We start from the raw sequence: 126,409 nt of genomic DNA on the forward strand, positions 1-126,409 counted from the left end.
AATGCATAGCAGAGCACAAATGGCTTTCAATAATAGAAAAACTTATTCTACATACGCACTTCACCTTCTAGATCATAATCATTCTTTTACTGAACAATAAAAAATACTCCGTATTCAAAATAAAGGCCTTAAGCTATCTTCATTAGAATCTATGGAAATTAATAAATTAAACAACACAGACATAATTCTCAATGACAAACTTGAGACAAACAGCTCCCCATTCCTCAACCTATTCAGTTAGAATATTCATAATAAAAATACATCACTTGAGAAAAGCATTCTGTCGAAACAGCTGGAGTGACATATATTTTTAATAAATTTTGTGGAAATAGTCAAAACAAATGTTTTCAGTGTTTTATTGTTAGATAAAATGAATTTACATACATCAAGTAACGGTCGAATTCACCAATTATTTGCAAGAGAAATCATTAGAATACAACAAACCGGCATATTTATGTTTCGTCGACGTTAAAAAGGCATTTGACAGGGTAAGATTAAAGAACGTTATTCATTTGATGTACTCAAGATCCGTCTACAAATAATTAAAATGATCGAAAATAGCTATAAAAACAACACAATAAAAATAAAAGTAGATGAACCAACTGATCAAAGAAAAACATCGTAAAATAATTTTGCTATGCAGACGATGTAATACTAATCTCTCAAAGTGAAGATGATTTACAACGTATGCTACACCAATTTAATATAACCGCGAGAAAATTTAACATGTTTATTTCCCCAAAAAAGACAAAAAGTATGGTTATCACAGCAAATCCAATAAGATGTAAATTAGAGCTGGAGGGCAGCTAATAGAACAAGTGATGGAGTTTAAATATCTAGGCATTACACTATCTAGCCATGGAAAGCTTAAAACAGAAGTGTAAGATCGAATGAATAAAGCAAACAGAGCCGCAGGTTGCCTGAATGAAACAATATGGAGAAATAAAAATATCGGAAAAGAAATGAAAGACAGAATTTACAAAACAGCCATCAAACCAATAATTATATACGGACAGAAACACGAGCTGATACAGATAGGACAGAAGGATTGCTAGAAACAGCAGAGATAAAAAATCGACGGTAAGACACTATGGGACAAAGCTAGAAGTACAGATATCAGGGGCGGCTCGTGATAGTATAAGGTGGTGAGGCACACTACACCTGAGGAATTTTATTATTATGGTTAGCTTCTCTTTAATGGCCAGAAGGTCGATTTTGTGACGTCATAACGCTAGAACGAATCTAGGACCAATAATCCCGGACAAAAAATCCTCACAAATTATCATTGGACAAGAAATCCCGAGACAAATAATCACCTGACAAATAATTCCCGGGCAAAAAATCCCGGGACAAATAATCCCGGACAAAAAATCCCCACAACAAATCCCGGACAAATAATCTACAAAAATTTTTTATTCAAAATATCCCCACAAAGAATTCCGGACAAAAAATCCTCAAGAAATATGTGCTGTCGATTAGTTCTCTAAAACTTTTCCAGTGAATGCGATCGACTCAAATGCTTTCAGCCTCAGTGCATAGAGTTATTTGAATTCCAATTCCATATTGAAAACTTCAAATTTTACACAACAAAAGAGTGTGCGTTTTTTCAAAAATCGTGGAAGATAAATATGGGGAATGAGCTACGGCTGTGGGAATCATGTTGCAATATATTATTCGCTTAAATCTTTAGCTCACTCTGATTTGAATAAGTATGTTCAAAAAATTTTTACAAAAAAAACACAACCACAGCATACAACATTTTTGAAACACTTAAAAACTACTTGTTTATGTAAATGTAACAAATAAATAAAGAAAAATAATTTATTATGTAGTTATATATTTTACAAAAAAAAACACAAACACAAAATACAACATTTTTGAAACACTTAAAAACTACTTTTGTATGTAAACGTCCGATGTAGAAGTGGAAACGTTAATAAAATCATTTTTTAAGTTAAATTGAATAATCTCATTTCTCATTTAGAATAATAAATTACATAAATGCCACAAAGAAAAAATAGCTTCAGACCAATATATTAGGTGATGATGAACAATGATTTAAAATGAACACTGTTTTAAATACATATCCATAAACATCTAAAACAGGGGTGTCCAACTTGCAATGCCTCAAGGGCCAAAACTAAAACCTTTCATGTTGTCGCGGGCCATATAATAATCTTGTTACAAGTAATAACAAAATAAAGTGAGGTATAAAAATAATTAAAACAAAAAAGAGTATTATTTCTTTTATTGCTCAACAACTACATTTTTTTATAAACGGAAAATTTATTGATAACACTTTTCAATAAACAAGACAAACATTGCAAAAGCAACGAAAAAGATGTATCCAATTAGTGTGAGGACTGTGGTCGATCGGCTTCATCCACCAATGAAGAAATGTCCACCTCCAGTTCAGTTGTAGACAGTCTCATAAGATGACGTAAGGAAGAATCGGTAAGGTTGCTTCTGTTTTTGTTTTTTATGTATTTCATGGAGGAAAAGGCACTTTCACATGTATATGTGCTTCCGAACATTGACGTCATTTTCAGTCCAAAATCTCGCAGGTTTGGGAATTTCTCCTTTGACAGTAATTTGAAAAATTCAGGTCCCTTTTCTTGTCTGGTGATTAGGAACATGTCTGCTTGAAGATCACATAACTCAAGCTGTAAGTTGGGTGGTTGATCATCAATGGTTGCTCCAAGAGGGTTATTATAAAGTAGTACACTGCTTTTGAGACTTTCAATTTCTTCAAATCTTGTATTGAATTCATCAATAACTTGTTCAATTTGTGAAATGCAGGATGAAAACTCAATATTTTCCTCACCGTTGAATTCTTCTGCTATTTGCAGACAGCTAGGGAAGTGTGTCAGGTTGTTCTTTTCCAAAGCACGTTTAAACACGTTCAGCTTATTCCGGAATCCGTTTATCATTCCGATCAAATCTGAAACCGTCTGGTTTCTTCCTTGAAGACTCAAGTTTAACATGTTAAGATGATTAGTCAGATCTGTTATAAAAGCTAACTGTCTTAAGAATTCTGGATTCTTAAACTTCTCTTCCAGTTCAGTTGTGTCAGATGAAACGTATTTGTTGAGGAATGCAGGGATTTCCTTTCTTATGGCAAAAAATCGTTCCATGCACTTTCCTGCACTCAGCCACCTTACATGGTTGTACATTAGCAAGTCTCCATACTCAGCCTCTGTTTCCACTAAAAACTGCTTAAGTTGCCTGTGTAAAAGAGATCGATTTCCACCTCTAATCATATTTATAATCTTAATCACGGTTTGGAAAACTTGATCTTCCTTGACTGATTTTCCACATAAAGCTCCCTGATGTATAATACAATGAATTATTGGGCAAGTGACACCATTCTCTCGAAACAGTCCCACTAATCCAATTGTTTTACCTGTCATTGATGGGGCCCCGTCTGTTGCTATGGCTGAACATTTATCAAAGCCTCCAATTCTGTCAACTGTTTTCTTCACAGCCTCATAGATGTCTTTTCCTTTTGTTGTTCCATAAAGAGGACAAATATCAAATAACTCCTCTTTACTGGTAAAATCATCAAAAGTAGTGCGCACAAATATTAACAGCTGACTAACATCGGTTTGATCAGTGCTTTCATCCAAACAAAGTGAGAAATATGAACTTTTCTTAACCAGGCTAAGCATAGATTTTTCTACTTGCTCACCCATAGCAACAATCCTTCTTTGTATGGTTTGATCTGAAAGTGGCACTGATTCAAATTTCTCCGCCATTTTAGAATCACTGAAAGCTTTGGCCATTTCAACAGCACATTTTTTTATCAAATTGCCATCAGTGAAAGGTTTTTTTGCCTTTGCCAGCTCAAGCGACATGGCATAAGATGCATGCAAAGAATGCGTTTGAGAGTGTAATATTTTACTGAACATACCAGTTTGCTGTTTAAGCTTTTTCTTCAAATCTGCAACTAGGGCACGCCGACTTTCATTTGTGTACGTAGCATACTTATTTTCATGCACTGTTGTGTAATGTCTTCTCACATTATATTCTTTAGGCACTGAAACGACATTCATGCACACTAAGCACTGCAACTTTCCATTATTGTTAGCAATCAAGTAATCACTCTCCCAACTTTCTTTGTAAATTCTGTTCTCACTATCAATTTTCCGTTTTACTGGTTTTACACTCATTATTGTATAAGAGGAATCAAGACAAAGAATTAATCAAGGTCACTGTTCACTAGCAACGTAATAGATTAGCCGACTAGCCTACGTGTCAGTAGCACACTGGCACGATGGCCGATGGCGGCTAGCGACGGATGGTAAGCAGTGGGAGGTGTGGCCTGCGTGAACTGTGATGCGCAGTAATCAGTGCAGTTCTCATAGTGGTGGAGGACGATTGTGTTCGTTACACGTACATACACGTCCGCGAAGCGGCACAGTACTTGTGATGTAAAAACACTGCTAAACCATAAAATATAAATTAAAAAATATTTTTTCACAGTGGCAGCATTTAAAGAAAATATATGCTTTTCGAAAATCTTACGTGGGCCACAACAAATAGCCTCGCGGGCCGGATGCGGCCCGCGGGCCGCCAGTTAAACAACCCTGATCTAAAATATAATAATTCATTCGTATATTATACCGCGTGTACATAGAAAGCTATGATCTGCAATCGACTTGTGCTTGTACTAGTCGGTTCAGTTCGGCTATTCCCATTCCGTTCCGCGGAGCCTGAGGCCGTTCGGCTATTCCTATTCCGTTCCGCGGAGCCTGAGGCCAGCCTCAAGGATGGATGAATTTTATTCCTAGAATCGGTGGCACATTTTTCAAATTTTGCCGGTTTTACTGTTGGCGTTGTCCCATACTGTTGCAGATGGTGTGAGGCTAGCTAGCTTCAACTGTAATGATCTGAGAAAGTTGGAATGGCACGTGGAAGACGGATATACTCGTATTATAAGAAAATAAAGAGTCAGGGCCGTACCGATTTTAATTTTTTTTCATAAAAATAAAGGTATTTAGGAAATTTCAAAAAGCTAAATTATATTTAAAAAACTGATTATAAAATAACGAAATAACGTAAATAGTCGATTGATATACTGGTGAGGCACTGCCTCACCTGCCTCATAGGACAAGCCGCCACTGACAGATATACGATGGAGATGCAAGGTGGAGAACATTAATAACTGGGTAAGAAACAGAAGGATAGAATGGAATGACCACATAACCCGAATGACAACAAATAGAGTAAGTAGTAAGGAAGGCGAGAGACGGTTCCCCAATAGGAAGACGATCAGTGGAAAGACCACGAAAACAATGGAACGACAACTTGGCACATTGAAAAAACACAGACTGAGTCATGTCTATACAAAAAGAAGAAGAAGACGTTACTTACAGTTGGTACAATAACTTGCACTTGTTCTATTAGATAAAAAGCACCGTCTTGTTGTTAACTTTTTCCTGTTATCTTTTGCAAGTACAGTAGAGCGTCGATAATCCGAACCCTGGTAATCCGAACGATCGCTAATCCGAACGGACTGAACTTTTGGATTTAATATGACAATATGGGCAAAATATGACCGCAAAATATTTTTGTTTTGTTAATGCAGAAATATACATATATACAATTTATTATGCAGGTGTTTTATTCCTTGTAACTAAAACGTATGTAATACATATGTATGTACTATGTTTATGAGCTTTGTATGTATTTTGAACATCTGTTCGATAATCCGAACAATTTGATAATCCGAACTACCCCTGTACCAATTAGTTCGGATTATCGACGCTCTACTGTACAAGCTTTTGTTAGCTTAAATTTTCCAGTTAAGAAATTAGCTTTTTTTAGGTAAATGGATTCCAAGAATCAGGAGATCCAAACTATCCGATTAAAGTAACTGGAAACGATCAAAAAACTGTAAACGCAAAATACGTACTTACATGTGGAGGATTACAATCAGATCGGTTGGCAGTCATGTCTGGCTGTTCCTCAAATCCAAAAATAGTACCATTCAGAGGAGAATATTTGCTATTGAAACCGGAAAAAGCCGCACAGATTAAAACTAATGTTTATCCTGTACCCGATCCCAATTTTCCCTTTTTGGGTGTACACGTGACGCCCAGAATAGATGGGGCTGTTTGGTTGGGACCAAACGCTGTGTTGGCGTTCAAAAGAGAGGGATACACGTAAGTAGATATTTGATTTTCATTGTTCTTAAGCTTTTTTAATAAATTAATTTAAGCTTCTTCTTTTTCATCTTTTTGTGTAGACATGACTCTGTTTTTCAATGTGCCTCCCAGTGGCGGCTCGTGGCTTTAGGGACAGGGTCGGCAAATTTTGTCTCCTCAGATAGGAATGCCATCTAATTAAAAGGCTTCAATTTCATAGAAGATTTTTGGTTTTTGTTTTTTTTTTATTTTTTTTTATTTTTTTTGTTTTTTTTTGTTTTTTCCTATAAATTTAGAACCTAAACCTGTTTATAAATTAACTCTAGTCTATGTTGTTTCGAAGTAGCAAAATGGGTTATAACGTCATTTTAAAATTTATTATTGTTTTGAAGAGGTTTTAAAAGTTTTTTTTCTATTGACATTTGAGACAAGTTTGACATTCTGTCTTGTTTCATGGTGTTTCGACAATACGTTTTGACTCTTTTGAGACAAGAGAAATCCCGTTCATTTGAGGCAGAATTTGCCCACATTTGAGCACAATAATTTATTAATTTCGGGAACAGTTTGTTATACCTAATGAATTGCAGTATATAAAATTAAACATATTCCACCTTCCGAAAATATTTAGATCAGCATATAAAACTGTTAATCCATTTTCTTATTTTATTTGATTAAAGAATGATGGATAATAATTTTTAATGAACTTGTCTAATAGATGTTTTAAAAATTCTTTGGAAATAATACTTGAGTTATCCTTCCACTCAAAAAGGTCCGGAACATTGTTTAAATAATCAAAATGTCAAAAAATGAAGAAAAACTTCGATTTTTTTCTTCGTTTTATGATTTTAACTTTCAAAGTATTCACTTCAGAGAAAAGAAAAGTTACACTTACATAAAAGTTGCGTAATTAAATTTCCTACAATATAGGATTGGTTAAAATTTTTTAAAAGTATTATCCTTGTTGCAAAACAGCAATAATTGCGAAAAAATCATAAAAAACAGGTATTCGCATTTTACGTTTTTCAACCATTTATGCTACACTTACGACCTTCATATTTTAAAGAGAAAACCTTTATGATATAATAAAACAATACTGTAAATTTCATTAAGATTGATTCAATACATTTTGCAATCCAGCTTTTGCAAAAAAAATATCTTTTTCAAAATGTTGCAGTACTGACAATAAAGCAGATAGCAAGTTGAATTTTTTTTACATACAGAAGAAAGGTAAAATATTCTTCTATACGTAAAAATAAATTCAACTTGCTGTCTACTTTATTTTCAGTTCTGCAACATTTTGAAAAAACGAATTTTTTTGCGAAAGCTGGATTGCAAAATTTATCTTGCAAAATCTATTGAACCGATCTTAATGAAATTCACAGTATTATTTTATTATATGATATAGTTTTTCTGGGTAAAATTATGAAGGTCCTAAGTGTAGCATAAACGGTTGAAAAACGATTTTTTCGCAATTATTGCTATTTTGCAACAAGGGTGACAATTTTTTAAATTTTTAACTAATCCTATATTGTAGGAAATTTAATTACGCAACTTTTATGTCAGTGCAACTTTTCTCGAAAATGAAAAATTTAAAGTTATAATCAAAAAATGAAGAAAAAAATCGAATTTTTGCTTCATTTTTTGACATTTTGATTATTTAAACAATGTTCCGGACCTTTTTGAGTGGGAGGATAACTCAAATATTATTATATGAGTTATTTACAAGCAATTTCTGCAAACAAATATGAGTCACCTTTCAACGTCCAAATTAATGTTACTAATATTTTTACAGATGCGCCCCTGGTCTATAGGTACGTGTCTTGTTGCCGTTTGAGCTCGGCAGATTGTTTTTCTGCCGTACTTGCCATTCAAATAAATACGGGGAATGTATAATTGGTTGACTATCGGCTAATATTCCATAGCTTGTTATTACAAGCAAATGGTCAATCTGGGTACGGCTTGCCGAAGCGGGCCTTATAAGAATTCAGACAATCGCAATCGGGTGCATGGCTAGGATCATTAATTTGAAAAGTATCTTACGCACAGCGCACAGGGATCACTTAACGTTAACGTATCGGATCGATCGAATTCTTTTAAAAACAATGAATAAAATTTAGTCTGTATTATCTCACAGATATTTTTTTTTATTTCACAGAAACGAATACCATCAACTCTGATTAACTTATATATTTAAAAAAAATCTATAATGTGTCCATAAACGTGTGGGTCGGCACTGCCGACCCTGCCGACCCTGACAAGCCGCCACTGGTGCCTCCAGTAAGTTGTCATTCCATCGTTTTTGTGGTTTTCCCACTGATCGTCTTTCTATTGAGGAACCGTCTCTCGTCTTCCTTACTACTTCATTAATTTGTTGTCATTAAATAGTCTTATGTGGTCGTTTGTTGTTCACCTTGCATCTCTGTCGTACATTATTTGCTGTCATTCGACTTATGTGGTCGTTCCATTCTACTCTTCTACTTTTCACCCAGTTATTAATGTTGTCCACCTTGAATCTCCTTCGTATATCTGCACTTCTAGCTCTATCCCATAGTGTCTTACCATCGATTTTTCGAAGTGTTTTCATCTCTGCTGTTTCTAGCATTATTTTTGTCCTTTCTGTATTAGGTCGTGTTTCTGCAGCGTATGTCAATGTTGGTCTGATGACTGTTTTGTAAATTCTGCCTTTCACTTCTTTTCCGATATTTTTATTTTTCCATGTTGTTTCACTCAGGCAACCTGCGGCTATGTTTGCTCTAATCACTTGATCTTCCACTTCTGTGTCGAGCTTTCCGTAGATGATCCATCGTAGATGGATAGTGTGATGCCTAGATATTTCTCCATCACTGATTCTATTATCTGACCCTCCAGCTCCAATTTACATCTTATTAGATTTGCTGTTATAACTTTGCATTTGGTCTTTTTTGTGAAAATTAACATGATAAATTTTCTAGCGGTTATGCAGGGTGAGTCATGAGGAACTGTACATACTCCTACCTCGTATAGAGGCCCCTTTGGGGAATAACAAATGACCATTAAAAAGTGTCTGCTCCCATTGTTTAATAATATCCAGGGCGAGTTTCGCATTTTGACAGAAATTTGTATTCGTCATAATTTTTGAACGGCCAGATCGATGTGGCTCTTATTTTGGTCAATCGTTACAATATTATTAAAAAATAATAGGATTAGGTGGTATATTAATACCACCTAATCAACTGATTTATTCAAACGAGAAAAAAATCAGGTCCGGCTTTAAAAAATTAGTTCGTTTGGGTCTTAGAAAAAATTTCACCCTGTATACGCTTTTTGAAAACTCTAATAAGAATTTTACAAATTAGACAAATAGGCAATTAAAATGACATATTTATTTTTTCCCCACACGATTACTTAATTTTTTATAAAAAAATCAAATTTTTATAAAAAAATCAAAATAGATTTAAAAAAATTAACTTTTATTACCAAAATTAATTTTTTTTAACAAATATTTAATTTATGTTACCACGCAATCAACTGATTTATTCAAACTAGAAAAAAATCAGGCCCGGCTTTAAAAAATTAGTTCGTTTTGGTCTTAGAAAAAAATTCACCCTGTATGCGCTTTTTGAAAACTCTAATGTGAATTTTAGAAATTAGACAAATAGGCAATTCTTCTTCTTATGGTGCCTATCCGTTACGGATGTTGGACACTAACATGGCTATTCTGACTTTGTTGACTGCTGCCCTGAAAAGTCCGGTAGTGGTTAAGTTAAACCATTTTCGCAGGTTATGCAACCAGGATATTCTTCTTCGTCCTGGACCTCTTTTCCCATGCACTTTACCTTGAAGTATGGTCCGAAGTAGGTCATATCGTTGTTCATTGCGCATTATATGGCCCAGGTATTCCAGTTTGCGACGTTTTATGGTTACGACTAGTTCGCGCTCTTTACCCATTCTATGTAGAACTTCTTCGTTGGTAACTCTGTCTATCCAGGAAATCCTCAACATGCGTCTATAGCACCACATCTCAAATGCTTCGAGTCTCTTCAGTGATGCTTCAGTTAAGGTCCATGACTCCACGCCATATAAAAGAACGGAGAATACGTAGCATTTTAGTAAACGAACTTTTATTTCCAATTTTATATCGTGGCTGTTAAAGATTTTTTTCATTTTGACGAAAGCTGATCTTGCCTTCTCGATCCTTATCTTAATTTCCGTCGATTGGTCCCAGTGTTCATTTAAGTTTGCACCCAAATAACAAAAGTTGGTGATTTGTGTTATAGACTGTCTGCAAGAATGACAGTATCATCAGCGTATCTTATGTTGTTCAATCGTTCTCCGTTTATAAGTATTCCCTCGTCTATGTCCGTTAGCGCTAGCTTCATAATGTGCTCTGAATATGTATTAAACAATAATGGGGACAATATACATCCCTGTCGCACACCTAGGCAGTTAATAGGCAATTAAACTGGCTTATTTATTTTTTCCCCACAGGATTACTTAATTTTTTATTAAAAAATCAAATTTGTCAAAATCGGAATTTTACCATAAAACACAAAAAAAAAAATTAAACAACGGTTTTCTTAAAATTAAAAGTTTCAGCATTTTTTTTTCTATAACACATCTAGATCTAAAACTCCCCATCACACTTCTCTTTGGACTCTATAGTTTAACATAGACGTGATCAAATAGATAAATTTAAAAAAATTTCACCTAATTTTTGCGATTTAACTTTGCAATTCATGAATCTGCACCTTTTATTTTTAAAAATTCATAACTTTTACGAGAAGAAGACTGAAAGTCTATTTTCTATATCTATAACAATTTTCATAGTCTTCACAATGGTAAGAGATATGTGCTGTAGAAATTTCAGAAAAAAAATATTAAAATGGAACAGAGTTGTAGCGAGTTAAACAGTGATTTCATTTTTTTTTCATTTTTAGGTTAAAATTCCGATTTTGACAAATTTGATTTTTTAATAAAAAATAAAGTAATCGTGTGGGGAAAAAATAAATATGCCATTTTAATTGCCTATTTGTCTAATTTGTAAAATTCATATTAGAGTTTTCAAAAGGCGTATACAGGGTGAAATTTTTTCTAAGACCCAAACGAACTAATTTTTTAAAGCCGGACCTGATTTTTTTCTAGTTTGAATAAATCAGTTGATTAGGTGGTAATAGTGTAACGATTAACCAAAATAAGAGACACATCGATCTGACCGTTAAAAAATTATGACGAATACAAATTTCTGTCAAAATGCGAAACTCGCCCTGTATATTATTAAACAATAGGAGCAGACACTTTTTAATGGTCATTTGTTATTCCCCATAGGAGCCTCTATACGAGGTAGGAGTATGTACAGTTCCTCATGACTCACCCTGTATTAAATTGGTGCAGCATACGGTATAAATAATCTTCACTTTGAGAGTATATTTATAGTATTGCGTCGGCGTCGTTTTTCTCCCATTTGGCATCCTTTTTTAGTTCTTACTTTTTTGATTATTTTATCCATCATCAGATTGAACAATAGAGGACTGAAGGAGTCTCCCTGTCTTATTCCATTACCAGCTTCAAATTGGTCAGTTAGTTGTTGTTCTTCTACTTTTACTTTTAGTGTTGTTCTGGGAGTAAGATATTTTCGATCGATTTAATTATTTCCAGAGGTACCTCTCTTGCGTATAATAAATGGATAACGTTCTTTAATTTGACCCTGTCAAATGACAGGATCATTTATGTAAGGTCCGCAAAACATAAATATGCCGGTGTGTTGTATTCTAATGACTTCTCGTGAACCTGCCTCATTATAAATATTGCGTCGGTATTATTATAACTAATCTAATAGCAAATATAAAATATAGCAAATCTAATAAGATGTAAATTGGAGCTGGATGGTCAGATAATTATAATCAGTGATAGTAGAGTTTAAATATCTAGGCATCACATTATCCATCTATGGAAAGCTCGACACAGAAGTGGAAGATAAAGTGAACAGAGCAAACAGAGCCGCAGGTTGCCTGAATGAAACAATATGGAGAAATCTCGGAAAACAAATGAAAAATAAAAAAAAATAAATGTCGTTAACCCGGCAGTGAACGGGTTAAGATATTTTTATAATATAAATAATACAGATTACTTTTGGCATTTAAAAAATAATTATTATAGCGTGACAATTATTGTTACTGATATTATTGAATTTTCAGATTTTAGATATGTGTCAATTCTACTTTTTTTCAACGATTATAACTTTTAAGTTATTTTTACCACAATTTTCTCAATACAATAAATTTATTCTAGATGGAAAGATATATCGCTCGGTGACCTCTCGGAAACACTTTTCTATCCAGGATTCATGAGATTGGCCCTTAAATATTTAATTCCAGGATCAGTGGAGATGATCAAATCACGAATTATTAATATGCAGCTAAGAGATGTTCAAAAATTCATACCATCGATCTCTATAAATGACGTGCAGCCTATGAAGAGACCAGCAGGAGTTAGAGCCCAAGCATTGGATGTTAAAGGTATGAACATATCTAACGTATAAAATATATGTATAGCAAAAACACATTACAAGGTATGAACACAGCTATGGTATGAAATATATGTATAGCAAAAAAACATTACAAGCTTAATCAACCAAATTTTTAAAACATAAATTCTGGTCGTTAGATAAAGGAACATGGTCAAAATTTGGCTATAAAACTTTTCTTAGCTACCTACTAATCTAAGTACTTCTTGAACTCAAGATCTACTTCTCTATCTTCTAAATTCGTTCAGTCATAATTTTAACATAAACTTTTGAGACTAAAATGTTTCGATTGTTTTGGCTTCTTCTCCAAGCCAGTCAATGTTTGGCTAAATCTTTTGACCTCTTCTAAAATGTGTCCATTTATTGTGTAAGATTGGGGTACATTTTGGTTTTTTCGGATTGATATCACTTTGGTTTTCTTAACCTTCGTCAGGCGGCATAGGTACAATTGTAACTTTTGAGTTTTCAAATTGTGATAAATTTTTTTGTTAAAGAGATAGAGACTTGAAATTTTGTGACATCTCTACATTTATCCAGTAGATTACGTCAGCCAAATATAATAAAGAAATCTTTATTCAGTTCCCAGCAGGGGGCTTAAATTGTTCCCACCCCTATAAACGACTGCATAGTTAGGTACATTTGTACATTGTATTTTTTTTTAATGAATGTTATAAATTATCAAAACACTGAGATCAGATACAACAGAAAATGTAAGGCTTGACAACATAACAACAAATACATGGGAACAGCATTATAAATCTTTGCTGACTGAAGACCGCCCACAATACATACAAGAAGAATCAAACCCAGTAATAGTAGAAGGTGAAGAAATAACAATAACAACAGAAATGGTACAGAAAGCTATCTCACAATTAAAAAATGGTCGGGCACCTGGCCCTGACAATGTTCCCGCAGAACTAATAAAATCAGGTTCAAAGAAATTAATCCGAATGATCACAGAATTCCTTCACAGAATTATTAACGGAGAACAAGTTCCGAAAAGCTGGAAAGAGGGCTGGATCTCTTCAATACACAAAAAGGGAAGTAAAAGTGATGTCAACAATTATAGGGGAATAACTGTAACAAGCACAATGAGCCGTTTATATGGCAGAATACTGAAAACCATTATTTGCGAAGAATATCAACCATATGAATCCGAAGAACAGTGTGGTTTCAGGGCCGGACGATCTACGATCGATAATATATTCTGTCTAACACAGGTTATGGAAAAAAGACTAGAACGTGGACAAGACACACATATACTTTTTGTCGACCTAACGAAAGCATATGACACAGTGCCCGTGAAAAAACTGTGGGAGGTTTTGGACAATACACACATATCTGCAACTGTCATCAAAGCCATACAATGCCTCTATAAAGATTCTATGTCAAGAGTAAAGAGAGGTAACCATCTGTCATCTAGCTTCCAAGTAACAAAAGGCCTTAAACAAGGGTGCTGCTTATCTCCCATTCTTTTCAATATATATACCGACGGTGCTCTCAGACTTTGGAAACAGAAATGCAGTGGTATGGGTATACCAATCGGAGACATAACATTATACACTTTGAACTACGCAGACGACCAGGTGGTAGTTGCCCAAGATAAGGAAGACTTAGAATATATGACCAGAAAATTGATGGAAGAATACAGGAAATGGGGTTTAGAGGTAAACATAAGGAAAACACAATATCTACACATCGGTAACCAAATACAACAGGAGGACCTAGATCTTGACGGAAGTGACTACATCAGGGGTTGTACAGAGTATATATATCTAGGGATTAAATTAACAAATAGTGGAAGAACGCAACCCAGTATAGATGATAGAGTGACGAAGGCTAGAAAGGTTACTAGAGCCCTAAACCCTGTCTTATGGCAACATAACATAAATTTAAATACAAAAATGAGGATGTACGACGCTATTCTGAAACCAATTTTAACGTATGGCTCCGAAGTGTGGCAAATGACAAAAAAATACGAAAATAAGCTGCTTACCACTGAAATGGATTTTTTTAGATCTGCCAAAATATCGAGATGGGACCATGTTCGAAATGAACAGATCAGAGAAAAAGTAGGTAAGCAGAAAACAATAGTGGACGAGGTACAACGAAACCAACTTACCTGGTATGGACACGTCCAACGAATGGGAGATGAAAGATTACCAAAAATTACAATGAGATGGATACCGCCAGAAAAACGGAAAAGAGGAAGGCCACCGACTTCCTGGAAACAAGGAATTACAAAAGCCATGTCAGAAAGAAATCTTCAAGAAAATGACTGGCTAGGTCGACAGGCTTGGCGATTGGGTACCGGAAGGCGTAGAACGCTATAGAACCGGTTATATATATATATATATATATATATATATATATATATATATATATATATATATATATATATATATATATATATATATATAAAATATCAATACATTTTGTATTTAAATGATAGTTTATTTGAACCAAAATACAAAAAAGAAACTTTTTCTCGTTTTAGGTTGTTTTTTCCGTTCGTTTTGACAAACATGGCAACTTCCGATTATTGGAGTATATCCACGAATGCTGTGAGATACTTGAGGAAGAGTATCTACAGCAAGACAAATATCTTTAGAAAGATCCTTCAAAAACTTGTAGACCCTCTTGGAATCCTCCAGTGCCTCTTTAAATAAAACTTGGAGTAAAGATTAAATAGCAGGAGTGACAGAATACATCAGTGTCCAACTCCCCTCCTATTTTCTACTCCTGCGGACATGAAACCTTTGATACTGACTCCTCTACCCAACCTACCGTTGAAGTCACCTAAGATAAAAGTTAGGTCTCGTTGTTGGATAATCTTTATAAGTTTTTCTACATCAGCATCCCACGCTTCAAACTCTTCCATGGGTTTATCGGCCGTAGGCCGTATTCAATTCCATGTTTTAGATTTGTCATCTTTTATATATTTTTATTCATTATCAGGTTTCATGAAAAGTTGCCAGATTAGTTCGTTTTAAAGATTTAAGTATAGTAAAATAAAATACTAATGAAAATTCTATTTTAGGTAATTTAGTTGACGACTTTGTATTCGATCTAAACCCAACAGGTAGTCCAGTATCCAGCAGAATTTTACATTGTCGAAATGCTCCTAGTCCTGGGGCGACTAGTTCTCTGGCTATTGCTAAGATGATTGCTGATAAGTGTGAAACAGAGTTCAAACTAAGTCAAGTTGCTAAATAATTAAGAATTTTTATATTGTAATTATTTCATTTATACAGGTATACTAAGATATATAAAACCACATACAACACAATGCATTAATTAAATTTTATATTTTTTCTAGTCTTTATTCGAAATATAATTAATATATTAAACTGCTCGTCAAAAGTTAGGGATACCTATAGAAAATTATGCTCATTTTCATAGCTGTTTTTTCGAGAACAGATTAATCTCTATTTATTTATTATTTTGGTATTTTGTAAAAGTTTGCTCAAACTTCTTTTTTGTACTTATATCAGGTGGAAGAAAAAACATGTTTTTGTTTGTTGAATGGTAAGTTTGAGGCGCCCTGTATAGAGGACGAGGTACAAGTGTGAGTATTCATCAGAATCGTATTGTAGCCTTATGTTTTGTAAATATTTTGTTTTTTGAATGTCCCTGATATCTTTAGAAACAAATAAAATAGACGGTTTTGTAGTTTAACATGTATTTTAACCGAAACAAAAGTTTGAGAAGCCTTGTAGGGAGGAAAAAGAAACAAAGGTGGAAACAAAGAAATATCTTTCGATATTATGTTGTAGTCTCATATTTTGCGAATATTTTATTTTTTAATTTCGCTCATATCTTTAATAACAAAGAAACTAGACGGTTTTATTCTTTGGTATGTGTTTTAACTGACGACATGCGATACGTGAAGAGGCCATGTCTTGTCATGCCACTAAGATAAAATTATTTTCTACATATAGTGCGAAAGGAACAGAGTGTTTAAAGAAAAAAAATGTGTAATGTACCTCTCACTATTTAAAGAGCCTCCACGTGGACACCAAATCCGTACTTATTCTCAAGGAAATTCCGCCCCAAAACATCACAGGGCCTCCATTAAACAATCTCGTCTCTCTTATATTACGCTGTGCATACCGCTTATCTGGTCGACAAATAACTCGTATAGGTGTCGATAAGAATTGTTTACCTTATGTGCCTTTCTGTTTTTAAAGTTTTGTTAACTGTTATTTTTTATTGTTGATTTAGTTTTGTTTCAGTTAAAACACCTGTTAAAGAGTAAAACCACCTCTCTTCTTTGTTTCTAAAGATATCAAGGACATTCAAAAAAGAAAATGTTCATAAAACATAAGACTACAATAAGATTTCGGTGTATCGGTACATTTGTGCCCCGTCCTCCCTACAGGGTGGCACAAACTTAACATAAAAAACAGTTCTTTTCTTCCATCCGGTATAAGTACAAAAAAGTAGTTTGAATAAACCTCTGTACAACTGTGTAAATACTAAAGAAAAATCTAAAATAATAAAAAAAAATAGCGGAATCCGTTAATCTGTTCAGAAAAAAAAATCAACTATGAAAATAAGCATAATATTCCATATCCCTAACTTTTGACGAGCAGTTTATATTATGCTATACTCAAAGGTAATATATTTAATTATATGTTGTTTAAATAAAAATTTATTTTACTTTATATGCTATTTTATTTGCATTTTACGGAAAGACTCCATGGAGGACTCATAAATTGAATTATTACTACAGTGTAAGTAACACTAGAATAAAAAAATAAAACACTAATGCTGATGATTATTTACCATCACCCAGAATCGTTACCTGTGTGATTGAATATTATTTATGCTGTTTAACTCATTAAAAACGAGCTATTGGTGCGTGTTGGACATCTTCTTCATGTGCCTTGTCCGTTCCGAACGTTGGCAATTAATATGGCTATTTTGACTTTGTTTATGGCAGATCTGAATAGTTCGGCAGATTATTATTCGAACTATTGTCGCAAGTTTTGGAGCCACGTGTGTCTCCTTCCCAGTAGCGTACTGAGCATGGTTCCGCGGAACCAAGGCCGAGGCCCCGCAGGGGCCCGCTCTAACGCGCTCTTTGTTTTTTTTTGGGGACATATTGCACTACACAAGTACACAATAGGAAATGTAACTTCTTAATAAATTTTTATTTTTGTGTAGGTACTTATAAATAAAACGAAGAATACCTTATTTATCAAAAAATTTGAAAACAAAATGTATTAATAGACACATTGAAAACTTTTGTAAGGTTCTGTACTTGTTTTACTAGCTACCTACTAAAACCGAAGCCCTGGGTTCAACACATGTAAAGAATTACCGCCTGTAAAGAATTATCTAACTCAAAAACCTATATTTATATCAGCACGTTTCATGAATTAGTTGTAGACTAGAAAGTAAAAATTTGAAAATTGACTGTTAATAATCCCAAGACAATAAACTCACGACCGACGTTATACGGTAACCAATTTGGATTTGAATACCTTGATAGTAAAATTATAATACCAATATTTATTTAAACTTTACTCTGATCATTGATATAATGTTCAATGTTTTAGACGTTTGCTTTCGACTAGAGATATTATTTATAGCATTCCACATTTTTTTGTGGTTGCACCAGCTTCATGGATTTTATTTTGATACAAGTCGTTTTTGTTTTTTTTTTAACAAACTATTAAGCATATTTCTCTAGTTTTTGTAATCAACATTAAGAGCGTAGGCGCAAGAAGGCGCAAATATTTTAGGAATATCCCTACTTTTTCTTTTTTTACACAGCAAATTACGTGTAGTAAAATTCTCGCTGGTATGGAGACATAAACATTGGTTGACAATGACATTGTCATGATTAACTTTTGAGATGGCTTGATGGCATGAGATGGCTTTTGAATATTCTTGGATAACCGTTACTTGTATCCCTTGTATTACCGCTTAAATTATTAATTCAGTTAATTAATATCATAATTTTTTCACTAACTATGTAGGTACCTATTCAGTGGTTACAATAATTTATATACTATGACTATAGGTACAATAAAAACTAATAATCGAGAAAAGAGTAAAAGTGATTTTTTTAACAATATATTGTTACTATGAAACGCTTAGATAAATTTTGAACATCTTTGACAACAAAATACTTGGATCACAGAATATATCCTGGTGTATTCTCTGATTAGATCTTCCATAAATAATAAACAATAAACAACTATTAATTTCACGTCTTAAATCAATTATGTATCAATTACACTATCAATATTGTTTAATAAACAACTCAAACTATGAGTGCGTTGTATGACAAAGATAGCGAATGTTCGATTTGGAAAATATCACCACAGACAATGTCTCCATTTATTTCGAATCCTAAAAAACTAATAAATGTTTTTAAAAAATTTAAACGCAGAATGAAAGACTATATTATTACCGAGGACCGAAAGTCCCTTAGAATAAATAAAAATTTTGTTTTGAAGGAGATATTTGAAATTAAAAATCACACTAAATTTTCTCTTTTTTTCACTCCTGTAACTTATTAAAATAAACATTATAGAAATTTTCAGGGCTTTTGACCCTCGTTAATAACGTAATCTTTCATTCTGCGTTTAAATTTTTAAAAAATACTTATTAGTTTTCTCAGGATTCAAAAAAATGGATTGGAGCCCAAATTTGCGCCTATCCATTTAAGTGTTGGCGAAAGTTGCTTTATTAATTTTTTTTTAAGAAAATCTCGTCGTTTGATTAGATATAAACCCCATTTTTATTTAGGCGTTTTATCTTCCTAGAGGTTTGTATATAATTATAAATATATGCAATGTAAATATATGCAATTTGAGAATATATTTTGTTGATGTAATTTGCATTCTAATATTCATATTTTGAAAGCTGTTTTAGTTTTTCGATATTAAGGTTTTTAATTATGATTGGAGATTTAGATGTAGAAAATTTTTGATTTTCATTATTTATAAAAACGGCTGGAGTAAAGTGATCAATTGTCAGTATGAAAAAAGATAGGATTAATATTAATTTACTGTTTTAAATTAGCTTGAGTTTTTATAAATATATGATGATTTATATTTAATGTTAATTAAAAATTTTTAATATACAATGTGTGTTTTTATTGGGCGGGGGCCCGCATCCCAACTGGAACCAGGGCCCGCGGATCTATCAGTACGCTACTGCTCTTTCACCTGGACACCTTCTGCTGTCTATTTTACCTTGGATGATTAGCTGTAGTACTTTATATTTATTGAGCCTCATGACGTGACTCAAGTATTCCAACCTTTTTTTCTTTATAGTTATTCCTACCTCTCTCTCTCTTTACCTATCCGGCGTAGTACCTCCTCGTTGGTCACGTGCTCCGTCCAGGATATACGTAATATACCTCGGTAAGTCCATATTTCGAAGGCATTTACTTTTTTCATTAATGTTGCGGTCATTGTCCATGCCTCCATTCCATATAACAAAACCGGGAATACATAACATTTCAAAAGTCGGATTTTGAGAGGTAAGGTGAGGCTGTTAAGGCTATGGGTACATAATTCGCAAATATTTTACGGCTATCCCTACCTTTTCTGTCTTTACATGGCAAATTACGTATAGTAAAATTCACACTGCTATGGATATGTACATATTACTAGAATGTCATTCTACTTGACAATGTCATAACTAGCTTAAAAAGATGGCTTTTGAATGTTGTTGGATAACTGTTATTTTTTGTATAATTGCAAATTATTAATTCAGTTAATAAATGTGATAATTTTTTCACTAGCTATGTATTCAGTGATTGTAATAATATGTACCTACAACAAAAACTAAAATACTCAATCGAGAAAAGAGCAAAAGTGTTAAAGTGATTTTTTAATAATGGTAGGGGAGCAAAGTATGCTAAATGTGCAGTCACTCGAGCGCTTTGGGGACCTATTGGGTTGTGAAGAGTAGGTCCTAAAACCAAAAAAAGTTAAGTAAAGTTTTCCATTTTAGTGGGCGCTTGCCATTTTTTAATTTAATTTTCCATTTCCAACAATCGTCTTTTTCGAGTATAACGCCATCTATCCATAATTCGAAAAAATGTTTTGAATAAAAGTTACTTATTTTTACTTAAGGAATCCAAATCTGCAATAAAAAATGAGGGCTCCTATTTAAGATTTTAAAGTAACCCCCCACCCCACGTCCATGGGGGGTCGTGTTTGGTGCCATTCGATAGACTTTTCAAAAATATTGAATAAGTGTATTTGACAGTTTTTCGATCTGATGTTCATTTCGCAAAATATCGCGGGATTCGTTTTTAAAATATTAAATTTACCCCCCACCCCTCTCTGTGGGAAGTCGTGTTTGGTATGATTCGATAGATTTTTAAAAAATATTGAGCACATATTTTTTAGTTTTTCGATCTGTCAATCATTTCGCGAATTATTCGCTTTTTTCTTGTGAAATTTTGGGACTCGCCCATTTCCTTACGCCCGGCTCAAATCGTCAGATTTTTAAAATATACACTCTTTTGCATGTACTTAACTTACCGTATCTTAATCTGACAATTTCGAGTCTTTTCAAGGATAGATTTTTTTTTTTCGGGCCCCCCTTAACGAACTCCCCTGTGTTAAGAGCCAATATATGGTAGAAGTACATCTGCAGAGTACCAGGTTTCTCCCCATATGCTAATCTGACGCGCTCGAGTAACTGCAAAAATCCCCGCTTGGGCTCCCCTACCATAATATAGTGTGAACGCTTACAATTTTGAACATCTTTAAAAACAAAATACTTGGATCACAGAATATATCTTAATGTATTCTCTGCTTCTATCTTCCATAAATAATACACAATAAATAACTTTTTATAAAGTTCACCTCTTAAATCAATTATTTATCAAATACACTATATACCAATATTATTTAATCAACAACTAAAAATATTCCCGATTCATGTCAAATAATTATTTAAAATTGTCACTGATTGTCAGTGTCTGACTGACAATATTCTATTCGACTAAGTGCGTTGTATGACAAAGATAGCTTTGGAAAATATTACCACGGACATTGTGTTTATTTTATCCTGAAAAAACCAATAAATATTTTTGAAAAATCTAAACGCAGAATGAAAGACTAAATTATTACCGAGGGCCGAAAGTCCCTTAGAATAAATAAAAAGTTTATTTTGAATGAGATATTTGAAATTAAAAATAACACTTAATTTTCTCTTAGTTTTTCACCCCTGTAACTTATTAAAATAAACAATATAGAAGTTCTCAGGGACTTTCGGCCCTCGCTAATAACGTAATCTTTCATTCTGCGTTAAAATTTTTTAAAAATACGTATTAGTTTTCTCAGGATTTGAAAAAAATGAATCCCCATTTGAATAGCATTGCAGCCGAAAAAACGTACCGATCCTCTTAAAGGTGAAAATTTGCCTCATGCTAGTAAACGACGCTTTTGCCTTTTCTATTCTTCTACATATTGCATTCGCTTGATCCCAACTTGAATTAACTGTTGTTCCTAAGTAGATGTACGAATCCACGTGTTCAAATCTTTGATTGTCTAATATCAGTTGTCTTGGTCGTTGTTGGGTTTTGCTTACTAACATCCATTTTTGTTTTTGTGATGTTTAGTTTGAGTGCGTATTTTGAGCACTTGATTTTTGTATCTTGAGCAGTTGATTTTTGTATCTTGCTCATTAGGCAACTCAGTTCCTCCATGCTACTCCCTAGAATCACAATGTCATCATCATACTGTGACACTATTTATAATAGGCCGCTCACAACCTGGTCTATTTCTTTCCGAAGCTTCTCGGCGTTACCAGAGAATACGATTCATTTCCACGGCATTCGGAACGAGCGCTACCGAAGTATATAAGAATGAGAAATTCATTTTAGCAGGCCAATCAGTCATCGACGCGTAATAATTATTGTATTCAAATCGAGATGTTTGCCGTGTATTTTGAAATGTATTAGTTATTGGAATTATTATGTTTTAGTTAGTAAAATCATAAATTTGAGATTGTAAATAAATTAAATGTGTTCGTTTGAGTTATTTGTAAGCATTAAATAAATTACATAAGTGATGTAAAATAAAATAATATAAAGTAAGTCTTCCTTTATTTAAATTAAACTTAGTGCCTAAAAACATAAATAATAAAATAGTAAAGTCAACCGCGTAAATCAGTACAATACCTTATTTTATTAAAGGAAAGGCGAAACCCAAGCGACTCCATTTTCAAACAAATAAATATTTAAAAATAAAATCTTTGGATTTTTTAAGTCGGAAACAGATTCTCTCTTATACCTATTCCCCATCCTTCTAAAATTTGCAAGGAATAAAGGGTGCTTTAATAGAGGTCGCGAGTGCGTCTAAATGTTAATTATTTCCTTGTAATTGGCATACTTGGCAAATATGTTTAATTTCGATTCAGAGCATCATTACAAGCTCTCCTGAAGATAACAAAAGTTTGAAATGGTCCATAGAGAGATAATAATGGTCTCTGAGTCGAAATTAAATATTAAAAGCCTTTATCTTATCCCAGATAGCACAAGTACGTTTTATGGACATCCAATGGACGTACATCTGTGTACATTGGAACGTCCAATGGACGTCCCGCTAAGGTACAATGGACATCCGATGGACGTCCAACGAATGTCCAGAGTTCACAAAATTGGACGTCCATAGAACGTCCGCTACAAACGTACATTGTACGTTGTATTGGAGCTTTCAGTGTACACCTTATGTACATTCAATGTACGTCTTATGGACATTTTTAGGGCACTTTTCAGAAAGCAATCTAGTATCCATAATTTTGTGAATACATAGCAAAAAGTCTTTATAGGAAATAGTTCCTTATAATACTAAACTTATACTTAAAAATATTACAGAAAAGACCTTTTTTATTTCTCTTTACTATAACTTCATTATAATATATACTTTATTATAGGAACTAGGAACTTCATTAATGCACGACTGCACTTGCACGATAAACAGAAAACACAAATATATCACAGGATGTATTTTCATAAAGACGAGATTCAGATAATGAAGGGTCGTTTAAACACAGCGATAAATCAAACAACTTATCAAGGTGAATCGAGTTGTTGCAACTTATCATTGTATGTAAACGGTGCATCGCACAACTTATCAAAGTTGGAGTTGGGTTGAAGGTGGTATCGCATTGAATCGCAGCGTCTAAACAGCGTTTCAACTTGTCATTACAACTAGTTGCTGTGACTTATCGTTGTGTTTAAACGACACTTTAGGAAGCATGCACATTAAAAGAGGTTTAATCTCTGTTCTGTTTCTGTTCCAAACTCTTTTTAGAGTCAGTACCGTTGTTGTATATTACAAGCAGGTTTGCCATTCTGTGAATTATCATAAATAAACCCTCCTTCAGTATTCCACAAGAATTAACAGCGATAATCTCCTAAAAGTACCTGCCTAATACTACCTTTCACGACCGATAGCGCGAAGAGCGACAACGTTGTCAAGAAGATTCTCATTTAGTTTGTATTGGGACTTAATATAATAGTCGCGTTTTGTATAAAATATCCATGGACCACAAATGGATGTCCAATGTACGTTGAAATCAAACGTCCAATGGACGTCCCGTAATGTACGTACATAGTACGTGCAGTTTTGGTCCATGGACGTTTGGACTTTAAATGTACGTTATATGGGCGTACATCGGACGTTGTGTGCTATATGGGATGTCATTAATTATTTCTCCATTTACCTTTATGCCTTCTGTACCTTCCTCCAGCGCTGTCTTAAATAATTCTTCTGAGTATATATTAAAGAGAATAGGAGACAAGATACATTCCTGCCGTATCCCTTCCTCGATCTCAATTTTATTGGCCAATGTAGATCCTACTTTCACTTTAGCTGTTTGACCCCAATAGAGATTCGCTATTGTTGGAATGTCTCTGTTGTCGATTCCGATCTTATGGAGTACTTAAATTATCTTTTCGTGCTTTACATTATCGAATGCTCTTGCGTAGTCTATAAAGTATTATGTAGGTACACGTCTTTATTCATATCTCTGCAGCGCTGGATGAGTACCTGTAGACTAAAAAGTACTTCTCTTGTCCCAAGAGAATTCCGAAATCCAAACTGCGAATCTCCAATGTTATCCTCACATTTTTTGCTTCTTCTTCTTCTTCTTCTTAGCATTCTGTCGTCCACGTTTGGACATAGGCCTCCCCCAACTCCTTCCATCGGTCTTTATCCTGAGCAACCTATTTCCAATTTGTTCCGGCTACTCTTTTAATATCATCAACCCATCTCATCTGTGGTCTTCCTCTCGGTCGTTTACTTTGGTAAGGTCTCCAATGTTGTATTGTTGCATTCCAACGTTGGTCTTTTTGTCTAGCAGTGTGGCCTGCGAAGCTCCATTTAAGTTTGGCAACTTTTGTTGTTATGTCCTCGACTTTTATTTTTGATCTTGCCCAGTCGTTCCTCTTTTTATCTGACATTCGTATACCTAACTTTGCTCTTTCCATTGCTCTTTCTGTTGTGGCTAGTTTATTCATATTTGCCTTGGTTAGGGTCCAGGTTTAACATTCATATGTCATAATAGGAAGGATGCACTGGTTGAACACTTTGCTCCTCAAGTATTGGAGTATTTTGCGGTTCTTAAGTATCCAACTAAGTTTTCCAAATCCTGCCCAGGCTAATCTTACACTCATAGTAATTTCCGCACTTTGGTTCTCTTTATCAAGTTTCAGGATTTCCTGAAACATTTTTTGCTTACTCTGTTGTATATAATCTGGGTGTATACCTTCGAAATGTGGTTAATTAGACTTATCATCCGATGTTGTTCAAAAGACTTTGCTTAATGTTGTTCTGAAGCTATTTCCTTGTGGCATTTTTATGATTAATTATTTATATGGGAAATAAGCCACAATTAAAATGAAAAAAATAATTTTATTAACGTTTCGACGCCCAAATCGGGTGCCGTTGTCAAAATACAAAATATTACTTTTGTAATATTTTGTATTTTTGTAATATTATATTATATAATATAATTTGCGTAAATATAAAATTGTTGCTTATTTCATTCCCAAGAACCTGGTTTGCAAAAATTTTTTGTACGGCAAAATAATTGAGTGAGCTATTGACAATTAAAACTTGTAATAACATGCAAAACCACCTTTACCCATTCAAAGTCACTTCTTTTTGCGACTGGGGATTTTAAAAATATTTAATATTAATAGGCTTATAAGTCTTGTAAAACCCTACAAAATTCTGTTTTACCAAACTTTCTAAGATAAAAAATAAAAATCAATATATTTTTTTGAAAAAAAAAGGAGAAATCCAATTGGAAGCGTAATAATGTAAGTTAGCGGTGTTTTTAATCATTGGCCTTATTCATTCTTCTTTATTTATGTATTATTAATAGATTCTAGAAGTTTGACTGGCTTAGAATGATTAGTTTTTAAAAAACTGGAGTTAAAAGCAAATAACGATTTTTTTTAGTTTGGTAAAAAATGCCATTTTCTTTAGAATAGAAAGATTAGCATCAGAGCTACGAAAAAATGTTTCAATATGAAATTGTAGGTTATTTAATTCCTAAAAAATTGGTTTGAAAAAATTTTTTCTACGGCAAAAATTGAGTGAATCGTAATAATGAGTATATCGAAAAACATTGATTTTTTCGATATAAAACTAACACTTTCGATAGCGAATAAATCTAAAACTATTAATTTTATCAAAAAAATGTATAGAACATTTTTTGCTTAGAAAGAATGTTTTTATCAACTTTTGTGGTCAAAATATAATAAAATATTTTCACCCCCCGATATGGGGTGGCAACCACCCCCTGGTAACAGCGCCTTTCGGCCTCATATAGATTTTGATCCCTGGACTATCCACTACTTATTCTCAAATTTTCAAGCAAATCGATCCATTCTGTAAAAATTGCGAGGTGAAAAGCTTCAGATCCTGGACTATTGTTCTTGTATTCTCAATTTAAAAAGGTTAGCAACTTTTACAAAACATTTATGGTTCATTTTTATTTTAAGAACTTAAAATTAAAAGTTTACAGAAAATAAAAAATACATTACTTATTTTATAAGTCAGTTTTTTGCAAACGTAATGCAACTGCCGCTTGTTCAGAATAACTTTGTGACAACATTGTTTGATTTTTACTGCAGGAAGATCCAGTAGCTAAAATAAAATAATAGATCACATTAAAAACATCGTGCAAGCACCCTGACAACCCATACAAAAATAAAAGTCTTCAAATCAATGGTCAAACCAGTCTTACTCTATAGCGCAGAATCGTGGACAATTACTAAAACAATAGAAAATAAACTCTAGGTTTTCATAAATAGATGTCAAAGAAGAATATTCAAGATATGATGGCCCGAAGTTATAAGCAACCGAGAGCTATGGGCCCGAGTAGAAGAAGAGGAAATTGGAAAGCAAATACGCAAACGGAAGTTTGTATGGCTGGGACATACTTTACGAAAAAGTGAAAACGAAATTCCAAAGGTCTTACATTGGAACCCACAAGGAGGAAGAAAACAAGGACTGTCAAAGGAAACTTGGATTAGAAGTACCCAAGCAAAAGCCAATATGACCTTTAGACAGATGAGTTACATCGTGAAAAACAGACAGGAATGGAAAAACTTTTCTACTACCCTATGCCGACAGGAGGGATAATGGGTTATTTACATACATGCATACATTAAAAACATGAAAAAATCTATTAGTATACGTATATCCATTTTTCCAAAAAAGATTATGGTAGCCCAAGCGGGAATTTTTGCAGTTACTCGAGCGCGTCAGATTATCACATGGGGAGAAACCTTGTACCCTGTAAATGTACCTCTACCATATATTAGCTCTTAGTACAAAGGAGTTCGTTAAAGGGGGTCCGAAAAAAAAATGTATCCTTAGAAAAACTCGAAATCATCAGAATAAGATAAGTTAAGTACATGTGTTATAGTCAAAGCCCGAATTTCAGGCACTTCTAGGTTTGACTAGGCAATCCTCAGGTCTGACTGACGCTCTTAGTCAAAGCCCGAAATAAATTACAGTTTCGGCCTTTGACAAGTTAAACCTAGGAAAGACTAAGTTGGTCAGGCCAAGGTCGACATTTAGTTTTATGAAATCGGGGTTTGAGCAGTCAAACCCCGATCAGCTATCAAAATATCGTAATTTGTTAGATTAGGTTTAATAAAACGTAATTTTTTAATTTTAATGTTTATTATTTTTATATTGTCGTAATAAGATAAAAATATTAGTGTTTTTTCTCATATATGAGGCATTATGGCATTTATGCCTGGTTGCACCAACAAATCTTAAGCTCCAGCTCAGTCCAACTCAGCTTATAGATCCATGATTTTTGATTTTTATCTAAGCACGTCTTGACAGACACAAAGTTTAAGATGCAATTCGCGTATCAATCAATTGTGCCAAACTGAAAATTGATCTAAGACTCAATGGTGCAACGTGTATGTTTAGTAAGCTCAGCTTAAGGCACGTCTCCCAGACAGCACACAAGATCGTAAAGACGTCTTTTTTATGTCTGTTAAATGTCTGGACGCCTAAAGACCTAAAGCAGACATCTTCTAGATGTCTTCTTTTAAACATCGTAAAGATATCTAATGTCGACATCGTTAAGACGTCTTATGAAAGTCTATATAAGATCAAATTTTTTAAGAAAAGGTATTTTATTAAAGGTTGTGAAGATTACTTAGGGTAATGATCTCAGGTTGTAGGGTTGATTATAAGAAAATCACGATAATCGAACAAAAGGTGTATTTTCGTCTATACGTTACAAGATCTCAATGCTAACTAACTAAAATAAAAACAGCAAACTGAGAAAGGTCTTTTGTATCTTTCTCAGGTAAATACATCCGTTTCCATCGATGCATTGTGCTACCTAAAAACCGTTGGTTCCCGGAAAGTCTTATCCTATGGTACGCGTCTTACCGACGCGTTCCCTACATAGACGGCGTAGAAGGGATCGTTTTGTTACAGTCTCCCCCCCTGGCATCGATATCGTTAGAGGAGAGGCCAGCAGAAGATGTAGTTTTCTTCCTGGGACGTCCTCGTCTTCGTTTTGGCACTACAGGGGTTGGAACTTCAGAGTCATTGAGCTTCGCAGGTGTAAGCGCCGATACGTGGAACACACCGAGGGCAGTAGGGGTGTCCACTCCACAAAGCTCATAACTTACAGGCGATACCACTCGCTTGATCCTATAGGGTCCATCTCTCTTCGGGTAGAATTTAGCCGTCTGTCCTTTCGACCTATTACTAGGAGCAGTTGTATTGGCCCACACTAAATCTCCCTCTTTGAATGGACTGGGTTCCTTCAGGCGTCGATCAGCATATTTCTTTTGCCTATCTTGGGCGTTGTCATGCTTAATCTTCGATTCATGCCATGTTTCAGTCATGCGTTTTAAGTATGGAGATATTTGAGGTATAAAATTCTCAGTTTCTACAACTTGGCGAATATCTCGATTAACTTGGTCTAGAGTTCGCAGCTCACGTCCAAAAGTTAAGTAAGCAGCGGTTTGTCCTGTAGACTCGCTCCATACTGAGTTCATGGCAAATCTAACCATTGGCAACTTCTCAGGCCAAATGTTATGCTCCGTTCCTACAAGCATAGCAAGTCTCGGCTTCAAATCTCTATTCTTGCGCTCTACCATATTAGCAGAAGGGTGATAGAGTGGAGTAAAGGTCTCTTTGATTTGCAACACATAGCAAACTTGTTGCATCACGTCAGACACGAATTGCACACCATTATCACTGATAATCCTTCTCGGTAGGCCAAATCGTAAGAATACCTCGTCAATAAGCTTCATAGCGCATTCTTGTGCAGTTGCTTGAGTTAAGGCAAATAACTCCACCCACTTAGTACAGGAGTCTTCAACTATGAGAATCCAACGTTCACCTTTCGATCCTTCAGGTAACGGTCCAAATAAGTCGATGGCAAGTGTCTCGAAGCGTTGCGCATACACAGGGGTTTGTAATAGTCCACCTGGTTTCTGATTAGAGGCCTTATATCTTTGACAATCTTGGCATTTATCAATGTATTCAGCAATAAAACGACGCATGCCTGGAAAAAAGAATTTTTGAGCAATTCTTCTCAACGTACGTTCGATACCATAATGACCAGCCGTCGGTGCATCATGATATTCTCTCATAATGGCTTCACGCTCGTGTGTGGGTACTACTAACTGAGCCTCTTCTTCGTCTTCTTCCGATGAATAACGGTAGAGTACTCCTTGTGTAAGCAAGTATCCACGATCTGTCCATTTTACATATTCATTCGAATTTGGGTCTTCGAATGATTGAATTATTTTGGCGACATCTGGGTCTTTCAATTGTTCCACCCTGGTCTCATATGCCGATCGATGAGGCAAGTCAATTTGCACTTCACATATCTCGCAAGACAGTACATCATTGTGTTCACATGGCGGTCTGGAAAGTGTATCGGCTACCATGTTACGTTTACCTGGCAGATAATCGATGGTTAAGTTATAACCTTGGACCAATAGTGACCATCTTGCCAATCTTCCTGTGGGAGCTTTCAGGCTTAGCAGCCACCTTAAGGGTTGGTGATCAGTCTGCAGCGTTATCTTCGTACCTTCAATATAACCTCTGAACTTTTCTAAGGCCCATACAACAGCTAAAGCTTCTCTTTCCGAAGTAGAATAGTTGCGCTCGGCAGCGGTAAGAAGTCTGCTAGCGTATTCCACGGGATGCTCGTCATCGATATCTCCTTGTAGCAACACTGCTCCTAACGCGTAACCACTGGCATCAGTACGAATGATATACGGTTGGTTTTCATCTGCTTGCCGTAAAATTGGAGCGGTAATCAGTAACTTCTTAAGTGTTTCGAATGAGTTCTGTTCCAGTTCCGTCCACTTCCATGGCTTATTTTTCCTGGTTAAGTCACTCAAGGGTCTGGATATGTCCGCAAAATTATTTATAAACCGGCGGAACCAACTAGCCGTCTGAAGGAAAGATTGCACTTCCTTAACGTTTCTCGGCGGTAACCGTTCCGATATAGCAGCGGTTTTATCCGGATCGACCGAAATTCCTTGCTGAGTGATCAAATGTCCCAAGTATTTTACTTTTTCGCGAGCAAACACGCACTTTTTCCGATTTGCCCGAAGGTTAAATTGGTCTAGTCTATCGAACACTAACTTTAGATCGTTTAAATGTTCATCAAAAGAGCTGGATAGTACGATGATATCGTCTAAATAACCTAAAACCACTACGTTACTAAGACCACGACGAAAACGGTCCATGAGTCTTTGAAAAGTCATTGGGGCTCCCTTGAGACCAAAAGGCATCCGTAAGTATCGGAAAGTCCCGAACGGTGACACAAACGCAGTCTTATCACGGTCCGCTTCCGCGACGTTGACTTGATGATACCCCGATCGTAAGTCTATCGTAGACATGTAAAATGTTCGTTTCGCGGCGTGTAGTAAATCGTCCATACGCGGTAACGGATACGAGTCACTAGTAGTTACGGCGTTTAAACGTTGATAGTCAACGCAAAGTCTCGTACCGCCATCCTTTTTCGGTACTAATACTACCGGCGCGGCCCACGCACTTTCGCATTCTTCGATGATGCCCTCCTCCAGGAGTTTATCTAGCTCGGTTTTCAATACCTCTCTCTTTGCAGGTGACATCCGATATGGTGGCAGTGCGATGGGTGCATTATTTCCTGTGTTAATGCGATGCTCAGCGTAGGCTGTAGGCTCTCCCCCCATTCTGAAAGTATCCTTCCTACCTTCTAAAAATTCATCCAGTCGATTGCGTTCATAATCCGCTAGCATCGTTCCTTCATCTGGTCTCAAGTTTTCACAAAAATGAATTTCAATACATTCTGTACCTGTATCTTCAAAAAGCAACTGCTGTCGTGTGCTGTCATTTGCAAAATACCATTCTTTATTGTGAAAATCTAGAGCGATTTGTGCATTTATCAAAAAATCGATACCTAGCAGAGTTTTATTAGGTGCATCAGGAAAAATTATAAACTTTGTAGGCACCGTTTTACCTCTTATGTGTACATCGACTAAAGTTGTCAACACTAGTTCTGTTCTCCCAACACCATCAGCGAATTTTACAGAAATTTGCTCGGGCTTAAAACTTTGTCCTTTGTTTTCTAAAAGGTTGTACAACGTTGTACCAGCTATACTTTGTTTAGCACCTGTATCTATTAACCCTTGGCCCTCATGACCTAATATATTAATACGTAGAACAGGTCTGGGTTGAGGTGAAATAAACGTGTCTAAGGAAGAGAAATCTAGCGAAGATGTTACTGTATGACTACAAACTGGGCAGTTGGCTCTGATAAAACCCGGTTTCCCGCATCCGTAACATGATAACGGGTTGTTTACACTATTTCGCGACGAGTTCGAAGTGGATGCTCCGACGGTAGCACTAATCGTACGCGAAGAACTCGCGGTTTCTTTCGGAATTGTCGGTGTGTCTTTAGATTGTTTATCACGTAACTTTCGACACTCGTCCTTAGAATGACCCGGAACGCGACAAAATCCACATCGCGGACGTCTTTCGTAAGTTTGTCGATTGTTTGGAGTTTTGTTATCGTCAGAACAAGGTTTCTCAAACACATCTTCGACCTTTCGTGCCGCCGTAAGCAGCGCGGTAAAAGTGGAAACGGAATCCCTCGAAATCTTCTCTCGAATCCCCTTGTTTAATAGTCCGTACACCATATCCAACTGGATCTCTTCTGTAAGGCTGCCTGGGTCTAGTTGTGCCAGAACCGCCCTACAACGACAAACAAAGACATCTACTGTTGTTTTTTCGTTTTGCTCCTCGGCAAATAACTCGCGGTACACGCGATAAGCAGGTTTTTTAGGACCGAACGTAACTCTAAGCAGACTAAGAAGTTCCTCCCATGTCTTAATAGTGTCTTTGACGCCTTGATACCATTTTGCCGCGAAATTATCGAAAAGCATACCGATTCCCCGAAAAGCATTCTCGTCCGACACTAATGCGCAATCTTTATAAATTTCGACAGCGCTGATGAAAGCATTAACGTCGGTGTCTTTGTGTCCATCAAAACGCGAATGGCATTTCGATAGGTTGCCACTTTGAACCGACGCCGGCGAAACGGGAGCACTCTGTACCGCTAATTTCGATAACAGCTCTTTAAATTGTTCGTTTGTCAATACTACGTTTTGAGCCATGTCGTTAATGTTTGTTGCCACCGATCTATTTGAAATAGAGTCCGACTTAGAAATAATTTTTATGGTACTCGAATGTTCAATGTTTTGCGTGGAACGCAAATTGTAAAAATGATTGGTCATGCAAAATTGGAATGTACTTGCCAGTAAATAGCTCTCCTGTGTCCACGCTTGGATAAGGGATACCTCCAACAGCTTTCTGCATACCACCTGTACAATTCTTGGAACAGCTCTAGCACTAATTCACTTCCGAGTTTCACAAAACACAAGGTTTTTACACGTAGCCGAAAGCAATCAATCGTTTAATACATAATAAAAATACACAGAAGTGTCTGAATAACTAAAACGAATCACTTTGTTATTTATTAACAAACAAAAGTCCACTTGATTATTTATTTAACCAGCGAAGCACTTAATATTATTTTAACTGGAGTTAGCGAGGTTATAACAGTGAAAATAGTCCGATTAAGTTATCGAAACTCACTTTTCACGCGAAAGAGTGTCCAAATATGCTGAAGCACGCTTTTTCATTCAAACTACCGAAATATACGATTTATCGCGAAATCCCCAAGCCACGAGTTGGGCGACAATGTGAAGATTACTTAGGGTAATGATCTCAGGTTGTAGGGTTGATTATAAGAAAATCACGATAATCGAACAAAAGGTGTATTTTCGTCTATACGTTACAAGATCTCAATGCTAACTAACTAAAATAAAAAACAGCAAACTGAGAAAGGTCTTTTGTATCTTTCTCAGGTAAATACATCCGTTTCCATCGATGCATTGTGCTACCTAAAAAACCGTTGGTTCCCGGAAAGTCTTATCCTATGGTACGCGTCTTACCGACGCGTTCCCTACATAGACGGCGTAGAAGGGATCGTTTTGTTACAAGGTGTAATATTTTTTTAATCCGATTTAAGAAAAACATAAAAACTAACATAGAATCTAAATAAAAACTCCACTTTTTTTCGATTCGAAAACTGGAATGGTCGCGCAGCAGGCATTTGGTTGGCCCTCCAGAACAAAAGCGAAAGCATTGAAGGTCACGCGTCTACCGATACCTATATAAATACCTATGTAGAAATCATTGAGTTAGTATATAAGTATATACCATTATATACTGAAAAGTATATAAAGTTTTTCAGTAGGTACTATAAACCATCGAGATAGGAGTGGAGTGGAGTGGAGGAGATGTCACGTGACCAAAAGTGTGATCACTCATCACTCCGCCATTTTGCTACTACATTTTAGTCATAAAGTCATACCACCATAGAAGAGTGGGTGAGGCATACCACGTCAAATACTTGTTGTTTGTGCTTGGGTTACTGAATTCGTTTATTTCGCAGTGTTATTTAAGTTTTATTGTTTTTTGTGTGTTACAAACTAAAAAAGACAATGGTATCGTGCGCTAAGAGAAGTTGTAATCATAGAGCTGGTGTGGATAAAAAGAAAACGTCTGGAATAACATTTCATAGGTTAGTATAAACAACTAACAGAGCTGTACTAAATTTTTTTCTCTTAAAATAACATTGTATATTATAAAAACTTTTTAAGTATTTATAGTTCTTCCTTTATTTAGGTATAACATTTGGTTTTGTATGGTTCTTTAGAATAATGGGTTGATGTTGTGGATGCCTAGAAACCAATTGTTAGTCACTCAAATTTTTATAGATAAAAATCAGCTTATAAAAGCTGGGGTCAAATTGTTTAAAGTACAGAACTACCTGGAAAGTTTTATAATTAAAGATTAAAACAATTGCTTTATTAATAGTTTTGGCTTTGTCTTAACCCTTAAATGCCCAATGTAGGTTCCATGTATGCTCAAAGGTGGGTAAACAATGTTCACCTCGAAAATAGCTAATATATTTTATTAAGAGTTGTTACAAATGTTAGAAATAGATTAAACTTAAGGATCTTATGCTTAGTAAACACATTTTCTAAACTAATAATATAAAGGATGTACAAGTCTTCAAAAAAATTACCGTGTACAGCTGGTTCCTAAAAAACATAATGTGGATTATGTAACGATAAATTATATAAAAACCTTTAGTTATAGAGTTATAAAGTTTTACCAAGGCTGGACATTTTGTGCAAACTCATCTTTAAGATAACCCAACTTACGAGATCACTTTTATTTTCAAAAATATCCGTAGAATCAAATTAACATTTGATAAAGTGCCATCTTTATAAAATAAATAATTTTTGAAAAATTTTGGAACACATAATAAATATGTTACTAGGGAATATGCATAGGTGCATATTTTTTACCTTGGGCGTTTAAAGATTAAGTTAAATAATCTAAAACTTAAATAATAACTAGATAAAATTTTGTTTTAGGTTTGCTTTGTACCTAGTAGGTAAATAATTAGTCCCATATTTTAATTTTAGATTTCCAAAGGATCCAGAACATAGAAAAAAATGGATTACTTTTGTAAATAGAGGAGCTTGGGTACCTACAACATATAGTGTGTTATGCTCTAAGCATTTCTCCGAAAAATACATTGACCGAACCTCCAGATCTCTTGTTAGATTAAGAGATAATGCTGTGCCCACTATTGATCTTATGCAGGTAATTAATAATGTAATTTATAATAGAAAATTGCAACTGTTTTTTCTACCTGTCTTTGTGTTTTCTACCAATTGTAATACTTTTTTGCTTATCTATTGTTCTTTAGAAATTATTAGTATGAATAGAAATAGTACACCTATCAATTACCTTCATTAAATAAATATCAATTACTTACCTACAATAAAAGGTTCAAAAAATAGTTATTTATGTACTAAGTCAGTAAAGTGACTCATTATCGAATATAAATAACATAAATAACAATAATGAATGACCGTAGTAGCAGTTAGGGGTAATTTTTTTTTCATTATGTTACAAAATATTGCCTAATATATGAAAAGTCAACAGTTTTGCAAAACGGGGGTATTTCAGAACTGTAAACTTGTTTTTTTTAATTTATAGTTAATTTATATATTTTAATTTATTTATTTATATTTAATTTTAGCTCCAAGAGATATCTAAGCTGGGTGGACGCAATGCATATGATTTTATTAAAAGGGCTTTTCAACTTATCCTATCAAATGACCAAGCTCTAAAATATAGTTGGAAGGGCATGAAAGGAAACAGAAAATTTAATGATACCCGTTTAGCAACGCTGTTGTTAAGTGAGTCACTTAAATGTATTTGTTTTATTTCGAGTTTCTTATTTATATATTTATATTTGTATAAATATTTTTACATTTTAGGAGCCGCAGATGTTACAGGACTAGCAGATTCTCAAAAAACAAGTGAATGTGCAATTCAAACTTTGTTGAGAAGGGCAAGTGACAGGAAGGCAACAGTGTTAAATAAAACTTTTTAAAAAATAGGAAAAAAGTTAAAGTTTTCCCTTGGGTTTTCTGGGTATTATAACAAAATTTTTAATTTATAACATTTTATAAGACTTAATTGATTTTGGTTTAAAGTTATAAAATAATATATTTTTTTTAATGTTACCCGTCACTTATAAACTCTATGATTGAGAATACAGTTCAACGTTTGTGAAATATACAACAAATTTTTATTTTATATTTTACTTATATTTTTTTATTTATATTTGTAGTAGATTAAGCAGGTACACATTGGTTTGTAGTTAAAATATACATAAAAATATAAGAAATTTTTGTATTATTTTTACTTTTGTATCAAAGGGAATGAATAAGTATGGCTTAAAATGGCCTAAGCAAGATATATGTAAGACGTCCTTTGATAGATATCTTTAAGACGTTCTAAAATCTACATCTTTACGACATCTTAAAGATGATGTCTTTAAGACATCTTAAAGATGATGTCTTTAAGACATCTTACTTTGTAACATTCGATGTCTTTAAGACGTCTTAAAGACGCCATTCAGGAGACAACAGACATCTTTAAGACGTCTAGTTTGCCGGATTGCGACATCTTATAGACGACTTAAAGACGCCAGTGCGCTGTTTGGGCTTAAGCTTAAGATCTGTTGGTGTAACCAGGCATTAGAGTTGCACAATACGTTAGACCTTTTACACCTACATAATTTTGAAGAGCATTTCTTATGGCAGTAGCATTTTATAAAGCCTTGTCCTCCAAATTTAGAATCTTTTGTACTAATTTCTCTTAAAGACAGCTTAACGTCTGGAACATCTTCGAAATTAAGAAAATCATCTTTGCATTCTCTTATTTTATTTCCTGAAAGAAGTGTGTTTATTGTTCCGTATTTCGTACCAACTCTATATAAACCGTCAATTCGTTTATCTAGTATAGTATGATACCCAAAATATTTCGAACATCTCCTTTAGCTCTATCAAAGCTGGGGATAGGTATTGTTACAGTTTTTCCGATTGAAATTGGAGGAATTTTTTTCCACTTAGTTTATTTATTTTAATCCTTTCTGTCGGTGCACAACGCATGCATATAACTTTTCTTTCAAAACCTTAAGAGTATGCACCAAGTGTGCTGTCAGCTCACACAACATGTAGACGATTGCGCACAAGGAAAGGCGATTGAAGGTCTTCATGCCCAGGCTAATGCTATGAAACAATAATAGGGTACTTGCACATTTTTTTATTACATAATAATGTTCAGTTTTGTTTTAAAATGAGATTTCCAAAATTTCACGCTTCAAAAACTAGTAATAACTTAGAAATACAAATTTAAAGTCTTCTGCGGTATAAAATAGTTCAAACGACTCGTGACGTCACATAGTTTTATTAATATAGTTATGATTATGGTTATCTTTAGGTATATTCTTCTTCTCCTTCTTTAGTTTATTGGCCTTCACCTACTTGGGTATTTGGCCAGCTCATCGTCGCGGTATATGGGAAAAATATTTATATTCTAATGACATTTATCGTATGTCATTTTAATAATATATACCAGTTTGTTGAGATTGGAGTTTGATAAAGTTTTTCAATGAAAGCAAAAAAGGTTTACTATGGAAAATAAAACCATTTTGTAAAAGTACAAGTTTTCTATGAATAGTTCAAACGATCAAAAACACTTGTGACGTCACATAACTGTATTTTCTACTGACGTTTATAATGTCTAATTTAAAATTATATACAATTTTGTTTACTTTGTTGGTGCAAAATGTAAACATATAACTGGATGACGTCACGACGCGTTTTGGGCTGGCTGGTATAATTTGAATTTTTAATCGTCTTTAAGGGCCAAACGAAAGACAAAAAAAAACTTGTTTATCATTGATGCATGTTTTAAATTATGTTCTGTTGTGATTTATAACATTTTTTTAGGAATTTAAAATTTTATGTAAGTTCCCCATTAAGTAAAACAAAATTTCCACCAATTTCAATCGGAAAACTGTAACAATAACTATCCCCAGCTTTGATAGAGCCAACGAAGATGCTCGAAATATTTTGGGTATTATACAAGATAAAACAATATTGACGGTTTATATAGAGTTGGTACGATATACGGAATAATAAAAACACTTTTTTCAAGAGATTCTAAATTGGAGGACAATGCTATAAAATGCTACTGCAATAAAAAATGCTCTTCAAAATTTTGTAACTGTAAAAGGTCTAACGTATTCTGTAACTATAATGCCATAATGCCGCAACATGTGAGAATAAACACTAATTTTTTATCTTAATGATGACGATACAAAAATAATACACATTAAAATTAAAAAATGACGTTTTATTAAACCCAATCCACAGTATATAGAGGTTCCAGAGTAAAATCACTCTTCTGTCGGCGCTTTGATCTCAGTAAGTAATACCGGCAGTACGCAATTGGTAATTCACCAGTGGTGGATGCGGGTTTTCCCTGTTAAAAGCCGTACGTTTCTATGCGACTAGCAATGCGAGAGTGGGGCAAAAGCGACTGCCAACATAGCGCGGTCGCCATGCGCGACTACAGATTTTACTTAAAATTTTTCGGAGAGTGGTTCTACTGTCCTTCTTTATACTGTGCCTAATCCAACAAATTACGACATTTTAATAGCTGTCTCTCCTAGGTTTGACTAGTCAAAAGCCGAAACTGTAATTTATTTCAAGCTTTGACTAAGACTGTCAATCAGACCTAAGGATTGCCTAGTCAAACCTAGGAGTGCCTGAAATTCGGGCTTTGACTATAACACATGCAAAAGAGTGTATATTTCAAAATCTGACGATTTGAGCGGGACGTAAGGAAATGAGCCAGTCACAAAGTTCCACAGAAAAGCGAATATTTCGCGAAATGAACGTCAGATCGAAAAACTAAAAAATACGTCTTCAAAAATCTATCGAATGACACCGAACACGACCCCCCACGGAGGTGGGGTGGGGGTTACTTTAGCTTCATTTTTTATTGCAAATTTGGCTTCCTTATGCAAAAATAAGGGGTCGCCCATGTCGCCCCAACTGTCATCAATACGACTAACTTCACGCGTAACTTTGATACGAGAATTATAAAAAAAAATATGCATTGAAATCCAGATCCCGTAATTTTTTTAGCGTTATAAAGTGAGTACAAAGACATACATATTTCTTTTTTTGTAATTACAGCTTCAATTTATCGTACATTTCTCGTAGACTCTGCCGATAAAGTAGAGTCTTGTTGGGGAAACCTGGCGCGCCCAAAAAGAAGTAACTTTTATTCGAGACATTTTTTTCAATTATGGACAGATGACGCTATAATCGGAAAAAACCATTGTTGGAAATGGAAAATTAAATTAAAAAAATGGAAAGTCCCCCATTTTATGGAAAACTTAACTTTTTTTGGTTTTAGGAGCTACTCTTCAAAACCCAATAGGTCTCCATAACGCTCGAGTACCTGCAAATTTAGCATACTTTCCTCCCCTACTATTAGAAAGTGCCTGGCATTTTAAATAGAGATACTTACCTTGAGAAATAGAGAATTTATTATCATATTCCCCATATACCCAGCAACGGTACTGGTACACGGGATCTGATTCGTCGTAGGTTAACAAATAAGATTTCCCGTTTTCGGTCCAATGTGATATACATTTGAAAATGTAGTCAGGTTCATCTAAAAGTAAAAAAAAATATTAACTATCTTCTTCTTTTTAACGTGCCCTATCAAGTCCCCTTGACGTTGGCGATTAACATGGCTAAATTGTCTCTGTCTCGAGCTATCCTGAATAGTTGGTCTGCTTTCTTTATTCCTGTCCACTCTGATATTCTTCTACCAAGAGGCCTGTTTTCTATTAATTCCTTGCGTCCTTCGATTTTACCCATCATAATAAGTTGAATATTCTTCAATATTATTTCCGTCTCCCCTTACTACGGGTCCAAAATAGGCCATCTTTCTACATTTGATGTTATCAAGCAGCTCGCGAGCAGCATTTGCTCTTTTAAGGTACGCATACAGGTAATACTACATAACGGTACGTATAAGGCACGGTTCTTAGACATACTACGGTTGCCCAGATCGATGGTGGTGAGGAGACTTTAATCTTTGACTTTATGTCACAAGAGTACAGAATCCCATATTTTTAAATGATTTTCGATCATTGAATGTGTGTTATTGTGTATATGTATATGTGTAGTATTTGTATAAATAATAAGACAAATAATACAGATTTTATCTTATACCGGGTGGTGAATCGTAAAAGGGGCCATAGGAAACTCAATGTAAAATTCTAAACTGTTGAATTCCTGCTTCCCTAATTATTTTACATCAAAAGTCATGAGAGAATATTTGTAGAGAATTGAAATTTGTATTAAAATCAAAAGTTAAAATTGTTTAATTTGATTTAAACGCATTCCAAAATTTTGAAAAATATAATACATTTTCCACAGTAGGTATGTGTGTAAATGTTAGGCCACACGTTACTATTTAACTGACAGTGCTCACACCATTAACTGAATAAAAAATCTTTATTTTTAATATTTTCTCCGCAGCTGAGGGTATCTTATCAACTGTATTGTTTTTAATGATAAAATAAAAATATTGACAGTTCAAAAATGTAAAAATAATAATTTCATTGTGACATTGCACTATGTGTGGCCTAATTTTTTGCTGAAAAACGCATTTTTACTAAATTTTGGAATATGTATAATTCGTAGAACAACTTTAACAGTTGTTTTCAATACAGATTTCAATCCTCTACAAATAGTTTCTAATGTCTCTTGATGTAAAATAATTAGGGAAGCAGGAATTCAACAGTTTAGAATTTTACATTGAGTTTCCTATGGCCCGTTTTCCAATTCACCACCCGGTTATATCCTAGTTTACTTTATATTTTTGCATTTGTAATTTTGATGTTGTTTTCCGTAAAAACTTATTTTGAATTATTCATGAAAGTTGTGCATCGTTCCTATTGTAGGAGTTTTGTAGAATAGGTTAAAACGTTAAAATTTCATTATGTACTAACATTGTATTAACGTAATAATAATGTTGATGATATTTTAGAATGCCAAGTACAGGCTGTAGTGTGGCCAAATTTATTAGGTACCTATTATTTAAATTCTTACAATAAATTATACAACTAATTCTAATTCACATAATCCTAGCTGACCTCTAAGGATAGTATGTATTCAATAGTTAATCCAGTATTAATGGAAATTCATCGACAAATTTTCAGTGTAGAATGAGATTGAAGTCCTAGATTTCCGTAAATATTGCATGGATAAATATCAACAGTTTTCCATAATTAGGTATTATAATCCACTAAACATCTTTATTTCTTAACTATTTTGACTATTTTCCATACATATATATATATATATACACACCGTTCTTAGGCGTCAACGCCCTTCGGTAGGGATCTATGGGGGAGTATCACCGAGCCGCAAGCCCTTATCCCTTGCCGTACTGCTCCCTCATAGGTCGATCAGATGCCCGCATATTCCAGTCTAAGCGCCAGATTCATATTTAGAATTTTATACTGACGCGTTAGCCTTTTTGTTTTTCCGATGGCCTGGCTTGGGCTTGAACTCTCGTACCTCACAGCGAAGTGAAGTGCGGGTTAGCCGCTAGTCGCACTGAGCTATCCGATCGACTATTTTCCATACATCAGACATAATATACATAAATACCGATTAAGGGGAAGGAGCAAAATGCAAAATTTTTACGCACGTCAAAATTCTCATTAGTTTTTTAAATGTATTCATTGTTTTCGAATCCTGAGAAAACTAGTAAATATTTTTGAAAAATTTAAACGCAGAATGAAAGACTACGACCCTCAGTAATAACGTAATCTTTTATTCTGCGTTTAAATTTTTCTAAAATACTTATTAGTTTTCTCAGGATTCGAAACAAATCATATTATGATTCAAATTACAGTACATTCGTGACGTAATCGCACCCTTAATGTTCATTGGTTAGTCGATCTGGGCAACCGTATAGACCAGGGCGCATCTGTAAAAATATTAGTACATTTGGACGTTGAGAGGTGACTCAAATTTTTTTGCAGAAATTGCTTGAAAATAACTCATATAATAATATTTGCGTTATCTTCCCACTCAAAAAAGTCCGGAACATTGTTTGAATAATCAAAATGTCAAAAAATGAAGGAAAAATTCGATTTTTTTCTTCGTTTTTTGATTATAACTTTAAAAGTATTCATTTCCGAGAAAAGTTGTACATAAAAGTTGCGTAATTAAATTTTCTACAATACAAAATTGGTTACAAATTTAAAAAAGAGTCACCCTTGTTGCAAAATAGCAATAATTGTGAAAAAAACATACAAAAACAAGTATTCGCATTTTACGTTTTTAAACCATTAATGCTACACTTAGGACCTTCATGTTTCACCGTGAAAAACTTTATGATAGAGTAAAACAATACTGTAAATTTCATTAAGATCGGTTTAATAGATTTTGCAAAATAAATTTTGCAATCCAGCTTTCGTAAAAAAAAAATCATTTTTTCAAAATGTTACAGGACTGAAAATAAAGCAGATAGAAAGTTGAAATTTTTTTGCATATAGAAGTGTACTGTACCTTTCATTTACAATTTTTTAAAATTAAAATCGATTAACACTACTGCGTCAGCAATTTTTTTAAATAAACATTAATTATTGGTGCTACGCGCAGGACAGCGGATAGTTTGCTCTGATTGGGCATTCCAATGACCTTTGATAATGATTGATACATTTAAATTTTTATTACATTTCGATATAAATAAATAAATTTGTTTATTGCAAAATAAAAACACATACTCTATCCTTTGAAATAACACTTTTATTAGCAAAAACTTTCTTTGTTCATATATTTTAACTTAAATAAAAAAAAGTTTATTATTTTTAAACATATGCAATTGTTTAAACAATATTTCACAAACAATAACAAAATTAGTTTGATTTTTGTGGAATTAAAATATTAAAATACAACAAAATATAGAGTAAGACAATAATATATTAGATAAAGATTGGAAGAAATTTTGGTGGAAATCAACTTGTGTGAATCGAACACCGCTGTCCTGCGCGTAGCACCAAAAATTATTGTTTATTCAAAAATTTTCTGACGCCGTGGTAATTAATCGATTTTAATTTTGAAGATTGCAAATGAAAGGTACAGTACACTTCTATAAGCAAAAAAAATTTCAACTTGCTATCTGCTTTATTTTCAGTCCTGTAACATTTTGAAAAAATTAATTATTTCTGCGAAAGCTGGATTGCAAAATTTATTTTGCAAAATCTATTAAACCGATCTTAACGAAATTTACAGTATTGTTTTACTGTATCATATAGTTTTTCTGGGTGAAATATGAAGGTCATAAGTGTAGCATAAATGGTTGAAAAACGTAAAACGCGAATACTTGTTTTTGTATGGTTTTTTCGCAATTATTGCTATTTTGCAACTAGGGTGACTATTTTTTAAATTATTAACCAATTCTATATTGTAGGAAATTTAATTACGCAACTTTTATATTAGTACAACTTTTCTCGAAAATGAATACTTTTAAAGTTATAATCAAAAAACCAAGAAAAAAATCGAATTTTTCCTTTAATTTTTAACATTTTGATTATTTAAACAATGTTCCGGATCTTTTTGAGAGGGAGGATAACTCAAATATTATTATTTGATTTATTCTCAAGCAATTTCTGCAAAAAAATTTGAGTCACCTCTCAACGTCCATCTCAAAACAGATGCGCCCTGGACTAGTAGTAATGTCTAAGAACCGTGCGTATAAGGTACATATGCGCTCAGCTCATCACGCGCGCTGCTCGCGCGCCTCATGTTTGTTAAATTAGTACGTGTTTTCAAGAGGCACTCCGTTTGTGCGCCGCTGTGCGCAAACACGTACTATATGAGACTACTTATAATATTCATACAAAATCTTAAAGATGCATTTGATTTTCTATCATGAAGCTAAGACGCTTTTGAATTCTTGGCAATGTAATAATTTCAATCTTGAAGGGAAATACATTTTAAAGTACTGCCGAAAAGTACAAACGAATTAAATAACATATATACGCTTTTCTATCTATTTATCTTTCTTAGTACCTACTTGATAATAACTTACTTATAATCTTATTTTCCTCTGCTTGAAAGCAGTACTTTTTAGTTATAAGAATTTCAGTCTGTGCATCCGATACTCTAAATTCAGAAACCGTGTTTTTACACTTTACCTCATGATCTGGAGTTATCGTTTTGGGATTCCTAAAAAAAATCAGCAAATTTAACAATCATAAAATTATGTTAATCATAACTACAATTCAACCAATATTATGTTGCACAAAAACCTTCATGTTGGTATACAACGGAAAAAAATCGAGTTGCTTGGATGATTCTAAAGGCAAAAACATATACAAAAGGAACCTACGAATAATTCTTCTTCTTTAAGTGCCGTATCCTAATCGGAGGTTGGATATCATCATCACTATCTTTACTCTATCTATCGCTGTTTTAAAGAGTTCTATAGAACTGCATTTAAACCAGTCCCTTAAATTCTTCAACCAAGACACTCTCCCTCTTCCTATACTGCTTCCACCTCTTACAGTGGCGGCTCGTGATTTTTACAATAGGGGAGGCTATACCTAACTCTAAAATGTCTAGACAAATTTGCACTAGCAAAAAAATGCTCCAAAAATGTAATGTAAGGCCCCATTTTTTATTTACATTTCATAATATCATCATAGTAAAAGTCCTGTTAAAAGTCGTTCATAATGGTATCTATAGAAAGTGCGAAACAATCATCGGAGACGATCAGTTTGTATTCAGAGCCGGCATGGGAACGAGAGAAGCCCTCTTCAATTTACTAGTTCTCGCGCAAAAATGCTACGACCAACAGAAAGATATATTTATATGCTTTATAGACTTCGAAAAAGCATTTGATTGAGTAAGACACGACCTACTATTAGAACGTTTGCAAGAAGTCGGCTTAGATGGAAAAGACATCAATTTACTGAAGAACTTGTACTGGAACCAAAACGTCAGAGTTAGGATCGAGGGTTCCACATCCGCAGAAGTAGAAATTGGGAGGGGAGTTAGACAGGGATGTGTTCTGTCGCCTCTGCTGTTTAATCTGTACTCCGAGTTTCTATTTAAAGAGGCACTGGAGGACTCCAAGGATGGAGTCAAGGTGAATGGCGTAAATATCAACAGCATCAGATACGCCGATGATACGGTGTTGATCGCGGATTCCGACTTGGGTCTACAACGACTCATCGACAAGACCAACTCGACCTGTGAGCAGTTTGGTATGAAAATAAACATTAAAAAAGCCAAAGTGATGTCAATCCGAAAAAACCAAAATGTACCTCAACCTTGCACAACAAATGGGCACATTTTAGAACAAGTAAATAGATTTAAGTACTTGGGATGTTGGATCGATGGCAGCTTAAATCCTGATCTAGAAATAAGATCGAGAATAGAACAGACCAGAAAATCTTTCGAAAAAATCAAAAAACTGCTTTGTGATTCTCGAATAAATCTCGAAATTTGACTATGTTTATCCAAATGCTACGTCTGGTCGACTTTTCTCTATGCAGTTGAGACATGGACCCTTAAAACATCAACCATAAATAAGTTAGAGGCCTTTGAAATGTGGATCTATCGGAGAATTCTTAAAATTTCGTGGACATCGCATACCTCAAACGAAGAAGTGCTGCATAGAATAGGCAAGGCAAGAGAACTTTTCAACGCAGTGAAAGTCAGAAAAACATCATACCTGGGCCACATACTGAGAAATAATAAGTACCAATATGCTCAACTTATAGTGAAAGGAAAGATCGAGGGAAGGAGAGGACTAGGAAGGAAAAGACTATCGTGGCTCAGAAATATCCGACAATGGACAGGGCTAAATTTTGAACAGCTAATAAGAACAGCTGAAGACAGAGAAGAGTTTGCAATTGTAGTAGCCAACCTCCATTGAGGAGATGGCTCTTTAAGAAGAATATCGTCATAATTCATAATATCATATCGTTTTAAAAATAATTAGTCTAATTGTAAAAGTTTAATACCAAAGTTTGTGTCGTTTATTTGTTAACAATTCCATCTTTGTAAGTAAATATGCATATCAAAATAAATACAGATTTGAAGTTTTGCAGTCCATACAGGTTGAAGGTTCACATTTTTTTTAAGATACTCAACTGAATTTTTTTAATTCTAAACGCGGCCTACTGCGAATCCAAAAACATGATAAATTATCGATATTTTGCTTTGCATTACAAATATCGGAAAAAGTTATTTGAACAAGTTGTTCCAAATATTATTCTAACCCCAAATGCCAAATTTCATAACAAAATTCGCACTTTTAGTTTTTTCATTATTTTTAGTCAGGACCCTAAAATTCGTTGTCCCAAAATGCACGCAACGGCAACGGAGCCGAGAAACTAGTTAGCCTCCGTTGTTAAATCTCCGGGCAACGTGTGATGGCACCGTAGATGCCACTGTTAGGAGACCGGGTCTCCTTAAACGCCTGCTGCGCTGCGCGGAGCATCATGCATCGTTCATGCATCTCGGGATAACCCAGGGTCCTGCCTACAATAATAATAAAGAAACTGAGACGCAATCATGCGTTCTAATGCTAATGCTCCGTGCGTATGGATATTTAGTGATAATATGGAATTTACACGTTGTATAATAGTGAGAGTGCTTGTTGTTTTTCGCGATTCAAGATAAACAAAACAGTGTAGCGTGTGTAAAAAATTTATGGGAAGGCTAAGCCTCCCTTGCCTCCTCTGACGAGCCGCCACTGGCCTCTTATCTTTCCCAGTATTATCAGTCTTAGCATTTCATATCGCTGTCCCCTCATTACATGTCCCAGATATTGTAACTTTCTTATTTTTATTGTGTTTATTATTTCGCATTTTTTACCCATTTCTCGCAATACTTCCGTGTTCGTTTTCTTCTATGTCCATGCTATTCTAAGCATCCTTCTGTAACACCACATTTCCCATGACTGTAGCTTATTTATGTGTTCTTGCTTTAATGTCCAGCTTTCAAGTCCATATTGCAGTATTGAGAACACGTAGCATCTCAAAGCTCTTACTCTCAGTTCTAATCTAAGGTCGTTGTTGCAGAGAACTGTTTTCATTTTTACACACGCATTTCTTGCTATTTCTATCCTGGTCATTATTTCTGTTGTTTGATAAATTTTTCTCTGAAATCCAGGTTCCTAGGTATTTGCATTCATCAACCCTTTCTATCGGTACATTTCCCAAATGTATGCTTGTTTGTATGTTTGTTTTCTTAGTTACTATCATGTATTTAGTCTTTTTTATATTCATTTTTAGTCCATATTCTTCACAGAAACTGTTTGTTTTGTTTAGTAGTAGTTGGAGTTGTTCAGCAGAGCTTGCCATAATCACGGTGTCATCTGCATATCTTATGTTGTTAATAGATCTTCCGTTAATTATTATTCCTTCACTTTGAGATAGTAATGCTTCTTCAAAAATGGCTTCACTATATTAGTGCAGTCAATGAAGGTTTTCACCTCCGATTTCGTTGAACCTCCATCGATTTTCATGAAAATTGGTGAGTAACTAGAGGATACCTTAAGGAACAAATGTGATGTGATGTCAACTTGCGCTTTTACCCTGGGGGTGGATGCCACCCCTTGCTGGGGCTGAAAATTATTTGATTAAAATAATACCATAAATCGATAGAGTTACAAATTCTAAGCAAAATTTGTTATACATATAAAGTTATTAACATAAATTAATAATTTTTGAGTTAATAAAGATCAAAAATTTTATTTTTTCGTAAAAAAATGCATGTTTTAAAGCGGTTTTTCAGGTATAACTCAAAAACTATAAGCTTTTACAAAAAAGTTATTATTACCGAAATTGAAGATAATAACAAAAAACTAATTACACTTCTCATTTAAAGAACTACACTAATGTTAATTCAAAGTGAGTTATGGGCAATTGTATGTATATTTTTTTCGTCAAATACTCAAATCTAAGTATTCAAGCTAACGGGAAAACGCTGCATTTTATAAAATATACCTGTTAAACATTTGTCAAAGTACTTCGGAATACCTATCAAATGAGCTCCAGAAGAAGTTAATAGCATCAAAACTAAGTAAGTTATGATGATAATAAGAGACCCCTTTCAAATTTTTTAGGAAAAAGTGGAAAATAAAACATACGCCATTTCCATAAAAATTAAAATTTATCATAATTCCTACAACAGTTTCTTTATATTAGCATAAGTAATGATTTTAACAATTTTGACCGGCGTAGAATGCATATTTTTGAAAAAAAAGATATAATTTAAAAAATCAGAATTTTTAAAATTACCGTAATTTTCATATTCGTTTGATAATATGTAACTCCAAAAATACTCAATATACGTAAAAAATGATATATAACCAAATTTTAGCATTTTCTATATTCAATATTTTACCTCTTTTACTGTTTCTGTTAGGTAAAAACTAACCTAGATAGAAACGTTTAAAGCTTAAGTTTTGATGTGAGAACCATGTAAAAGGGCCATTTAATCTTTTATTTTTAAAAAGGTAAGGGGTTTAATAGATTGACCTGAACGTGGTTTAATAGCCTTCAAAATTAGCTTTCAAATGGTTTTTAGGTAAACCTGATATCGTAAAAATTAAAGAAATTATGTAAAAAAAACATTAACATTTTTTGGAAAAATTTTTAAAAGAGAAATTTTTAAAATTTTTTGGAGCATAAATTTTACTACTATCAACTTGCTGGGGCTATCTCATTTGATAGACATTTCTAAGTACTTTGACAAATGTTTAATAAGTATATGTTATAAAATGCACAATTTTCCCGTTACTTAAGCTTGAATACTTAGATTTGGGTACTCACCGAAAAAAATATACATTCAATTACCTATAACTCACTTTTAGTTAATACCAAGAGGTTTTTCTGGTAAGGAGTTTATTTAAACTTTTATTAGCTTCAATTTTGATAATAATAACTTTTTTGTAAAAACTCATAATTTTTGAGTTATTGATGAAAAATCGATTAAAAACATCCATTTTTCTCACGAAAAATTAAAATCTTTGATCTTTATTTTATGAATTATGGGGTTATTTTTAATAAAATAATTTTCAACTCCGAGAAGGGGTGGCATCCACTACCAGGGTAAAAGCGCCAGTTGGCACCAGGTCACCTTTGTTCCTTAAGATATACTCTAACCACTCACCAATTTTCATGAAAATCGATGGAGGTTCAACGAAATCGGAGGTAGTAGCTCTTATCCACCTTCAGTGACTGCACTATATGCATTAAAAAGTAATGGAGACATAATACATCCCTGCCTAACTCCTCCCCTGATTTCAATTTCTGGATTGGGTTCTTTATCTATTACAATTTGTGCTCTTTGTTTCCAGTAAATGTTTGTTATTATTCTCTGTCCTCTCTGGTTCCTAGTCCGTTTCTGAACCCAAACTGACTATCATCTATTCCTTCTTCTAGTTTTTTATTTATACGACCATGTATTGTTTTCAAGAATAATTTGAGAATGTGACTTATTAATGATATTGTTCTGTATTCACTGCAATCTTTAGCGTTTGTATTTTTTAGGGAGAGCACAGAAGGTTGAGAGGAACCATTGTTTTGGTATGTTTCCTGTTTTTTAAACTGTGTTAAGCAAGTCCACGATAATGTCTAAGGTTTCATCATCTATGCATTTTAAGATTTCTACTGGGATTTGGGTTTACTGGGATTTTTACTGAGATTTACGAATACAGTGGAACCTCGATAAGTCGGATTAATCGGGACCGCGGCCGATCCGGGTTATCGAAAATCCGGGTTAGCCGGAGAATATGGTAAAAATTAATAAAATACTGTATACTTACTGATAAACTCCACTATAAATAATTGCAAAAACATGAAATATATGTGCACAGTACATCTAAATTATGTACAGTTGCATCCAGTATTGTTTATTTCTTGGTAAAAAACTCAGTCAAAGTGAAAAAGTGTTTGTTTTGTCTGATGAAAATCGGTCCGGGTTAGCCGGACTTCCGGGTTATCGGAGGCCGACTTATCGGGGTTTCACTTACTACGAATAATAACAAACCTTTACTGGAATAAAAGAGCACAAATTGTAACAGATAACGGACCCAGTCCAGAAATTTAAATCAGTAGAGGAGTTAGGCAGGGATGTATTATGTCTCCATTACTATTTAATGTTTATAGTGAAGCGTTAACTTTTTTATTCCATGCCTAGATTTTGTGTCACACTGGAATTACTGAAAATCGATTATCTATAACAAGAAATTGAACTTGACTGACTTGGCAATATTTAACGCGCCTATGAGTATAATATAATTATTGTAATCACAATATTGTTGCTTAATTTTTGATAGTACAGTGTCACTGTCACTGTCGTACTGCCGATGCACTGTTACCGCACTGTTGAAAGTTCGCTGAACTTTCGAAAAAAAATATTGACGACGCGCTGATGTAGCCTATTAAAAAAAAATTTAAAATATATTTTGAATGAAATCAACTTACCTTACTTCAAATGGAACCTCTCCTTTTTGTGTAAAAGTGTATTTTCCTTTAAACGGACATTTTTTAGGTTTGGGATTTCTCCTAAAGTAGTAGTTGTGTGTAGCATTCTTTCCCGTCTCAAAGAATGGAAAGGAACATGCTCTGTCAAATTGATGATGTACTGTAGGCTTTCCTCGTTTATATTTTATAATGTTGTCATCATTTTTTATAAATTCAAAACATACATAGTCATTTGGACTTGAAAATAAAAATACATACATTAATACCAATATGTCTGTTATAATTTTTACGTAAAAACTTGTAATGCCTGGTTGCACCAACAGATCTTAAGCTTATGACGTGCATTAGGCTCAGTCTACGAAACATACGCGTTGCACCATTCAGTCTTAGATCAATTTTCAGTTTGTCTCAATGGATTACCACGTGGAGTGCTTAGACAAGAATCGACAATTATGGTGCGACGTAAGTGAGGTTTAATAAGCGGTCCCATCTATAACCTTAGCTTAGCTAAGCTGGAGCTTAAGATTTGTTGGTGCAACCAGGCATTAATAATAAAAACAAACTAAAAATGCGAGCATTATCATAACGAAAACTTTGTTTATTTACGTATTTAAATTCATGTGGAAAATTGCTATTATGAAAAGTTGTTTAAAATTAAAAAGTATGTTTTAATGTGCAATTATATCCTTCTAATTTAAATATTGTGAACTATCAAGGGACCGTACTCTTGAGCGAAATGCATATTTTTTGACATACCTCGTATAAAATAGATAAAATTTGATATATGATGATTGCATTTTCGACTTTATATTATGCAGATCTTTTTATGGAGAATAGGTTTTTTTTTAGCAGCGTCTCCATTGTAGAATTATCTCGCTATCTAAAATTGTTAAAAGACCCTAAATTGCTGTCCCAAGATGTAAGTTGACTTTGAGGTCGGTTTAAGATATCGAAATGCCGTTTTCAGATTTCAAAACTACATAGGAATCCATGTGTATATCAGCTCCAAGTATTGCAGAGGCGGCATCGCACGAACGAACAAACAAACATACTTTGCGAATTTATAAAGAAAACAAAATTTTTGTTGAAAATAAAAAAGAAAGAATAAAAAGAAAAATAATATGAATAATCATCTGTTATAATTTATTGCACTTTGGCTTGCTTTAAGTGCAGCAGTAGCAAAAACACTCTACACAAATTAACTATTATGTTTGGCATGCTAATGTAAATTATGAAAGTGAACATGGATCGCACCTAGGGAACTGCTAAAAATGAAACAGACTATTTTCCACGTCGCCAAATTATACGGCAACAGATGAACAAAACGTATTGTCGAGTGGAGACCAAAACAGGAAGCACTACGGAGCAGAGAGCGCTCACAAAGCAAATGGACTGACATGACCACCTGAAGTGTGGTAGAAGCAAGATGGTATTCATTTTCTCATGAGCATCTTTCAGTGCGTCACAGTTTTTCGATTTCTTTCTAACGCATTAAATTGTATGTGACAGAAAAAAGGCACGTCTATGATTAGAGACATTTATAACATTTATTCTAGTTGTCGATAGATGGCGCTATAATCGAAAAAAAATTATTTACGAATTATATAATAGTTGCGTTCGCGGGTACCTGAAATTGTCAGAAAATTTTATAAATTGTCAGAACACGCATGCGCACTTTAAAATAATATAAATAATATCGTTAATAGATAAATATACAAGGTATATTTACCTAGTATAATTTAATAATTAGTTATTAATATTAAGTAAAAGTAAATATACCTTGTACAATATTTATCTATTAACGGTATTATTTATATTAAGTGAGGTTAGAAATTGTCGGCGACAATTTGTCAACTGTACCCGCGAACGCACCTAATATTTACGAATATAATCTGTAAAATTTATAAGACTATACGCATCAAAGAAAATACATTTATAAAGCCAACTGTCATTATTTTTTCATGCAGAATTGCCCCTTAAAGTTTGTCGCACTTATTTGGGAACACCGTGTATTGATGAAGAACATGTCTAGTTGTTAAAGTACCTAACTTTTTTATTATCCAACATAAATGAATTGATCAAAAAACAGAATGTTAAGAAAACCTGAGTCTACAGTTGGGTTTTAATTTCAGTATTTTTTAAATGCTAGAATATAGCACAGGGTGATGCGAACTTTGAGAAAAAAAAACAGTTTGATTGGTACACCCGGTATACAATGAAAATTTACCTGTTTAGCAATAATATTATTACAGTGGTATTGTTAAACAATTAGGCTATAACATGTTTATAAAACAATTAAATCGGCCAACAGGTTTAGGAAATATGAGACATCAAAAATCACCAAATTTTTAAGTGGGCCGATTTCTATGCACGTAAGTTTACATTCAAGCCACACAAACCAGAGACAGATGGGAAAACCTATGTCTAGCAGAGTGGACGCGTGCAGGTGAATGATGATGATTCCTGGTCATGTAATGACATATACCACCATCCACTATTTTGAATGACTATATTACTGAAGCTGTGAACAGTTATAATAATAGTCTCCCGTTTTATACCGCTCACGTGGCTTTGGGAGTATAGCAGGGTAGTCTGCTATATCTAGGGCCTACGGTATACAAGGAAGGTAACAGGGCCAGTGCTACGCTTCAACCGCCTATTATTACCCCTGGTTTTACCCAAGGTACTCATTTTATTCAGGCTGAGTCGACCTGGGGCCTATAAACATTTTAAAAATGTCTAGTTGTTCTTGCCGGCGGTAGGATTTGAACTCCGGACCACCGGCACGCTAGCCTAGCACACTACCACTCGGCTACGCCGGTCCTTGCCGGCAGTTCAGTTACCTAAAAATTTATTGAATTATTATTTTAGTCTTCACCCAGGTATACATCATTAAAAACATAGTGAAATCGTTGAATGATCCACGTCTGTCTGTCCGTCGGTCCGTAACTACAGCTTCTCGGTTATTATAGAAGATAAAGAAAAAATAACAATACTTATAAAGCAAGACAATAAGGGTAAATAATTTCAGTTGGGACTTCCGGCTCTGGAGTTACAACCAGAAGTGACATATATTTATCGTTTAAACGGATAACATGATATATCATTCGACCCGTCTTTATAAGAAGAACACCCAAACGGTTTATCACTTCCGGTTTGAACACAAAACATGCAAAATGTTAAATTGCATTTAAATTGCATGAAAAAATGTGAAAACGTTGAATTATTTACGTACCTACATCTGTACCAGGTATAGTATTTTTACTACAAAAACATTATTACGTAGGTCAAAATTTTTGACGTAAGAGAACTGTCAAAACATTAGAATGTGACTTTTCATTATTGCTATGTTTATTATAAACACGGCAATAATGAAAAGTCACATTCTAATGTTTTGACAGTTCTCTTACGTCAAAAATTTTGACCTACGTAATAACGTTTTTGTAGTAAAAATACTATACTGTGAGCGGCCGTGGAGTAACGGCATAATCGCTGGCCTCATACGCCAGTGCACGTGGGCTCGAGCCCTGCCAAAGACAAACCATTTTCATTTCCAATAATGACACGAGCCGTCTCACCGTGCCTCGGAGAGCACGTAAAGCCGTCGGTCCCCCTGGGCTAGTGTACATCGGCACTAGTTACCTAAGACAGGGTTAAAGATGTAAATGGCGCCGGAACTGTCCGAAAGGATCTCCGGATCCTGTCCGGAATAAGGGTAAATAATTTCAGTTGGGACTTCCGGTTCTGGAGTTACAACCAGAAGTGACATATATTTATCGTTTAAACGGATAACATGATATATCATTCGACCCGTCTTTATAAGAAGAACCCAAATATGTAGATATCACTTCCGGTTTGAACACAAAACATGCAAAATGTTAAATTACATTTAAATTGCATGAAAAAACGTGAAAACGTTGAATTATCCACGTTCCTACATCTGTACCAGGTACTGTGAGCGGCCGTGGAGTAACGGCATAATCGCTGGTCTCATACGCCAGTGCACGTGGGCTCGAGCCCTGCCAAAGACAAACCATTTTCATTTCCAATAATGACACGAGCCGTCTCACCGTGCCTCGGAGAGCACGTAAAGCCGTCGGTCCCCCTGGGCTAGTGTACATCAGCACTAGTTACCTAAAACAGGGTTAAAGATGTAAATGGCGCCGGAAGTGTCCGAAAGGATCTCCCCGGCAAAAATGCCATACGATATTATTATTACCAGGTACTTCCGGTTTTTATACCAACATCATCATCATTGGCTCTACAACCCATGGTGAATCTTGGTCTATTCCAGGATCAGCTTCCATTCCTTCCTATCCTTCTCCTTGGTTTTCCAATTTCGTACTCTTAATACTCGTAAGTAGTCTTCCACCTGGTCCTTAAATCATGCTCTGGGTCTGCCTCTTCTCCTCACGCCATCTGGTCATTGGTTATAAATGTGTTTCCACGGCTCCATCTCATTCATTCTCTCTAAGTGGCCTAGCCACCGCAGTCTATTTATTTTGATATATCTACCAATACTAGGCTCACTACAAAAGCGATCAAGCTCAAAGTTATAGCGTCTACGCCATAATCCATTTTCCTGCACGCCTTTATAGATATGTCTAAGGATTTTACGTTCAAAACAGCCTAACCGTGCTTCATCACTTTTTGTTATCGTCCACGTTTCTGGCGCGTAAGTGAGGACGGGCTTGATTAGAGTTCTGTATATCAACATTTTCATTCTTTTTGTGACTATGTGTGATGCTAAAAGTTCCTTTAACCCTGCTCTCCCGTTCGGGTACCCTTGTTACCCATGGTATGTTCGGGTCAATATGACCCGCGTATTGAAACCGTTAAAAATTACCCGTGTATGTATGTTTCGTTGGTAGTATTTTTTATTTTCTAAAATTGTTTGTTAGTCAGGCACGTCTACACAGGTTTCTGCAAGCTAGAACTTGTAAAAAATTTGTAGTGTAGCTGGACCATGTCAGGTTGAAAAGCACGTCACGTAGAATAATGTGGGCGTGATTGACAAGTGGTAGGAGTGATATGCAAAGCCACGGGCCAAGTCCATTCAATTATTATGTATTTCATTATTTTTCATTTCAGCCCATTTTTTCATGTTGATAATGTCGCATCGAAGAGCGCTAACCGAGAATGAGCTTCGCGAGCTCGCGAACGCGTCAGAAAGTGATGAATCTATATCAGAAACAGAAAACCACACAAGTAGTGAGAGTGGGGAAGATAGTAGTGATGATTCTGTTATTCCATTATACGTACAACATCCTGTAGAACCTTCTGTAACAGTTCCTTCCAAAGATGGTAATATACAGTGGTCGCTCGATCCGCCTAATCAACGCGCTCGTTTTTCTACATCCAATGTTATAAATAATACACCAGGAGTTACAAGGTACGCATGTGTACGAATTTTCGATATTCAAAATTCATTTGACGTGCTCTTTTCTGACATAGTTGCAAACCAAATTATTAATATGACCAACTTGGAAGGACAACGCGTTTTTGGAACCGACTGGAAAGACTTGGATAAAATTGTTTTTCAAGCATACATTGGTCTTTTGTTGTTAGCTGGAGTTTTTAAGTCCCATTGTAAATCAACGAAAAGTTTGTGGAATGAAGAAACGGGTCGTAGTATATTTCGAGCAACAATGTCCCTAGAAGTATTTACAAAAAATTCACAGGTAATACGTTTTGATAATAAGTGATATGTCCTTAAGTACCTTAACCATTGTTTAATTAATAAGACCACTGTCGATGGAATAATTCATATTTATTACTAATATGTTATTCAATACATTTTACATCCAGTTTTTCTATAACTGCTTTTCTTGCCCCGTTGTTCTCCCCTCTACCTGTCAGTCCGCATGGAACATCACCGCAGAACAGTAAGTGCCAGATGGCCATCTCTCTCAAAGCTACCAACTCACTTTAAGCTGTGTTTACACTTAAAACATCCCAACTTATCACCCTCACCCTTAATTTATATCTACCCAAATATGATTAATATGATTATGTAAAACCTAACTGAACAATTTTTTTTTTTTTTTTTTTTACTTACTCTAGAATGAAATCATTGTATTTCTTTGGCATATTTGTAACGCGTCTGCTTCTACCTGTTTGAGACATATTATCAGATGGATAATTAACAATAATGTTTTGTTCATTATCTGACCTGTAAACTGTATCAGTTGATGATCTGTTGCCAGTGTCTGAAGAAGTAGCCATGTCCAGCAAAACTGGCTCACCTTGGGTTTCCATCGTTAACTTCTCCAAATTTGATTCAGATTGTGTTATACTCTCACCTACCGGATGTACTACGTTTGGTAGTTTTATATATTGAAAGTCATTGTTACTGTCAAGTTCATTTTCCCTGTTGTTTGCAAACTCAGTGCTACACCTGCCTACCTGATTCGTATGACGCTTCCATACCTGACCACTATCTAATCTGCAATAATAAGTTTTCTTACCTACTTTATTTATTATTTTAGCTGCCACCCACAACTTTCGGTTTGTTTCCCTATAGTCTCTTACCATAACCCTTTCTCCTATTTCAAAACATCTTTTCTCCTTTATAGAAATATTTTGCTGTTCTTTACTGGGCTTTTCGGCCATCATTGATATTCTTGTTCGCAATGATCTATTATATACAAGTTCAGCTGGTGACTTTTCTGTTACTGGGTGTTTTGTGTTGCGATATGTTAGTAAATATCTTGATATTAATGTAGACAGTGGAATACCAGAGTTTCTTGGATCATCTAGGGCTGTTTTCAGCTTCATTTTAAATGTCCTGACATACCGTTCTGCAGCTCCGTTGCTGGATGGATGGTAAGGTGCCCCTGTTAAATGCTTAATCCCATTTTTCTTAAAGAATATTTCCATGGTTTTGTCAACTAGTTGAGGTCCATTGTCACTCACACATAACCTTGGTAGTCCCATTCTGGCAAAAACTTCCCTTAGTTTTTCTTGCGTTTCTGCTGCTGTCGCCCTACTCATAGGAAATACCTCTACCCATTTGCTGTAAGCATCCACCAATATTAAGCACAACTTGCTTTTTAATTGCAAAAAATCTATATGCACTCTGTCAAATACCTTGTCCACTTCAGGCCACGGTGAAAACTCTGATGGAGGGTTGTCTCTATTCTTTAAACATGGACCACAACTTTTTACCCTATGCTCTATGTCGGAATCTATTTTAGGCCAGTAAACATATGATCTCGCTAATGACTTGCACCTGACTATTCCAAAATGTCCTGCATGGAGCTCATCGAGGATTTGTGGTCTTAGACTTGATGGTACCACAATACGATGTCCCCACATTATTATGTGCTCATCTAAATACAACTCTTGTCGTTTATGGTAAAATGGCATTATTTCATCACTTAAATGTTTGGGCCATCTTTCCGTTTTAATATACATCTTTATTGCCCTTAAAATGCCATCTTTGTCTGTTTCTTCTCTAAGTACTTTGTTGTTAATTGGCCAGTATTCTATAGACTCCGTGAAATGAATATATGTCATTCCTTCCGCTGGTTCCTCTACTGTTCCCGTAACCTGCACTGGTGACCTTGATAAATAATCAGCTACAGGATTGTTTATTCCCTTGATATGTTCAATACTGTAATCAAACGATGACAAAAATAAAGCCCACCTTTGTATCCTGTTTGCGGACATTTTAGGGATGCTCCTGTGTTCTCCAAATAATGCAACTAGCGCTTTTTGATCTGTCCTTAATTTAAACTTATTACAGCAGAGGTACTGGTAAAATTTATTTATGGTAAAATGAACTGCTAAAGCCTCTTTTTCAACTGTAGAATATTTTTTTTCTGCTGGCATGAGAGTTCTTGACACACATGCTACTGTTCTCTCCTCTCCCTCTTTAACTTGGCTTAACATGCCTGAAATACCCTTGTCACTTGCATCTGTTGTTACTATTATTGGAAGGTCAGGGTCAAAATAAACTAAACAACTATCTGATGCTATTATATCTTTTATAATATTGAATGCCCTTTCACATTCTTTTGACCAGAAAAACTTTACATTACCTTTTAAAAGCTTGTATATTGGTTCTAAGATCTGGGCAGCCCGAGGTATAAATTTATGGTAATAATTTACTAGCCCTGTAAAAGCTCTAACTTCTGTTATATTTTCTGGTTTAGGTGCATTTATTATTGCAGCAATTTTACTATCTGTTTTCTTAAGGCCTTCTTTTGATATTTTGTACCCCAAGTATTCAACTTCCTCTTTAAAAAATACACATTTTTCTTTACAAACTGTCAGCCCAGCCTTTTCAAGTTTGCTAAGAACTTCCCTCAAGTTAGTCATATGTTCTTCTGCTGTTTCCCCCGTTACTATTATATCATCTAAAAAGTTTGTTACATTTTTCATGCCCTTAAAGAGATTTTCAATTTCTCGTTGAAATATACTACTTGCTGATTTTATTCCGAATGGTAATCTTTTAACTGCGTACAAACCCCTGTGAGTGTTCCACGCTAACAACTTACTTGATTCAATATTTAAGGAGAACTGCATATAAGCTAGTTGTAAATCAATTTTTGAAAAACGTTGACCTTTTTTTAGTTTATTCCATAATTCATCAATTTTTGGAAGTGGATATTTCACATCTTCTAAATGTTTATTTATTGTTGTTTTGTAATCCCCACATATTCGTATTTTCCCATTTGATTTTTGAACAAAGACTAAAGGTGTTCCCCAATCTGAATTGTCTATTAATTCTATTACTCCCTCTTTCTCTAACCTATCTAACTCTAACTCTACCTCTTTCGCATAGGCTAAAGGAACAGCTCTGTGCTTGCAAAAAACTGGTTTAGCATTTTCCACAACTTTAATTGAAATTTCCTTATGATTAAAGTTTCCTAACTTACTAGTAAATACGTTTGAAAAACTGTTTATTAGATCTAGAATTTTACTATTACTTACAATTTGATTCATCATTTCAAGCCTAATATTGAAGGCCTTTATCCAGTCTCTCCCTAGAATATTTGCAGAACCTTTTTGAACAACGTATAGCTTTACTGGTATTTTCTTGCTTTTATAGCCCATATCTATTATAAAATATCCCTCTGGTGAAAAGACACTACCTTCATAACTTTTTAGCAACAGATCATCACTGGTTAGCCTAAAATGAGAAAAATTATTTATATATGTTTCTTTTGTGATTGCACTTATACCAGCGCCACTATCAATGATCATCTCATATATTTTGCCTTCAATCTTTACCTGGATTTTAAAGGGATTGTCTACCTTGACTTGTACATGGCACAGATCAACAATTCTTGATTCTATGCTGTCTAATGTATAAATGTCCTCTTCCGCCTCACTATCTATAAAATTAACACTATCTTTATGTGCCAAACAGACCCTAGCCAAGTGCCCAATTTTTTTACATATATTACAAATGTAATCTTTATATTTACAACTATTTTTGTGTTTATTTCCACATATCTTACATTTTGACATCTGATTGACACTTGAATTTACATTGACGTTTGAGCTGCCATGCATTGTCCGCCTTGTCCCATGTTGCCAACCTCCATCCTGTCCCTGCCGACGAACTCGAGAACTCGACGATGACGAAGCTTGCTGATGATCTATCACATGAACATTTACAGTTGACCTCGAGCTTGTTTTTGAAGCCATAATAGCATTTTCTGTCTTCATTGCCAAACTCACCATCTGCTCCATTGTCGCCTTTTCATCCTCTTCGCATAATCTGTCGAGAATTTTACTAGGACACATACCACTCACGAACTTATTTAGCAGCACTTTGGTTAGATCTGCCCCAAACTTGCACGTAACTGCAGCACTTCTTATCCTAGCATACCAGTCCGCTATTTTTTCCTCAGTTTCTTGCCGCAGGTCAAAAAATGTACATCTCTCTCTCCATGTACTCACTTGACCTCCGTAATGGGTAGCTAATAACTGTGATAATTCTGCAAATGTTTTGGTTTTGGGAGCTTCTGGAAAACATAGATCTCTCAACAAGGTGTATGTGGGTGCACTTACCGAACTGATTAGGATCGCCACTTTAATAGCTTCCTCTTCAACCCCATTTGCCACAAAATGTTGTTCCAATCTTTCTTCGTAAATATTCCACGGTTGTAAATCTGGAATAAATTCTTCGAACTTTTTGTTCGCCATCTTGATTCACTAACAAAGGTACCGGACATCGGTTTACATAAAACAATTAGTATTTACTTCGTTACCACTTTTATCCTCGTCGCCATTGATATGTCCTTAAGTACCTTAACCATTGTTTAATTAATAAGACCACTGTCGATGGAATAATTCATATTTATTACTAATATGTTATTCAATACATTTTACATCCAGTTTTTCTATAACTGCTTTTCTTGCCCCGTTGTTCTCCCCTCTACCTGTCAGTCCGCATGGAACATCACCGCAGAACAGTAAGTGCCAGATGGCCATCTCTCTCAAAGCTACCAACTCACTTTAAGCTGTGTTTACACTTAAAACATCCCAACTTATCAATAAGACTACTAGATAGGATAGGAGACGTTCTGATAAACTAGCTGCAATACGTGAAATTTGGGAAAAATGGGTAGAAAATCTAGCAAAATTTTTGAATTCTGATGAAAATGTTACCATGGACGAGCAATTAGTTGCTTTTAGAGGCCGCTGTCCCTTCAAACAGTACATTCCAAGCCAGCCAGCGAAATATGGCATCAAAATTTGGGTTTTATGTGACAGTAATACTTCTTATGCTCTAAAATTGCAGATATAGGTACACAGGAAAAGAAGCAGGTGCTGCGCCAGAACGAAATCAGGGAATGCGTGTAGTGTGCGACTTGAGCAGTGATTTGAAGGGCCATAATATTACTTGTGATAACTTTTTTACATCTTACAACTTAGGACAGTTTCTTCTAAAAAGAAAAATTACAATGCTGGGTACCATAAGAAAAAATAAACCAGAGCTTCCAGCACAAATCGCGAATAAAGAAGTTCATAGTTCGTCGTTTTACTTCAAGCAAGATAAAACTGTTGTCAACTATATTCCTAAAAAGAACAAAAATGTTGTTCTTATGAGTACTTTGCATCATGGAAAGACTATTAGTGACAGAAATGACAAAAAGCCTTAAATTATTTTAGATTATAATTCGACTAAAGGAGCAGTGGATACTCTAGATCAGCTTGTTGGTACATACACATGTAAGAGGAAGACAAATCGCTGGCCTATGGTTGTTTTTTATAATATGCTGGACATTTCTGCCTACAATGCGTTCATTTTATGGACGTCAATAAATCCCCAATGGAATACAAATAAACTGACAAAACGGCGAATTTTTCTTGAGGAATTGGGAAAAACACTGGTGAAACCACTTATCCTTTCTAGGAAAAATTTACCAAGAATTAGAGACTCACAAGAATTGGTAAAAAGGACACGGGCAGAAACGAGTAGACAAGATGGAAATTCCAGTGAACCGTCTATAGACAATCCCACTCCGCCTGCTAAACGAGCACGGTGTAAATGCTCTAAAAGTGATAACAAGACTAATATTTTATGTTGTATAATGTCATCAACATATTTGTAAAAACCATTCTTTTTATTACTGTCCCAGTTGTAAACTAAACTAAATTTTGTAGATATTATTATTAGCAGGCTTTTCTGGTTAATGAAAGAAAAAAAATCGTTTTATTTTTGTTAATAAAGTTTAATTTACATAAACAACCTAATTTTTGTTTATTTATTCATAATTTTTTTGTTAATAAAATTTTGTTTAGCACCATTCGCTTATTTTATTAAGATTAAGGAGCGTAAACCATAGTGGGTCATACTGACCCGAACAGTACATTTGTGTAGTTGACTCGAACGGGACAGCAGGGTTAATCCATAGTACGCTCTATTGGCGAGATATATACGTCCGTTAACTTCTGCAGTTGCTGTATTACTTTGGTTGATTTGTGAGCCATGATTATACTCTTATGGGTGGTTCGCCAAAATAAGCGGCATATTGTGTAACTCGCTTTTTTCTTAAGTCCTTTACATACTGTGTTTCAAATTATGTTGTCAAAGTTAAGTCATACAATAGATGAATGTACGCCATTTAACATTAATTTAAAAAAAAAGTATTTTTACAAGCATTTTATGCAATTTTAATGTCAAAATATCAACTCCGAGGCTGTAACCCATCTTGTTTTTTGATCTGTTTTATAGTATTACACACTGAAAAGTTACGAAAGTGCAGACTATTTTATCAATAATTAATTAAAAACCCAATGTAATTTAAAACTGTCAAATTAATAACTTTCATTTTTAAAATCAAACCATAAAAATCTACTACTAAAAACTGTAACCAACTTTGTGCATCAACACCGAGGCTTCATGAAAATATATGAAAATTTAGGCCAAACTGCACTATACTGTATGGCAGGCAGCTTGACAAGAGAGAAACGCTTCAGTCTAACCCAAATTGTGGAAGAAAGTGGACGAACATGATATCGTTAAGCGATAGAAAATTTATCAAGGTGTCTTAAGCTAAGCGTATGTTTTTATACAGTCAACACCGAAGCCTTCGTAAAAACTCAATTTTGCTAATTTTTGTAATATGTTTTTCTTTTAAGTAGGTATGCGCTATAAATTTTTTTAAACCCCCTGAATAAAGCAGAATTATTTTTAAAATTTGTAGAAAGTAGAATTAAAAATGTATGAAATCATCAACACCGAAGCCATCAACTCCGAAGCCCAGTCGAGCCTCAGAGTTGACGAACGTGCCTCGGAGTTGTTGAAAGTATGTGAGTGGTCATTCTTAAACTAAAAAAATACAATTTAAATTTAGTCTGATATAGGAAAAGGGTTACTGGGTAAGCTCTCAAGATGTTTCGGTCGGTTTGGTAATATTTCCTTCTTTTCATAGAAACTGGCTCGTATACACTGGAGTACGACGGAAAAATGAAGGCGAAAACTCGCAAAATCGTTAAATAAAGATTGTATGAGAGAAAGTAATATTTATGCAGCTATGCTCATTTCTGTAAGAATATACCATTTTGGGTAGTCTTCTCTAATGTTGATAAAAGAGACATCTGTCTATGTAGGCACATTATGTGAAAACATGGAGCTCATGTGTGGAAGCGGATAACAAATAATTATGTTGCGCAGACAAGACTGAAGAATGTATAGAAAGGAAATGCCAAGATTGTGTTCAAAAGCAGATTAGATTTTTGAAGTTTAACGGAGAAGACACGGCTACATATTGGCAAGTTTTGTCAACACGAAGGCCGGTCTAAATCAACTCCGACGCAATTGATATTTTACCTATTTTTCATGTTTTTCTGTAGTAGTTTATATCAAAATGGAAGTGTTTTGTATAGTTTTATTACATACCAATTTTTATTTAATTGTTACAATCATAAATTTCAATTAACAGAGAATTACGTCAACACCGTGGACACTTAGTCAACTCCGAAGTCACATTTTCGTTTTTCGGAAAATATTTAAAAATGATCTCTGCTGGTATCATGGGTAAGTTGAATAGCTCATTTTATAAAAAATATTTAAAAATGAACTAATTCTAAACCATGTTTTAAATTAAATTTCTCTACCTCAAAATTGCCGTCTATTTTGGCGAATCACCCTTATCTTACTCCGAAAGTATATGTTCCAACCATTAGATCTTCAGGTTTTGCTACTTGATTATTATTTGTGACCTTCATATACTTAGTTTTATTAGTGTTAACGTATAGCCCCATTCTTTTTGCTGCTTCCTCCAACGCCGTGAACGATTGAACCAGGTGCGCTTTTCTTCTTGCTATGATATCAATGCCGTCTGCATGCACTAGTATTTGTACACTCCTGTTAATAATGGTCGCTCTTGTTGCTATTCTGGATTCTCTAATAGCTTTTTCTAGGGTAATGTTGAATAAAAGACACGATAGGCTATCTCCCTCTCGAAGTCCTGTTTGTGTCTGGAAAATTCTTGATACTCCGTTCTGTACTCTTACCTTACACTACACTGGACTGTTGAGAGCGCTGCTTTCACCAATTTTACCAAGTGCATTGGGATATTAAATTCTACCATGGCTTTGTATAGTGCGTTTCTTTCTACACTGTCATAGGCACATCTAAAATCCACAAACAAATAGTGAGTATCAAATCCATACTCATATGTTTTTTCAAAACTTGTCTTTTATACCACTTTCCGGTATGTCCGGTACCTCTAGGTCAGTGGCGGCCCGTGAGGTAGTGCCATAGAGCCATGGCACTACCTTGCTAACTATCCATAAATATATTTTTTATCTTCAAAACTTTTTAATTCCTATTAATTTTTTTGTGTGTATTTCTTTTGATCTTCATAAATTATATAAAATATGGCAACTATGGGCGCAATACAATCCCTGCCGACAGCGGAGAGTATTCGACAGGAGAATCTCCTTCGCGCCGAAGTCAGTACTGGCACGAGTAAAGAGAGAAAGATTTTACGAGCATTATATGTAAGTGACAGAGAAAGAGCTATATTGGACTATTAGTATACCTTAACATTAGAATCTCTGTGCCAGGCACGAGGGTATGAAGCCAGGTCTATTTATTTTGAGTTTCTTTACGTGCTGGTTTGTCGCTTTTATTATGTATATTTTCTGTTAAAAAGTTTTTGTATTTATAATTAAACTTTTGGTGCATCATGATCGTGGGTATTTTGATAATATTTTGATTATTTCTTAAGTTTAATTTATTAATTGACAATAAAGATTAGTATTTTAAAATTTTTTTGGTGGTTTTTCGCTAGAAAAAAAAAACTACAAATGTTATAAGGTGTTGTGGAGCTTTCGAGTTAGCTTTAAGAGGTCAAGACGAAAAAGAAAATTCAGAAAATAGAGGCATATTATAAGGAGCTGGTCAATTTTAGCGCCGAATTAGACAACGACTTAAAGATTCATATTATTCAAAGTACCAGATCTTTCAAAGGTCTACCTTCTCCGGACATTTAGTTGCTTCTAATTTATGTATGTCGGAGAAGTTTTCTGCTTATAAGCATCAGTTCTCCGAATCATTTCTTAATGAACCATGGAGACAATTTTAATTTTTAAGCAAAACTCCCAAGTAGCAATTTTTCGACGCATTGGTTGTCAGTACAAACAAATGCACTGTATATAACGTTGCCACAGTGGACTTTCAGTTGTTTCGCCCAACGACCCCTAACCCGACTGACATTACGATGTTACAACGTTAAGTAATATCTTTAGTTATATGGGCAACTAAGTTATTACTATTGTGACAACTACATATCACAGTTAAGTTTTTTCAACAATCGCAACTACTTAAAAACGTTATAATGCTAAACTAATTTACGCCCATGGGTTTTCTGGCCGACTAGGTAGTTGTCTCTCACGACCCCAGGGCCTTTACGTATAGTTCTATAGATGTGTGACACGTTTACGGCAACTTCAGGAGCAAAAAAAGAATTTACTTTATAACCTTACTTTTTTCTTATTATTTTATATTTTATTTTGCTGGAAATTCTCGATTTATTTAACAACCTGTTTATTTGTTTTTTATTAGCTGGTTTCTCCATTGTCCATTGTTTTATCAGTAGATTTGATAAGCTTAAATCTTTGTATCAGCTTTGCTAGACAGGGTTGCCAGACCAGTTCTTACTCTTTCAGTACTATATCCGTTGCAAGATAATTTGGCTGACACTCCGACAAAATATGTACTTTTTGTACATATTTTGTCTGAATTCCATCCGAATTATCTTGCAGCGGATAGTAGTTTTGCTTTCAAAAAATCAATAGAAATCAGTAGATTCGTTTTAGGCCCTGTAAATACAGTAAAATCTGTGTTAACGGTTACCTGTCAAAATCGCCCGGTTTCATAATCAACTTAAAGTAAACATTAAGTAAAGTTCACTTTAAAGTTGACATTTACCCATAGGGCTTTTCATTCACAGTCATTTGTTTCGAGCTTCTGTCAAATGTCGTATAAACCGTACATATTATACACAGACTATACAACATATGACAGAAGCTCGAAACAAATGACAATCGATGAAAAGCCCTATATATGAATTGTGATAAAGGTAGGTACCAACTTACTTAAAATTTAAAAAACTGATTATGAAACCGAGCGTTACAATCATTTTGAAAATTCTCCAAACCAATTATATGAAGATTTCCTTATTTAGATCTGGTATTTACCAGTTTCATTTCTCTGTCCATCTATTATCATCATCTACGTCCTGAATCTTATTTTCGGTAATGACATTGGGAAATTGTAACAAAATGTCTGAAAATTAATTTAGAAATGGGGTGAATACTATTAAAAAGCAAATTTTATTTTAGTGATAACAAAATATTGAAATATACCAAACATCTAATAAAAAACATTGCCTATTAGAATTTTTTAAATAATATCAAAAATATACCAAAACAGTAGATATCTACTAAATGTGGCAACGCTGTTAAAGAGAATGATGCACTTCATTGCACTGGTCATATGACCTCTGTCACCCAATAAGAGGGTGCGTTCTAAAGTGGTTGGGATAGTCGGTCCAGGCCGTGTTTGGTCGGCGATTGGACTTCTCGGTTGTCTCATCCGTCTATGGTTGGTAATAAGGTATATTTTAAGTAATATTGGTAATGATGTTTAATGCACCATTTTGGTTTTTTTTGGGATGTAAAGAAAATAAAAACACAAAATATAAAAAATGCAGGCATTTTCTAATACCTTTAAAAGCACCATCAATACATTAAATTTATACAAAACATCTTTAACATAAATTCTGGCTTTTATATTAAAATTAGATTTTTTAAATTTACATATTTTTTGTTAAAAAGGTGATAAAAAATGAGCGCGTGTGTTTTTTAAAGGTGGAATATCCATATTTGACGGTAATCTGAGATGCGTTTATAAATTTCACATCAGGTAATTTTGTTTAAGCCCTTATTTATGTATTTATATAAATTTAAATACCTGATATGATGTCAAAATAGTTTACTTTTTATATAGGTAAAAAAACATAACCAGTCCGACTCTTTGAGCGACCATTGCACGCAGGCACTTTTTATAGTCGCTTCAGTTGTCTTATGCAACGCTTAAGGTTGCCTAGGCAACGTCAAGACAACTCAAAAATCGTCCACCAAATTAGTGCAGAATTGGGTCGTCTTCTAGGCAATAACAACGTTGTAACAAAACGTTGCCACGCGGTAGACAACGTTGTCGCATCGACAAATTGCTACTTGGGCTGGGTTTAAAACTGAATTAGAAGTAGGTACTGTATTAGCGAGACGAATTAAGTACTACCTCTGGGGCTGTTTCGCTATCGGTTTTATTGTAGAGGGAAGGTTCAAAAAGCACATTTGAAGAAACTATTAAACTTTTAAGTATTTTAGTTACCATTCCTATATCAACATCTGAAGCAGAACGCTGTTTTTCGATGTTTACATCGAAACCTAGTGCTTTAGGTATGCTATCTGCAGAAAAGCATTTTGTAAATTGTATTGATAATTTTAATTATAAAGTCATTGAAAACTTTGCAACCAAAAAATAGAAGAGTGAACTTCATATATCGTAAACTTTAAAAGTGACATTACAAAAATTTGTGCATGTGTGTGAATAATGAAATAGTATTATTTTTATAAATTGGTAAATAGAGACTAAATCGTAATAACAATTTTCAAGCACTATCAGCAGTAAATGCTGGTGGTAGGTTAAGAGGTTTTTATTATTAATTAATTTACGGAACTGTTTTGATCAATGTTGGACAATTGCTTGGCACCTCAGATCAATAAACTTAAGATATGTACATAAGATAAAAGTATCCGCGCATATTTTTTTTAGTTTTTGTTGTCAGTATACCTTTTTTTGACAATATCGTGAATCCGTCACTAAAAATTTTGGCGGCTGCCCGAGTTGTGGCACTACCTTCTTAAAGTGGTACGAGCCGCCACTGCTCTAGGTATGCATAAAGGTGTAACCGGAAGTGTCACATTATAGTCGCAGAAATAGTACATGGGATATATCAATCATCGCATATTAAAAAGTCGAGCTCGAATATTTAGTTCCGGTTTTGATCATTTCCGGTTAAAAAGTTAAGAGCGGAAGTTTGGCAAAATGACTCAAAATTGGTAAAATCGTATATTAATCGACACAAAGTTACACGGAGAGTTCAAATATCGACTTATGGTTCCACTTTGTCACATTGGGTGAAAACTTAGGGCTTCAATTACTTGTTAATTTATTGTTTAGTGGAAAATTGTTTAAAAAAAAATAAAAGAAAACAACTTACCACCCGGTCACAGAATACCTTGCCATCACAACGATATTATTCCTTTGTTCTTGGCAAATATAATCAGTTGTTAATAGTTTACCGTTAATAGTATCAGTTTCTGCAATATGAGTTTGGTTTATAAAGACTTTTGCATCGATGTTGACACTGTCTATCCAGTCTCCACCAATAAATGAGGGAAGTTTACATCCTGCCTCTACAGGATTTTGCTTTACTAAAAATATATTTTAAATAATTAGTACGTTCTTTAAAGGTAAAATATTGCAAAACCTCTAAATTTTAAAGAACCCCTTGGATTGACATGAAATTTGGTTTACTTATAGCTAACAAGTCAAAGAAAAAAAGTGATATTGTGCCGATGTGTGCTTTTGCCCTAGGGGTCAGTTTCACCCTCTTTTGGGGGTGAAAAATATATGTTCGAAATAAGTCCGGAAATGGATAAAATGACTAATTCTAAGCAACTTTTGTTCTACAAGTTTTTTCATCAAGTTAATACTTTTCGAGTTATTTGCGAGTGAATATGTTAATTTTTCTAGAAAATAACCACGTTTTCAGACGGTTTTTCGCAAATAACTCAAAAAGTAATTATTTGGTCGAAAAAAAATCCTAACCAAAAATATGGCACGTAAAAAAGTGAAAAACATGGTGTATATATTAGGTCACTATACCTAGTAGAAGCAGAGTTATAGCTAATGAAAAATAGGTTCATATTCGTCAAATTCCAAATCGAATATTTTAACGTGCCATAACCAAAAAACGAAGCACTTTTTTGGGGAAAACTCATTTTACCTTTTTGTAAAGTATTTAAAAAATGCTTATTTTTGTTAAAAAAAAAATTTAGCATCAAAAGTAAACAAGTTACGCTCAAAATAAAGTTGGTCCCTTTTTTTGGTAAGAAATCTGGAAAATCACCCTCTAATAGGGAACTTGCACAATTTTTTTTTATTACGTAATAATGTTCAGTTTTGTATAAAAATGAGATTTCCAAAATTTCAGGCTTCAAAAACTCATAATAACTTAGAAATACATAATATTTAAAGTCTTCTGTGTCTTAAAATAGTTCAGACGACCCGTGACGTCACAGAGTTTGACTATGTGGTTCTGTTTATGGTTATATTTACGTATATTCTTCTTCTTCTTTAGTTTATTAGCCTCCACATACTTGGGTATTTAGCCAGATCGTCGTCGGGGAATAAAGGAAAATTTTTTTTATTCTAATGACACTTATCGCATGTCATTGTAATAATATATACCAGTTTGTTGAGATTGGAGTTTGATACAATTTTTGAAGGAAAGGAAAGAAGGTTTACTATTGAAAATAAAACCATTTTGTAAAAGTACAAATTTTCTATGAATAGTTCAAACGATCAAAAACATTTGTAACGTCACATAACTGTATTTTCAACTGACGTTTATAATGTCTAATGTAAAATTAATAATGTACAACCCTGTGACGTCACGACGCGTTTTGGAGTAGCTGGTATAAGTTGAATTTTTAGTCGTCTTTAGGGGCCAAACGAAAGACAAACAAAACTTTTTTTATCTTTGATACAGGTTCTAAATTATGTTCTGTTGTGATTTATACCATTTTTTTCGAATTTAAAATGTTATGCAAGTTCTCTATTAGCATTTCAAATGAACTTAATTGTTACCACTTCACATGTTTTTTACTCGCGTATGTATTGATCATATGATCTGTAAGTTTCATTGGTTCAAAGTCCTTATTTTTGAAATAGCTATAGTTAAAAGGGCTTGAACGAGTCACTTATCACGAGTGTATGCAAATTTGGAAACACCAAATCTTAACCAATTTTTGTCTTACAGAAAAACCAAAAAATACAAAATATTCAGAAAAGTAAAGCCGACTTTTTATTGTTTAAGATTTTTGGTATCTCTAACAATTTTTAAGTTATTTAAAAAAAAAAAAATTTTAAATTAAAATTTTACTTTAAAACCAAATTTTTTCAAAAATAAGCACTTTGAATCGATGAAACTTACACATCATATAAACACAACATAAGTAAAGTAACTTGTGAAGCGGTAACGATTAATTTCATTTAAGTTGCTAATTGGGGGGTGATCTTCCTGATTTTTTTTGCCAAAACCAAAGGGACCAACCTTATTTTGACCGTAACTTGCTTACATTTTTGATGCTAGAAATTTTTTTTATAAAAACAGAAATAAAGCTTTTTTAAAACACTTTAAAAAAGTTGTAATGTATTTTCCTCAAGAATGCATCATTATTTGGATACTTCCCATTGAATTATTCTATTTTAAATTTTTCGAATATGAACCTATTTTTCATTAGCTGTAACTCTGATTTTGCTAGGTATAGAGACCTAATTTATATTTACACCGTTTTTTTTACTTTTGTATAGGCTATTGTTTTTGCTCAGAATATTTTTTTCGACAAAATGCTTACGTTTTGAGCTATTTGCAAAAAAACCGTCTAAAAACGTGGTTATTTTGTTGAAAAAATGAACATATTCACTTGCAAATAACTCGAAAAGTGTTGATTTGGTAAAAAAACTATAGAACAAAAGTTGCTTAAAATTAGTCAGTTTATCAATTTCGGGACTTATCTTGGAAATATATTTTTTCACCCCCGAGGTGGGGTGAAACTCTCCCCCAGGATAAAATGACTAATTCTAAGCAACTTTTGTTCTACAAAGTTTTTTCATCAAGTTAATACTTTTCGAGTTATTTGCGAGTGAATATGTTAATTTTTCAAAATAACCACGTTTTCAGACGGTTTTTCGCAAATAACTCAAAAAGTAAGTGTTTGGTCGAAAAAAAATCCCAATCAAAAATATGGCACGTAAATAAGTGAAAAACATGGTGTATATATTAGGTCACTATACCTAGTAGGAGCAGAGTTATAGCTAATGAAAAATAGGTTCATATTCGTCAAATTCCAAATCGAATATTTTAACGTGACATAACCAAAAAACGAAGCAGTTTTTTGGGGAAAACTCACTTTACCTTTTTTAAAGTGTTTAAAAAATGCTTATTTTTGTTTTAAAAAAAAATTTTAGCATCAAAAGTAAACAAGTTACGCTCAAAATAAAGTTGGTCCCTTTTTTTTGGTAAGAAATCTGGAAAATCACCCCCTAATTAGCATTTCAAATGAACTTAATTGTTACCACTTCACAAGTTTTTTAGTCGCGTATGTATTGATCATATGATCTGTAAGTTTCATTGGTTCAAAGTCCTTATTTTTGAAATAGCTATAGTTAAAAGGGCTTGAACGAGTCACTTATCACGAGTGTATGCAAATTTAGAAACACCAAATCTTAACCAATTTTTGTCTTACAGAAAAACCAAAAAATACAAAATATTCAGAAAAGTAACCGACTTTTTATTGTTTAAGATTTTTGGTATCTCTAACAATTTTTAAGTTATTTTGAAAAAAAGAAATTTTTTAAAAATTAAAATTTATTTAAATTTTACTTTAAAACCAAATTTTTTCAAAAATAAGCACTTTGAATCGATGAAACTTACACATCATATAAACACAACATAAGTAAAGTAACTTGTGAAGCGGTAACGATTAATTTCATTTAAGTTGCTAATTGGGGGGTGGTCTTCCTGATTTTTTTTTGCCAAAACAAAAGGGACCAACCTTATTTTGACCGTAACTTGCTTACATTTTTGATGCTAGAAATTTTTTTTATAAAAACAGAAATAAAGCTTTTTTTAAACACTTTAAAAAAGTTGTAATGTGTTTTCCTCAAGAATGCATCATTATTTGGATATTTCCCATTGAATTATTCTATTTTAAATTTTTCGAATATATGAACCTATTTTTCATTAGGTGTAACTCTGATTTTGCTAGGTATAGAGACCTAATATATACACCGTTTTTTTCACTTTTGTATAGGCTATAGTTTTGCTAAAAATATTTTTTTCGACAAAATGCTTACGTTTTGAGTTATTTGCAAAAAACCGTCTAAAAACGTGGTTATTTTGTTGAAAAATGAACATATTCACTTGCAAATAACTCGAAAAGTGTTGATTTGGTGAAAAAACTCTATAGAATAAAAGTTGCTTAAAATTAGTCAGTTTATCCATTTCGGGACTTATCTTGGAAATATATTTTTTCATCCCCGAGATGGGGTGAAACTCACTCCCAGGGCAAAAGCACACATCGACACCATATCACTTTTTTGACATGTTATATATGCGTATGCCAAATTTCATGTCAATCCAAGCGGTTCTTTAAAATTTACAGCAAAAAGCGTGAAAGAATGAACTAAAATGTTGAATGTTGAATATGTGCCTAATTTCATAAAAATACACTGATCGTTTACGAAATAATTAAATACGAAATCAGAATTAGAAATAATGGTTTGAACTTTACTTACCAGCACTTAAATATAGTACTTCTGGACTCTCTTTTGGACTGATTAGTGTGTTACATTCAGCGGTTACAGATATTCCTACGATTGAATCGTCTGTGTCATTTTTGATAAAGCATTTGTATGCTTCTGCTTTTCTAGATTCTCTTGTGTTATAAACAGCGAAATAGTGTTTGTCTCGTCTATACCAATCACCTAAACAGCCGTACTCCACCACTGAAAAAGAAAGCCATAAACTGTAACACGTAATGGTTTGTATTGGTATTATACATTGTTTTCGAGTTTCTAGACCGGAGTCTGGAATTAAACCGTGGCAACTGCAGTCAAGGGCGGATCCAGGACCGATATTTGGGTGGGGCCATGATATTTTTTTGGGGAGAGGTACTGGGGGCCAGGGGGTAATTTTCAAAAATTAGGGTTACAATGGTGAATTTTAAGGCACTTTTCACACACTTTTGAGTGCCATAAACACATTCAAAACTTATCGTTATTAAAGTATTATTAAAGTCAGTACCGACTCCTACACATTTCTTCGGATCCAAGTGCAGTTCTTTCAACAAGTTTAATACTATTTTGCTCAATGCTTCTCCTGTCACCCCGTCAGGCCTTGTTCTTCCCCTTTTTCTTGATTTTCACTAATTATTTTTATGTTCTCATAAGCGTCAATGAACTTGACAAAGTCTTCACGAATGTTGTTATTGTGTATGTATCTCACATTTAGAGAAAGCTGTTACACGTGGGATACGTCGGTCGTTTCGTCAAATATGACAAGAGTAATAATTTGCACTTTGAACCTGATTCATTATTTGTTCAATTATTTCTTCACCACAACATGTTATCAATTGATTTTGACTGGTGTTACTAATGCATGTTGCTCAAGAAAATGCTGTGGATAGGTGTTGTTTAACAGTCTTATTTCTTGATGCGATTTTAAACGTTACAACTTTCCTCATTGCTAGGTTCAGCATCTTCGTCCAGCAGCAGAAGGCCATCATCACGATGGCCTCTTAGAGAAAAATTTTGTCAACCTAAGAACACTACTGTAGGTACTGTTGTACGGAGTTGAGTCGTGGACTCCCACAGACGCCACCTGCAAGAAAATAGAGGCATTTGCAATGTGGCTCTATCGTCGAGTTCTGAAGATATCTTATACCAACCACATTACTAATCAGGGTGTTTTGCTGAGAATGCAAAAAGAAACATAGCTGTTAATCACAATAAAAACAGCCAAAATCGAATACCTCGGTCACATCATGAGGAACAATGAAAGATATGGACTACTGAAACTAATCTTGCAAGGAAAAGTGGAAGGAAAGCGAGGACCAGAAAAGCGAAAGATTTCCTGACTGAAAAATCTACGTACGTGGTTTAACACAACAACCACACATCTTTTTAGAGCAGCAGTGTACAAAGTACAGATTGCCATGATTGTCGCCAACATCCGAAACGGATAGGCACTACTAGAAGAAGAAGAAGAACACTACAGACTCTACAATTGGTCGTAGTCTTTCTTTATTTTCTTGTAGCTGTTTAGACCTTTGAGAGTCTTGGTTAATGATTGACTTTTGTGGGTTTCGATAACTTTGTAGAAAATCCAGCTGAACCTGAACGCACTCCTTGTGGTATGATGTTTTTTCATGGGGTTGTATGGCTCCGTAGTCCAGTCGGGTTAGACGAATAACAGGCCTAACCTTGCATTAGGAGCTGCCCCAAATTTTATTTTTGTAATCTTTAGGAAGGGTCAATATTAGTATAAATTTAAAATCTCGACTGAATTCCACCGTTGCGTTAGCCGCCATCTTAATTTTAAACGAGAACGGTTTTTGCTCAATATCTCCGCCATTTTCACTTTTTTGACAAAAAGTACAGAAACTGAAATTGTTGAAAATACGATTTTCTATAATTTCATTAATTATAATTTTTTTCGTGCGGTCGATATTTTCCGAGTTATGAGGGGAAATTAGTGAGAGTTGGAGCATAATTATTGAATTATTGAATTATCTCGTTTATTATTAGTTTTACAACAAATATGCACCTATACAAAAATGAAGGGAATTAAATTCTGCACAACTTTGATCTCTTTCATTTTTTGCTAAAATTAATATTTAAGGTAGTACGTATGCGGTAATGGCGCGAGCGTAAGACCGGATTGATTTTATAGTAATTGTTTTTGTTCAATATCTACGCCATTTTCAACTAAAATTGTTCAAAATAAAATTTCCTACAATTTCTTTTTAACAATTTTGTTCATGCGGTTGATATTTTCCGAGTTACATGGGAAAATAGTAAAAAGTGGTGGGGGAAGCATAATTATTGAATTGAATTTTGTTTCCGAGCTGCCCCAAATTTTATAATTCTATCCTTTAGCAGAGATCAATAGTAGTGTAAATTTAAAATCTCGACTGAATTCCGCGGTTGCATTAGCCGCCATATTGATTTTAAATGATAACTGTTGTTGTTTAATATCTCCGCCATTTTCAAGTTTTTAACCTAAATGGTGGAAAAGAAAATTGTTGGAAATGCAATTTCCTACAATTTCTTTGGCACAATTTTTTATACGATCAATATTCTCCGAGTTAAGGGGGAAAATAATGGAAGCGGAGGGGAAGCATAATTATTGAATTGTCTCATTTATTATTAACTTTACGACATAATTGTACATAAACAAAAATAAACAGAATTATATTTTATACAATTTTTGAAACTTCCAATGAAACATCAACCAAACTAAGTATATAAATGACATAAAAAGACATTATATGCATTAAGTTCACTTAATTTTATTAACTAGCGGGTTTGATTGGTTGAATTTGTCTGTCGATATTTTAAGTTTTATGTCAGCTAATATATCGTGATGTTTCAACAATTTTTTTTTAAATTTTGGACCCTGTTGGGGGGGAATTTTCCCATTTCCCCCCTTGTAGACCCGCCACTGGTTCTCTCGAAAAATTGTAGTAAATCGTAATTGCAACAATTTCAGTTCTTACACTTTTTGTCGAAAAGTTGAAAATGGCGGAGATATTGAACAAAAACAATTGCTTTAAAATCAATTGGGTCTTACGCTCGCACCTTTACCACATACGTACTACCTTAAATATTGATTTTATCAAAAAAATGTACGGCATCAAAATTGAATTGTCTTCATTTTTGTATAGATATATATTTGTTGTAAAACTTATAATAAACGAGATAATTCAAGAATTCAATAATTATGCTACAACTGCCACTATTTTCCCCTCATAACTCGGAAAATATCGACCGCACGAAAAATATTATAATAAATGAAACTATAGAAAATCGCATTTTCAACAATTTTAGTTTCTACACTTTTTGTCAAAAAATTGAAAATGGTGGAGATATTGAGCAAGAACAGTTCTCGTTTAAAATCAAGATGGCTGCTAACGCAACGGTGGAATTCAATCGAGATTTTAAATTTATACTACTATTGACACCCTCTCAAGATTAGAGAAATAAAATTTGGGGCAGCTCCTAATGCAAGGTCAAATGCTATCCCGACTGGGCTACCGTCTTTGCCCATGAGTTTGGCGAAAGATGTTAAAGGTTTCGTGACAAGACTTTGGGCTGCCATCCCTTTATTGTGACCATATTTTTCATTAGAAAAATAAAACCGAATACTTGTAAAGCAATTCTTTTTTATTCTTTGTGTGTATAAAATATGGACATTGATACGATTTTGATGGCTGCCAAGGTTGTTCTAACAATTGGCACTTTGTAAAATTATCAACATTTTGCAACAACATGCGTTTGAAACTAAAAACATTGGAACTGCAAATATTTAAATTTATATATTTTTTTTATTCTCGGAGGGGGCCATGGCCATGGCCCCCATGGCCCCCTCCCTGGATCCGCCCTTGACTGCAGTAGACATTCCAGGGTTGAGACAGTTGTCGTCTGTTCCTCCATATAGGCGAGGATATAAAGCACTAAAATCGTCTGAACCTCTAACCTTTTAAAAGTAAGACGGATCGTTATGAAACTTTTTCTATTCGATTCAGGAGAGCTTTTCATTTATTTACAACTCGGAAACTAATCAATTGTCATACTCGGGGAGTTTTTGAGGTCGCTGAACACGAATATCGGGTCGGCGAAACTGTAAGAGGTACTGGAGCACGGTATTCCGGTATTCACGTCGCCTCCTGGAGTTTTATGGAAATTCGTTATGAAAATCTTTGAAACTCATCCCGAGGGTTTTGAGGTCGCTGAAAACGAATATTGCTTCGACAATGCTTTACAAGGTAACTGGTGCCATGTATTTACGTCGTCTCCGGGAATTTTATGGAAATTCGTTATGAAAATAGTTGAAATTTATTATCTTGGGGTTTTTGAGATCGCTGGACACGAATATTGCATCGAAGATACTTGGTGCTCGATATCTACATCGTCTCCTGGAGTTTTATTGAGATTCGTTATAAAATTCAGCAGTGAGTAACAGTAACAGTAAGCTATTTTTATTATACAATAGTTATTTTCCTAACTAGTGCGGAAAGTGATATAGCCTAATAAAATAAAAAAAAGTCAATATGTAAATTCGTACAGGTTAAAAATAATTTTATATCAAAGTTTAGGTGGGTACAAAAGATATTTTCAAGAAAGTATCCAAATCATACAAGGGGATCATTGTTTAAATAATTAAAAAGGGGTCATTTTTGCAAAAAAAATTACTTTTTTAACTGCTGAGGTCATTCAATTACTAATGAAGGTCTATAGGATTTTTTTCTGCAAAGTTGAAGGGTAAATTTTTCACATTATACTTACTAAATTAAATTTGACCCCCTATTTATTTAAATAATTATACATAAAACTTTAAAAACAAATTTGCAAAAAATTATTTTTAGCGTTTTAAATAAGCAATTTAAAATACCTTATTTTACAGAATAAGTTGCGCTATGTTACCAGTATTAAGGAAAAAAAATTGGTCGAAAAATATTTAATATTTTTTGAGATATTGAACTTGTTTATTAAATGTTACTATATTTTCAATTGCAAAAACGCGGTTGTTGCCAAAGAAATATTCACCTGCTTAAGATCTCATTATTTTTATTTTTATGTATACTTTCGATAAATGTATTGATAAATTCAAATTTCAGTTAAACTCCCCACTAAAATGGCATTTGAAAATGATTCAAATTTGTTTATAATTTGTTTTTTTAATAACGTCGCGGGGATTAAGTATTTTGAAATGCCGTTTCCATAATTGGGTTCCTGGGAATTTTTTACTAATTAACAAATTTTTTTTGTCATTTTTCTTCTTCTTTTTTTTTCTTTGAGTTATATTACTACGGGCCCTTTTAGGGTTAAATTTTATTAAGAATGTCGAATCTCCGAGTTGTAGATTCTAGACCTAAAAATATTAAGATTTAACTAAAATCTCTTAAATAAAATGTGGCTACTTACTGAGTTACGGTGTTTTATTTAAAAATTTAAAAATTATTGTTACCAAATACTTTAAAACTATTTGACGTATCCTTATCATACTTGGCAGAAAGTGTGGCTATTATACACCCTATTAAATTGTGATTAATAAACGTTTCTAGCTAGTGCTAGAGGCGTACGACAGGGGATAGAGAATGATTGACCCTTCCCAAATTCTACGCCACTGAGTGAATTACTATTGTAGCGAAATTTTTCGATTCTCCAATACTTTGTATGTAAATAACTTTATTGGTATCGATAAAGTCATCAGTTTGAGAGATATTGGAAATTTAAAATGAATGAATGAATGAATCAAAATAACTATTATATGCCGTTTTATTTTTAACGACCATTATCGCGAAAACTAATGACTTAATCGTTACCAGTAAAGAGTATATTATTTACATAGAAAGTATTGGAGAATCGAACAATTTCGCTAAAATAGTAATTCCCTCAGTGGCGTAGAATTTGGGAAGGGTCAACCATTAATTGGCCCCTGTCGTACGCATCTGGTGGTAGCTAGAAACTTTTATTTATCACAGTTTAGTAGACTGTATAGTACCCACACTTTCTGCCAAGTATGATAAGGATATGTCAAATAGTTTGAAAGTACTTGGTAAAAATAATTTTGAAATTTGTAAATAAAACGCCCTGTAACTCAGTAAGTAGCCACATTTTATTTAAGTGATTTTAGACCAATCTTAATATTTTTAGGTCTAGAATCTACAACTTAGAGATTCGATATTCTTAATGAAACTTAACCCAAAAAGGGCCCGTAGTAATATAATGCCAAGAAAAAAACGAAGAGGAAAAAAAGACAAAAAAATTTGTTAATTAGTGAAAAATTCCCAGGAACCCAATTATCGAAACGGCATTTCAAAATATTTAATCCCCGCGACGTTATTAAAAAAATAAATTATAAACAAATTTGAATTATTTTCAAATGCCATTTTAGGGGGAAGTTTAATTGAAATTTGAATTTATCAATACATTTGTCGAAAATATACATAAAAATAAAAATAATAAGATTTAAGACAGGTAATTATTTCGTTGGTAACAACCGCGTTTTTTCAATTGAAAATAGAGTAACATTTAATAAACAAATTCAATATCTCAAAAAATATTAAATATTTTTAGACCAATTTTTTTTTAATACTACTGATAACATAGCGCAACTTATCCTGTAAAATAAGATATTTTATAGTGCTTATTTAAAAAGCTAAAAATAATTTTTTGCAAATTTGTTTTTAAAGTTTTATGTATAATTATTTAAATAAATAGGGAGTCAAATTTAATTTAGTAAGTCTTATGTGAAAGATTTTCCCTTCAACTTTACAGAAAACAATCCTATAGACCTTCATTAATAATTGAATGACCTCAGCAGTTAAAAAAGTAATTTTTTTGCAAAAATGACCCCTTTTTAATTATTTAAACAATGATCCCCTTGTATGATTTGGATACTTTTTTGAAAATATCTTTTGTACCCACCTAAACTTTGATATAAAATTTGTTTCAACCTGTACGAATTTACATTTTGATTTACATGTAGTGTAATTTTATTTTACTAGACTAATACTTTCACGCACGAGACTACCGTTGACCCGAACGACGCGATAGCGGAGTTCGGGCAAGCAGTCGAGTGCGGGGAAGACACTTTCCGCATGAGTTAGGAACAATATTTTTTCTAAGGCCGTACGTTTGGAAAAAAGCCACAAAAAATAGATTTATATCAATTTTTATTTAGAAGTGAAAATACACAAATTAATTATTTGACAAGGTTGTCAAAACCAAACTTTCAATATAGTCCATATGATGAAACCGCTCCCGTCTGAAAAAATTTCTTATTCGGTTTCTTTGTGGATTCCTATTCAAAAATATCTCCTTTAAACAAATCTGAAGGGTACCAGGCGGAATTTTTGGGAAGAAATTGTTTAAACAATTTTTTTAAACAAATACAAAAGATCCCCTTTTTTGACCCGAAGAATATTTTTTTAGGTTTTTTGAGTCATTCTAAACAAGAAAGATATTGTGATTTTTCTCAAAAATTTATAATTTTCGAGTTATAGGCGATTTAAAATCTGAAAAATGCGAAAATACGCATTTTCAAGGCTTAAAAACTCATATTTAAATTAGTATTTTTGAGGTTGCGAAGTACTTAAATTGTAGTTTAAACATTCATTTTCAAGATTCTGCAGACTGATCGGGTCTAACTTAAGTTTACACCGTTGTTATGTTAATTATGCGTGTCTATCCGATTTTTTTGCCGGTTAGGCGCGCACTATTTCCAAAAATCTCCTATTTTCCTCCGAAAAATATATTTTTTAGATTTTCGGGACATTCTAAATAAAATAGGTTTCTTGTCATTTTTCTCAAAAGTTAATAGTTATAATAGTTATAACTCGAAAACTGTCAATTTTTGAGAAAAATCACAACCTTTATTGTTTAGAATGACCCAAAAAACCTAAAAAAATATTCTTCGGGTCAAAAAAGGTGATCTTTTGTATTTGTTTAAAAATATTGTTAAACAATTTCTGCCCAAAAATTCCGCCCGGCACCCTTCATATTTGTTTAAAGGGGACATTTTTGAATAGGAATCCACAAAGAACCCGAATTAGAAATTTTTTCAGACGGGAGCGGTCTCACCACATGGACTAATATAATGGGTTACCACGTCGGCGATATTGGTTTCCATGACGACGATTCAAAACCATTGTAATAATTATTGTCTACTGATCTGACTTTTAAATATTATATCAAAATAATTTTATTTCATCGAATTATCAGTACTAATTGCACAAGAGCTCTGAAATTATTGAATTTTTCCCGAGTGACACTTTGACAGTTTTAATTTCACGAGCCGAAGGCGAGTGAAATTATGTCAAAGTGTCACGAGAGCAAAAATTCTATATTAATTTCAGAGGTCGAGTGCAATTTGTTGCGATTATTTCATGAATAAAACTGTTCAAAACCAAAATTTTATTGTAATTTATTTATGTAAGTACCATTAAACACACAGTTTTTATAAATATTTGACGATTGAAAGTCATCACTTTTATAATTTTTAAAACATTAATTGTCATTAATGTCACTGAATGTATTTTTTCGTAGCAACGAAGGGCATCTGACGTAATATACTTAACGACGTGAGATTATCAAAAATTATCGATTTAATTCAGATTTCTGTAGCTTTCTATTGGTCAGAATCTCCTATGAATTAAATAATCAGTAGTAATTGCACAAGAGCTCTAAAATTCTATATTAATTTTAGAGATCGAGTGCAATTTGTTGCCATTATTTCATGAATAAAACTGTTCAAAACCAAAATTTTATTATAATTTATTTATGTAAGTACAAATTAGTACTGTTAAACACAGTTGATATAAAATATTTTACGGTTGAAAGTCATCACTTTTATAACTTTTAAAACATTAATTGTCATTAATGTCACTGAATAAATTTTTTCGTAGCAACGAAGGGCATCTGACGTAATATACTTGACGACGGGATATTATCAAAAATTATCACCTTAATTTGCATTTCTGTAGCTTTCTATTGGTCAGAATCTGTGAATGAAATAATCAGTAGTAATTGCACAAGAGCTCTAAAATTCTATATTAATTTTAGAGATCGAGTGCAATTTGTTGCGATTATTTCATGAATAAAACTGTTCAAAACCAAAATTTTATTGTAATTTATTTATGTAAGTGAGATGTGGTGCTATAGACGCATGTTGAGGATTTCTTGGATAGACAGGGTTACCAACGAAGAAGTTCTACATAGAATGGTTAAAGAGCGCGAACTAGTCGTAACCATAAAACGTCGCAAACTGGAATACCTGGGCCATATAATGCGCAATGAACAACGATATGACCTACTTCGGACCATACTTCAAGGTAAAGTGCATGGGAAAAGAGGTCCAGGACGAAGAAGAATAGCCTGGCTGCATAACCTGCGAAAATGGTTTAACTTAACCACTACCGGACTTTTCAGGGCAGCAGTCAACAAAGTCAGAATAGCCATGTTAGTGTCCAACATCCGTAACGGATAGGCACCATAAGAAGAAGAAGAAGTACAAATTAGTACAATTAAACACACAGTTATAAATATTTTACGGTTGAAAGTCATCACTTTTATAATTTTTAAAACATTAATTGTCATTAATGTCACTGAATGTATTTTTTCATAGCAACGAAGGGCATCTGACGTAATATACTTGACGACGGGAAATTATCAAAAATTATCAGTAGTAATTGCAAAAGAGCTCTAAAATTCTATATTAATTTTAGAGATCGAGTGCAATTTGTTGCGATTATTTCATGAATAAAACTGTTTAAAACCAAAATTTTATTGTAATTTATTTATGTAAGTACAAATTAGTACAATTAAACACACAGTTGTTATAAATATTAATTTGACGGTTGAAAGTCATCACTTTTACAATTTTTAAAACATAAATTGTCGTTAATGTCACTGAATGTATTTTTTCGTAGCAATGAAGGGCATCTGACGTAATATAATTGACGACGGGAAATTATCAAAAATTATCGGGTATAATATCACAAGAGAGTGAGAATAAATTGAAAATAATGCGATAGTTTTTCGAAAATTTGTTGTCTGGCAATAGACACGAGAGCCCGCAGGGCTCGAGTGGCTATTGCCCAATGACAACAAATTTGAGTAAAAATGAAGCATTATTTTCTTATTTATTCTTACTGTCGTGTGATATTCGTAAGATTATTTTTTAATACGTATATTATGGATATTTTCTTAAATGTGACAGTTGTCAAAACTAGGAAACTGTTTGCCATTAAACAGAAACAATCTACTTAAAAAAATTCTATCGGTAATTTTCTACAGCAGATAATTCTCAGTATAATTTTAATCTGATTGGACAGAATTAAACACTTGATCAAATATCTTACTATACGATTGGGAGTTAAAATCATCAAAAAATAATCAGTTTAATTTAGATTTATGTAGCTTTCTATTGGTCAGAATCTCCTATGAATGAAATAATCGCGCTAATTTCATTAAAGCATGAACACAATAAGATAAATTTGAAATAAATTAGTAAATAATATCTAAATATTAGTTTATTGCATGTATTATAATATATAATAAAATACCTTGTAATATGGCATTATAATATATTATAATACATGCAATAAACTAATATTTAAATATTATTTACTAATTTATTTCAAATTTATCTTATTGTGTTCGTGTTTTAATGAAATTAGCGCGATTATTTCATTCATAGGAGATTCTGACCAATAGAAAGCTACAGAAATGCAAATTAAGGTGATAATTTTCGATAATATCCCGTCGTCAAGTATATAACGTCAGATGCCCTTCGTTGCTACGAAAAAATACATTCAGTGACATTAATGACAATTAATGTTTTAAAAGTTATAAAAGTGATGACTTTCAACCGTAAAATATTTTATAACGACTGTGTGTTTAACAGTACTAATTTGTACTTACATAAATAAATTACAATAAAATTTTGGTTTTGAACAGTTTTATTCATGAAATAATCGCAACAAATTGCACTCGAACTCTAAAATTAATATAGAATTTTAGAGCTCTTGTGCAATTACTACTGATAATTCGATGAAATAAAATTATTTTGACATAATATTTAAAAGTAAGATCAGTAGACAATTACAATGGTTTTGAATGGTCGTCATGGAAACCAATATCGTCGTCGTGGTAAACCATTATATTGAAAGTTTGGTTTTGACAACCTTGTCAAAGAATTAATTTGTGTATTTTCACTTCTAAATAAAAATTGATGTAATTCTATTTTTTGTGGCTTTTTTCCAAATGTACGGCCCTAGAAAAAATATTGTTCCGAACTCATGCGGAAAGTGTCTTCCCCGCACTCGACTGCTTGCCCGAACTCCACTATCGCGTCGTTCGGGTCAACGGCAGTCTCGTGCGTGAAAGTATCACTTTCCGCACTAGTTAGGAAAATAACTATGTTAAATGCATTTAATATCATGAGATGATCCGGGCAAGCTCAGAATTCATGTGAAACAATCTCAAAAACCCCGAGATATAAAAATTCAACTATTTTCAAAACGAATTTCCATAAAACTCCCAAAGATGTAGATATCGGCACCAGGTACCTCATATAACATCGTCGATGCATTATTCGTGTTCAGCGACCTCGAAAATGCCGAGATAATAAATTTCAACTATTTTTATAACGAATTTCTATAAAACTCTAGGAGATAACATAGATACTGGGCACCAGGTACCTCGTACAGCATCTTCGATGCAATATTAGTGTCGAGCGACTTCCAAAAAACCCCGAGATGATAAATTTCAACCATTTTCATAACGAATTTCTATAAAACTCCAGGAGACGGTTTAGACACCGGGCTCTGACAGATTCGCCGGCGCGATATTCGTGTTAAGAGACCTCAAAAACCCCGATATAATAAACTTCAACCATTTTCCTAACGAATTTACATAAAACTCCGACGTAGATACCAGGCACCAGCTTCATCTACACGATATTCCTGTTCAGAAATCCCAAAAATCCACGAGTATGAAAATTGAACTTATTTCCATGATTATTTTCCGCGTTGTGAATTTTTATTTTTTAAACACTTTGATATGCACTTTGGAAAATGCATTTTTGAACCTACAATAATCCAATTTTAATTTTTTTCCTCATGCCAATACGTCAACTTTTTCCTGAGTCTCTCCCGAATCGAATGCAAGAGGTTTCATTGCGATCCGTCTTACTTTAAAAAAGTTGGAGGTGTAATGATTTATTTCTTCGCCTAACAGCTTAGAAGTGACATGGTCATTTTATCTCTTCTTGCTTCCTGTTGATTTTCTATTCTGTAAAGTTGTGATAGTCTGTGAAGTTGTTCTTCTATGTCGCATTTCGCCTATCGCCTTTTATATTGTCTGCCGCAGTTGCAGACGTCAGGATAAAATATTGCTAGACCACGGATCATAAATTCTGAAAACAATGGATCATTACAAAAGACCAGAAGCTTATACTCCTTGGTATAAAAAACTTTAGAACACATCTAACCAGGTACGTAACTCCATGCGGCATTGTTAATATTCTAAATTCTTCAGGCACAAGGTATATTTGAAAAAGACCGAGATGTTTTTGTATTGAACTGTATGAAGGGAGTGACATTGTAAGATTTGTGAAAAGTCAAAGACTGTCATGGCTGGGACATGTTCAGCGACAAGAAGACACAAAAACGACAAAGAAGATGTTACAGTGGAAGCCGGTAGGAAGGCGAAAAAAAGGAAGGCCCAGGACGAGATGGTTGGATGACGTGGAAGACGATCTGAAAACCATAAATATATAGGACAATGGAGGATAAGGGCCCAAGAGAGATCTGAATGAAAGGAAATAGCCAGACAGGTATTGCCTGCAGGCAAAGGCCCATCCAGGGTTATGATGCCATAAGAAGAGAAAGAAGAACGAGAAGAAGTAATTTAGGTTAAATTAAAATTGCTCAGTGGTAATTGTAGTAATCATCATCGTAGTGATGATTATGGGAAAAAAACTTATGACGGATGAATGAATGGGAACAGAAAAGTATTTTTTGCACGATTGATCATTTTTGACTGTTTACCGTGACAGATTTTACGTCAGTAGGTGACATTTACTAGCAACTCGACGGTAAGTAATCCAACTCGACGGTAAGTACTCCAACTCGACGGTAAGTAATTCACTTACCGTCTAGTTAAAAAATCTCTTAATTTTAATTTATTTTTTGAAAGAATAAAGAAAACTAACGAATTATTTATTAATATTGAAACTTATGGTACAATTTGTTAAATTATTTAATGAAATCCCACTTGTTTGGGCTGTGGTTTCACTTCTAATAGAAACTCCTGCAGAATCGCATCCATTAGTAGTATTACTAGTATTGCACAATATTTTTTGGATTTTTCGGGAATAATTGCGGAACACCCTTCTTCCCAAGCCCGTTCAATTTCTTCAAATTCACTTTCGCTCATATTTTAATTTATAATAATCAAAATTGTACTTAAAATTATTGACAACTAAATAAAAACTCAATTCTCCATTGTTGTTATGCACCCTAGTTACTACCTAACGACAAAAGTATCTATCTTGATAAAATGAATGAAACTAGTCAATATGACGAAAATGTTTAATTTTATAATTTATAATGGTATCAATCGTGCAAAAAACGTTATAAGCATGTCGAACGTTAAGGGTAACCGATCTCAGACAATAATTGGAGTCGTCGCTCCGCTCCTCCTCCAAACAATTGTCTTCGATCGGTATAAAACCCTTACCGTTCTCCATACTTAATATACTATTAAAGTGCGAAAACATAAATTCCTAGCTGAGCGGTTTCGGCTTATAAAGCCATCTTCAGAGCTATAGTCAAGAGCTTAAAGTACCACTATAAAGAAAGATCCCATTTTTAATTGAAAAAAAAAATGTTTCTAAAGTTAATAAAAAACCTGGTTGAATGTTGAAAAAATTTGTTATGTAAACTTTATGAAATATCTAGCATATTTTTCAATTTCAACTAGATTATTTTAAATTTATAAGATTTTTTTTTCAATTAAAAATGGAATTCCTCTGTATAGTGGTACTTCTTGACATAGCTTGAAGATGGCTATGTAAGCCTAAATCGCTCAGCTAGGAATTGAATATTTTTACACACTCCAAAAATAATTTTCTTTTTCCATTCATTCATATAGTCGAGGAAATGAAGCATTTTGGCTCGCAATTTTTTCGTCCAACATGGATTTACTTGAAATTTTCACAGAAGGTAGGGAATAGTCTAAGGATCATTTTCTATATCATACCGCTGTACGTTAAAACCTTGGGGTGGTTTCCACCCCATCTCGGGGGTGGGAATTTTTTATTAGATTTTAACCATGTAAATCGATGTAAAAAGTAATTCTAAGAAAAAAACATTTTTTACATTTTCTTCGTAAAACTAATATTTTTTGAGTTATTCGCGCTTGAAACTAACAGTTTTTCGACGAAAAAATCGAGTTCTTTAGAGGGTTTTTAGAGAATACCTCGAAAAATATGCATTTAATCAAAAAAAACTGTAAATATCAAAATTGTATCTTTTAGTAACACAAATCAAATTCTTTTTCTATGATATCTTTAAGACCAATACAAACCGAGATACGGTACGTTAAAGGTTAGCTTTTTCGTCAAATGTATATTTTGAAATACAGGGTGCGGCAAAAGTCAGTTCCCCGATTTGCACAATCGAAAAATATCGGAAAATGAAAATGCAAAACGTTTAATTAAGTCGCAAATTAAATGGAAAAAAATAATAAAAATACCGGAAAATAAAAATGCAAAACGTTTAATTAAGTCGCAAATTTGGGTTACAAAGGTGCATATAAAAATCTAAGCTTTATGTTCGAACTGGTGTCCATCTTCCTCGCTACAACGTTCACAACGGCTCGCAACGCTACGACATGTTCGGTTGAGGATTGCCTTGTTCTGACGGAGGTGTTCAAATTCTTCCTCAATAATTGTCTTCAACTGTGGGAGAGTTTGCGGTCGCCTAGCCTAGCCTAGCATACACACTATTCTTCAGCAGACCCCACAACGAACAGCAACACGCGACAGGCAGATGAACGAAACTCAAGGGGAACCCTACAAACAGTAGGGAACACCTGTTATGCGAGGCCGATTGTTAGCATGTACTTATCGCGCTTATGCACGAAACTACATAGCGGGAACTGACTTTTGCCGCACCCTGTATTCAAAGCCAAATACAGGAAAAATTTTGCATTTTTTAGAAAAATTTAAATAATTTTTTTTTAAGTATACAATTAGGTCTTTCAAATGATAATAATAAAAAGTTTCTAGCATAAAAATTTAGCGACTTTTGACCAAAAAAATGTCGGTACCTGCTTTTCTCTACGAAAAAATCAATGAAAACAACCCCCTAACTACCATCGTAATTAAAAATTAATCTCAACCTTTCTGTAATATCTTGTATATTTGTATTACCAACACATCCAAGAAGTTTGACCTATTTAGAAGGCCTAATTTTAGAAAAATTGGAGTTTAAAGAAAAGTTGATTTTTTGCAATTTCGTATTTTTCACCTTTTGCTTCAAAATATCTCCGAAACTACTGGAGTTACGAAAAAAATGATAGATTACTGAATTGTAGCCTCTTTAATAACTGAAATTTACTTGTACGTAGATTTTCATTACAGTGAACAGTTAGCGAGATATAGCTGTTTAAAACAGCTACAAACGAGCAAACTTACCCTTATTCGAGCCCTTTAAACCCACCAAAATTGAAGACCTATTTACAAAAACAACATAACTGTATTTTTAAGATTTCTGTAATTTTTTAGTGTAAAAATACAATTTCTATGAAAGAATTGTAAATTTTAATGATATTATTTATAGATATTATATCTATAATACTTATGAATATTGTCATTAAAATTTCCAAATTTTTTCATAGAAATTAGGTTTTACACTAACAAATTACAGAAATCTTAAAAATAAAGTTATGTTGTTTTTGTAAATAGGTCTTCAATTAAAAACTAAGGAATCTTACGGAATTTAGTTTACACAGTCTTATAGCCCTTCAAAAATCCTATGAAATCATTTTTGAAAACGCTTTTTGTCGCCAAAAATGAAGAAGCTATGTTTATAAAACCATTTTTTTTTCGAAATATTCGAATAGTCCGCTTATGGAACAGTTTCAATGCATGTATAATACCAGAGAACTGGTTCGTATACTGAAAAATGACTAAAAAACTATTTGTATTTGTATTTGTGCACATTTGTAAATTCGTATTTTTCTGTAAATAAATGTTTTTGTAATTCTTTAATTGTACTTTTTTTCTATATAGATCAATTAAATTATCTACTTATAAAAACTGTAATGTTATTAAGGGTGGTTTTTAAGGGTTTAAATATTATGATATTATATCCTAAAGCATAAAACAATCATTATTTAACCAATCAAACACCAAATTTTACCCATATTAAAGTTTACAATGTTTTTATATAATTTTAGACAGTAAGGGGTAGTTTACATCCCTAAAAATAATAAACGCCCTTGAGCATGATATAGAATATAAATTACAGGGTGAGATAATTCTAATTCTAAATTTTTATGTAAATCGATGCAAGCCGAAATTATTCTTTTAGGATAAGTAAATTTTTTTATATATAGCTCCAACAAGGGTGGTTTTAAGGGTTGAAATATAATGGTAGTATATCTTAAAGCATAAAGCAATCATTATGTAACTAATAAGAACCAAATGTTGACAATATTAAAATTGAAAATGTTATTTTATAATTTTTTACAATTAGGGGCAGTTTTCACACTTAAAAAACCAAAAGCGTACAACTGATCAATATAGAAAATGAACTAGAGGGTGAAATGAGCCTAATCCCAAATTTTTGTACAAATCGATGCTGGACGAAAAAATTGCGAGGTTTTGCGAGGTTTAGAAATAAAATCACATTTTTTAATATTTTCCAAATAATAATATAATCCATATGGACTTACTTCCTTGAAAAGTTGCATCTAATCCTTCACATTTTTGATAGGTCATAGTGAATTTTTGATTATTACTTAAAGATAGTTTATCGGGAACAAGACATGAATGTATTCTTGATTTCGGGTTACTGCATCTTCCTGAAAACTGTTCAGGCCTTTCGTAAGCAAAATCCCAACTACCCTGTAAAGAGGTCTTGCAGTTTACTAGACCACGATTAGAATGGTCGTTAGAAAAAAGCGTGGTAATTTTTGTGTCGTTCATTTTAGAGCAGAGTGATTCGAAGTCTTCTTTGGTATGGTTAATATTGGTACAAATACCTTAAATAAAAGTTAAGAAAATCAGTGCATTAATGCTTGCATACTCGTACATACATATAGAGAGGTTCAAAATTATGGAATAACGTCATTTTTTCGAAAATAGGCCACTTTGAAGAAAAATCCCGAGACATGTCGATTTTTTTTAAATTATGATTTTTTGGCATATACAAGGTGTCCCAAAAGTAGTGGAACGGTCGAATATTTCGCGAACTAAACATCGGATCGAAAAACTGAAATACACGTTTTCAATCATTTTTAAGAATCTATCCAATGACATTAAATACGATCCCCCATTCCACCCCTTGGAGGTGGGGTGGGGGTCAACTTTAAAATCTTAAATATAAACCCCCAGTTTTCATTGTAGATTTGGATTCTTTATGTAAAAGTAAGCAACTTTTATTCGAGACATTTTTTCGAGTTATGGATAGATGGCGCTATAATCGGAAAAAACCATTTATCGTGATACCATAGGTAAATTATAGAAACGGTCTAATATCTCGAGAAATACACTTCCAAATGAAAAACCAGAAAATACGTTTTTAATATTTTTCAAAAACCTATCGAACAATACCAAATATGTCCCTCCACCCCACCCCCTAGAGGTGAAGTGGGGGTGACTGTAAAATCTTAAATAGCAACCTCAATTTTTTATTACAGGTGTGGATTCGTCATGAAAAATTAAGCAACACTGATTCGAAACATTTTTTAGAATTGTTGATAGATGGCGCTATAACTGGAAAAAGACGATTTATTAGCGCCATCTATCAACAATTCTAAAAAATGTTTCGAATAAATGTTGCTTAATTTTTCATGACGAATACAAAACTGCAATAAAAAATGTAGGTTGCTGTTGACAGGGACGTAGCTAGGGGGGGGCGGGCGGGGCGGCTGCCCCGGGCGCCAAAATTGGAGGGGCGCCAAACGGGCAAAAAAGTGAAATTTTTTTCCTAGTTCTCTAAAATATCATGACCGATTGGAGTACATTTGTCTTTGCAAATTGAGTAAAAAACAAACAAAAAACTAAATAATAATATAAATTAGAAATGAAATAGATCTACAAAAATAACAAAGGCAACGTAAACGTATGCCACGCGAGGCGCGAAGTAGCCTTGCCCTTGAGCGGTCGTATGCAGCCTGCATACGACCCTGCATAATGCAGGGTTGTTGACTCTGTGATTTGCGAGTGCGGGTGAGGTTACACGGCTCGCGCACTAACCAGACTCCAGACAGTCTGAGTCTGCCAGTCGTGGTGACACGTTGTGCCACAGTGATTTAAAATATTGATAGTTTTATATTTAAAACCATGTCAAAAAAACCATCCGGCTCTGAATTTCGTACAAGAGCTAAAGAAAGAGAAAAAGTAGCTCAGAAATCTTCTGCCCTGTTATCGTCATGGCTTAATGTTAACGACTCGAGAGGAAAAGGTGAGTAAGATATTTAAATTGTATGGTATTGTAATAAAAACTATTGTATTTTAGTTAATAGATACTTTTCTGCATAAGAAGCTTAACAAAACAAAATGTACCGGTAAACTTCCGTTTTTTCATATGATTTTGATTAAATTGATTAAAAAACTACGGTACATCTTGTTATTCAATTGGTATATTCGAGTTTAAAAATAAACACAATTATTAAATATTTCAATTTTAAGTTGTTTATTTTAATTTTTTTTTCAGATGATGGAAGCTGCAATACAAGTGATATGTGTAAGGAACAACCGGAAGCGGTTCAAGAGGAATGTTTAACCGAGGTGGAGGCTGCCAGTTCGATGGAAGTAGACGAACTAGAAGATCTCCCATGTATAGCAATATCATTACAAGGTGATGAAGGCGAAAATGATGCAGATAGTGTTATCCAACCGTGCACTAAGACTGTTGAGGATGACGTTCCTACAGCTCTGACAATGGATGTAGCGCAAGGTGAGCATACAACTCATTTTGATATAGAATTTAAAGATCCGGGAACATGGCCTACAGCTTTATCGGATACAGAAAGGTGCTTCATAGTATCAGGCTTATCAAAGGAAGAAAGTGTAGAGCCTGATTTAAGTAACACCTTAAGAGATGGTAGAAAACTAACCAAAGACTGGTTTACAAAAACTTTGTCCGGTGGCCAGAAGATCCACCGCACATGGTTAGCATACAGCAAATCAAAAAATGCCTTATTTTGCATTCCATGTAAAATTTTTTCCCGCTCTAACTCAGAACAAAATATTTCTGCTTTGGCTAAAGAGCAGGGTTTAACTCAGTGGAAAAAATTGAATGAACGAATTCCTGAGCATGAAAATTCACTCATTCACAAAAAGTGTTTTTGCTCATGGAAATCATTGCAGTCATCATTAAATAAAGGTACTGGAATTGATAGAGAACTACAAGACAAGATAGCGCTTGAGGAAGCGCACTGGAGAGGGGTCCTGTATGCTATCATTGATGTTATCATAAATTTAGCTAAACAAGGTAGCCCGTTACGGGGTTCTAATTCTAATGAAAGCCTGGAATTTGGGGACCCTAGATGTGGTAGGTTCTTAAATACTATAGAGTTAGTGTCTCATTATCATCCCCAATTAAGAGAGCATATTACTCGCCATAAAAAAGGGCAAGTGAGCTACTTTTCTCCTCAGATACAGAACGAGTTTTTGGATATCATTGCTGGGAAAATCAGAGAGCACATATTTTCAGAAATAAAAGCTTCAAAATATTATTCAATAATGTTTGACTGTACACCAGATATTAGTCATTTAGAACAAATGTCTCAAGTTCTACGTTATGTAAAGATCACAGAAGAGGGTCCGGAAGTTGTGGAAAGTTTCATTGGTTTTATAACAGTTAGTGAAAAAAGTGGTTTGGCTCTGTCTGAAAAAATATTGGACAAAATACAAACTGATGGTTTAGATATAAAAAACTGTAGAGGGCAATGTTATGATAACGGATCAAACATGGCCGGCAAGTATAAGGGTGTTCAAGCTAGAATCCTAGAAGAAAGCTCTCTGGCCTTATTTGTGCCATGTGTTGCGCACTCCCTTAACTTGGTTGGTGCAAATGCTGCTAGCTTGTCAGTAGAGGCACAGACCTACTTCGGCACTCTTAATTGTCTGCACAATTTCTTTGCTTCCTCCACCAATAGATGGGAGGTTTTATCTAAACATGTCCCTCTATCTCTAAAACTACAGAGTAATACAAGATGGTCGACGAAGAAGGAAGCTGTGACTGTTGTGTATAAGCACTTAGAAAAAGTTGTAGATGCCCTCAATGAACTAAAATCCAGTACACTAACAACACCTGAAACGAAAACAGAAGCGAACTATCACCTAAAAAATGTTAGTACGTTTGAGTTTGTTGTTCTCTCCTGTTTTTGGTATAAACAATTATGCCGCATTGACATCGTCAACAAGCTTCTTCAAAAGGAGGACATCACTGTAGATAGATCGGCAAGACACATCAGTCGATTGATCACAGAATTTGAAGCTCAACGGTCAATTTGTTCAGCTGATGCAGTGAAGGAGGCTAAAGATATTTCAGCAAAGATCAACATAGATCCACACTTCAAAGAAGTACGCAAGCGGAAAAAGAAGCGGATGTTTGACGAAAAAGCAGAAGATGAATCAAACGAACTATCAGAGGAAAAAAAGTTTGAGCTCTTAACTATACAAATTATAGACAGGATTCTTTCTGAACTGCGACAAAGATTTGAAGCCATCCAAAATGTGAATGTTTTATTTGGTTTCTTAAATGGGGCTAAATTTGAACAAATGTCTGAAAAGGAGTTAAAGACCCATGCTAACGAACTGGCTGTTACCTACAAGGATGATTTGGATCAGAGTGAGTTGGAAGTAGAAGTGGAAAGCTTCAAGTACCATGCATTGGATTTAGGCTCTAACATGAAAAAGGCTACTCCACTCGACCTTTTGGTTTATATTTGCCAAAACGGTCTCCATGATGCCTATCCCAATATAACCACAGCTTTGAAACTTTTTCTTACAATTCCCGTTTCAGTCGCATCAAAGGAAAGAAGTTTTAGTAAACTGAAGATAATAAAAAACTACATCAGGAACTTGACAGGACAACAACGACTAACCAACTTGGCCATCATATCAATAGAGCACAAAATAGCTTCAGCAATATCTTTTGATGACATTGTTAAAACATTTGCAGCAAAAAAAGCCCGAAAAGTTTCATTTTAAAGTTTGTTTAGGGCTTTCATTTTGTACAAAAATGTAATTATCATCTATTTAAGAAATTAAATAATTATTATTTAATATCTTACATTGAGCAATTATTTACCATACCTTTCTCCTTTTAGACGAAGACTTCATAAATAATTGTGAAAAAAAGCAATTTATTACTTTTTTGTGGTTCATTGGTATTTAGGGTGGTTGAGTCTTTGTATGACTCATGAGGCATCTGGCCGGAGGGGGGGGGGGCGCCAAAGTCATTTCTTGCCCCGGGTGAAATACGGCCTAGTTACGTCCCTGGCTGTTGAATATTTTAAAGTTACCCCCACCCCACAGCTAGGGAGTGAGGTGGAGGGTCATGTTTAGAGTTATTCGATAGGTGTTTAAAAAATGTTAAAAACATATTTTTTTGTTTTTTATTTGGAATTGTATTTCTGGAGATATTGACCGTTTCTATAATTTACCTATGGTATCACGATAAATTGTTTTTTCCGATTATAGCGCCATCTATCCATAATTCGAAAAAATGTCTCGAATAAAAGCTGCTTACTTTTACATAAGGAATCCAAATCTGAAATAAAAACTGTGGTTTCCGTTTAAGATTTCAAAGTTACCCCCCACCCCACTTCTAGGGGATGGAGTGGGGGTCGGGTTTGGTGTCATTCGATAGATTTTTGAAAATTATTAAAACATATTTTTCAGTTTTGCGATACGATGTTTATTTCGAGAAATATTCGACCATTCCGCACCAGTTGGGACACCCTATAATATAATATATATCATACCAGTTACGTCATCCATCTACGTGTCGTATTAATAGATGTTACATGAGAATAGGGTCATGTGCTAGCTCATTTGAAAGGCTATTCAATGCTCTATTCAGTAATCTAAACATTAACCTAATTATTTATGCAGGGTGTCCAAAATAATTTGTTTTGAATTAAATTAATTGACACAAAAAGAAAAATGTATGTAATTTATTTAATTCAAAATACATTTTACAAATGTCAGAAAACAGGAAAAAATGTTTATTTTTCAAATAAACGTTTTTTTTTCGCTTAAAATCAATGTATAAGATGCCACCCATCTGCCTTTTGGAAGTTTAAATATTTAATTTAAGCGAAAAGTAATGTTTATTTATTAAATAAACATTTTTTCTGACAACAGTAAAATGTATTTTGAATTATATAAATTAAATATATTCTTCTTTTCGTGTCAATTATTTTGATTTAAAAAAATATTTTTTGGAAACCCTGTATAAATAACTATGTTAATGTTTATATTAATGAGTAGACAATTGAATATTCTTTCAAGTGAGTTACCACACTACCCCTATTTTTATTTAAAAAAATCATCGATTACGTGATCACGCCCAGATGGACGAAGTCACTAGTGTGATATATATGTAAAAAAATCATAATTTAAAAATAAAAATCGACCTGTCCCTGGATTTTTCTACAAAGTGGCCTCTTCTCGAAAAATGAATTTATTCCATAATTTTGAACCTCTCTGTATATATGCACACATCGGAAAAGTCTAGGCATATTTTTATAACATAATAAAATTAACAAAAATAAATTCACATGGTCGTCGAATTTTAATTGAATTTGTACAGATGCTCAGCCTGTGGATTTTTGTGAGTATGTAAAACATAAGGGCAAAAGGGATAACGAATATTTGGCAAAGTTTTTAGCAAGAGAGGAAAAACTATAGATTTTATACTGCAGTAAATATTCTGCTAGTTTCAATTTTATTCTTGTTATAAAGTTCTTGTTTAGCTAGTGCATTTAAAATATTATTTTTTAACGTAGAACGAAGCGATTTAACTTTGGATAAGATGAACAGGGCTGTAGGCCTTCTTCAATGTGGCATCTTGCAAACTAATGTAGCTGACCACATAGGAGTCTCCCATAGTGTTACAAGTCAATTTTGGCAACGTGTGTGTCCAGTCTAATGTCGTCTAGGGCGTGAGCGTGCTACAACTGCAGCTCAAGACCAATTTTTAGGATTAATTGCTAGAAGACAACCTACAATTACAGCACCTGAATTGGATAGCGATCACACCAGGTAACCATAGACCATGATACTGTAATACCGCATTTTACACTCAGTCCTGTTGGGCAGGGAATTGGGCAGGGAAGTGGGCAGCGTGAATGTGTAAATAGCTCACTCGCGCTGCTGTTGCTCATGCTACTGTCATTGCACGGCGCTCCCTCAAAAGTCGGTTTTTGAGATGGAAGTCAAAGGACTGGCAGCGCGAGCGCGAGTAAGTATTCACATTCAACTACTCTCTCTATCTCTCTCTCTCACTTGCCGCCGACAAAGCGGCAAGTGAGTAAGGGAGCAAGACGATGCTATCGTCACATTCCATTCTTGAGAGTCATTCGGTAAATGAGTTGTGAGGACATTGGCGAGGAATTGATGTGAACACCTCACTCACGTCGATATCGCATTTCGGGAAATATTTCAGGCAGCGGCAGCAGCAGTGGCAATGGCTAAGTATAAATCCGGCATAAAGAATCGTTTCCATGAAGGCAAACTTTACAGTCGAAGGCCATTGAGATCTCCAGAGGCAAACGCGCTGCAATATTAGAGTGGTGTCATAGCAGAATAAGACAAAACGCAGAAGAATATAGACAGACTTTAAGGGAAAACTATAAACAAAAAGTAGCAAAGGAAGAGTCAGAAATTAATAAGATTAATGAAGAAATGAAAGAAAAACTCTTGGAAGCGGGAATGAAAAGTGCCAAAAAACTAAGAACAAAAGAAAATAGATTAAGTAGCGGGACAGTTAAGTTAATGGAAACTAGACGAAAACTAATAAGCGAAAACAAAAGAAACACAGTAGAATACGTAGAACTAGACAAACTTATTAGGAGAAAAACCAGAGAGAATCTAAGAAAACACACTGAAAATGAAATCGAGAAAGTAATTGAGAGAAATGAGGGCCTAAAATGCTTACGACTAAATTTAGGGAAACCACTACTCATTTCAATTAAGGATGAAACAGGACGGGAAGAGAGGAGAAAAGATAAGATATCAGAAGAAGTAGAAAGGTTTTATAAAGAACTATACACCTCAAAGGAAGATGCAAGCTTCAACACTCAGGAATATATCAAGAAAACAATCACGAATGTAAACTCAGAAACATTACCAAAAATAGAAAATTATGAAATAGAAGCAGCACTATCACAATTAAAGAACAACAAAGCACCAGGACCAGATGGAATCCTTGCTGAAATGTTGAAAGAAAGGAAAGAAGAAATCTTACAAACATTAAGAAATCTATTTAATCAGTGTCTACATAAAGGAGAAATACCCGACGAATGGAACGAAAGTCTTACAATCCTGCTATTTAAGAAAGGCGACAGAAAGGTAATAAAAAATTACAGACCCATCTCACTGCTGTCGCAAACGTATAAACTATTCATGAGGATTATCAACAACAGGCTAACACACAATAATTGGACTCGTATCAACCAGTAGAGCAGGCAGGATTCCGAAAGGGATATAGCACCACTGACCATCTTCTAACAATTAGGACACTAATAGAAAAAGCCATATAGATCTGCACTTAGCGTTCGTTGACTACGAAAAAGCATTTGACAGCGTGGAAATGTGGGCAATAGAAAAAGCTATAAACAACTGTAGAATAGATTCCAGATACAGAATACTAATACATAATATATATATAAGAAAGCAACAATGACAGTACAATTGGAAGAAACCACAAAACCCATACCAATTGACAGAGGAGTGCGACAGGGAGATGTTATTTCTCCTAAACTATTTACATTAGCAATGGAAGATGTTTTCAAAACAATGGAATGGACAAACATGGGAATAAACATAAATGGAAAGAAACTAAACCACCTAAGATATGCAGACGATGTAGTAGTCATAACATCAAATTTTGAAGAACTACAAACCATGCTAACCGAACTAGCAAATGAATCCGAACAAATAGGTCTAAAAATGAATTTTGCCAAAACAAAAACAATGACAAACACCAAGATAATAGAAACGTAATACTAAACGACACCACAATAGAAGCGGTTAATGATTATATATATTTGGGACAGATGGTAAAGATAAATAAGGAAAACCAAACAGCGGAGGTAAAAAGAAGGGTCAGATTAGCCTGGGCAGGATTTGGAAAATTAAAATGGGTCCTAAGAATAAAAAAAATACAACAATACTTAAAAACAAGAGTGTTTGACCAGTGCATACTCCCAATTCTCACATACGCATGCCAAACATGGACCTTGACCAAGGCAAACATGGATAAAATAATGAAGACACAAAGAGCCATGGAGAGAGCAATGTTAGGAGTAAAATTGACAGACAAAAAGCAAAACAACTGGGTAAGAAATAAAACAAAAGTCAAAGACGCAGGACAACATATAGCCAGGCTAAAATGGAGCTTCGCAGGTCATAACGCTAGACAAACGGACAACAGGTTTAATACCGCGATACAACAATGGAGACCATGGACAGGAAAGAGAGCAAGAGGACGACCCCAGATAAGATGGGAGACGACATTAAAAAGATATGAGGAACGCACTGGAAACAGAAAGCACTCAACAGAAGGGAATGGAGGAAACTGGGGAAAGCCTATGTTCAAAATTGGACGAATTAAAGGGCAAAAGAAGAAGAAGAAGAAGAAGAAGTCAAAAATATCAAAACTGGGATGCGAATAATTGGGGTATAGTTTTATTCTACGACGCATCAAGATGTGGATTATAGCCAGATTCTCGAAGAGTAAGAGGGTAGAGACGATCTGGAAATGTAGAACGCTTAAAACATGTCCAGGACGTTTACACATACAAAGGTGGTACAGTAATATCAGCAGTATCGCGACACCACTCTACAATCTATCGCTTATCCGTTTACTAGGGCGTTTCGGCAAAACTTCCACCTCATGCATAATAATATTCGTCCACATGTCGCACGCGCAGTAACATACTGGCTTACCAACGACGGTATTGATGTGTTGCCTTAGCCAGCACAATCTCCCGACCTGAATCCCACCGACCATGTATACATGGTCATGCTTCAGTGAAGGATTACTCCACATATGGGTACCATATATACGCCGTTTCGTTTCCGAGAGCGTATGATAGAAGAATGGGCAAACGTACCTCAACAGCAAATCGACAATCGCATTTTGTCGATGAACGACATATTATGTAGAGCCGTAATAAATCAGGGTGGACACCACACTTTGTATTAATTTTGTTTTTATTACAACTATATTTTGTGATGATCAATTTTTTTTTAATTGTACTTTTGTTATTTTTGACATTTCAACAAATTTTGTTGTAGGTACAGGCCCGGCCCTAGGGATTTTGCCGCCCTGGGCAAGATCGGCGAGTGCCCCCTCCTCTTCTTAGTAGAAGACCCATAACTCACCACCTTCCTTCAGTGATCGCCAAGATTGTATTTTTATTGATGTGTGCTTTGTGCTAAATTATTTAATATGCCATTTTTTACCTAATTTGAACGATACCTGCTTAAAAATATGTAGGATACATTTGCAATATTTTCATGACATTTTACCACACTTACTTTTTTAAGTAAGTAGCACTCTTCTTGCCTTGGCACGGGAAAAGTCTTTTAATAATTCTCCAAGATCCAGGAATTCTGTAATTTCGTGTTCAATAGATTGTCGCTAGAGCACTCAAACGTTCCTCGGACATAGTTGATCTTAAGTAATTTTTTATAAGTTTTAGCTTTGAAAAACTTTTCTTTCCAGATGCCACTGTCACTGCTAGGGTTAATAGAATCCTCAAAGCAACACTAACGTTGGGTGCGAAATCAAAATCATACTCTCTAATCATTTTCAGGGTCTCAAGATGTGTACTCTTAGGCTTCACAATCGTGGAAAGTACTTTGAGTTTGAGTTCATCTTTTGATTAGCATAATTTAGATCTTTTAACTCATCAAAAGTTAAAGCATCACACAGCTTAAAACATTTATCTGATAAATAACTAGCAGTCATATCCTTAATTTGGTATATGTCGTACAAAAATTAGAAAAATTTATGTAGGTAGTAATGTAGTTCATGAAGTAAAATGTCATGCCATATTACCACACAGCAAAAAAAAATAAAATCACGGATTTGATTCGCCAAACAGCTTGCCTCATGAGCAACCTATTTATCGTTGTTTTTATTGACATTGATTTCTACAAGAGCATTGTAGATTTCTTTAATTTGGTATCAGCTCGGAGTAAATGCATCAATTCTACTTTCCCATCCAGTTTCGGACAACGGTTTCAACGTTGTGATAGAAATGTGATTTTCCAGTATAAACGAACGATGAATAGATGCTGAGAAAAAGTTGTAAGTTTTTTCCACTAAAGAAGACGACTACATTGAGTGAATGGCTAGAACATGGGACAAAAAGTTCTTCCGTTTTCATGTTTGCCTCATTATCATAGGTATCATTGTCCTCTCATATCTTCCAAAAGTATCCCCAGTTCATTCAGTTTTTGCTTTCTTTAAGTCCCAAGCTATTAGTTTCCAATACGGACATAAATCTAAGAAAATGTTTAGTAATTTTAAGCTTTGTGAAGAGGAATCTAAATCAACAAAACGTACAACAATTTAGTCTGTTCCACTCCAGAAATATCAGGTGTACAATCTAAAATTATGCTATAATACTTTGCTGATTTCAAAACTTAAAAAATTTATTTTTGATTTGGTCATGGAGGAGCTGAATAATTTCGTTTTGAATACGTTTACCTAAGTAGTGATGCTGCTTGTTACTACTATTCGTTGTTCTCCTAATGCGCTCTTTTAAAACAGAATCAAATTTTCCAAAGAGCTAAATAAGCTTTAAAAATTTATTTTTGTGATGAAAAAGTTTATCAGAATCGCCCCTCAATGAAAGACAGTGTTGTGCTAAGAACTGTTATTGATATAAGTCGTTCTATTACATTTTTCCAATGACGAGTTTCTGAATTTAGAACTTTTTGTGTTTCTTCTTCTATGGTTTTGCCCGATTCTAGTCTAATTGCTAGTTCTACCCACTGTCGCTGTGACTGTAGATGAGCTGGAGAGTTAGCGTGGCTGGACAAAGCTTCAACCATATGTTTCCAATTATTATATCCATTTTCGGTAAATTTCATTTTAGTGAATTTAATTTAGTTCTTATTCCACTATTCTTATGCGATGCAGTTGAAGGCGGTGTTGTAGATTTCCAGTTGAATGAACCTTGCAATTGTTATTGTTTCACTTATTTAATTCTCGTTTTTACAGTTGCAGTTTTGTCGCTCTTGTTCATAATATTGATTTTTTATATTAAAAACATAATTTATTATTTCTTCAATTTCAAAAATTGGCTATTATCTAAAATTTGCCGCCCTGGGCGGCCGCCCAGTTCGCCCACCCCTGGGGCCGGGCCTGTGTAGGTATATTAAGAGCGTTTGCGGGTACCTGTCGGCGACTAGTCGTTAACAATTCGTAACCTCACCATCAGGCGCGGATCCAAGGGGGGGGTCAATGGGGTCAATTGCCCCCTCCTTGAGACTTCGGCTGGTGTCGCCTTTTTTTAAGAAAGAGATAATTACGATTGAAAATAAATAGTGAGTTTTGTGTCCTGTTGACAACTGAATAACGGAATGAAACATAAAACAGAATTCCTTCTCCAAAGTACGTGTTCTCGGTCTTACTGTATGGTTTCGAGTCTTGGACTGTGAATAAAATCGATCTACTTACCTAAATCGCCTTGAGGCTTTCGAAATGTGGTTCTATAGAAGAATTTTAAAAGTATCTTGGGTGAAGAAGATTCGAAACTCCACAATACTAGAACGTCTCAGCAAGACTACTGAGATTATAGAAGGCATCAAAAAGAGAAAAGTGGAGTATTTTGGACATGTAATGAGAAGTTTCAAATATAGGTTGCTACAAAATATTAGGCAAGTGAAAATATAAGGCAAACGCAGTCCAGGACGAAATAGAACTTCGTGGTTGATTTAGGTTGGTAGTGAATGAAATTAAGATAGCTATGATAGTAACCAACGTTCTGAAAGGACATGGTATATGAAGAAAAATAAAGTAACAGCCCATACCGAAAAAAATCCTGCGTACGCGAGTGGCGAGAAATTTTTTATTTCATTGCCCCTCCTTCCAAGGTTGCTGGATCCGCCGTTGCCTCACCTAACATAAATAATACCGTTAATAGATAAATAAACAAGGTATATTTACTTTTAATTAATATTAATAACTAATTATCCACAGAGAACGGCAGTTCTCACCAGTGGCGCACAACACCCCTACATGCGACACTATATATACAGGAAATTTTCGATTTTCTAAACCTGACTGAATTGAAAATTGGGCCAAATCCCATCTTAAAGTTTAGGAAAAGACTCGTCCATCCATATGTTACTTCTCCATTTTGGTCCAAGGGTGTGGATTTTACGGCCCTTCCCATTTAAAGCCTGTTTTTCGTTCTCGTCCCCAAAACTCCCAAAAATTTCAAAAATTTAAGCCGGACCTTTGCGGCTTCTGATAGCACAGATCATTACCTTTCCAACGCATGTTTAATTTTGAAAATCGGTTATACCATTCAAAAGTTATCGAGCTCAGAAATATGACTCAATTTTTATTTAAAAAATGGAAAATGTTTGTGGATATGTATGTATGTATGTATGTGTGTGGAAAAGTTAAACCGATCTGAATTTTTTTTCTGTGTTTCAAGAGGGTGTGAAGGCCGATTCAGAACCGGTCTAATTTTTGACTTCTGACTACCCGTAAGTTAGCTAGAGGACTAGGTAAATACAAAATAGCATATTTTTTGGGCGTATATATCTTAGGTTCAAGGAGAGACAGGAAAACCGAAAATACACCAAATCAATAGGGTTGCGCCAATAATTGAGCGTTTGTAGAAGGACTCAGGACGCGTCTAACGGTGTATACCTTATATCTGGGAAAATTCGAATTATTAAGTTCTAGGCTTCATAAGTATGATCAAATCTATTTCTTATGGGAAAAAACGGTTTTTCAAGCTCAATAATTCCTGTAATACGTTCAGTTATCATACTCGATCTTGGTTGCATCAGATACTACTTGTCCATACGTTTCAAATTCGTGTTTAGTGATCAACATCAGGTAAGCCGTTCAGAAGTTATAGAGCTCCAAAAGTTTAATTAGTCCAGGAACTGAAATTTTTCACTTCGCAATTTTTACAGAATGGATAGATTTGCTTAAAAATTTGACAATAAGTAGTAGATAGTCCAAGGATCAAAATCTATATGATGCCGAACGACGCTTTTACCATGGGGTGGTTGCCACCTCATCTCGAGGGTGGAATTTTTTTTTATATTTTGACTGCAAATGCTTGAAAAAATATTAATTATAAGCAAAAAATGTTCATTATACATTTTTTTGATAAAATTAATAGTTTTCGATTTATTAGTTATCGAAGCTGTTAGTTTTATATCGGAAAGATTACCAGATAACGGCAGTTCTCGCCAGTGGCGCAGAAATAAACCCCCCTACACGCGACACTATTATATACACGAAATTTTCAATTTTCTAAATCTGACTGAATTGAAAATTTTGCCAACTCCCATCTTCAAGTTCAGAAAAAGATTCACCCATTCATATGTCAACCATCCATTTTGGTCCAAGGGTGTCGATTTTAAGGCCCTTCCTATTTAGGGTCTGTTTTTCGTTCTGGTCCCCAAAACTCCCAAAAACTTCGAAAATTTAAGTCCAACCTTTGCGGCTTCTAACAGTACTGATCGTTACCTTTCCAACGCATGTCTAATTTTGAACATTACCAGAGAACGGCAGTTCTCGCCAGTGGCGCACACCCACACCACCCTACACGCGACACTATATATACACAAAATTTTCGATTTTCTAAATCTGACTGAATTGAAAATTGGGCCAACTCCCATCTTAAAGTTCAGAAAAGACTCACCCATTTATATGTCAACCATCGATTTTGGTCCAAGGGTGTAGATTTTACGGCTCTTCCTATTTAGGATCTGTTTTTCGTTCTCGTCACCAAAACTCTCAAAAAGTTTAAAAATTTGTCCAACCTTTGCGGCTTCTAATAGAACTGATCATTACCTTTCCAACGCATGTCTAATTTTGAAAATCGGTTATACCATTCAAAAGTTATAGAGCTTAGAAATGTGACTCAATTTTTATTTAAAAAAGGGAAAATGTTTGTGGATATGTATGTATATGTGTTTTAAAGTTAAACCGATTTGATATTTTTTCTCTGTATTTAAAGAGGGGGTCAGGGCCGATTTAGAACCGGTGTAGTTTGTGACTTTTGACCATCCATAAGCCAGCTATAGGACTTGGTAGGTACAAAACAGCATATTTTTTGGGGGTATATATATTCGGATCAAGAAGAGGCAGGAGAACCGCAAATGCATCAAATCAATAGTCTTGACTTTCAAATGGTGTCTAAGCCGTCAGGATTAGACATACATACGGCTCAGTATAGCCGAAAAACTGAAAAACTAAACTTTGAAAATTTTGGTTTTTCGACAATTACTCAACATTTCAACGTACGAATTGCGCCAATAACTTAGCGTTTGTAGAAGGACTCAAGACGAATCTAACGATGTATACCTCATATCCGGGAAAATTCGAATTTTTAGGTTATAGGTTTCATAAATATGATAAAATCTATTTCCTCTGGGAAAACGGTTTCGAAAGCTTAATAATTCCTGTAATAGCTTCAGTTATCATACTTGACCTTAGATCCATCAGATACTACTGGTCAATACGTTTCAAACTCATGTTTACTGATCAAAATCGGTTAAGCCGTTTAGAAGTTATTAAGATACAAAAGTATAATCCAATTAACGATTATTCCCCAAATGGTTTATGTTTATGTAGTTGTAGTGGTTACGACGCTAAATTTGATCTGGCAACGGGCAATCCGACTTCATTTACCGGCCATCTCAATATAGTTTTTTTTTCAATATATTTCGAATAGAAAAAAATCTAGTGTACATTCGATGGACACTAGATCATTTGGGAGATAATGCAACAAAGGTGACAATTTATAAAGCTTGACGTGTAATAGAGGAACATTGCATTCAACTTCATACATTTAATTTATAAATAACTTTGAAAAACTCCTGATACAAGAATAAAAAACCGCTAAACGCCGTAAAAATGAGTGACGCATAAAATATTCCAGCTACAAAAGATCTGATATGAATGTTACGTGGCGCAAAAATGGATTTTCATTTGATGCAAAAAAAAATTTTAGTTTTATTTTAAAATATTTTTTCCATAATATTTGCTAAATTTGAAGTAAACGCGCCACAAAAGAGTTTCAAAATTCAAACTGTATCAAAGTTACTCTTTTGTGGCGCGTTTACTTCAAATTTAGCAAATATTATGGAAAAATATTTTAAAATAAAACTAAAATTTTGTTTTGCATCAAATGAAAATCCATTTTCGCGCCACGTAACATTCATATCAGATCTTTTGTAGCTGGAATATTTTATGCGCCACTCATTTTTACGGCGTTTAGCGGTTTTTTATTCTTGTTAAATTATACTAAGTAAATATACCTTGTATATTTATCTATTAACGATATTATTTATCTTATTTTAAAGTGCGCACAGAGACGTAGCTACCGCCATATCAGCCGTATCAATTATACGGGGCCCCCGACATTCAGGGGCCCCAACGCGGCATGTCGAAACAAAATTCTGTTTATCGTATTAGTCTGTTTATCGTATTATTTTTTGTGTCTTTAATTTTGAAACATTTTTGACACTAGATTATTAAATTATGCCATATTAAATTTTTTTAAATTTTGATGAAATTCAAAAAACGAAAAAATTTTAAACTGATTTTTCTAGAAAAGGGTGTATCCTACCGATTTAAAGTCAGACTAACTTTTAGTAGTAGAATACCATACAATTTAATAATCCTGTGTCAAAAAAGTTAAAGACAAAGAAGTTATGCGATAAAATAACCGTTGCCCTACCCAAAGAGGACGCATATGACCGGTACTAGGAATTCGCAATTTATGAAATAGATTTATCTCTGGAAGATAAATAGCCGTACCAGTTTTCTTCTTCTTCTTCTTCTTCTTCTTCTTCTTCTTCTTCTTTATGTGACTTTGGCTATCATCCTAGCAATTTTAATTTTGTTTGCGGCGTTTCTGAATAACTCGATCGATGTTAGTCCAAACCATTGGCGTAAATTTTGAAGCCATGAGTGTCTTCTTCTTGCGCGTCCGCGTTTGCTTTATATTTTACCCTGTATTATCAGTTGGAGTATATGATATTTATCATGTCTCATAATATGACCGAGGTATTCAAGTTTCCGTTTCTTAATTGTGTAACAGTTTTAGTTCTTCTAAATAGATGTGTTCTAGAGGTATTTCAAAAAAACGAATTAAAAGGCACCATCTTCCCTTAGGAAGCCTTCCCAGGAATATACAGTTAAAATATTTCCAATTATTAATGAAACACCCTGTATTGTTTTGTTTTATTTCATTAACTTTTATTTTGTAATAATATTCACGATTTGTGTAATTTCAGTAAACTGTATTTGTTGTTGTTTTTTTCATACTCTTTGTATTAACCTACGCATTTTCCATAAAATTGTAAAATTTTTAGTGACAATAAAAATTATATTTCTATTCTATTCTATACACACGTTTTTGCTGCTTTTGTTGCACTTTTTTTAGCACTATCCCATATCAGTCGTGGAAAAGGGCCCCGCGACAAACTTTGATAGGGGGCCCCTGTGGGGCTGGCTACGCCACTGAGTGCGCATGCGATTTGCTGACAATTTGTAGCCGACAGTTACCCGCGAACGCACCTATAGCCCAGTAAATGAACGGGAAATTCGGCGATACCGTGTAATTTTCAGGGGCAACTCCGAATTGCATGAAAATTTGGATATAAGTTCTACTTACACTCCACTTCAAAGTTGAAATTGTGCCGTTGGTTGCTTTTACTTGGGGGGTGACAGTCACCCCTTCTTAGGGGTGAAAAAACATACGTTCAAGATAAGACCGCAAATGGATAAATTGACTGATTTTAAGCAACTTTTGTTCTATAGAGTTTTTTACGTAAGTCAATACTTTTCGAGTTATTTGCGAAATGAATTTGTCGAAAAATGTTGATTTTTAGACAAAGAAACTACGTTTTCAGACGGTTTTTCGCAAATAACTCAAAAAGTAAATATTTTATCGAAAAAATATCCTTAGCAAAAGTATAGCTTATAAAAAACCAAAAAAAATGGTGTATCAGTTAAGTCTATCAATCAAATTTTTTTTTATAGTTTGTTTACTGTGCAATCAGTCTAAAAAAAAAACAGACCATAAACATATTTGTTGAAATTTACAATGGCCCGAAGAGAAATATTTCAATAAATATTTACTCTACATGAGTATTACAATTACGTTTACAATTAGTGTTTCTTAAGTTAAGAATGGTAAATCTAATGGAAATTTTTGCTTAAGGCGTCTTATTTGTTGACTATTGTCTAATAAATTTAGCGCTAACACATTTGGGTGGTTTTCTAGTCGCTGTAAATATTTATCACTGTGTGACACTATCACTTCACTCACAGTTGGCACTTGAAGGTCTTGTAGGATGTCTTTGTTGCTTACAAACCACGGCGCATCAGTTATTGCTCGTAACACCTTGTTTTGAAACCGGTCCATGATTGCTAGATTGGATTTTGAAGCAGTGCCCCACAACTGTATTCCGTACGTCCAAATTGGCTTGAGTATGGCATTGTATGCTAGTAATTTATTTCTCAACGACAACTGGGATTTTCTTCCGAGCAACCAATAGTATTTTCTATATATGGTATCAAGATGTTTTCTTTTTTTCCATATATGAGTTTTCCAAGTGAGTCTCTTGTCCATATGTAGGCCTAAGTACTTTACAGTATCTACCGTTGGAAGGGGAGCATTGTTGAGTGATATTTGAGGAGAATCGCTATGACATTTAGTGAATACTATGTGGCTTGATTTGGATTCGTTAAGTTTTATCTTCCATTTCTTAGTCCATTTCTGGACTTTATTTAGGTTTTCTTGGAGTTGGTCTGCTGCAACAACGGGATCTGAATGTACCGCCATTATTGCAGTATCGTCTGCAAATGTGGCTGTATATACTTTATTGTCCGTAGGCAAATCGGAGGTAAATAGTAGATACAGGATCGGCCCAAGAACGCTACCTTGAGGAACGCCTGCCTTTATGAGATGTAGACCGGATATCTCGTCTTCATATTTTACCTGGAAATATCTTTCTTTTAAGTATGAGTATAGTATCTCATACATGTTCTGGTGTAAGTCCCTTTTTAGTTTATAGAGTAGCCCCTGATGCCATACCTTGTCAAAAGCTTGACTCACATCGATGAATGCAGTTGAGCAATATTGCTTACTTTCAAAAGAGTTTTGGATTAATTCTACCAGTCGATGGATTTGTTCAATTGTTGAATGTTTGATTCTAAATCCAAATTGGTGTATCGGTAGAAGTTCTTTTTCTGCAATAATTTTCATTAGTCTCTTAGCTAGTAATTTTTCCATAATTTTCGACATGACAGGCAGTAGACTTATTGGTTGGTATGAAGTTGTTTCGTGTTGAGGTTTACCAGGTTTAGGGATTAGTATTATTTGCGCTACCTTCCATTGCGCAGGAAAATATTTAAGTCTTATGACAGCGTTAGTAAGGTAGGTTAACATAAGTATTCCTTTTCGCGGTAGTTCTTTCATAATTCTTCCAGTGATTAGGTCGTGTCCTGGAGCTTTTTTAGGGTCTAGCTCTGTTTTTATAATGCACCGTACCTCATTTGGTGTAATATGTTGTATTTGCTCATCTGATGGTATTTGTGCATCAAGAAATGCTATAATTTCGTCATCTGTGTCTTCTCTTGTTGAGAGAGGTTTGAAAACTGTTTCAAGATGTGTAGCGAAAATTTCTGCTTTCTCTTTATTTGTTTTTGCCCAACTTCCATCAGGTTTCCTTATCGGTGGAATATGTTCTTTGGGATGCTTTAATTTTTTAGTTGCTTTCCATAAGCTGTAATTTGTATCCTTTGTTGTCGTTAGGTTTTCGACATAGTTTTGGAAGCTCTCATTTTTAATGCTCGATAGGTAGTCTTTTAAATGTTTCGCTGCTGTTATAATTGGTTTTATCTGCAGGGTGTCTTGTGTTTTGCCAGATCTTTCTTAAGTGGCGCTTTTCTTTAATCTTCTCCCTTATACTAGGAGGACAGTGACTTCTGTTTTGGGTTCTGACCAATGGTGGAGTTGATTCCCACGAGGCATACTGTATTAATTCTGTAAATTGTTGTACTTGGTTTTCCAATTCTTGGTGTGTTTTTAAAGATATATTGAGGTTTACTTCATTTTCTAATATTTCTCTAAATAGATTCCAGTTGGTAGCTTGATTATGGAGAATCAGTGGTTTTGGTTTTTTTTGGATATTTGTATGAATCGTAGCTATTATTGGTGTATGATCTGAGGCAATATCATAATTAGGTTCGATGGTTAAATAATTGTTGGAGAATCCTTTGGTCACAAAGAAGTCAAGGCAATCTGGGTATTTCTGAGGGTCTGTAGGCCAGTAGGTTGGTGTATAGGTGGACAGATGATTTAGGTGTAGTTCTTGAATGACTTGATGCAGTATTCTTCCTCTTCCTGGAGCTGTTAGACGAGATCCCCAGCTAGTGTGCTTAGCGTTATAGTCGCCTCCTGCTAGGAATCTGTTGCCGTTATTTCTAAATAATTCTGTAAACATTTCTTTATTTGCTCGATAGTTTGGTGGGCAATACACCGCTGTTATTGTAATTGGTCCATTCCAATCCTCTATTACTACGCTGGTTGCCTGTATGTCATTTTTTTCTACTTTGTTAAGGAGATAGTGTTTAAGTCCATTTCGAATTAACACTGCTGCCCCAGCTCTGGCTAATCGATCTACATCGGGATGGGCTGCATTGTAAACTTCAAAATTTGGGATTTTGAAACTAGTTTTTGAGGTAAGGTGTGTTTCAGAGACTAACAGTGTGTCAATTTTGTTAGTTACTAGGAATACTTCTATTTCGTGTTTGTGTTGCTTTATGCCATTTGCGTTCCATAGTGCAATAGTAAGTAGCTTAGCCATTACACTTATTTGTGATGGCCTGTTTTAGCTCTTCTCTAAGTTCTTTGATTTCCAGGATTAGTTGGTTTATTGTAGTTTGTTGCTGTTCTATTACATGTTGTAGGTATTGTGTAAAACTACTATTTTGGTTTGTGTCTGGTGCATTTTGCTGTTCAGCAACCGGTCTTGCCATAGGTCTCATTTTTTTTGGTGGCATTTGCATAAGTACCTGATGTTTGGGGCAAGTTTTCTATACTGTACAAGACTGATTTTAAGCAACTTTTGTTCTATAGAGTTTTTTACGTAAGTCAATACTTTTCGAGTTATTTGCGAAATGAATTTGTCGAAAAATGTTGATTTTTCGACAAAGAAACTACGTTTTCAGACGGTTTTTCGCAAATAACTCAAAAAGTAAATATTTTATCGAAAAAATATCCTTAACAAAAGTATAGCTTATAAAAAACCAAAAAAAATGGTGTGTCAGTTAAGTCTATCAATCAAATAAAAACAAAGTTGTAGCTCATGAAAAATACGTTCTTATTCGTCTACTTCCAAATCAAATATTTCAAGGTGAAATCACCGAAAAATTAAGCACTTTTCAGGAAAACCCCATTTAAACTTTTTTAAAGTGTTTATAAAAAGCTTTGTTTTAATTGTTAACAAAAGTTTTAGCATTAAAAATAAGCGAGTTACGCTCAAAATAAAGTTAGCCCTCTTTTTTTTGTAAAAAATCATGAGAATCTCGCCGTGTTTAGCTCTCCAAATGAAATTAATCGCTACCGCTTTACAAACAATTTACTTACCCATCTATTTTTTATACGATCTGTCAGTCTCAACGGTTTAAACTGTTTATTTTTGAAAGGGTTATAATTGAGAAAGCTTTAATGGGTCACTAATCACGAGTGTATGCAAATTTTGAACAGCCATATCTTAACCAATTTTTGTCTTACGGAGAAACAAAATGAAACTAGCATATTTATAATAGCAAAACCTACATTTTTTTACTGTTTAAGATTTTTCTTATCACTAACACTTTTTAAGTTATTTTGAAAAAATGAAATTTTTCAAAAATTTTTAGAATTTTTTTTTTACTATAAAACCAAATATTTTTAAAAGTAAGCACTTCAAACCAATCAAACTTACAGATCATATAAACAATACACATACAGTTAAAATAGATGGTAAAGCCAAACGGTTAGTTTCATTTAGGGTGCTAAATAGAGGGAGGTTTTCACGATTTTTTTTACCAAAAAAAAGAAGGGTCAACTTTTTTTTCAGTGTAACTCGTTTATTTTTGATGCTGTAAACTTTTGTAAAAAACAAATAAAAAGCTTTTTTCTATACTTTAAAAATGTTAATAAGGTTTTTTCGAAAAACGTTTCTTTCTTCGGTGATTTCGCGTTGAATTATTCGATTTGGAATTAGACGAATAAGAACGTATTTTTCATGAGCTACAACTTTGCTTCTACTCAATTTGTAGACTTTACGGGTACACCATTTTTTCGTCTTTTTATAGGCTACACTTTTGGTAAAAATATTTTTTTCAAAAAAATATTTACTTTTTGATTTATTTGGGAAAAACGGTCTGAAAACGTAATTTTTTTATCGAAAAATCAACATTTTAAATCGCGAATAACTCGAAAAGTATTGACTTACGTAAAAATCTTTATAGAACAAAAGGTGCTTAAAATAAGTCAATTTGTCCATTTCCGGCCTTATTTTAAACACGCGTTTTTCACCCCCCGAGAAGGGGTAAATGTCACCCCCAAGTAAAAGCAACCAACGGCACAAATTCAACTTTGAAGTGGAGGGTAAGTAGAACCTAAATCCAAATTTTCATGCAATTCGGAGTTGCCCCTGGAAATTACACTTCAAAACGGTCATTTATTGGGCTACTAATACTAACTTTATTTTTAAACCAAGAGGAGTAAACATAACTTAGGTAATTAACCTATGAAATGCCTAAAAAATTTGATAACAGTGGAGTAAACTTGCCTGAGGTTGGACCAATTACAAACAAGCTTTACGGCGCGGGAAATTTGAATTACTCCTCTTGGTTTAAAAACAGACTATAGTCACGACAAATCGATAATTATGTATCTAAAATAATTAAAGAAGAAATTACGTTTTATTTTTAAAAATATCCCTTTTCCGATGTGTAAATATGTATACAGTACGTCCATAAAGTAAGGCATAAATTCATTATTTCGTAAACCGGCGCGGCGACTTTAAGGAAAAATCCCGAAACAGGTCGACTTTTATTTTTAAATTCCGATTTTTTGGCATATACCTATATAATACTAGTGACGTCATCTGGGCGTGATAACGTAATCGATAATTTTTTTAAATAAGAATAGGGGTAACGTAATAGCTCATTTGAAAAGGCATTTAATTCTCTATTTACTAATATAAACATTTTCATAATTATTTATACAGGCTGTCAAAAAAAAAAAAATTTAAATTAAATTAATTGACACAAAAACATGAATGTATGTAATTTGTTTAAGAGGAAACAGTAGCGATCAACAGGTAGCGAAAACGCGTTCCAAGATTGCGGTTGTAATTTTGAATATTTTTTTGAGATATTTGGGACACGTATTCGTAATATAATAAAGAATGGCGGTACAGAGCCCAATTTGAAAAATATATTAATATGTGGAAATTACTCTGTAATTAAATACAATATTAAAAAAACGAGCCTGTACCGCCATTAAGAAGAACAAAAAATACACTTTCTTCAAATAAACTTTTTTATCCGATGCCTAGATTTTGTGTCATTTTGGAAATACTAATTTTTTTTATTTAATTAGTAGTTCCAAAATGACACAAAATCTAGGCATCGGATAAAAAAGTTTATTTGAAGAAAGTGTATTTTTTTGTTCTTCTTAATGGCGGTACAGGCTCGTTTTTTTTTAATATTGTATTTAATTACAGAGTAATTTCCACATATTAATATATTTTTCAAATTGGGCTTTGTACCGCCATTCTTTATTATATTACGAATACGTGTGCCAAATATCTCGAAAAAATATTCAAAATTACAGCCGCAATCTTGGAACGCGTTTTGGCTACCTGTTGATCGCTACTGTATCACCTTAATTCTAAATACATTTTACTTCTGTCAGAAAACAGAAAAATGTTTTAATTTAAAAAATAAACATTGATTTTTGCTTAAACGAAATGTTTAAATAGCCAAGATAGGCAGGTGGGTGACAGCTTTAACATTGAATTTAAGCGAAAAACAATATTTATTTGTCAAATAAACATTTTTTTCCTGTTTTCTGACAACAGTAAAACGTATTTTGAATTAAATAAATTACATACATTCTTCTTTTTTCTCAATTAATTTAATTAAATTTTTTTTGAATACCCTGTACAAATAATTATGTTAATGTTTATATTATTGAATAGATAAATGAATGTCCTTTCAAATGAGCTATCACATGACCCCTATTCTCATTTTAAAAAATCATCGATTACGTCATCACGCCTAGATGGATGACGTCACTAGTATAATATATATTCCAAAAAAATCTTAATTTGAAAATAAAAATCGACCTATTTCGGGACTTTTCCTCAAAGTCGCCGGTTTACGAAATAATGAATTTATGCGTTACATACAAAATATAGAAAATGTGTTTTTACCTTCAATTTTCTCAACAATATTAATTGTACGAACAAAGAATTTGATGCAGTGGTAACATCTATCATATTGAAAAGCAATGGTGTAGTCACTATTATGTTCAGTCTTTTTGTAATCGCAAAGTACTTTAACTCTATTTTCTATGGTCATGAATCGTTCATCAAATTTTGTAACAGTGTCCTTTCCATCTTCTACTGAAAACCATGATCCCCTTAGAATTTCCGGTATGTGGCACTGATTCTCTAGGGTGCTTACTGAGGAAAAAAACAAAAAATTTTAAAATTAAAAAATTAACTTCTAGGCACTATTATTAGGTTATAACTGTTTAACTTTAATTGTTAGACAGTTATTTTATGGAGAAGACAGTAGATAACATGAAAGCTATTCTGAAAATAAAATAAAAACAATAAATCGAATAGTTATCAATAGTCCCAACAGATGAATGAAATCAATATATCAAACATATGCTAATAGTCTTTTTCTTCGTGTGACGTCTTTATTAAGTAGACCGGGCTGTATCGTCGCCTCCGCTAGCGAAATTATTCCGATTCGATTTTTTTCACAAACTTGCTCAAAAAGAGGCCCTTATAACATTTCCACATGGTGCCGGGCGGTGCCGTGGTCGAAAAATTGTTTAAACAATTTTTTTAAACAAATTCACAAAAATAATGTGTTTATTTCGAACATTTTTTTTATATAATCTGGATCATTCTGAGCAAAAAAGGTCTCTTCTCATTTTCCTCTAAAATTGATTGTTGTCGAGTTATATGCGATTAAAAATTTGAAAAATGCGAAAATAGCCATTTTCAAGGCTTAATAACGCGATTAAAAATTATTATTATGAAATTCAAAAAGTAACCAAATCAAGTTTCAAACCCTTTCTTCAAGGTTCTGAAGAGATTTTTGTCATTATTTTATTACAAAGCTGCTATTTTTAATTATTAACAATTAGCGCTATAGTCCAACTGTATCGTCGCCCCCGTTAGCGAAACTGTTTCGATTAGATTTTTTGCACAAACTTACTCAAAAAGAGGTCCTTATAACACATCCACAGGGTGCCGGGCGGTGCCGTGGTCGAAAAATTGTTTAAAAAAATTTTTTTTTTAAACAAATTCACAAAAATAATTTTTTTATTGCGAACGATTTTTTTTAGATAAGTTGGGTTATTCTGAGCAAAAAAGGTCTCTTGTGATTTTTCTCTAAAATTGATTGTTGTCGAGTTATATGGCCATTTTGGCTTTTTTCAAATTTTAAATCACGTACACGTACCGTAATTTTAAATCACGTACAAGAGACCTTTTTTGCTCTGAATGAACCAAATGATCTAAAAAAATTTGCCCGAAATGAAAAAATTGTTTTTGTGAATTTATTTAATAAAAATTGTTTAAACAATTTTTCGATCACGGTACCGCCTGGCACCCTAAGGACTAAGGACCTCTATTGAGTAAGTTTGTGCAGAAAAATCGAATAGGAATAATTTACCTAACGGGAACGACGAAACAGCCTGGACTAAATTTTTTTTCACTAGGTTTCTCCAATATTCAATGTTTGTTTGTTTGGATTTTAACGGGTGTGCACTCTTTTTCCGCTGAGTGTATTCAGCTTCTTTTTCCGTTCCATGTTTTACTAGTGTGAGTGTGTTCTAATATTTGTAGTTGTCTCTTGTTTATCAGTTTCGTCCAGAATTCTTCCTCGTTATTTACTCATGTATCGATGTGGTTTTCTAGTTGTGTGTATGGCCATGTAATTTCATTGTGCACTTGGATATCCTTGATGGCGCATTATATTCTTCCAGTTGCAGACTATTCAGCATATTTTTCACTTTCATTTAGGTACTAACTGGGTATTCTCAACAAAACTTTTAACACTACGTATAGGGATGGACTCGAGTCGAGTCGAGCCGAGTCGAGCCGAGCTTTTGACAAGCTTGAGCTCGGCTAGAAATTTCAAGCCGAACTCAAGATAGAAGCTCGGCTTAAACTTCACTGCATGTTGAGCTCGTGGCTCGTGTTGGCTCGGCTCGAATAGTTTGAGGCGAGACGAGCTCGAACGGCTCACTAAAAAAAAATTTAGTTCGTAATATTGATTAAGAGTGATTATTGAATTTCGTTGTACCAACAATTTAATTTTTTGTTTCAACGAACTTTTAGACATTGATGAATGTATTTGGTTATTGTCACAATAATTATTGAATAATAATTGTGAAAATAACTAGAGTACATTAATCAATAACATTCAATTTATTCAGCCAATAAGTTAGTTTCCTAAATTTAATAAATAATGTTAATTCTGGCAGCAACTCACTTTCTTGATTTCGTAGATGATAAGTAATTACCTTGGTTTATCGTGACAACGTACAGATTTCATTAGAACAATGTACAAATGTTGTTAATATAGAGTAATATTTGATTATTCCATAGATGTAAACTGATTGTTGTGACAACGAATGCATTAATCAATCTACTACTGCGTTTAATAACCACAATCAATGCGTTCATGGTAACAATAAACGCAGTTGTTGAAACAATAAATGTTTTGCTTGACCAATTGAAATGTAACGGCTTTTCCTTATCGTGATACCCCGAGCTTCTCTGTTACCTCTGCCGAAGTGCCGAATAATTTCATTTCGTTTCCAAGTGTATTCCGTACTGGAAGGAAGTTTTCGTGTGTCTATTATCGTATTTATTTTTTCCGAATCCTGAGAAAACTAATTAGTATTCTTGAAAAATTTAAACACAGAACAGGACAGGAGCAACAGAAATTTTCAGACAACAGGAGCCTTAGACCAGTTTGAAGTGGTTAACGAGTTCAATTATCTAGGATCCTACATCAGTAATACAGGATCTTGTGAAACAGAAATACGTAGGAGAATAGGCATGGCCAAAAACGCTATGAGTCGATTATCGAAAATCTGGAAAGATCGCTTCTTGTCGAAGAACACCAAAATAAGATTAGTACGTGCCTTAATTTTTCCCATATTTAATAACGGATCCGAAACATGAACAATGAAATCGGACGACAGAAAAAGGATTGACGCCTTTGAAATGTGGTGCTGGAGAAGAATGCTTTAGATCTCATGGACGGAACACAGAACAAATCACTCAATCCTCCAAGAGCTTAATAGTCAGACTCGACTTTCCTCTATTTGCCTCTCCACCGTCTTAAAATTTTTCGGCCATATTGCAAGAAGAAGTGATGATAATCTTGAGAGACTTTTAATTTTGGGAAACGTTGAAGGGCGCAGAAGTAGAGGTCGCTCACCTACTCGATGGACGGATCAAGTACAGAAAGCCAGTGGAAAAACATTCTCTGAATCCATGAGGGAAGCTCAGGACAGAAGCCGATGGAAAAATATAGTTGCTCGTATTATAGGGAATCACGACACTCAGCAATGAGGAAACGACTGAGGAGGAGGAAACACAGAATAAAATATTACAGTATTATCGAGGGTCTGAAGTCCCTGAGAACTTCTATAATGATTATTTTAATAAGTCACAGGGGTGAAAAAGAGAAAATTTAGTATGATTTTTAATTTCAAATATGTATAGTATGTATACCATTCAAAAGAAACTTTTTGTTTATTCTAAGGGACTTTCAGCCCTCGGTAATAATGTAATCTTTTATTATGCGCCTAAATTTTTCAAAAATACTTATTAGTTTTCTCAGGATTCCAAAAAAATGAATGCGTTATCAAAAAGGATTAAAGTGTTATACATTTTTGGAATCACTATTTCAAACACTTTTAGATGAGCTGTCACATGATGTACTTTCCCAATTAAAAAAATCGAAGTTGTGCCTGTCACCTGAAGAGGTATCGCGTAAAGTTCGAAACATTGATGTTATAATATACTTTGATTATTTTAAAAATCGACTTGTCCGAGAGTTTTGTTTATGCGCTAAAAATAAATAAGTTAATAAGGGCGTGGGGTGGTAACACTTATTCCAGCGCACTGTATAAGTGAAATCATATGAGAAATCACACAGTGTAAAGTCCATTATAGTCTAGGCGCCAAATAGAGGTCACCGTGTCCTTTTCAATTCTGATGGACAAACTCAACGGTTTCTTATGGATTTTTGGCTGCTGATTACGAATTTCGAGGGTGGATTTCGATCCGAGTGGTCAAAAAATTGTTATAAACAATTTAATTGTTTATAAATTGTTTATAAGGCTCTGACTTATAAACTAAAAGAGATAAAAAAGAATGTTCCAAATAAAATTTGTTCGCTGATTAAAAACGAAGAAAAAAACGTTTACTAAACGTAAATCCAACAATTAGAACTCAAGATATTGTAAAATTAGTACACAATGCAAATAGCAAAATGCAAAATAAATATTTTTCGAAACTTTATCGATCCTATCTCAGCTTCTACGCATGAAAATGAGCCTTAGAAGATCTCATTTTTAAGCTTCGTTAATAGGCTTCCAAACAGAGTTTGCTAAATTACTTGATCTTCATTTGTTTTAAAGTTATACCCGTTTGAAGTTATAATTTTCTTAAAAAAATTGTACATTAATTTGTTTATAAGGGTTTCAAGCAAATTTAAGCTATAAACATTTATACTTTAATTAACAATGATGATAGAAGAACTCAAAAGGAACATTTTGAGCTTAGGAAAATGTTTGTAAGTTTATTTTTGGCCAAGATATCGATATTTTAATAGTGCGCTCTGAGGCGCAAGATCGGTTCACCGCGTAAAGGTTCACTCGCTAACTTCTCGATGCAAATTATAATTTCTATGTATATATTATACGTTATCTTCATTTCTCATTTTTGAAGATATTAATAAAATTTTATCATATAATTCTTATAATTAAATCATCATACTGTACCTCGTATTAGCTTTCATTCTATTTACTTGGTCTTCTATTTTTTGTACTAAATGAGAAAAAAACATTAAAAACTAATATTTCAGAAATATAACTAAAAAGGAAGTTGATATTATTTATTAATACTATTTTTAAAAACTTTTTGTTTCATGCATCTGAATCGAGATATACAGGGAATCTCAGCTTTTTGACATCTGCAGAAGTTCTTAGAGAAATTTTTACAGTTACATGGTGGTACTAAGTCTGTTCTTGTCGGCAGTAAAACTAAAACTTTCTGGGGCTTCAGAGTCTAATTATCTATATGATATAGATATAATCTGTCCACTATAATCTATATATAATCTATCCACTATCTAGTGGATAGTGGGCAGTATCCATATAAAGTGGATCTAGTTCTTTTGCAGCATCATCAAGGCACGTCAGTTGTGTGTATGCCGCCACAACATAAATGCTTGTTTTATATGCGATTATGATGCTGCTAAATAACTCGATCCATTTTTATATGGATATTACATATTGGCTCATTTGCATGCGTAGAAGCCGAGCTACGATCGATAAAGTGTCGAAAAATACTTGACTGCTTGACATAGCGCACCATTAAAATATTGATATCTTGACCAAAAATAAACTTACGAATATTTTCTTAAGCTCAAATTATTCCTTTTGAGAACTTCTATCATTATTGTTTGTTTACAGCTCAGATTTGTTTGAAACCCTTATAAACAAATTAATGTACAATTTTTTTAAGAAAATTATAACTTCAAACGGGTATAACTTTAAAACAAATGAAGATCAAGTAATTTAGCTAACTCTGCTTGGAAGCCTATTAATGAAGCTTAAAAATAAGACCTTCTAAGGCTCATTTGCATGCGTAGAAGCCGAGATAGGATCGATAAAGCTTCGAAAAATATTTATTTTGCAATTTGAAATTTGCACTGTGCACTAATTTTACAATATCTTATCTATTTCGTTTAATCTATTTCGTTTTTAGTATTACCGTTGGGACTTATCCATGTCCATTTTCTTTGCGGTTTTTTTGTTAAAAAACGAGTTCATAGCAAAAAGTTGTCTCTCCTCCAAGTAGTTCATTAATGTATGTCCTCTATTATTTCTTTCGCCGTATCCATATTGTTCTATTCTGTGTTCGTCTTCGTCTATTCTTCCCCCTAACTTAGCATTGAAGTCTTCAATTATTAGCGTCAATTTAGTTTTCTTTTCTTCCATAGCGAGTGTTATTTCTTCGTAGAAGTTTTCAATATCTTCATCTTTATATGTGCTTGTTGGTGCGTATACCTGTATAATTTTCAAAGACGTTTTTTTTAATTTAAGCATAATGTAGGCTACTGTCTGATATACCCTTGGTGGATTGTATGTATCTAACGATTCTCTTGTTTATTATAAAACCAACTCCGTTGTTGGTGTTATCTTCATTGCTTTTGTAGTACAGCACGTTTCTCGAGTTTAATAGTATTTTTTGTTCTCCTTTTCTTTTTATCTATGACAGACCGATGACAACCCATTGTATATGAGTTAGTTCTTCTTCTAATTCGTGGAGTTTAGTGTCTTCATTCATGGATCTGATGTTATATGATGTTATGCTTAAATTAATACCTTTTAAAATTGTTTAAATTTATTTACGTTTATTCTTTCTAAAAAAACCTATGGCACTCTAAAAATATGTCGCTAATGTTGTTAATTATTTTATTTAAAATTGAAAAAGGATCAGATCAAAAGTAACTATAAATAAAAAGTATATGTGTAAATAGCAAATATTAAGTTACCTTTTAAAATTAAAGCACAAAACATCAAACTGCACAACTGTTTCTTCATTTTTGTTTATTGTTAATAAAACACTATCACAAGAAATTAATATTTTAAACAAAACATTGATAAAAGAAATGAGACGTTTTCTTTGAGTGCTACCAGTCCCACAGAGTTTACAGTGCTCTGCAAATATTGATGCTTTGATTGGACTGGTCTCTCTATCAAGCTGGAAATTATTGACCCCTCCAGATACAACAAGCATGGGCGTCTCAATATGATATTACAAAATAAAATAATATCTAATATGAATTTAATTTGAAAATAAAAGATTGTTTATTTTTTTGTAAAAGTTCCTTTAGTGGTTCTGGGATGCAAGGTAAGTAATGATCAATCTAATTTTCATTTGATTTGCCGCTTCTGAAACCAAAAACACTTGATCACACCACTTTCAGCCCAGAATTCTCCTTCAACCTTTGTCTACTGACTCCGGTCTCCAATTATTCTAACTTCTTTTTTTAATTGTTAACATGTTGCTGAGTATTCAGCTTTCTCTAACAGATCTATTAAAGGTTCATCCTTACAATCATATTTTGTGACACGTATGATCTATTTATATTTCTGTTTTATATTAAGAACTATTGAACTACATGTGATTTTTGGACAGCGAGGTCCAGGAAGAAGAAGAAAAAAATCCTAGTTAAAGAATCTCAGAACCTGGTTCCACACAACATCTGTGCAGCTTTCCCGAGCGGCTTCAGATAATATACATCAAAAAGAAGAAATCTTCAATATATTTTGGACCTTTGGATCTGATGTACTCAAGCATCCTGATTGAGCTTGAAGTATTATATGTATCAGGATGTTATTGATTGATTTCGTCTCCTATTCTTCTTCTTCATGTACCATCTCCTCTAAGAAGGTTGGCAACCATCACGGCAATTCGCACTTTCGATACCGTTGCTCTAAAGAGATCAGCAGAAGTGCAATTAAACCAAGCTCTCAAATTGTTTAACCAGGAGATGCGTCTTCTTCCGCGACTCCTTCTACCCTGTATTCTTCCTTGCATTATTAATTGTAACAAGTTATAACGCTCGCCCCTCATAACATGTCCCAGATATTGTAGTTTTCTGACTTTAACTGTATTTAAAACCTCTTTATCTTTTCCCATTCTTCTCAACACCTCGATGTTCGTGACTCTATCCACCCAACTTATTCTTAATATTCTTCTGTAGGCCCATAACTCGAAGGCTTCTAATCTGTCCGAAACATCCTTCTTTAATGTCCAAGCCTCCAACCCATAGAATAATACGCAGGGCCGCGTTTAGGACAATTGACGCCCTAGGCAATTCTCTAGTAGCCGCCCTTCAAACATGTACCATTTTTGCGAAAAAAATTACAGAATTTTTTATTTAAATAAGAATACACTAAAAATCGATTTAAACTACGATATTTATATACCTATAATAGAAAAAATTGGCATTCTTAATTGAAAAAACATCTTTTTAAAAAAAGATTTAAAAAAAAATTTGTTCTTGACAAAATCGACAAATTGTTAACACGTTCTTGCGTCATACTTAATGGGGAAATATTTTTAATTCTAGACATTTTCGAAAATGACCTTTCAGCGGACACGTAGACAACTGGGAAGCACAAATAAATGTGCAAAGCAATGTCAAAATTAAGGAAAATACCTTTCAATCCACTTAGTGCAGTCACTGAAGGTTTTCACCTCGATTTCGTTGAACCTCCATCGACTTTCATGAAAATTGATGAGTAGTAAGAGGATACATCAAGGAACAAAGATGACATGATGCCAACTTGCGCTTTTACCTTGGTGGTGAAAACTACCACTTTAAGGGGGGTGAAAGAAATAATACCATAAATCGATAGAGAGACAAATTCGAAGTCAAATTTGTTATATAAAGTTATTAATATAAATCAATACTTGTTGAGTTATTAAAGATCAAAGATTTTATTTTTTTCGTAAAAAATGCATGTTTTAAAGCTGTTTTTCACGTATAACTCGAAAACTGTAAGCTTTTACAAAAAAGTTATTTTTACCAAAATTGAAGATAATAAAAAGCTGAATACGTACACTCCTCACTTAAAGAACTAAACTAATGTTAATTCAAAGTGAGTTATGTGGGTAATTGAATGTATATTTTTTCGACGAGTACTCAAATCTAAGTATTCAAACTTAAATAACGGGAAAACGATGCATTTTAAAAAATATACCTGCTAAGCACTTGTCAAAGTACTTCGGAGTACCTATCAAATGAGCTCTAGTAGAAGTTAATAGCATCACAATTAAGCATATGAATGATGAAAATAAGAGAACCCTTTAGAACTTTTTAGGAAAAAGTGAAAAATAAAACATACGCCATTTCCACACAAATCAAAATTTATAGTAATCCTTAGAAGAATTTCTTTATATTAGCATAAGTAATGATTTCAACAATTTTTACCGGTTTAGAATGCATATTTTTGAAAAAAGATGTAATTTAAAAATCAGAATTTTTAAAATTATCGTAATTTTCATTTTCTTTTGATAATACTTAACTCCAAAAAATACTCAATATAAGTACGTAAAAAGTGATACATGTATAACTAAATTTTAGTTTTTTCTGAATCAAATATTTTAACTTTTTACTATTTCTGTAGGGTAAAAAATAACCGAGATAGAAACGTTTAAATCTTAAATTTTGCTGCGAGAACCATGTAACCGGGGCCATTTAACCTTTTATTTTTAAAAAAGTAAGGAGTTTAAAAGATTAAATTCAACATGGTTTAATAGCCATTAAAATTAACTTTCAAATGGTTTTTAGGCAAACCTGATATCGTAAAAATTAACGGAGTTATTTAAAAAAAAGCAATAACTTTTTTGGAAAATTTTTTTAAAGATAAATTTTGAAAAATATTTGGTGCATAAATTTTAATGCTATCAACTTGTTCAAGGGCTTATTTGATAGATATTTCTAAGTACTTTGACAAATGTTTTATAAGGTTATGTTATAAAATGCATCATTTTCCTGTTATTTAAGCTTGAATACTTAGATTTGGGTACTCGCCAAAAAAATATACATTCAGTTACCTATAACTCACTTTTAGTTAACATTAAAAGGTTTTTCCAGTACGGAGTTTTTATTTCGTTTTATATTAGCTTTAATTTTGGTAATAATAACTTTTTTGTAAAATCTTATAGTTTTTGAGTCATTTATGAAAAATCGGTAAAAAACATGCAGTTTTCTCACGAAAAATTAAAATCTTTGATCTTTAATAACTCAAAAAGTATTGATTTATTTTAATAACTTTATCTAACAAATTTTGCTTAGAATTTGTCCCTCTATCGAATTTCTAATTTTCAGGGGATATTTCTAATAAAATAGTTTTCAATCCCGAGAAGGGGTGGCATCCACCCCCAGGGTACAAGCGCAAGTTGACACCATGTAACCTTTGTTCCTTGGGATATCCTCTAACCACTCACCAATTTTCATGCAAATCGATGAAGGTTCAACGAAATCGGAGGTAATAGCTCATATCCACCTTCAGTGACTGCACTAACTCTTCTTTAAATATTCAGATATGTCAATTGGTGATTTTATTGTGGTATCTAAATGACCCTTTAAGTGAAGGCATTAATGTATGAATGATGTATCTTGGTCGTCTTTATTTTGTATCAGATTTTCAGCTTCTTTAATAATTTTTTCATTGCTTAATTTTGGCAAATCTGTTAATAACACGAAAACGTTGATAAATAAGTCGATAAGATTCCTGACGTCTATTCAGGTCTCTTATCAGAGTGTCGATTATAACATAGAATGTGTGGATTTTTATCTCATTACTAGGTGAAAAGTTTAGTTACTACTAGTTTAGCAAATTGAATTTCTCTTTCTTATTTCTTTATGTTTTATTTGGGCACAATTGTTTGGCTTCCTTGCGGTAAAGTAATTTGAAAGAGATACTCTTTAATGACAGAACCTAGATTCATAATTTTTATATACAAATATTTTTTGTACAGTATTTTTGCCGCCCTCTCATAATGTGCCGCCCTAGGCAACTGCCTATATTGCCTAATGGATAAAGTAGCCCTGATAATACGGAGAACACGTAGCATCTCAGAAGTCTTATCTTTAAAGAAATTGTAATGTCCCTGCTACAGAGTACTTTAAACTTTACTCGTCTCCTATAAAGGTACATTATTATTAAATTAAATTAAATATTCTGTATTCTGTTCTGTATCCTTCAGAAGATAAGTACCCCTTTTGTTCTTTCGAGCAGGGAAGCCATGTTGCTCCATAAGTTAATCCATTAACATCGACCTATTTTATAAATTTAATTGTTATTTCAGATCAATAAATAGCCCAAGAGCTAAAAGAGAAAAAAATAGATATATTAGAATAATGGAATAGTAGAAAACGATAACATCGAGGAAAGCTGGGAAAAACTCAAAAGTAACATAGTTAACGCAGCAACAGAATCACTTGGAGAGAGGAAAGCAATGAATACTAATATGTATATAAAAAACCCATGGTTTCAAGAGAAAGTGAAGATAAAATGTGATGAAAAGAAGAAAGCTTTTTACAATACAGAACAAAACAAACACAACAGGCATACAACCACTATAAACGAATTAGAAACGAAATGAGTTAGACAAACAAAAAGGGAACACTGGGAGAGCTTCTCAAAACAGATGGAACACGACTTCTACGGAACACAAAAGAAAATATGGAGAATGATCAGAGGACAAAGAAAAGTGATGAACGAACTAATAAAAACGAAACACATTCAGAAGGAAACTTGGGCAGACTATTTTCGATCTCTGTTTGCTAAAGGTGACGATAACGGACCATTAACAACCTAAGTGACAACAAACGAAGAAATAAACATTGAAGAAGCAGAGGTAATGGAAGCATTAAGGAAATTAAAAAATAGAAAATCATCAGGAGTTTTCCTAAAGAATTCCTAAAGTACGGAGGACAAGATCTGACTAAACAACTATTAAAACTAATCCAAAAAATAATAGAACAAAAACAGAATACCAGAAGAATGAAGAGCAAGCGTCCTAATACCTCTCTTCAAAAAGGGAGAAAATCGGACCCTTACAATTACAGAGGAATTAATTTATTAAACACAATACCAAAATTAACGACTAAAGTGATAATAACTGAACAAACAAACTGAACACAATTATAACATTAGCAGAAGAACAAGGTTTTAGGTCGTGAAGCTCATGCACCGACGCTATATTTATATATAATGAGGCAGGTTCAACAGAAATCGTTAGAATACATCAAACCGACATACTTATGTTTCGTGAACCTTAAGAAAGCATTTGACAGGGTCAAATTAAAGGAGGTTATCCATTTA

General features: G+C 33.9%; 3 protein-coding genes across 4 annotated transcripts in view; 2 read left to right on the plus strand and 1 right to left on the minus strand.

Annotated features, from left to right (window-relative positions):
• Window positions 1-17,315, plus strand: part of LOC126881134 (L-2-hydroxyglutarate dehydrogenase, mitochondrial) — a 54,347-nt gene extending 37,032 nt beyond the window's left edge. Inside the window, exons 4-6 of the mRNA XM_050645199.1 lie at window positions 5,827-6,164; window positions 12,414-12,640; window positions 15,689-17,315. Coding sequence (XP_050501156.1) covers window positions 5,827-6,164; window positions 12,414-12,640; window positions 15,689-15,864 — 741 coding nt within the window. The 3' untranslated portion in view covers window positions 15,865-17,315. The remainder of the gene's footprint in view (window positions 1-5,826; window positions 6,165-12,413; window positions 12,641-15,688) is intronic.
• Window positions 17,316-26,617: 9,302 nt separating this feature from the next.
• Window positions 26,618-121,241, minus strand: LOC126881136 (uncharacterized). Of its 2 annotated transcripts, XM_050645200.1 has the most exons (9): window positions 121,060-121,241; window positions 114,453-114,704; window positions 90,236-90,544; window positions 73,283-73,492; window positions 68,919-69,132; window positions 50,662-50,898; window positions 44,250-44,386; window positions 39,660-39,806; window positions 26,618-26,786 (listed from the first exon to the last, which is right to left on the minus strand). In XM_050645200.1, the coding sequence occupies exons 1-9, from the start codon at window positions 121,106-121,108 to the stop codon at window positions 26,689-26,691; spliced, it is 1,653 nt and encodes a 550-aa protein (XP_050501157.1). In that variant the 5' UTR covers window positions 121,109-121,241; the 3' UTR covers window positions 26,618-26,688. The 2 variants fall into 2 exon arrangements, with proteins under 2 accessions (XP_050501157.1, XP_050501158.1); XM_050645201.1 differs by lacking the exon at window positions 90,236-90,544.
• LOC126881137 (THAP domain-containing protein 2-like) lies at window positions 34,093-36,204 on the plus strand. Its single transcript, XM_050645202.1, has 4 exons — window positions 34,093-34,269; window positions 35,183-35,363; window positions 35,806-35,965; window positions 36,047-36,204. Exons 1-4 carry the CDS (start codon window positions 34,190-34,192, stop codon window positions 36,160-36,162), a joined length of 537 nt encoding a protein of 178 aa, XP_050501159.1. The 5' UTR covers window positions 34,093-34,189; the 3' UTR covers window positions 36,163-36,204.
• Window positions 121,242-126,409: the final 5,168 nt, after the last annotated feature.

The sequence above is a fragment of the Diabrotica virgifera genome, chromosome 3 (assembly GCF_917563875.1).
Source record: "Diabrotica virgifera virgifera chromosome 3, PGI_DIABVI_V3a".
NCBI lineage: Eukaryota > Metazoa > Arthropoda > Insecta > Coleoptera > Chrysomelidae > Diabrotica > Diabrotica virgifera.

Excerpts from the sequence above, each read along its gene's own strand:
- LOC126881137 (XM_050645202.1), top strand. The coding sequence starts at position 34,190 with ATGGTATCGTGCGCTAAGAGAAGTTGTAATCATAGAGCTGGTGTGGAT. Across the intron at positions 34,270-35,182 it reads TCTGGAATAACATTTCATAG|ATTTCCAAAGGATCCAGAAC; the intron begins GTTAGTATAAAC and ends TTTTAATTTTAG. Across the intron at positions 35,966-36,046 it reads TTTAGCAACGCTGTTGTTAA|GAGCCGCAGATGTTACAGGA; the intron begins GTGAGTCACTTA and ends TTTACATTTTAG.
- LOC126881136 (XM_050645200.1), bottom strand. The coding sequence starts at position 121,108 with ATGAAGAAACAGTTGTGCAGTTTGATGTTTTGTGCTTTAATTTTAAAA. Across the intron at positions 73,493-90,235 it reads AGATGCAACTTTTCAAGGAA|TGGTGGAGTACGGCTGTTTA; the intron begins GTAAGTCCATAT and ends TTTCTTTTTCAG. Across the intron at positions 44,387-50,661 it reads GAGGTTCCATTTGAAGTAAG|GAATCCCAAAACGATAACTC; the intron begins GTAAGTTGATTT and ends GATTTTTTTTAG.